General features: G+C 40.0%; 3 protein-coding genes across 14 annotated transcripts in view; all 3 read right to left on the reverse strand.

Annotated features, from left to right (window-relative positions):
• The window catches only part of pdcd6ip (programmed cell death 6 interacting protein), a 21968-nt gene extending 303 nt beyond the window's left edge, over positions 1-21665 (reverse strand). The window contains exons 1-18 of one of the 4 annotated variants that reach the window (XM_084738641.1): positions 21351-21665; positions 16545-16599; positions 16388-16457; positions 15359-15486; positions 13943-14096; positions 12116-12216; positions 9657-9773; positions 9189-9411; positions 8408-8531; positions 6900-7077; positions 4965-5076; positions 4642-4811; positions 3560-3808; positions 2241-2375; positions 1954-2048; positions 1641-1758; positions 1320-1531; positions 1-820 (exon numbers count right to left, since the gene is read on the reverse strand). The exon at positions 1-820 is cut by the window's left edge and continues 303 nt beyond it. In XM_084738641.1, the coding sequence (XP_084594767.1) occupies positions 631-820; positions 1320-1531; positions 1641-1758; positions 1954-2048; positions 2241-2375; positions 3560-3808; positions 4642-4811; positions 4965-5076; positions 6900-7077; positions 8408-8531; positions 9189-9411; positions 9657-9773; positions 12116-12216; positions 13943-14096; positions 15359-15486; positions 16388-16457; positions 16545-16599; positions 21351-21556 (2637 nt within the window). In that variant the 5' untranslated portion in view covers positions 21557-21665 and the 3' untranslated portion in view covers positions 1-630. Of the gene's footprint in view, positions 821-1319; positions 1535-1640; positions 1759-1953; positions 2049-2240; positions 2376-3559; positions 3809-4641; positions 4812-4964; positions 5077-6899; positions 7078-8407; positions 8532-9188; positions 9412-9656; positions 9789-12115; positions 12217-13942; positions 14097-15358; positions 15487-16387; positions 16458-16544; positions 16600-21350 lie in introns of all 4 variants that reach the window. The other 3 variants (XM_084738640.1, XM_084738639.1, XM_084738638.1) reach the window with 3 other exon arrangements.
• Positions 21666-26441: 4776 nt separating this feature from the next.
• ubp1 (upstream binding protein 1) lies at positions 26442-44658 on the reverse strand. 8 transcript variants are annotated; one of them, XM_084739988.1, is made up of 17 exons: positions 44347-44658; positions 42837-43048; positions 38809-38960; positions 37459-37535; positions 37236-37341; positions 37044-37150; positions 36741-36893; positions 36524-36634; positions 34360-34467; positions 33961-34067; positions 33543-33597; positions 31624-31717; positions 31434-31524; positions 31231-31349; positions 30996-31138; positions 29959-30010; positions 26442-29839 (listed from the first exon to the last, which is right to left on the reverse strand). In XM_084739988.1, the coding sequence occupies exons 2-17, from the start codon at positions 42950-42952 to the stop codon at positions 29802-29804; spliced, it is 1629 nt and encodes a 542-aa protein (XP_084596114.1). In that variant the 5' UTR covers positions 42953-43048; positions 44347-44658; the 3' UTR covers positions 26442-29801. The 8 variants fall into 8 exon arrangements, with proteins under 8 accessions (XP_084596114.1, XP_084596111.1, XP_084596112.1 ...); XM_084739985.1 differs by having other exon boundaries at positions 42837-43214; XM_084739986.1 differs by lacking the exon at positions 44347-44658 and adding an exon at positions 43534-43985 and having other exon boundaries at positions 42837-43214.
• A 2649-nt stretch (positions 44659-47307) lies between these two features.
• On the reverse strand, positions 47308-121334 carry clasp2 (cytoplasmic linker associated protein 2). 2 transcript variants are annotated; one of them, XM_084739037.1, is made up of 44 exons: positions 120682-121334; positions 113143-113221; positions 108413-108516; positions 107377-107468; positions 104766-104841; positions 103594-103691; positions 97341-97411; positions 82778-82918; positions 78957-79030; positions 78748-78840; positions 78482-78627; positions 77425-77560; positions 77246-77316; positions 77037-77096; positions 76820-76897; positions 76471-76638; positions 75986-76026; positions 75450-75602; positions 73660-73677; positions 71876-71977; positions 71649-71675; positions 69990-70016; positions 67982-68152; positions 67626-67670; positions 65918-66025; positions 65549-65611; positions 64870-64976; positions 62683-62838; positions 61687-61778; positions 61538-61601; positions 60776-60835; positions 60446-60448; positions 59041-59204; positions 58400-58478; positions 56202-56345; positions 55292-55435; positions 55021-55127; positions 54434-54575; positions 51041-51236; positions 50753-50946; positions 50549-50677; positions 50167-50373; positions 49710-49826; positions 47308-48818 (listed from the first exon to the last, which is right to left on the reverse strand). In XM_084739037.1, the coding sequence occupies exons 1-44, from the start codon at positions 120877-120879 to the stop codon at positions 48741-48743; spliced, it is 4623 nt and encodes a 1540-aa protein (XP_084595163.1). In that variant the 5' UTR covers positions 120880-121334; the 3' UTR covers positions 47308-48740. The 2 variants fall into 2 exon arrangements, with proteins under 2 accessions (XP_084595163.1, XP_084595162.1); XM_084739036.1 differs by lacking the exons at positions 60446-60448; positions 60776-60835; positions 97341-97411; ... (4 more) ...; positions 113143-113221; positions 120682-121334 and adding an exon at positions 84266-84422.
• Positions 121335-121896: the final 562 nt, after the last annotated feature.

Genomic DNA, 121896 nt, shown 5'->3' on the forward strand with positions numbered 1-121896 from the left:
CGCGAGGCATCAGTATTCATTACAAAAATAGGAATATAGTTGATATAGAAGCACTGGGGGTTGATTGAGTGGGTGGGGGAGCGAGGATGCGGCTGTGCCCTCCCGACAGTGGCATGACTAGTAATGACCACCCATCCGCCCACCCAACACGTAACACCCAAACCGGGAAACATCCTAGGTTTCTGTGCGCCTTCATGAGTGTTGTACAGCAGTCCAGCCCAGATGAAGAGTCAGTTATCAATGGAAACCAGTCAGGGTTTAAATTAAACCATTAGAAAATGAGTACATAAAAAAAACAACCTTACAGGCATAAAGGAGGGGTTAGTGCATTTATGACAGTTGTGATACTTTAGGAAAAGTGCCATCAGAATCCAGAATATGTGATCTAGGGAGGCGGGATGAAGAGAAGAAAGGAGTAAGGAGGTGGCGAAAGTAATAAAGGGTTTCAGAGAGAAGTGCAAAGCAGCTCCGAGGACCCATTCACTTGGGTTTCTACAGCTGCAGTTAGTGAGAAAAAACAAAAGATGAGAGAGGAGGGAGCCAATGGAGATGAAGTGTTATTGCTGGGGGTATTTTTTTTTTATTTGGCGTTAACTGGTGAGAAGAGGAATGAGGGGATGGAGGGGAGAGTTATTGCTGAGGATAGTACGGCTGCTGCTGAGGGGGTTGCTGTGGGTAGCCAGGGTAGGGCTGTCCAGCAGGAGGGGCTCCTGGGTAGCCTCCTTGTCCTGGAGTCGCCTGATAGGGCATGTAGGGCATGTTGGGCATATTGTACTGGCCGTAAGCGTAGGGGTTGTAGCCCATAGGCATCTGGTAGTACCTGCATGGACACCACAACAGAGAAAACAAACGTGAGGGTGATATTAACCAAAATTCAAGCATTCTCTTGTTTATTTAATCTGAAATGTAAAGACTGGAAGCAGGGGGAAACAGCCACCCGGACGCCAAGGATGACTGCTTTTGCAACCACCATGGCGACGTTGAATCTCAGGAAGTCACTCTGCCTGGCTGGTGCTCACCAAGAAATAGTTACAGCACATAACTTTTGATAAAACCACAACTTGATGCTTTAATTAATGAAATCAGAGATGTCATCTTTTTCCTTCTGCTTCCAGTCTTTATGCAAAGCTGGCACCATCTACTTATTATAGTTATGGCACATTAATTAGAGTGGTATCAACATTCTCATCTAACTCTGCAAGAACACCAGTGAGCATATTTCCCAAAAGATCGAACTATTCCATTATTACAAATAATTTCACATCACAAGATCCATCCAATTGTACTCAGAAATCAGAATGCTGTCATGGGACACTCACCCAGGATAGCCCTGATAGGTGGGGTAAGGTGGTCCCTGGGCCTGGGACGGGGGGGCCATAGGTGGTGGGTTGTTGGTGGGAGGGCCGGTGGGAGGGCCAGCGGGTGGTGTGCTGGTGGGAGTGGTGGACGCTGCCTGAGGGGTGAAGTTGGGTGGAGGAGGCCTAGCTGGGGGCTGGGGCTTCGCTTGGGGCTGCTGCTGGGCTTGTGGAGGCTGCTGTGTTTAACAGATAGAGAGAAGACACACAGAACAATATATAACCATCAGCCATCACATCTGGTGCATCTGTAGTCAAGGTTTGGCTCTTTGAGCAGCTGCTTACAAAGACGGTCCGGGGTGCAGGGGTGGGGCCGGCAGCGGGGGCAGCTGGTGTGCTCTGATAGGCAGGGACATTGAAGGACGGAGCGCTGGGCTCTCGGGCGATGCTCTGCTGCAGCTCCCTGAAACACATATCGAAACGGTGACTTTGTGGTATTCATACAATTATCAGCTCTCATCAAGCTCAACATACAGTCATTCATACAGTCATCATTAGTTGCAGCCCTACTGCTGACTGACCTACCCCTACCTGTTAATAAGCTCATATGACTGTGACACAAACCAATCAAACACACACAAACCACAAAAGTACATACTTAAGTAGTTCATCCCGCTCTGTTTTGCGAGCGAAAACGATGTCGCTGCATTTGTTCTGGAACTTGAGCAGGATTTCTGTCAAGTCGTTGTAGAACTGTGGAGGGAGGAACAGAAGGGGACAAAAATAAATCACCTGGTTTGCAAACCACGTTGATGCACAAAAACAAAACAAATTAAGTAGAAAGTTTCCGACAAGAACAGCATTACTGCAGCACAGTTCATCCTTGCTGAGGCATGTGTGTGTGTGTTTGTGTGCTCGCGCCGGTGTGTTGTGCTGAATGAGGACCTTGGTGCCTTCGCGCAGGTTGCTGCTGATCTCAACGTAGCTGTCATGGGCTGAAGCCAGCTTCTTCAGCACCTCCTCCCTCTGGTTGGCCTCCGTGTTGGACTGCTTCAGACTGCTGAACTCCTGGTGGGACGTCTGGAAGAAGATCACAGGAAGAAGAAATAGATCAGAGGATGAAAAGGTTAACTGCCAACATCTATTAGAATTTATGCTGGGTTGTACTCACTTTTTGGACTTTATCTGCACCAGTGTGAAATGCTTGCTACGTTTGTTATTTGACATAGGTAATGATTCATTGATTCCAGTAAGGAAATTCACTTTTTGACTGCTGTACTTCAGACGAAGGTCAAACATCACTACTGGCTACAGAAGACTCTTTAAGTTGGTAGAGAGTATAAGAATGCTTACACACGATCGGAATAAGAAATGGTCTTTTTGACGGCCACCTTGCTTAATTAATACGACAATGAGAAAATTAGTCTTCATATTCACCATGAAAAATAATTAAAATACAAAATAAAATAAAGTTTCAGCAACATGTTGGTTATTCAGGTTGGTTTTGTCCGTGATAAGGTCACTAAATCTCTTGAGAAATATGGGGTTTTGTGCATAGCATGTTTCGTAATATTGTATTACATTTATATTTTACTTTATTCTTTGCTTTATCAATATTTAACATACTGTTATATTGTGTGGGCAAGAACTTACTAACTTACTTGTACAAAATATTGCTGCTGCAGAAACAGTTTATTATATTAGCAACTTTTTCCAAAGCTGTGGTACCAAGTACACCTCTCTTTTTCAAATTACAGTCAACTATTTTTGACATCAACATTCGGCAAATCTATATATTTGTCTTTAAAGTGAGATATAAAAATCCAGATGTATTTTATTTTGTAAATAATTTACAATTCTACAATTGTCCAACTAGACGGACTAAGAATCTTCATCTACCTTGTATGAAAACATCACATGGTCAGTTCTCTATCAAATATTGTTAAGTTATTGTGAATGAAAATGTACATTTAACGAATTACTCTGTGTCATGACTGTGTACAAAAAGAGATTTAAAAATACCCTGCTTTCAAAAATCATTCTTAGAAACCTCTCTGGCTTCTTTGTATTATTATTATTTAACTTTTGTATGTATATTGGGTGTGGTTTTCATATAAGCCATTACAGATTTCCGCCACACCATCACACATACTTTCTTCATGTGTTTTTTTGTATTTATTTGTGTAAGAAACAAATACAACAAATCAATATTTTCTCTGAAATACAGAGGTCAATCTTCCCAGCCGGTATTTGTGTTTGTGTACCTGAACTTGTCCCAGCAGCTCTTCCTGTGAGCGCAGGCTGGCCTGTACCCTCTGGTTGTAGGTGCCATACAGCTGGTCGAGTTGGGGGACTGACAGCTGCTCCTCATTGATGGCCCCGTCCTGGGCGAGCGCTGTCAGGAAGGTGGTGGACATGTCAAAGGTAACAGCCTTGATCTCTCCCTCCAGGGTCTCCCTCTCCTTCTTAATCTCATCCAGCTGGGCGAGCTGGGAGCGCAGCACGTTCACAACCTGGGTGAAGATGGAGAAGATGGACTTAATAAGCGAACAGAGCGCTGTCCCTGATCCCTCACCATGACAATAACTGTGATGTACTGTTGGTTTTCACTTAAAGAGATAATGTGGATTATTTAATGTGGGGTCGTATGAGGCAGACATAAGTTGGCACGCCCCCAGTTTGGAGGAGCAGAGAGGAACACCAGTACAGAAGTTATGCAATTAACTTTATTTTGCTTTTCGGACAAGAAACCGCTGTTATTTAAGCCAAAATAAAGTAGTGAAAATATTCTGAATATGGCGTACACTTTAACTGATAGTGATTTTCTTTAAAGTGGCTAAAGTACTTTTTTCTGGTGACTCTGCTTAGCTCCTGCGCTGGTACTCCTCTCTGCTTCTCCAAACTGGGGGCGTGCTGACCAGCATCTACTGTAGCTAAATACACTGACTATTGATAAGTACCTCATACAGCCCCACATAAAAAAAACTGTCCCTTTAAACATGCATGCAGTGTAGCTTTGGAGAGACATGCACTTGTTCCTCGTTCTCTCCCAGTTCTGCTTGCTTAGTTATTCAAGTTCCCCAGTGACACAGAACGCAAAGTCAGCACACAAAATGAAAAATGGAGCTACTGTGGGGAGGAGGGACAGGGCTATAAAGCACACAATGTCCACTGGGTGTTCCTGTACAGCAGGAGTCTATGTATATATATATTTATATACATTTATGTGGCACACTAAATACCTTGGGATCAGGTGACAAACCCCTAAAAAGTTTTACACGATCTGTCTGTACAGAAAAACAACATTAAACAACAGGCACTAAAAGACATCATTAGTCGGACAGACCTCGCTGCCCTGCAGGGTCTTGGTCGGGTTGGCGGAGGGGATGGCAGCGTTGAGCTCATTCTCTGGTTTACACAGCAAGGCGATCATGTCACAGTGGGTATTGTATCGGTCCTTCACGACCTGGTCTGCCTGTACGGCCTTGTCCAGGATGTTGCGGAAGTTTGCTCCCTCTGGAGGAGAGAAGCGAGGAGGAGGGGAAGGTTAGAAGAGACAAGAGAGAAGGAGGAGACCAGGAAGACTGTCAAAAGTGGATGACATAGAGACAAAGACAAACTTAGATGACTAAACAAAAAGGACATGTTTCTGTGTGTATATGTTTATACCTGAACGTAGGGGCTTGTACAGGTCTCCAGAGGGGGTTCTGTTCCAGCGCTGGTTGAACTTGGTTCTCAACTCATTGTCTGTTGTCTCTTCATCATCCAGCATCTTCAAAGACTGAAGATGACAAAACACAAAAACATCAGATCCACAGAAGATTACACCTTTGTTATTATTTCTCATTCAGGCTGCGGGCCATTTGCTAGTATTATCAATTATTTTCATCATAAATTAATCTCTTTTATTTATCAATAAATCATTTTGTCTATAAAGCACCACAAAAATGAACATGAAAAAACTTAAATTCAGCGAGTTCAAGGAAGTGTCTTCAAATTGCTTGTGTTTGACTTACGAAATATTCAATTTGCAGTGATAGAAGACAAATAAGCAACAAATTGTTACATTTGAAAGGTCATAAATAACAAACAATGCCATGTATCAGAACCTCTGGCTGTTATAACTGTAGTTATTGTAGCAGTTACTCACCAACTGTAACGAGAGCAGTATCAAAATAAAGGATGCTGGATCAACCAAATCAAACTTTACTTTACTAAACTTTACAAACTTTACGTGCCTGGCAATGCACCTGAATATGTAAGTCACTTTGTATGTTAATGTTAACACTGATATGGAGTAACTTAACTTGATTTGGTTGGCGTTGGCCAAATATTTTTGAAAAGATGAGTGTTTGTTGCTACACTTATGCATCAGGAGTGCTGCTTTGCTGTGGCTGTAAAATAATTTCATGTTCCCAAGTTTTGCACAGAGGAATGACAGCAGCTTCTTGGTGTTCTACCAACTCTTTCACTCACTTTTATCCGTGGGATTCCTTTATTTTGAGTGTTTTCTCAGAGTGATTGATATCAGGTGACTCAGTTGTGCCCTCTTCTTCCTGCCTGTCGACGCACGAAGAGTTGTGTTTTTTGTCTCTACTCTCCTCCTCCATGCACTGTTACAGTGCGTAACATTCATCTACTCTCTCTCACAGTAATAAGCTTTATTTGTTATTATCATAAACCAAACAACTAATCAATGCTGATACTGTGTGTGAATAGATGAAGGAGTGCTGATGGCACAGTACATGCTTTGAATTCCTGACATATATGCAGTGTTATAAGCGGACTTGATGACATGCAGCACATGATAGAACGCTCATTACAACTGTAAGAGATTTGAGACTTGACTTGGACTAGCAAAAGATGACTTGTGAGCAACTTTATCAACTTATAAATCAACAGTTTCAGAAATGCTTCCGCATGTTCAAAAAAAAAAAAATAAAGTCATAACTAGAGTTTAAATTTTAAACACGAATAATAAAAAAAATAATTATCAAAAGTCGACTTTTTGGCCAGCAGAAATGTACTTTTGTGTTTTTTAATTTTAATTTCCACTTATGGCTCATTAAACAACACAACTGACTACTTTTGGGGGGAAATTAGGACATTTTGGTATGGACTTTTCAACTCTGCCAACAAACTTGGAAGCAGTTTGTGTTTTATGCTTTTTGTTTTTACTGCCTTCTGTTTATTTGTTTGTCAGCAAGATGTCTAAAAAACGGGTTGGCTGAAGCTGGGGCACAGACAGTCCTTGGCCCAAAGATCAGTGGATTAGATTTCAGTGATGATCCTGATCTGGGATTTCCGCCATTAGGGACGATTATGATTTTTTAATTTTTTTATTTATGTGTTCTTCTGGTAGTTGTGGTAGGAAAGTCTAAATCAGCTGCTAAACAGCATTTCAGTCATATGCTATTTTGTCAAGAAAGCAAAGCCATATGACAAACAAGCTGTTATGAAGGCTGTAGTTCTAAAAGTGCTTCCTCTACTTTTTTAAATCAATTCATGGTTAGGGTTAGCGGTGAGGTGAGAGGTTAGCTCACCGTTTATGAGATCTACAAAAGTTCAGTAGCGTGTATATTTCAGTCTTTCTGCATGTCTGACCTCGTCCAGGATCTCTCTGTTGCGGGTCAGAAGCTCAGGCAGATCTTTGATTAGCTGCTCGATGCTCTGAAGTCCTCCCTGCTGCACGATGGTCCGGGCCTTCTCAGCAATGGATTGTGGGATAGAGTCTCCTGACAGATCCTCAAGAGCAGCTGGCAGGTTTAGGGATGCCAACACCCTGATGGGACAGTCACACATCATTGGTCAGTTACTGCGGTCTCCTAACATCTCCTTATGCTGCATCACCATTATACATTCACCACGAAAATCTTGAAAAAGTGAATTCCATAACTTTTTCAGTTTGAAAAGATGTTGTCAGCTGTTTTAGAGTGTGTTTAAAAGAAACACTGAGTCCAAAATCACATACTACACACTACATACCCAAAATGCGTACTATTAATTCAACATACTTTTGTGTAAATTAACAGTAGTATGTTTCTTTTCCGACGCACTGCTCAGTGTGTATCACGTCACTTGCCAACAATGAACTAATTTAACAATATGTTACAATAATACAATAAGTGTTACAGACGTTACACCAGAACTGCCTTAGTCGCTGCCCGCCTTGTCTGTTATGTTGTTGTCATTATTACTACCACATTGCAGTGTGGGATATTTATGCCTGCTTATCGTTTAGTGCTTGCATACTGTAATATTTTCATGGAAATTGTATGCACCTCATGTACTATTGGTGATCCCAGATTAAAGTGGACACTCAATATCTGAAATGTTAGAGCCCTTACTTTGATCTTTGAAGTTAGATCTTTAGATTTTACCCTTACTTTGAACAAATGCTTAGAGTATTTGCTCATTATCAAGTTTTCGAGTTTCCAGGTTTGTCAAGTATCCCCACACTGACCTCAAAAACTGAAGCTGATGTTCAAAGACAAGTTGTAAAGTAACTTGAATGTTAAGCACATGTGGACTGTAATATTAGCTCCTTGTCAAGGCTAGCATGGTTAAGTCAAGTTAGCCTTGGCACCAGTTAACACTTTCATGGTATTATATTGAACAACAGAATACTCACTTTTCTCAGACTTTCTGCAGTTTAACAAGTTAAATAGCAGACCTTTATAAATGTAATTTAACATGGTTACAAGAATATTATCATCTGCCCAACTTTCACTCACCCATATTAAATGAAGGTGATGATGACAGAAACAATTTTAACTTATTACTTCTAGAAAGCTTTTTTTTTTTTTGATGAGGGTGTTTTACTCTTCAGGAAAATACTCAACTTGTTAAGCACTTATTAACATCATCTAATAGCGTGACACAAGTGTGTGCCTGCTATTTAGGCCACTACATTAAACTATAACTTATAACTAACATAAGTGCTTTTATCGACATTTTAATGGTACCTGTCTGGTACACCATTATGTCATGAATTTTTAATAGAGACACAAGCGCTCACAGACACGTTCATGGGAAGATAAATTCACCTGCACAGTCACTGATGTGCACGGGCAGGGCAAAGTAGGGTCATATACACACACAGAACAGCGTACCCATTACAGAGATTGGTGGCCTCCCTCATTGTTCCCACCAGTCTGTTAACAGTCTCAGCCTTCCTCTGGTTGTAAATGCTCATGGACTGCTGCACCGCCATGGGGACCATCTTCTCAAAGAGGTCTGAAGAGAGAAGAACAACATACACAGCTAAAATAAACCCAAACCAGTCAGAGCGCCGTTGATATGATCCCAACTGAAGTCATAGAGTCCCAATACAATGAGTTTGAGGTCATGTTTTTAGACAGCAAGTTTGGATGGGATTCTGCCAAAATAATGAGGGTCAGCAACTTAAATACCATGGGATGCTGCTGTCTTACATTTAATGTCTTTGAATGGGACTTTCTTGGCTCACAGGTCGTTTTTACAACATCAGAGTATAAATAAACAGGTGCATTTTTATACACCACTTAATGACAACATAAACCACAGTGAATCACATGCTGTACAGTACACTACATAAATGTAAAACCTGCTTGGTATAAATGCTGATTGACCCTCTGTTTGTTACAACAAGCCATCACAGCTATTATACTTAAATAAATAGTTTGCCATTTTGTGATGCAAAGTCCTTTTCTTTCTTGCCATGAGTTAGATGACAATAGCAATACCACTCTCTCATTTGCCTGGTAAGCATACAGCTACGGCTAGCTAGCAGTGAGCTAGCATAGCTTTGTGTGAAGACTGGAAACTGGAGGAAACAGCAAAAACAATATGCTCTGATGACAAGAATAAGCAGTCAGCATCACATGACCACAGTTGACTGTATTTGTGTCTCACCTGTGAATTTCTGGCTAAGTGGAGGTGTGATGGTGGTGGCTCTGACCAGCGCTGCCTTGGCGATGTGTTCCAGATCCTTGATCTCAGGCACACGGTCGTGGTAGATAAAGTCATTGTCCTTCTTGGCTGCGGTGAGGGCTCGGTTGATCTTGTCACTCAGGTCCTTAACGCTCACATATTCGTCATAGCGAGACGCCACCGTCTTCACCAGCTCTGCTGCGTGCTGGAGGCATAATCAGAGGAGAAAGGATGGAGGAAAACATTTGCTTCATGAAGAAGTTTTCTGGTTTTGATGTGGAACTTCAAGGCATGTGTCTCTAATATCTGTCCAGTTTTTGAAGATTATATAAGACATCAGAGTTAGGAATTCATTCAAATGATAATGAATGAGCTGGTACATTATTTGAAGATGTGACAGATGAATTGAAGAGTGGGACAGAACACTGAAGTCATATGAAAGCTGGTTACCTGCAGGCGGGCGATCTCTTCTCCAAAGCGCTTCTTCTGTTTGGCCAGGACGCTCTGGTGCAGCTCGGCGTTGGCCTGCATGATGCAGTGCTTGGCTGCCAGCACCGGCACCACTTCCTGAAAATAAAAATACTGACCAGGGAGAGGCAACCACAGAGCAACACACAGGCACGCAAACAGATATATGCACGCGCACACACACACGCACAATGGCAAGGCAAACCACAAAATGGCAGACGCACACCAGCAAGGTCAAATCACAAATGACATCACAGAAGCCAATCACAAACAGGCGCAAGCAGTCAGAGGTGTGCAAACACAACACAAGCGCACATACACACAATCAATGCCAACGCCACCACCACCACGAGGGATGCAGAAAGAAAGGAAGACAACGAGAGAGAAAACAGAACAGGCCATGAGTGTTTAACCTTTCAGCAAAAGCTGCTACACCTTCATCAACGTCCCATAGCCATGTGTGTGTTTGCATATGTGCGTGTATGTGTGTGTGTGTTTGATACTAGGACAGTGCATGGGCATGTTTGATTTCATGCATTCAGGGAGAACACAGACACTGACTTTCACATATGGATCAATTTAATTAGCCAAACAGAGTGATATATTTATTCTAAACGATGAACGAAAACTACAACCTAAGGTGTGCAGAGCAGCTGTCACTGAGGAGAGCTACAAGCTTTATGTCAGAGTACATATGATGAGAGCATACAACCAGAACTGGGCTGGACCAGCCATCCATAAATGCATTTCTAATTTTGTGCATAAAGTTATTAGTAACTACTAGCTTGCTTTAAACTGGTGATTTTGAGTAAAGAAGATCCCACACTGCCATTGCTTAGCAGCACAATTCACTGATCACACTAATGTTTCAGTCCCTCTGGATCTTCATCAGGAGCGTTTCACTCTTGATGAAGGAAAGACTCTTGACGAAGGTCCAGAGGGACTGAAATGTTAGTATGATCAATGATACTGAGCAAGAGCAGTGCGTGGGATCTTCTTTTCTCAAGACTGAAGTGACATTTTCCAACGCACCTGCCACTGAGTTAGTTGGATGTGTGAATATCTCCTTTGAAGAAACTGGTGATTTAATAAATCAAGTTCAAGTGTCTTTATTGTCTTTATGCTTACACATAACGAAATTTCTTTTGGTAGTTCTCGGCACATAGTTAAGATAAAAAAAAAACACACAATACAGTTAGGGATGTTAAAATTTAAGGTTTGTTTTAGCCAGAAAATACCTCAGAAATGTATAAATCAGTTGCTCAGAAGCATTTGGGTAAGGTAAAATGTCCTATGATGTTTTCCTGATAAGAGGAAATTAAAGCAATATGATGGCCTGCTGATTCAGCCTAAATTTATTTCTCATTTCTTAAGTTTTAACATGTATATGTTTTCAGTAAAGCATCGAGATAATACAAGGTGATGTGGAAATGGCAGTAAAAAGGCCAGGAATGTTCATTTATGCACAAATGAAATCTTCCAAGAATTTATTGATAAGGCTTATTGTGTACTGAGACACGATGGTTTGTCATTTTTAAAAAGTGGTTCCCAAGAAAAGAAGTTTAGGAAACACTGGGTTAAGCCATATATTAAACTTGCCTGAAAGTAATTGTATGACTCTATTTTGTTTATATATGCATCAGGGCTGCTACTACTGATTAAAGCTGCAACAATAAGCTGATCAAGTGATTATTTGTTCCAAAGAAAATTAGATACCAATAATACTGATAATTGATTATTCATTTCTGTTATTTTTCAAGCAAAAAAAAAAGTCAAATATTTGCTTGTTTATGCTTCTTAAGCTGAAGGATTTTTCTGCTTTTTTGTCATTTATGACAGTAAATGAAAGGACTTTGGGGTTTGGACTGTTGGTTTAACAAAAGAGGCAATTTGAAGACATCACTTTGGGCTCTTTTTGGGAAACTGTGATGAGCATTTTTTTTAATTGAGCAATGTCTACATCTCCACTCGTAAAACACTTATTACTGAGCTCATTTTCTGCCTTTCTCTTTACTTTGATGTGTGCATGTGTGTTTCAGTCACAGTGTTAGACAGACAGTAAGTACTCCCATGATTAGGTGGCAAGAAAACCAATAAGAATGAAAACAAATCAAACTGCAGCTCAGTAGTATCCAACCAATCAGAGTGAAAACAGGATGGAAACGAACCAATGAGAACAGAGAGAGGTTGCAAGTTGGACAGTCCCGCAACCTGAGTACCACTCTTCAAGTCTTATTTTTCAGAAATACACACAAACAAAACAATACACACACTCAGACGGACAATATACACGCAGAACCATACAGAATCCAATGTCTGTATGCAGAGTCACCACACTGAACACATGGCTGACTGTGAGTGTGTCTGTCACTGTCTTTTCTTCAAAGCCGGGCAGTGTTTTCAGGTTAGTGTGTGACTGTGTGTGTGTGTCCTTCACATACCTTGGGAAGGTTGTCTTTGTACTGGCACTGCTTGAAGGCGTCACCATAGTAATCTGCTGCCTGATTGGCCAGCTTTGCGATGACAGCATCTTTCATTTTATCTATAAGGTCGACAACAAACAACAGTGTCTGCACTTTAGTTGAGTATTTATTTTTCTAACTTTTTCCTTTCACTCTACTTTTTGACACAAGTATCTGTACTTTATACTCCTTATATTTTCAAAACAGTCTTGTTACTTTAGTGCATCTTAAGGAAATTATTAGTTATTTTTGTTTTGCATTATTGTGCGCCATCATCATCAACACCAATTTTAACCTAAATGAATGGGACAATAACACAATATAAAGTTGTGAATATCACAAACAACAGACTTAGCAATCCGAAAATAATGTAATGAATTAGACAAGAGAGAAAGACTCAGCCGTGGAGAAAAGGTAAGGTAAGGTTAACTCTACTTTGAGCACATTTCAAAGCCTGTACTTTTTCGCTTTAACTTGAGTGAAGACCTTGAATCAGTACATCCAGTTTTACCAGATTCCTTTTATTTATAGAAGTATCTGTAATCCTACTTGTGTAAAGACTCTGTGTACTTTTGCCACCTCTGGTAAATGAGCCGATATTAAGAGTACATATCAAACAAAATACCCTCAGGACAGAAAATTGTGTTCTTGATAATCACACATCACAAGCTGATCAGGCCATCTGTGGTTTGCTAATTGATTAATGACATTTAGTCATACTAAACTCATACACAAAGGGTTTTCAGAGCTGCCTGCAGCTGCTTGTGCATAACATTTATTTTACAACAGTGTTCCTACTTCACCCTGATGAAATTGTCCTTACATCCTACAAAGTATAAAAACTAATTAACAACAAAAACTGTCCCTCTCAGCAGAAAATATTGCTGTATTTTTTTTATTATAACATATTTTATGATCTAACTTTCAAAACTGTTTTAAAAACTCTAATAAGCACCTTTGTAGACAGAACTGGGACATAGTTTGTGAGCAACCTGGATCAAAACTGCCTACTGCTATCGTAACAAATTAATCTTAAGGCAAAAAACATGCAGGAGTGTGTAATTAAAGATGCTATTTATTAAGTTGCAGTTGGTCTGTTTCTTTTATATCTGGGTGACTGACAGATTTGTGATAGAAGTGTCCATAAAGTAATGCAACACATGACTAAGCAAAGGACTGAGTAATAATTACTGATTTTGTCAATTATTTATTTGGTGTCAAATGTCCTTGTCAGTTTTTAGTCAACCTCATCCTGATTTTTAAGTCAGGTCTTAGTGGACTAAAAGTCTGTGCATTTTGTCTTTCTTTAGTCAAAGAAAACCACTATTATAGTCTAGTTTTAGTCAGTAAAAGCTTTTGTCGTTCTTTTAGCCATAACATTATTATGAGCATTTTAGTCAATCTAGTCTAGCCAAAACCTTTTTTGTCATTTTAGTGAAGTGTTCACATACAATTTCATCTCATTATCACCTGATAAAAACAACTTGATTGATGGCTTTAAAAGAACAACCTAACATTTCGATAACCTTCTTAAATTATTTTGTGGTGAGTGTGTCACCTCAGGTTTGTTGTATTCTTACCAGATATTTTATAGCCACGTTGCTTCCCTTCAGATAAAGCAATGCATGTGATGTTTTTCTAGGCCTCAGTGTAATGAAATGGACCTAAATATGGCTTGTGAATGGTGCTAAATAATGCTGTGTGTTTATGTTCTTCTGGGTATCAAACCTGAAAGAAATGATAGCGCACAGTCTCAAATTAAAGACAATTCATGTTTGGACAATTTAGGTGCTTGTCCTATGTTACCTGAGGTGGCTTTGAGGAAGATGACCTCCTGGGCCTGGGCCAGCATGATCTGGCTCAGGGTACCTACAGTTTCAGGGGAGATGTCCATGGTGGGCTCCCTGTTCAGTGCTGACAGCACTGTGTCCTTGATGTGGCCAAACGCTCCGCTGGCCAGCTGCACAGTGAGACAGATAAAGAGTGAAAATGATGAGACACTATCACTGCCAAGGCTGGAATTAAAAAAATCTGATTTATTTGTACTTTTAAAAAAATCTTCACTGTCTAAATGTGAAATTCCTGTGGGCTGCTCATATGCTCACTGACAGAGTTTATTTTGATTAGTTAAACACGACAAAATTAAAACAAAAGGAAACACTCATGTTTTAACTTGCATGTTGTTAATTTGGTAAAATGGGCCCCAGGTCCACTTTTACATCACTGAATTCATTTGTGAATGTACATCTATGCCAGTAATTACTGATGACTGACATAAAGAGAATGCTGATGCATTTGACTTGTTTTCACATACAAAGAGTGAAACAAGTTTTTCTTGTTTGTTTAGGTCACGTCCCTGTCCAAGTCTGAGAGGCAGGAAAACAACAGGCGTGATTTTGTTTGATAGTCAGGAAATACAGATACAAAACTCTGCAAGTCTGCAAGCACAGCCACTATATATGTCTGGATAAATCTTTAGCCTTTATTATGTATTTCTAAACTGGAACATGGCAGCTTGTTATCTGAAACTGTGTGAAAAACTAGGTTTACAAGGAAGAAATTTTGGCACATCATTCACTTTAATTATGATAGGTTCACGCATGTCTGACAAATTAAATAAAGTTACTGCAAGGAGTTTTTAACTGGTTATGAAACAGGCTCAATTTATTACTAATGCCTCAATATGGCCAACATAAGTTAGCGAGACCATCAGCATGAAGACTGGCTATTTCTATATTGTTATATTCTTAATCCCTGCCGCCATTCAGTTACTCTATGAAATAAAATCAAAGGACCATGTGTCCACATTTGCCAAGCCAGGCAGAAAGTCTCAGTGAGTTATACGTTAGCCAATTAAAATGAAGCAGGAGGATTTTTTAATTTAGATGATTTTATTTTTGACATTATATTCCTGCTTTTGCCCAAAGAGGCCTCGATGTTGTATCAGTTTCTACACCAATCATAAATGAGCTGCACATTTTTATTCAATAGGCTTGTAAAACATAAAAAAATCTTGCCAAACCACTCAAAACAATTTGGGAAATGTGAAGAGACTCCTCAAACATTCTTAAAGTGGACATGTGAACAGCAACAGAGATATAAACATATATCTGGCTTACAGTATAACTGTTGCAGTTTCATACAGTAATTTTCACTGGGTTTTCTAAAATCAGGATGTACATGTTGTTACTATACTATATTACTTTGTGGTGGTACGCCCACCTGATAGTATTTGGCTGCAGCCTTCAGTCCCTCATCGTTGTCCAGGTTCTGCTCTGAGGCGATCTGACTGGCCAGCGCTGCTGCGTTGAACAACACACATGTCTTCTCGTAGCCCAAACTAGCCAAGGCTGCAAAAAACAACAAACAAACACACCAAAATAAGAAATTGTTTGCCAGGCAGCCTTTTTGTTGTTCCCTTTGATTTGAATCTTAGAGGCATTCTTTCTTTTCAGAGACAACTTGAAACATGGAATAACTCAGATTATGCAGAGGACAAAGTGATGTCTTTCCTTCATTCTTTGGACACCATGTCAGACATTGACTGGTCTCTTTTTTGTTGACGGTCTGTGTGGTTGGCATTTTCTCCAACACCAACACTAACACTTTCTACTGCTTCATTCTACATTTTTCTCGCCCAGAGTACACTGGAAAGAATCCCACAGTCATGAGCTCCCACAATTCACCACAGAGGACAAAAGATTGAAGCGTGAACAGAATAAATGTCTGAACTCAACAAAGAGCAGTCTTAAGAATCAGGGATTTCTCTTCTCTCTCTCATTATTCTTTTCATTTCATATGGATTTTCTGTATTTCAGAATATTTTTTTGCTGTTAGCACCTGTCAGTCTCTGACCCTGGCACACACTTCGGTACAACACACATACCTTTGTCATGTCCTTACACACACCTACCACAGCAGCTACATTTATCTTCAAACCCTACAAGATGATTTGTAAGGCCTATTTCTGGACAACAAAATATATTAGGGACCAAATTGCTGTCGTGTTAGACAGCTTTGTCTCTCATTGGTAGTGTGTGTGTGTGTTTGTGTGTGTGTGTGCAAGAGGGACAGATGGATTAAGAGGCAGTATGACAGATATGTACCCTGAGGGCAAAGTCCTATCTTGGCTTCAACTCTTCTTAATATCATTCCCTCCTGCTGCAGCTAACTGCATCTGTGTACATCACACAGTTACAAACAGATATTCTTCCAGTGACTCTAATACACCTGATAAGAGTTTGCACTCACCGAGCTTGACCGATCCACCGAACAGTGATCCTTTATCAAAGGCATCCTTCCATGTGAAGGTTAAGCAGAGCTGTGGAAACAGAGAGACGCTTTGTGTTCAAGTTTTTCAGTTTCGGAATTAAGCTACAATCAAGTGTGCTGCTCTGCAATCAGTTACCTGGTTTTCAGAGAAAGGAAACTTGGGCTCGACAGCACACAGCTGGTCATAGTATCTGGAGAGACAAAGAAATGGCAGAATTAGAATGTTTTCTTACACGTTAAAGCTCAAAAATACCTCATCTTTATTCTGATCATTGTCAAACTTCAGTTGATCTAAAGGTAAAGATCTGTGTGTAGGAATCAGTTGCATCTGTCAGTGAGCTGGCAGATTATACTATTTTTACATCAAAATTAGTGGGTACGTGCAGGTTTTTTAAGGCGATTGACCATTTCCCATTGCTAGTGGAGAGCAGAGAGAAAGCTTTTTGTAAGTCTCTGCATTCAGCTCTCAGTACTTTTGTAGCTTCTAAATGAATCTCTGTGGTTTGAAATTTAGCTTCTCTCCCGCATTGCTGCAGAAGAAAGCCCGACATTAGTTCCTGTTTTTGCTGCTTCATGATAAAACCTTTTAAATAAAGAAATAATGAGAGACTTTAACTCTGAAGTATTTATAGGAATTAAATTGTTTATCCACAATTGAGACGCTTAACTAAAGACAAGCACTTCATCAATAATACACACCTTCAAGCAGGTTCAAACTCCACTGTGCTAATGAGCTGAGTCAAGCCCAGCAGCACATGAGCATGAAAAAGGAGGGAAAAAGTTGCTTAAGTTGCCAACAGAGGGGACAAGCCTTCGTTGCCTCGGCCGAAAAGGGGTGAAAATACTGTGTGCAGGTGTCATGTTTACATTACTGCTGATCAGAGGTGGAATGGATAATTATCTGTGGCTACTGCAGGGTCATTTGATCCAGGAAAAAATGTTGATAACAGCATTCCCACTGCAGACAAAAGCCAGATGCTAGTGGGTGTTAGCAGTTTTTTGTGCAGGGTAATAGGAGTTTTACAAACACCTCTTGTCACCCTCCTCTTCATCGGAGGTAGGCGACACTACGGTGGCCACAAAATGTATCTAGTGCCAGTGTTTGGTTTGTTAATTCTGGATTACTGTAGAAACATGATGGTGAAACATGGCAGATTCCATGGAAGGAGACCCATGCCCTCTGTAAAGCACAACTAGTGCTAAAATAATTCTTATTTTCAGATGATGAAAACAAAATTATGAATATTATCTTCCATTTCTGCCATATTCTGCCTATAAATCCCCATCAATCTTACATACCTGACAATTAAGTTTAAAAAAAAAAGAACAAAAAAGGGAAAAAAGAGATCAGGCTATACAGTAAAGCATAATTGAGAAACTGGAAACTACGTTAAGCTGTAATGACCCTTATGACATAACTGCAGATTTGTGGTCTGAGGAAGTGATTTCAGAGACACTTGACAATGAGTCAGGAAAAAACATCAGACTTGGCCAGACAAGCACACTGCAGTGGACGCACACAGACTGCTGCTTGGCTCTTCGTCTTATCAGTATCTGTGCCTGTGATGTGAACAGTCTATTATTAGGAATGACAACATGCAGAGAGGCCGGTTAGGGAATCCCCCATTACCAGTTCATCCACCCTGATTTTCCAGTGCCAGGAAAGAACTCACCACTGGACTACAAATGTATACGTAAACAAAGGCTGGCTTTATTTATAGAACTACACGCATATAGAGTTTGCTGTCTTTATGTTTCCCATTCAAATACACAAGGACACACACGTGCTCAGGAAAACTGAGATGAGGTGTGCCTCCTAGTTAACTAAAGAGAAAAAGAAAGTGTCCTAGACAAAACAATGGTTACCATGGTGACACAATAGCTGTGTCTGCCTGGCTTTGAAAAGGATAGGGCCTGTCGCCCTGGATACCTGGCACATGGCTAACAGACGACATGTGCAGAGAGCCAAGGAGCGACAATGCTAGCAGTCAGCAATAGCAACCCACTCTGCAGAGACATGCTAGCTCACACCTCACTGCTAATTAGCCAAGACCATCTACAAACCCCAACAGACCCTTTACCACAAACACACAGAGCATTTCAAAATCTCTGTACATTAATAGGATAATGACATTTAAATTATGAATTAGTTAGTTATGTCCACAGATTAAAACAGTCTGCAAATCTAACAGATCTTGATCCTGTTTCTTTAAAATACTGCATTACAAACTATTATTATTAACTAGAAATACACAGATCCCACATTTTTTCTCCCAGTATAGATGTAGATACCTCAGCTCAGGTTATATGTCATCATAAACCACCCAAAATTTGTCAACAATCATGACCATTAACCACTAATTCTTAATGTCACAGGTAGTACATTTCAGAAAAGACATGAGTGAAAACTAGAGCTGCAACAATTATTCAGTCAATCAATTAGCTGCCATCAGCTTCTCAAATGACAGTAAACTGAGTACCTTTAGGTTATGGACAGAACATCTGAAAACATTTTATGGGACTTCGGGAAACCAGTGATCAATATTTTTCACCATTTTCTAAAATTTTATAGACCAGACAATTAATCAATTAATAGAAAAAGAATATTGGCAGATTAATCAATAATGAAAATGATTGTTATTTGCAGCCCTAGTGAAAGTAGCCTTTTGTGTTTAAAGAAAGTAAACGTTCTGCATTACTCCAGTTTAACTGCACTCCATCTGTTGGCCATTAACACTCAACACCTTGAGCTGATACACTCTTTAATATCTAAAGAGCCTAATCTTGGCACTCGCCAGACAATTCCACTTTGCACTGCAGCTAAAGAGTAGCTCAATGGAAGACCTGCACCCTGCAAGTGCATACCTGGCTTCTGACGTGATCCAGGCAAACCTTGTGCATTAAATAACTTATGAGTCATAGAGAACACAGACTGAAAGGACAGAGGGCAAAGTCTGCATCCATAGCATGTCACCTAGTATGTTAATAGGTTAGGTAAATAATTAGTCACGCAACAACTCATCAATGATGTTAAGAATAAGGAGCAGCCTAACTTAGTCAAGACCCCTGCAGCCTTCACCGTTAGAGCTCAGTCTTTAAGCAAGCCTGTTTAAGTAATTGTATAAGAGCAAGACAGCAGCTGGGCAGCCTGAGTGGAACATGGGACACAGAGGAAGTTTGCTTAACAAAACGTAAATCCTATTTCTGTCACTGTTCCTCTATGCAAAGTGGCTGACACAGTTACACTCTTTTGCTCTTTACATTATGTCTATTTACGTATGTCCTGTGTTTTATACATTCAGAGTAGCTATTTGAAACATAAAATGAACTGGCAGAGGAGTGTATATATAGGCCTTATCATGTCTTCATGCGTTCTCTTGCTTGTGATTCTCATACACTCACAGCTGTCATGATTTATCATTTCGATCTCTGTTTGCTGATATGAAAATATTTGGTTCTTACCCTGAATGTCTGATCTTTTGGCCACCAGTGCACTGAAAGCCTGAGCTATACGCAGGCCTGAATGTGAATGACACCTGACAGGAGAACTGGCTGTGCTTGCTTTCTTGCTTGTACTGTATAGACACGTAGGTTATGTAACGATATCTAAGGCGCTCGTTAAATTAGTGCTGCAATGATCAGTCAATTAATCGATAGAAAGAAATTTAGCAGGCAACTACTTTGATAACTGATTAATCACTCAAGTAATATTTCAAGCATTTTTTTGCTGAATAGCTGCTTTTCTTTGTCATTAATTAAAGCAATTGAACATTCTTTGAGTTTAGGACTGCTGGTTGGACAAATGAAACAATTAAAAGACATCACTTTGAGAAATTATTACGAGAATTTTTCAGTTTTTTGACATTTTAAACACTAAACAAGTAATCATGAAAATAATCTGCAGATTAATTGATTATGAAAATAATAATTAGTTTCATCCCCAAATTAAATATGTATTGGATTTTGGTTTTCTGGGTACTATAATAAGTTATTATTAGTAACTGCGACGTCTGTTGGTGTCATTATACCAAAGTCAAGAACAGAATGAGTCAGCTGACGACAAAAATTGTTAGTTGGAAGAAGATGGCTGGATGTAATGCAAATTTTAATGCCGTTACTGATAACTACGTTTTATTTGAGGTTAGTATGTACGCACGTAGCATCTTTCTTTCTTTTTTCTTTGTTGTTGTTGTTGTTGTTGTTGTTGTGTTATATATTTCTGGTTCACGTTTTTAGCATTTTATTATGTTTTAGGTTCACGTCTGCGTGTGCTCTGTATTTCATGTTGTGGACAATAAAGTTTAAGTTGAACGTTGAGGCTAATTCTAATGCTAAGGTAAACGGTTGAGTTTTCTGAGTCATTTCGATGAATAAGCAACAGCTAAAGATGATCACTAGCTCAACTTAAATGGCTAATTTAATCTTCGGGTATTTGACAGTTCCGTTAAACAAGGTGACAAGTCAAGCCCATGTTAGCCTCTAAATGAAACTTCACAATAATAACAGATGAGTCAGTTATTCTGGTAGGAAATGCCTTGTAGCATATTAGCTTGGTCGCTTCTAGAAGAGATACCCAGACCAACGAAAGATCTTGCGAGAGTGATCATTTAAATCCGAACCATGATCTTTCCCTACCCTAACCAATTTGTATTTTGCCCCTTAACGTACCCATATCTCATTCACAGCATTGCCACACTGTAATAAATAATTTTTTTGCCTCATATTGACAATTAAAATGTTTTGTGTACAAATCTCGCGAGAGTCCGTAAATCAAGGGTTCCCTTGTAGTCATGCTCCTTTAGCTCACAGATTAGCAATTTAAAGCTAACACATCTGGGTGCGGCAATGACTGGGCTGACCGCTACAGGTGAGGCGTTTATTCCAGAGTATCAGTAATATGGCAGCTATTTCAGGTGTTTTGTAAAGGGAGGATTTTATTTACCTGAGCAGAATTTCCAGGGAACTCTCGTGCTTGTCCAGCGGCCTTCCCAGCGCGTTCTTGCGGAGCTTGTTCAACTCCTCCACGGCGCGGATATACTCCCCCTGCTCCTCGCCCGCTGGATATGTGGCTGTGACAAACTTCGACAGCGGTTTCACCAGATCCACTTCAGATGACTTTTTTAACGGGACTGAAATAAACGTTGCCATTTCGGCCCGTCAACGCAATGTATTCAATCAGGAAAACAGAGACGATTAGCCACCAACGAACACAAACAACAGCGAGCCAACCACTTCCTGGATTCTGACAGGGAACGTAAGATTACGTCATAGGGAACGGAGCGGAGAGGCGCACCGCGCAGAATCAGGCAGTGAGAAAATTAGCTTTATATGTTCACAGCATGAGTCTTTTATTTCCACCACTGGACACCGTGGCCGAATTAACCTACTAAAAGGCCCAAGTGCAAAAATTAGCTGATGACCCTACTATAATCTTCAGTTTCTCTCATTTTTTCCGTAATATATACACCATTCATACATCAGAATATTACGTGGCCCGTGGTTTGCTATGAGGTCATCTGATTAAATGCAAATTAATTAACAATATCCACAGATAATAATAAATAAATGAATAATACATATATACTAGAAAAGCAATTTCTGAAGAAATTGCGGGTGTGAATGCTTCAAGCTGAAGCCAAACTGCAATGCTGCCTTGATTACAATAAAGTTTTGAACGATTTTAATGTTTGAATGTATGTAGAAAGGCTGACGCCACACCGAATAGCTGCCTGAATGATATAAGAAGGTTTGAATTATGTGAAATGTTTGAATGTTTGAAGAAAGGATCACGCCACACTGAATACCTGCCATGAAAATAAATTAATATTTGAATTTAGTATAATATTTGAATTTTTATTGAAACACTGAAACCACTCTGAATAGCTGCGCTGACAATAAATCGATATTTGAGGACCTAACTGCTGTTGGTTGAATCCGCCAATCGCCTGTGAGCAACAGCACATTCAATTCTAGGCAGACAGAGATAGAGAGACAGAGATAGACGAACAGTCTTTTTAAACTGTTAGTCATTTCAAACCTGGAACTGCTTCAGGTGCAATTGTCTCTGCATGAGGTTTTCACTCAGGTCCTCAAAGTATTCAAATTTGAATGTTCTGTAACACACAGGCGATTGGTCAATTTCAGCCTAACTGCTGTTGGTTGAATCAGCCAATCGCCTGCAAGCAACAGCACATTCAATTCTAGAGAGACAGAGAGACAGACAGGTATGGAGAGTGGCAGGCAGAGATAGATAAACAGTCTTTCTAAACTGCTAGTCATTTCAAACCTTGAGCTGCTTCAAGTCTAATTGTCTCTGCATGAGTTTTTAAGAACTCAGGTCCTCTCAGTATTCAAATTTGAATGTTCTGTAACACACAGGCGATTGGTCAATTTCAGCCTAACTGCTGTTGGTTGAATCAGCCAATCGCCTGCAAGCAACCGCACATTCAATTTCAAATACTCCAAACAAAGGCAAAAATTGAGAAAACGTACCACTCAAACTCCAGCCGTTTAACAAACAACCGTAATTGCTACAGCTAAAAACGGGATACGGTGAGTGAGAGGACGAGATGGCGAACGCAATGGTGCAAATTTTATTTCTGTAGTGTGAAAAATGAGGCCGGTAGGGCGATGGAAAAAACAGGGATCGTCTGCTTTCTTCCAGAAATGTTTGCTCTCGCTTAACATGGGAGCGAATGGGGCAGCCGGTTCGACTTGGCGCCCTTTCGGACCCTGCTCAGCCCAAACCGTTTGTCCGTTGACTTCGACGGTCACACCGCCGCGACCGGCACGGCTTTTCCTACAAAATGCTGTAAAATTTGTGTATGTAGAGCGAACGGTGTGGCCGTAGCGGCGAGTTGAAGAGAAAATTTCTGGATGATTTTGTACCCCCTCTCCACTCTAGCGATGACATCACCCACTCTAGCTTTAACGACCGCACGCAATACACACCCATTATAAAGTCTGAGAAGAGATGAAAATTTCATGTTTTTTAAACTGCTGCTGTGGAAAAACTAAAAGAGATATCGAAAATCGGAATTAGTCACTGAAAGTCCACGTGATTGTAAACGTTTGAGAGTTGGAATGGAGTTTCTACGTGAATGTATGAATCCATAGCGACAGGGTGAAGTCGAGCGAGTTTGAAGGATTTTCTCATTGACTTCCATTATAACCAAGTTTCAGAAAACGGTGAATAATTTTTAAAGTTTGAATGGGATTAAGAAGTAGAAACAAATATAAAAAGTCAGGAAAATGTTGAATATTTTCCAGTTTGAATGGAGTTTCTAGCTCAAAGTATGAATCGGTAGTCAACGTTTGAAAAAAGGTAAAATTTTGAGATTTCTGAAGATTCCGTAATTCATTTTCAATGGGAATGCCGTTCGGAAAAAACCTGGAATATCTCGGAAAGTATTGAATGTGACAGCTTCAAATATACATTCGGTTGTCGTAAAAATTCAGATGAACGTCGTGACTTGAAATGGTTTGAATCGGTTGAAATTTGTAGAAGAAAAAGCGTTACAAAGCTTTTTTTGAATGGGATTTAATAGGGATCGGAATTTTAACGTGGAATATTTCGGAAAATATGAAAGTTACGGAAAATTGAAGAGGTTTCCAATCGTGTCATAATAAATCTGAATAAATTGAAATTTGAATGGTTTGAATCGGTTGAAGTCTGCTGAAGTTACAGGACTTTGAAAAACGCGGCGGAAAAATAATAATAATAAAAAAAATAAAGAATTTTGGTAGTAGAAGAACAAAGGGTTTGAATGCTTTCAGCATTCACACCCAATTACATTATATTATATTATATTATATTATATTATATTGATTTTATAGAAAGACTGCTACTTACTGCTGCATTGTTTTTATTCTGCAGTTGTACAGAGATAATTTAAACAATCATTGCCAAAGACAGTTCTTTATGATTTCTTGCACATGGTTAGGTCATGGCTGGAAAACTATTTTATTTAATTAAAGAAAGAAAGCAGAGACTTTAAACTTAAAGGAACAACAAAAAAATGCTGTATGCATCAGATTTATTATTTAATAACTTTCATTATTATTTAATAATTTTTCGAGTCGTAATTTTTTTGTTTTTAAGTATTGTAATAAATATCGTACACATATAAATATCTTTTTTTTTAATGATGGTATTATGGTATTGGCACATTTCCTATATTTATCAATATGAACATTAATTAAATAGTTTATTAAATTTTTAAATAAATTTAAATGCATTTTGGTTCTCTATGAATATCAACTGAGATATTTAAGTCTTAAAAATATTTTTCAACACTCTTCGAGGCAGGGCCTCAAGACCAGGTAATTTTCAAATAAAGCCTCATCATGTCAATTTATATTGTGCTTTAGGAGTGTATATTCCTATATTTCCAAACAAAGTTAGATTTTTTTAAAATAAATTCACCAAATTACCACCATATGCCATACAGTGAACCTGGGGATTTCAGGGCCCAGCTGGGGGCATGGAGATTAATCAACATATACCTTATAAGCAATAATATATCTACAATAAATGCAGTTAAAACTGTTAAACCAGATGGAAAATTAAAAAGGCTGCAATGCAAAAGCAACCGGGTGATCTGTACAACAACACACACTAATTGACACTCCCTTGGAGACATTCAGGTGTGAACTACACAGCTGTGTTCAGTCCATTAGGGTGCAGATAAACTGCTAGTTTTTCTTTCTTGTCTGGTAATTGATTCAAACAGCTGTATCCAGTCTTCATCCCAGATGTGATTCAATCTCTGATACAAGGGCTATAAGGGAAATTAACATGTTTCTGGGTCCTAAACATCTGCTTTGGGAGACATTTGGCAGGCGCTCTAAATTTGCACACCAAACTATATGAGTCATCTAATTGTTGTGCAACAACAGGCCACTGTTTTGCACTGTCATCTTTAATATCCAACAACAGACTTTTTCACAGCAGCCATATTGATATGAAAGGGTAAACAGAGGTGTTACATATGATACTGATTGAGGTCCTGTTCCATTTAGTGTAGCAGAGCGTTCCCAGTGAGCCAACATGCTATTATTTAGCAGCACCCTAACTCTGTTTGACCTGAATGAAATGGAACTGTTAATTAGTATAGCTGGTAACACCTGTGTTTACTATTTCATGTCAAAATGGCTGCTGTGAAAAAGGTCTGTGTTAATTACGCCTTAGCATGTCCAAATATGGTCTTCTTGCATAGCCAATGAATGCTTTTCTTTTTAAAGATTATGATTGCCCAAAAAAGTACTAACCCAGCTGGTGAAAGGTGTCCTCTGTGGTTTCGGAGTAGTTTTATGTCTGATAAAAAAAAAAAAAAGATTTATGATGGTTTTCTCAGCTTGGAGTTGACATATTAACTGGATAGCTTCTCTTTTTTGGACCATTCTGTGTAAACCCGAGATGTTTGTCCGTGAAAATCCCAGTAGATCAGCAGTTTCTGAAATACTCAGACCAGCCTGTCTGACACCATGCCAACAACCATGCCACGTTCAAAGTCACTTAAATCACCTTTCTTCCCCATTCTGATGATTGGTTTGAACTTTAGCAGGTCGTCATGACCATGTCTACATGGCTAAATGCATTGAGTTGCTGTCATGTAATTGGCTAATTAAATATTTGCGTTAACACGCATTTGAACAAGTATAATAAATATAATAAAGTAGCCAGTGAGTGTATATTCTGAATAAAGAATATCAGCCAATATATTGATATCAGAATTGTCTTAGTCCCTAATATTGGTATTGGCTCCAAAAAAAATAAAAATAAAATAAATTTCTAAGCCCTATCAAACTTGCATTTAAGAAAATTTAAGGCCTAAAATTCAGATGATTGTATTTTTACTTTTTTGAGGACATGCAGACACCTTATTTGTCCTCTTAGGTCAAGACAATTATGCTACAGTTCAAAGTCAGTAAATATATATCAAATGTTTTATGTTATCAATTGTAAACTCATGAATTTGTGTCTTGCAAATGACTCGTCTTTGTCAGAACTATGATGAAGCAGGACACCAGAGAAAGTTATGAAATCATTTATTCCCAGCACATGTGGTTGTGTACATCTCCAGCATACGATACTGTGCACATGAGAAGCATCATCATTGACATTAGGCTGTACATGAACGGTGGTCACCTCTCCTGCTCACACTCTCTCTCACACACTCAGTCACACAGACAGACAGATGACTGGTCAGGCCTTCAGGGGACCAAAGCTGCTCACCAGAGTTTGTCTGACTGGGTATCACAGCCGTTCTGTTACTCACTAATTTCTGAGTCAATCTGTGGTACTCGTGTCCTTGTAAACACCACAAGAGCTACAGTCCTGGCTCTGGTGAGACAAAAACAGACTCTTTCTAGTCTCGACAGTCTTTTGTTTATTCTCCTTCTGATAGGCGGATAAGAAGAGGGTGTGGCTGTAGGACTACTGACTACACATTGAGCTTGAGTTTTGTGATTTTTCAGTGCAGACTTGGTCTCTAACATCTGGAAAAAGTAGGAGGGGTTACACTCACCATAAACCAAATAATCCCTCCCTCCTCTCCCCATCTTCCACATGCTCTTTACTAAACAGCAAGCTAAACACAGTTTCATCATACCAACAGGAAAAAGTTTATGACAACTACTGACATAATTAAGTCTTCTTTGCAAGAACAAAAAAAATGATACACATGCACACACGCACACACACACACACCATCTGACACTTAGAGGCGTGCAAACTGTTTGCACATCGCCACACACTGTGCACCAAAATCAAAGGGGTCAACTAAACCTACAGCGACTCCCAGGACCTGTGTGAGCTTTCCTGTCACTTTTCAAAAGGTAAGGGCACTCAAAACACACAACCTGTACCTCCTGTGTTCAGCTACATTAAAAACACAAGATTTTGTAGATGGGTGTGGAGCTGCCATGATTTTCTAGCCTACAGGATAAGACTATTTAACCAGGCTACCGCAGTGATACATTTCTACCAGCCTGCTGTGTGTGTTGGGTTGTTTCTTGCAGAGCAGATCCTGGAATGGAGGGTTTATTATTATGTACATGCAGCGCACAAGCAACTCCACTAGATGTGGGTTTAAACTGATATTTCAGATTATTTAATTTAGGTTGTATGAAGTATTTATCTCTATTAAGTACATTAGCTGCAGCAGATGGTGGTCGGCACAGACCCAACTGGGAGAAGCGGAGAGGGGCAGCACAGATGCTAGGTAATAAACTGCTGTGGACAGGAGATATCTGGAATATTTTCATGACTTTACTTTGTCCTCAGACAGCCTTTTCTAATAGGAAACCACTGTTAACCCAAATATCGCTGTCTTCAAACACACCAGGCTCCATAGCTGATATCAGTCATGGGAGTTGCTGGTCTACCGCTGCCTTGATCGGTTAGTTGGTTTGTGTTGTTGGTGACTGCAGTGTTTTAAAAGGATAGTTTCAATTCACTGACGTCACACAATAACGAACAAACTAATAGAATGAGGCAGTGGTGGCCCAGAAACTGTGTTCAGCGACCGTACGACAGCAAAATAAAGCAGTGAAAAATATTCCAAATATAGCATACATCCATCTAACGGGAAACCACTGTTATATACACAAAATATCCCTTTTCAAACTAATGAAACTCCATAGATGAAGTAATTTGATCTTGCAGAACACAGGACTTGCTGGTCTATCACTGCCTCCACCCCTTTGTTACTGTGTGACCTCAGTGAATCCAAACTATCCTTAAAAAACACCACCACAATAACACAAACAAAACAAGCAAATGAGGCACTGGCAGACCAGCAAATCAACTTGGAGAGAGAGCTATATTTTGCTTATATAATGACAGTTTCCTGTCAGGAAAAGGGCGTCTGGCAGCAAAGGCATAAAAATATTCTAAATATAGGACACACCTAAACTGATAGGATTTTTTTTTTTTTTAAAGTGGCTAAACTAACTTTTGTTGTTGACCCTGTCCACAGTTGCTTAACATCTGTGCTGGTACTCCTTTCTGCTTCTCCAAACTGCGGGCGTGTCGACCACCATCTAGTGTAGGGTAATAATAGGACTATTGAAGTACCTCATATAACCCACTTAAAATAATCCAAACTATCCCTTTAATTTGTCATTTGATCAATTCTATGTCTGCTTCAAGTGATCAAGATGCACAGATCTGATGAGGCGTTTCCTCAAAAAAGTGCCTATCAATCTGAAACCCGTTTGGTCCACATTATAGTAGGTTTTGGATAGGCATTACTGCTCCACGTGTCAGTCTTCTACAGAGGGTCATTCCTCTTTTTTTTTTGCGCATTTATGGCCAAAATCCCAAAAGGCGTAAACCACACTCCTCTAAACCAGTGTTTCAAAGTTAGCACAGAAAGCAGAGGAGTCAAAGACGAGGTGCATGTGCACTGTGTGTGTGAAAGGAACTAAACGATCAAGTTAAAAAGCCAATATGGCACCAGAAACAAGTTAATTCAATGAGCGCGAGAGAAACAGCTGATCCATAAATAAAGCGTTAACTAAAAATGGTAAAAAGCGCAGGCAAAAACGGGACGTAAGTTAGGAGAGTTGAGCTGAGTGGGACATGGTGTCGGCAGACAGAGATATGGCTGGAAGTCTAAAATCACATAGGACGACCTCCTCTATGTGGTGAGTTAATGAAATCAGTCCATCTGATGAAGTCCAAGGGGAAAAATAAAACTGAATGTTGGTATCAACATCCACAAATAACGCCACTTCCACAAATTTAGCCTGGATATTTCAGGGGTTATCAAGCTCAGCTGATCAATAAATGTTTATTTATTAAGACAACCCCGTCGAGAATGTTAAACAAGCAGAGTAAGTTGGGATTCTCCTTGAAGCAAGTTAGTATGTTGAGATCGCATGCTGTTCAGCAGTACAGGTTATCAAATACTGGCCTAGTGCTGGTTGTGCGCGTTGTGTAAGAATGGCAACGAGCAATAAGAAACTCTGCTTTCTTTTCTTTCCTTTTCCTGCCGGCCAGAACGTCACTCTCCCCTCTCTCCTGGAGACTCCTTCCCTCCCGTCTCCCACAGAAAACATATAAAAGACAAAAAAAAAAAATCAAATAAAATCAAAATACATACATCATTAGTTTTCCCCTAACGCCATACTCCATCCACAGTCTCTCCTCTTTTAGCTAATCCCCTCCGTTAATAGTGTTTTCAATATGAAACAGTGGACACACCCATGTCAGATTCTAACATTTACATGGCTTTAGCGCAGTCTCTCTGCTTTCCATCGAGCGAGCGTTTGGAGAGAACGGGAGGAAGTACGAGGAAAAGAGTGGAGGCGGGTGGAGAGGGACAGAGGGAGGGCTTCTGCTCCAAAACAGAGGGTGGAGTATTAGTGATGCCATCTGTCCTCCTCACTACTTCAGGATTAGATGGAGTCCTTCGCCCAGTTCATCTGGAGAGGAAGTGTGATGAAGGAAGAAGTACATTAAATCCTCATCAAACAAGCATCTACAGAGCCTCACTACAGGCCAAATTGCAATGAAAGAGACTACTGATGCATTATGAGCTCACCTTTGACAGTGCTGATCAAAAAACAGCTCTCGTCAGGCAAGTTGTAAACCATCTGGAGAAGACAAAACAGACAAAAAGGGAATCAAATATCTTTGTCAACTTGTGGAAATAGAGGTTCCTTTGTGTTTTAGTGGCGACATGAAGGACAAGCCGTTCTGAGTTAGGAGAGGAGGTACAATACAGTACAGTATGTGTGCAAGAATGTAAATGACATGCAAATAAGTGACACCACAGACAGTACAGTCGCTGTTCTAAGTCGGATAGCACATAAAGTAGTGATGCAGTTTATTTCTTCCTTTGAAAAGAGTGAACAAGTCTCCATCCCAGTCCTTCCATTTAATCTTGCGCCATCCATTTGAGCTCCACTTTTGCATTCATGTGGCTCACAAGATCGACTACAACTGCATTTTTGAACTAGATACAAATATCACTGTTTGGGAGTTGAAAAACTACAGTATTTAAACCTTGGACTGGAGCAGTACCGAGTACCATTAAGTTTTGCAAACATGCTCATTGTTTTCTGGGTGCCATGCATTTACAGAAACAGCACAAAATACATCTCAAAGTCTGAGTGAGCAAGGTGTCTATTGGTATCAGTGGTGATGTTTGTTTCATGTTTGAATGTATCCCAAACACTAAGCATTTGAAGCAACATTTTGAGAGCATAGGGAATAATTTCCAAGTGAAATGATGTGAACATCAAAAAGCGGACACATCTGTCTGGAATCTTAACTCTATATTTTTGGTCAAAATTGTTTGGTTTGAGCCAACATAAGTACATGTCATATTTGTTTTACAGGAAGATAAAACATGATTGGGTTTTGATATAAAAACACAAAGAAATTGTTTTTTTTTGGTCCTGTTTTTTTTTGGCATATATTGTTAAATAGGCGCACAATATTACACAAGGATGCGATCTAAAATGGTTGACTAGACATTTTTCATTTTATCTCAACTTGATCTCTATTCACTCAGCAGCTGAGAGTGTGATATTAAAGAGCTAATGGAGAAGAAGAGAGTCTTGTGTGTGTTGATACCTGGTCACTGAGCAGGATGTGTATGCCTGTAGGACCCTGTCTGTACACCTGGTTGATCGTTTCCAGTGGAAGGCTGCAAACACACGCCATCTTGCGGATCAGTTCTGCAGCTGTGAGCTCCTCTAGGTACAGAGCATGATACACTGCACAGAAACAGACCAGAGAGGAGAGTTTAAACTCATCTTAATATTCGCACACTGCAGCACTCTGTAGGTTAATATCAGTGCTTGTTTACCATGTAAACTAGAGGAAATGCTGTGTTCTCCGTTTTCATTGGTGCCGTGTCTCTCCAGCAGGGGGCTCTCCCGAGGGGACTCCTGACAGACATACACGGTCAACCTGGGACGCACCGACCTGCACACAGATAGAAGACATGAAAAATACTGCCACCTTCATAATACTCATACAGGTGTACATAGCATAGTATCAGAAACACACCTGGATTTAAGTGCATTGAAGAGTCTGATCCCATCTGCCGGCCCACAAATCTGGACCAGGTCGTCCCGGGTTAGCTTCAACAAATCAGAACCTACGCAACAAGTTGGAGGAACGGTCACTTGTTATTCTGCAGGTGTTACAACATTACATCCACGTTTCAGTATGTTTGACAGTGTGTGTTTGTGTATACCTGAGAAGTGAGAGAAGAGTCGTGTGTAGGAGTTGAAGCGATTTTTCAGCAGCCACTTCTGTGCATCCTGTATGGAGGCAGTGGGGCTCAGCTGCTGCAGAGGAGGACAGACACACACAGGCTGTCAGCACACTGACACAACTGGATCTCAGTTTGATTTTCCCTACTGATTCTGTCCAACTGAACTATACAGGACACAAACTAGTAATGACTTGCTTTTGCCACTGATCTACCAATTATTTTCTATTACTGGTTTAGTATAGAAACTGGCAAATATAGTGTCAGACTAATTTATTAAGATAGCTTGCGCTCAGGAGGTTGATAAACAAAAAATATTTGCAGAAATGTCTGCAGGCTGCTGTGGAACGATGTTAACACTACCACCTTGTCAGTTTTGGAAAGGTAGTTAAAAAGTTTGAGGCCTGTACTGCCTGCTGTTAATGTTTAATTTCCTCAGTCACCACTGTCTTTTCTCCATTTGAGAATGACAGCAAATCTGATCTATAATGGTTACTGCATTATACAGGTTATAATTTTTTAGAATAATGCAGTTGTGCAGTTGATGTCACTTCTGACATACTGCACCCTGCTCTCCCTTAGATGCCAGTCATGTTCTGAAATCTACAGCATAACACATTGTAATTTTCTATTTAATAAACGAATAAAAATAGCATCTAAAACAACATGTTCCTGGCTAAGACAACCAGGTATATTAGAAGGCAATGTGCATCAAATAATAGAATTATACACGACTTCAGCATCAGCAGCCTTTGAAAAACATACAATGGTCAACTAAGAGTGAAAAAAGAGGCAATTCACTATAACAGACTACGAGAACTAGTTGTGCAGTGGAGAGTTGTTGGTCTGAGTTTCATATGGCTCGACCTGCATGTGAACCACAGACTAAATGCAACCTAAACGTAAAAATGTGGAATACAGTTTTACCATCACTGTTACTTTTTAAAGTAATAATTCACTAAAAGGTCAATGCATAGTTGCAGTGAAAAGACGAGACAGAGATGTGTTGCGCTGAGTCTGAAGGAACACAACTGATTTAAAAGCCATAACTTTCACCTCGATCGAGTGAAATGCTGACCATGACATCAGGTACTTTCTGTGGTGTAATTGGCAGATTGTGATGTTTATTGTAACTACAGTGATGTCTGCTGTATAAACTTCCACACACAGCTCTGCTCAGTTCACCAGTGTGACGCAACCTTCAGTGTTGACTGGCTATTACTCATGAGCCAATCAGATAGTGGTGCAGGCTACAGAGCACAGTATGATTATACTGTATAGTGTAATATATTATAAATATATATATATATATATGTGTGTGTGAACAGTACAGTAGTATAGTAGTAGTTTGTAGTACCCCTGTGTCAATCAGTTGTTTTCAGTTAAAATGTATAATTCCACCTTAAAAGAGCGTCACAACATAAAAAAACCAAAACACATAACTTAAGTATGTTATAAGTGACTTAGCATTGCCCCTTTGTTTTTATTTATTGAAAAAGCAGCAGTGTGAATGAATGACTTAAGCAGCTAATAGGTCTTATTTGTTATAAACATTGTGAAGCACAGGTGTAAGTGAAAACATTAACTATGGGTTTGTTGTATTCACGTCATGCAGCAGGTAAACATGAACAATATGCCTGTTTCACAGCAGCCATTTTGATGTGAAACAGCATGGTAAACACAGGCGTTACCAAGGATACTAATTAAGGTACTTTAATTAGCAGAATTGGTAACACCTGTGTTTACTAACAAAGTGGCTGCTGTGAAAAAAAAATCTATATCAGGATCTTAAAACTGAAGCAAAGGCCATCATTAATTTTATTATTTACACCTGTGCTTTTCCTGCTGTGACATATCTGCTTTTCCATCGGTTCACACAGGTGAGAAGAGTGCAGACTAACCTCCGAGTTGCCATGGCTGCCAGGGTCTGCCTGGTGATTGGGTGAGGACGAGTCACTGCAACAGAAGAGATGAGCATTAAGAGAGGTGAGACAAACACACCATGGTTATTATAGTTAACTAAAATTTAGAAAACTAACTACAATTAAAACTATACAAGAAATATAGTCTTTGTGGATTTGGTCAAATTTTTAAACACAGCAAACACAAGCAGGCATTGGTCTTTAATGAAACTGGAATATCTACATGACTGTGAGTTAACTGCTTTCACAAAGTGTTTGTATTGTGATACCTATTCTGAACGTCTTAAATATTGTCCCTGGAAATTAACCCCCACATTACAGTTTAAAAAAAACTAAAACTTTTTTTTTTTTACTTAATGAAAAATACAAAGCTAAAATAAATCAGCCACACAGTTACCTGTCTGGTACTGAGGAGGTTGTGTAAGTGGACAGTGGGGCAGAGGAGAAAGAGGGAGTAGCTGCCTGGTTGGTGCTGACGTAGGCGGTGTCTGGCCATGGGGAGCACTGAGAGAAGACACATACATATAAATACACAATTAAACAGGCTGGGCTCATTAACATTGTGGCCCAATTACAAAAAACAAATATAGACAGAAGAAAAGTCAAAGGTGGATTGGGAATTTATTTTTGCACCATCATGTCTCCACCCCTGCAAATGTTAAACACGGGGCATTAAATTATGTCCTTCCTAGCAGCTGTGGGTCTACAAGCTTCGGATGACAGCCTGGTGTCTACAGACTGTGGATGGAGTGATAGGGAGGAGGAGGAGTGGAGGAGAGAAGAGCAGGGTGCTTACACTGCCTCTCTTGGCCAAGGAGTCGCCACAGTCAGCGGGAAGTGTCCGCTTGCTGGACTTTTTCAGCTCGTGGTCACCCGCATCCTCTATGATGGGTTCAAGCCTCGTCTACACACAGACACACAGCAGAGGTTAGCCAGCCAGCGACCAACACACAGACACAACCAAGACACCTTTTTCTTGGCAGCCATTTTGACATGAAACAGAATGTGACACAAGTGTTAATTAAGGTTCTGTTCCATTCTAATCAGACAGAGTTGGGGTGTTGCTTCATGCATGTTGGCTCACTGGAAAGGCTTTGCTACACTAGATGTAATGGGACCTTAATGGATGTCATCAGCAACACCTGTGTTTACTCTACAATATGGCTGCCAAGAAAAAGGTATAAACTTCAGGAACACACTCTATCACAGTGAATGACCTGAGGACAGTCTTTGTCTGGCTTACAAGTTTAACATTAAATTCCTGCCTAGGCAGTGAGGTATTTCCCAAAAAGGCTGTGATAAAACCTGAGACACAGACAACATTCTCAACTATATTTTTGAAGATTAAACACTCAATCTAAGGACCAGTGTTTCTTGTACATTTTAGTTCATATTTGACAAACTGTACTTATTGAATGTCTATTGTTAAATTGACCCTGCTTTAAATTTAAAGAGACAATTTTTTTTTAGCCCTGTAGCATTTCCAAGTGGTATTATTGTTGCACCACTGTGTCCATGACAACAGGTGTTGTGTCAAAATCTGGTTCCCCCTTACCTGACTCTGCTATGCCTAACCATAATCTACACCTTAAGTCTAGAGGCCACTACCACAGGAAACACTATCTGACCGGGGGAATAGACTTCAACACAACACGAGATCGCTTTCTGGTTCCTCAGCGTAAGAGTCTAGCTCCATGAAAAACTGCTCAACACTTTGGAAACAAAAGAGAAGAATGAAGAGGTAAACTGAAATTATTACAATTTTATACTGAATTTGGGTATGGACATAAGCTATTGTTATGATGTGCACTGCATAGTAATAATAGTTTGAGTTATTACTTCACACCAGAATGGGTTGGCATCAGGGTCAAAGGGGGAGTAACGTTAAAATGAAACATTAAGAGAAAAAGCATGAATTTGTTGATTAATTTACTTTATAATGGAGACATCATTTCCCCAGGAAAGATCATGGCTGGTGGCAGACAGAGGCTTATCGGCAACCAATCTAATACTGGATGGTGTCATTATTCAATAATCATTACACTGTGTAATCAACATTTACTTCATAATAATTAGTTAAAGCAAAATAAGTTGTCCATTTCCACTTTAACATTACCACCAAGCACTTCCCGAAGAATACCAGATGCCACTCTGTCTTCCAAGCAGCCATTTGTTTCAGTTCCCGTTACTACAGGATTTGAAATCGCTTGAGACGTGTAATCCATCACAGTGAACAATCTGTCACTTTGACTGTTTTCTCAAGTTGTATCATCACCATATTTTGATGCACTTCAGCTGAAGAGCAGACTGTTCTAAAATTTTCTGTGGTGGTTTATTCATGAGCCCCGTTAGAAGCTCTGCCATCTAACATCTGTGTGTCAACTGCCAAACAACATTTTATTTAAAGAACTACATGTTTATATGGGGAAAAAAAATAAAAGTCAGAAAACAAAAAGAAAGAATGGCAAAGGAATAAAATGGATCATATAAATTTGGTAGCTCCTTGAGTTTAAATGACTGCTGGTAGTTTTTTTCCCAAAGGCTCTTCAAAATGGATGAATCCAATATTTGGTTGGCAGAAAATTATTGGCTACAATCTGGATAATGGATAATCATCAATTTCAGTTATCCAGCAAAAATGGCATTTTTTGAATGTAGAATTTGCTGCTTTTCTCTGCCTTTTTTCTGTTGTTGTTAATTGAATATATTTCACTTTTCAACAATTGTTCAGACAAAATAAGCAATGGAGAGCCACACATTAGGCTCTGAGGAAATAACTGTTAGTCGCAGCCCTACAATGGCTGTCTGGGTTATAAATATTCATAAATCAAATTAAAACATGTTTGAGAAAACAGGTGGCACGGGTGTCACTTTGGTACATACATTTTAGCATGAAAGCTTGTTAGTACTTTAGTCCAGTTGGTGTAAAAGCTGAGCTGATGTAGCTGCTGCACACTGACCTCTGACAGGATAGTGGTATCATAAGAAGGCTGGTACTTTTCCTTCTCTTGAGCTGTGCGTTTCTCCATCTTCTCCCTGTCTGTTTTTTGCTTACGGTCCGCCCCCTTTGGCTAAACAGGAGGCAGAGAATAAAAGATGGAAACCGGAAGACAAATTTAATAGGTCTAATAGGTGTAAAATAAAAAAAACCCTACCCATGAGTGACTGAGTGTGTACCTTAAAGACTTTTATTTGGCAGGAGGCAGAATGGAGGTGCTCTGTGTACTCTCCACCTTCTCCCTGGGCGAACGTATCAATCTGGATCCTGAAGGGGACGCCCTTCTCTCCGCCGTGCTTCCTGGGAGTGAACTCTGTGCTGATGCAGTGCACCTGCAAGCGGCGGCAAGACAGGAGTATGAGTGGGATCAAACTATGTGTTTGATGTGGAAATTCAGTGGCACACCCAACAGATGGCACAAAAGAGAGCTGGTGTGTGCATGTGGTTTGCCATGTGAGTGTGTGAGTGTGTGTGTGTTTTACCTGCACAAAAACAGAAGATCTTTTGTTCATGTCCCAAAGGAACTCTGCTGCGTTAAGCTGGGAGGGGTGAGTCTTCGGCTCCACAATGCCCACTGACATGGGGATATCTGTCACACACACACACACATATTTGAACTCCAAATCACACCCTCGGGGCGGTTAAAGTAAACATTTCTTTCCAGGCATCATTACCGATGTCAAGGAGACGGTCGCCAGGACGATTCCACTTCCAGCCCTCCAGCTGCTGGTGCTCTGTGTACTGCAGACGGCGGTCATGAAACACCACTCGCACTATGCTCTACACACGCCACACACACACAGACAGACAGATGGTATGTTAGTTATGAAGTGTTATTGATGTGAGAAGCTTAAGTTTTCCTGTCCAGTTATCCTTCAGCTGTGAGCATCCTCTCACCTTCACCATCTTGTTGTTGAGCTCTGGTAACTCCCCTGGCTTCCTGTTGTCCAACATACGCACCTCGTAAGACTGGCCTGAGAGACAGAGAAGGAGAGATCACAAAATTAAAACAGAAAGAAACACGATGAGCGAGGTGGCAAAAAATGAGAGCTATAAAAACAAAGCTGGAGTGAACACAACTGTTCCCTGTCCTTTAATGGTCTCTTTAAAACGGGATAGATTCTTGTTGTTATGTAATTTAGGTGAGACTGAAAACAAAGTCCATGTTATGTTTTATTGTCGGGGCTTTTTCATGCATGTGAAGTGTCCTCACTTTGTCCAAAGCATGTTTATACTTTCACAACATTTTCAAAATGTGAGGATGGTGCAGATTGATGACACAAGTTGATGCCAAATCACTTGTTGTATTTCTTATATTTCCATTTAAACTGTATCCCTACAGGTATTAACTGCACCATCTGACATGCCTGATATAACAGTCTGACACAGGTTGCGATCAAGACTTTATTGGATTCAACTTGCATTGTGACATGCAATGAACCTCTAAGATTGTTGTGCACAGGGTATAGAGATATAAACTTTTTAAAAGTTGTGTTCTACAAAAACTACAACTTTAAACTCATTAAATGACTTCATTCTTTGCACCAAAAAGTAAGGTAATCGCCATTGTTGTAAAGCAAACCATTCCCCTCTCTACTAAACCTATAAAGCTGACTACATAGTCACTAAAGGTAGTAAAGTGTACTTAACCCAAAATCAAATTTCAATTATTTTGACAGTTGACAGTGATATGATTAACAATTAATGGAAGGGATCATTTTTGCATCAAATTCTTCATTTTCACTGAAAAAGAAAGAAACATGACGATGTGACCTTTGGTGTCTTCTGTAATGCTGTTTTGTCACACATTTTACAAAAAATTGCAGCTTCTTGGACATATTCCGATTTTGATAATGTTTCAATTAATTGTGGCGCTCTACATCTTCAAATGTGCATAAAGCAGTGTAGCAGAGTCAACACCAAACTGGTGGAGTGTAACATTAATGTGTTGAGAAGAGGCCAGAAGAGGCAGCCATTCCGATCAGCAATGGTTTCATTTTACAGTAATTATACTAATGTGCAATAAATTAATGTAGTCATTATTTATTGATGTTAAATGATGGGTGTGTAGTACTAGAGCACAAAGAAATTGAACGTGTATACATGAACCATCAAGAACCAAAGTCTTTATGTCTTTAGTTTTAGTTGCCCAAGAAGAAAAGTAGAAAGTAACTCATATTCAACAACAAAATGAGGTGAAGTATAACCAAAACTTTCTCTAGAATGCGTGTATTTTGTGAGTCTCACCTTGGTTTAGGTATGTGAGCGTCTCATCATGCAGCTTGACAGCAGGCGACGTGGCGGCGCACAGCACATACTGGAATGGGGGATTTTTGGTCTCGTTTTCAGGAGGAAGGCTGGAGTCCTCCTGCTTAAAGATTGGCAGAGCCAGCACATCGCTGAGAGAGACAGAGAGAAAAAAGATACAGAGGAGAGAAACACAAACAAACACAAGGTCAGCATGGAGGTGATGCAAAAAAGACATGCGAGAAAACCTATCAAGATAACAGTTGTAGCAGCTTAAAAGTTTTCCCTGAACAGCTTAATTGGTGCATTTTCCTTGCCTCTGGCCTCTCAATGTTTTGGCTTATTATTTATTAAAAATTCTGAGCTATTATTGAATCTCTAATACCATGTGGAATCCATCCTGATGCAACATAATCACTGTGACCACTTTAAAAGCAAAGAGAAACCCTGCCTTTATTCCTTAAGATGGGACATTCTCAACTTTGCAATTATCTCTAAAAGCATATCAAATCGGTTTGTGCCAGTTTAACTGTTGCTTTCACCACCTCTGGTAAGACAAGACTTTCTCCTCCTTGTAGTGTGGAATTATTAAATGGATTTGCTTATTTTAGAATAAGTGACAAAGGCTCTCCATCGATCAAATGGCTCTCTCTTATTATGTATGCATGAGGCCGCAGCAGGATAAATGAACAAAAACAGCCAGAGATAGCCTGAGCTGCTGACACACACTATCTCTCACACTTGGCAGTCGCTCTAGACAACCGACCCGTCTTCAGCTCACCCTGACAAATGCTGCGGGAGTGTCAACGGGTGCACGCAGAACAGGGTCATGTGTGAGTGCAGAGGAGTCCTATCCAAAGAAATGTAGATCACGGCATCTCATTACCTGGAAGACTTTTTGGCAAGTCATGATGCTACTCTCTAAACCAGAGCCAAACTTTAAATAGGAAAAAAAAAAACAGTTTGACAATTTCAAGACATTCCTGCAGCACCTTTCTCCAAACAATGTCTTCCAAACAGCAGCCTGCTAAATTTATTCAAATCTTTTTTTTCCTCTCGATCACTTCTTGCTGGTGTGTTTTTCTGCAGAGTGGGTGCCCAGACAGTGCCAATCTGAGTGCCACAGCCCTGCTAAGCTGCCCGCTGCCCAGGAAAACTACATCTGCTTCCTGAAATCTGAGGAGCTGGCTGCACTGACACACACACTGAGACATTCTGTTCCTACCAGCTGCTGACTCCAAACATGCCCCTCGCAAACCCACCCACCCCAACACCACAGATAGCACACTCCTGGAGCCAGTGACACCACACACACACTCGCTCTGTTTTCACTAATTCACTTAGATGCATCCCATCACTTGAATTATTGGTAAACTTGCTTACTCTCATAGGACACCTATGTCACGCTCAGATAAACGCACGCTAAAAGCAGATGGCCAAGGAAGCTACTGGTGATAAGACACATGCATGTCCTGGGAGTTTCTCGCCTTCGTCACACAAATATCATCACCTCCCATAACCTCTTCTTATGTAACACAGCACTGCACACATAGCGGGAGTTACTAATTGAACAGGTGGTTTACAACAATGCCACAGACACATTATCAAGAAGCAGCACTGACTAACCAGTTCAGTGTCTGTCTGATTCATTAGATGACACATTTAGGAACAAATGTTGGAATCACCTAAAACCGAACATGGAAGAACTGGTTACAGGGCTGCATGTATTTCCTGCAGTTTGGGCATGTGTGTTATAAGGTTGTCAAAAGTGTAGACAGACAAAAGCTATTTTAATACCAAAATGTCAAATGATTCAACATCTGTTAATTATAGTATGAAAAATACCAAAGCTATAAAAGAATTAACCAAGAGCCCATTTCAGACATTAGTTCAGTATTTACTATGCTGCCTTAAATTTGTCTTGAAGCAAAACCAGACCATGCTCAGTGACTTTTTCTGTACCAGCACTGTATTCAGGTTATTAGTTATAAAAAAAAAAGAATTTGCATATTTTGTGTGCCTTGGACTCAAAGCTCTAAAACAGTGACTTAATCATGGTCCTTGTGGTGAGATAGTTTTGTTCAATGTTCAAGAAACTGACAAAGCACTCAACACTAACTTTTGATACTAGACACATGACAGTCTGTTGTCAAAAAGTGTTGATGATTGGGATGCCCCATGTACGTTTTTTTTTCTTAGTCCTCTGCAGCAGCCACCAGTTCAACTCCTGCCTGTGGCCCATTTGCTGCTTGTCATCCCTCTCTCTCTATCCCCTTTCCTGCCATATTTTTAGCCGTCCCTATCAAATAAAGGGAAAAACACAACACAACAACAACAACAACAAAAAACCTCTCCGTGTATAATCAAGACACTTTTATCACTTGAACTTTTCTAACAAAGCTTTTTCTCCATATCATACTTTGGGAAATATAAACAAGTTTTAACATGTTATACAAGTGTTAATTTAAACAACTAAAATTCATTGACAACTGGACAGGCTGTCTCTGAGAGGGACTAAGATTTGATCAAAAACTGTAGCAGAGCAACTTAATTGTGGACCCTGTGGTGAGGTTATTTTGTTAAATGTTCAAGAATCTGACTAAGCATTCAGTACTAGACACATTACAGTCTGTAACCAAAATGTGTCAAGTATCAGAGGTTGGTATTGAATGCTTAGCCAGAGTCCTAGGTTTGTTTACCTATTCATTGATAACACATTTCCACATACAAAATCAAGAAGCTTTTCTTTCTTTAACTTTAAATAATACTTTTAAGGAAAATCCACATTAAACACTAATGTATTATGCAATTTTATTAGAGGTAGACATGTTTGGATACATTTTTCCCCCTTTCCGATACCTGAACTTTACATATTGGCCTATATCGAGTATCAAGTATTTTTTATTACTAGCTGTATACTACTAACCCTGCATGGATGTGATATGATTCCCATCAGTTTTGCACGGCCTGGCTTTGATTAAAAAAACTTTGCGTGTGGGACACTACTGAGGAAAAGCAGGGTCCCGTTTTGAGGTGAATAAATGACATAATTTTGGATCGGTGCATGGACTCTCATACCCGCTGATACCTGACCTAGCATTTTAGGCCGTATCTGACGCATTTCTGATACTGCCATCGATTTTAAAACAATCCTAGTTAGGCAAAGCCAACAGTGCTACAGAAAACTGACTGAACATTAATAACCATGGATTATAAGTCAGAAACACTCATTGTCTGTGGTCAAAGTTGAAGAAAAAAAACCTCCTTTTATTTAAAGAATGGTCAAGTTTAAGCTGCATGAGAGAGAAATGAGGTGCTGAAGCTTCTGCCACTCATACCTCCAATTCATTTAACCCATCTAGGAACTTTTCTAATTAAAAAAAACTTAAACCTGACCCATCACCTTGGACATAATCAGGGAGGGAAATTAGCACCAGTTAGTAGCAAAATGCTGGGGAAATATTTAAGTGTCTGGTAGATTTCACACAAAGAATACTGGATTACTATTGAGTGGCTGGTGAATCTGAACATTTATCTGTCAGTGGCTGGTAGACGTTGACCCTTAACATAATATACAGCCTTTTGTTTCCACACACAACATTGGTCTGTGGAAACAAAGCCATATAGACCAGTTCTGTAACTCTGAGGGCCCAAACTGAGGCCTTAACGACAGACTTCCTGTGTTATCTTGAAATGTACACAAAGTTTAGGTCGTCACTGGCAACAGACTAATAATATGAGCAACAGGATATAACGTATTTATCCCTCACAGTATAACACGTGTCCTTCCTTTGCTTTTTGTGGGGTTTGGAGAAATTAATCTTTGTCCCTGAGCGTGGCACCCTGCAATGACTGCCCTACTCCAAATCCCAAAACAAAGAGAGGCCATCACACTCAGCACAAAGGGAATAACACACACATGCAGGAGAGAGGGGGGTGTAATGTTAACTCTTCCAGACAGTGTGTGTGTTGTTCTCTCTGTGTTACGAAGCTGGGCATGTTGGCATCATGGTGGCTCCATCTCTAACCTCATGCTGTAGGCTCCAGCCCCCAGCTCCTGGCCAATGCCGGACAGGCTGGCATCGAAGTCGTGCACCAGCCCCGACTCTATGGTGGCATCGTCCATCTTCAACACCCAGGCCATCGGCCCCAACTCCTTGTCCTCGGCTTCTACTCGGAGGGCCGCCAGCTTGCTTCAGGTAAGAGTCGTCGGCTAGCGAGGAAGTGGGCTCTGCAGCTTCTGAGTGACACCGTGAGAGGAAAGTTATACTGCTAGCCCGCTAGCCGCTCCTTGGCAAGCTGGACAGGCGAATTGGTAGCTTTCCACAATGGCTCGATGTATCGCCATATCTCCACTCGGGATATTCGGGGGGCTTTAGTCACACAACACGGTGATCCACAACTGTCTGAAAGTAACGATAAGTTACAGTCCACTCAGCTAGCAAATGTTAGTCGTGACTGAATATGCGAGCTGATTGTCAGCATGCTAACGTTAGCTAACAGCTAACTAGCTTTATAAAGGGCAACTTAAGCGAGCTAGCATGAATCCAGCAGCCCCGTTGTTACCTCAGACGTCTTCAAGCAGTGTAGCTAATGTTAGCTAGCAAAAAAGCAACAAGCAGACAAGATGATTTTGTTTTAGTCCACACGCCGCATCCCACGCAGCGTCCACCGCACAGCTGTTGCTACCTAGCTAACAGGCTAACTAGCATCAACTTCACTTGCTTTGAATCAACTGTCCGGTGACCTAAGAGCAGCTCTCCTTTGGCGCTCCCTGTACCATCCCAAACCGCTCTCCTCTTCTCATCGCGGGGCTGGAACCACCGCTAAGGTTCCCAGTCCTCGACACGCAGTCCTTTAACCATCCAAAGTGCAGCGGTTGACACAAAACCAAGCATCAACATGGCTCCCTCAACATACAGACTGTCGGTCTGTGAAGCCCGCAGCGCTGCCACCGCCAGCCTCAGGAAGGATGCCAAGACGGCCCTCAGCCAATCAGAACCCGCTTTCCGTGCCCAGCGCAGGTGGGTTAGCCAATCAGAACCCTTCGAGCTTCCGTCATTGTGCGTCTAACTGTAAATTGGGTCGCGTCTAAACGGGAACCCTAGACCCACGAAATATCTCGCGAGAATGATCCAATTAAGCCAAAAAATATGACCCTTCCTAGCCCTAACCGAATGTTTTGTCCCTAAACTTAAACAGATCCCAACAACAACGTTGTCAAATTGTAAAACGTAATTACTTTTACACAACGTGCACAATGACGAAAAAACACATTCGTATCTCGCGAGAGTTTCACAAATCAAGGGTTGTCATCTAGACAAGACCCGTACTCTGCCTCCCAGAAACTATGATGCATCTACAAAGTCATTACCGTCAACAAAGATGACCACTTGGAGAGTATAAATACTGTAACCCACACAGGCCCAAAAAGTAGAAGGAAGCGATAACCAAAGTAATTATTTATTAGCGTGTTTTATAGAGAACTATAAAGTAAACAAAATAAATATTTTTCTATTAGTTTTATGAGGTTCATACCGTGTGTAAGTGCTGCCGCCGTGTCTCTGTACGGGAGCTCGGAAGTTTTCAGTGTAGGGCTGCCAGAACAACATCGTGTCGCCGCAACACCTGTTGTCTCCACAGTGCGTCTTTACTCTAGATAAACACGACTCAGCCCGGTGGTACCGTCGAGGTCCAAACAGGAGCTCATGTTTGTTTCATGGCAGTGTTGAAAGAGGAGTTTGCTCCTCACAGGTTGGTTGTTGTCTGGTTAATAATTATCCACGGGTCGGACCCTGAACGCGGCGCGCAGTCAAGTCTGTGGGTGTCAAAGTTTTTTCCGAGCAGCTATTTTGGCCTGAGAGGAGAAGACCCGCCTCACGAGTTAATTACTGTGCCCCTGTCTGACTTCTCAGACAATTCAGGGTATGGGGGTCAAAACTCACTGGTCAGACTTTGCTGCAACACACAGTTAGGATCAAACATAATGAGCCAAAAGTATATTTTGAAAACCTCAAATGAAGTATTATCAGCAAAATGTACATAAGTTATTAAATAAAAGTGCTAAGAATGCCCTATTATTATATAATGTTATATTGAATTGTTAGTAATGATGATGTGATAATAATGATTTTTTAAACAGACCGTAATGTATATTTGTATTTATTTCTACTTATTTGAAAAACAGCCAATCGTAAAATATCCTATTTCCAATATATATCTTTGACATACATGTTTGATAACCACAATTGATGGATCATTGCAAAAAATGTGCATTTATATGTATATTCTGTTTATTATATTCTGTATGAAGAATATCAGCCGTTCCATAATATCAGTATTGGCCCCAAAAGTCCAGTATTGGGTGGGTTTTTGGTTTCCTTGATTACTAATAATCAATATCCTATCTGCCCTGGGAAAAAAAAAAACATATCAAAAAACATATCAGCCAACCTTTCTTTAATGAAATTTTAATGACTTTGTAAAATCCTGGGTAGGTTAACCTATAATAATATCTAATTCTGTGACTTATCTAAATTAGCAAAGTAACTAACTACTAACTAACTAACAGTGGAGTAAAAAGTGCAATAGTTGCCTCCAATGTATAGTGGAGCAGAAGTATAGATAGATAAAATGGAAATACTCACGAGAAGAGGAAGCAGCTCAAAATTGTACTTAATTAAATGTACTTAGTTTTCTCAGTAAAATGTACTGAAATTATTTAAAAAAAATAAGTAAATAAAAGCACAAAAGCAGAAAGCCCCATTATACATTTATTATATTATTGGGTTTTCACTACAGATGCTTTAGTGTGTGATAAGCATTTTTCTGGTGCAGCTGCTTGAGGTGGATATAATTTTAACTATTTTATATAGTGTTGGGTACTTTACAGTAATGGATTAGATTTGGATGTATGTTTGATTTTGGGGTGCATTGTCCTTTTAATATAATAATAACATTAACATTTCTCCCTCAGTTATACTACAGTAGAAGTATATAGTAACATAAAATGCAAAGTTAAGTAGAAGTATCTGGGGAACTTTATTGAGGACAGACAGCAAATTAACTGCAGGGACTTGGCAGCTAGGAGGTGACTGCTGGGAGGAAAATGATTTACAGGTCAGACTGGTGCTGTATCTGCCCCCCTGTTTAGCTGCACCTAAATTTAAAGCCCAGAGAACATATGCATACATGAAATTCAATACTGGTTTCTCAAATAGCTGTTGCATAAGACATAAATGTTTATATTTTTCACCTGCACATTAAGAATTAATTAGGACATGCTGTGCACATCTTGCTGCAATTTTTCTTGCTTTTACAGTTATTAACAATCCTGGTTATAAACAGAGATAGAGCTGGAACAATTAGTCAATTAATTAGTTAGACAGAAAATAAATTGTGAGTTTTTTCTCCCTTTGTCTTATGAGATAGTAAATTTAATATGTGTGGGAGTTTAGTCAGAAAAAGTAGTCATTTGTTGAACATGTTTAAAAAATTGTGGTATACATTTTTCAACAATTTCTGAAAATGTATAGATCAAATGATTAATTGAAAAAGAAAAAAAACAGTAATCTATGATAAAAATATTAAAAATGAATCAAAGTGGAAGTGCACTTTAACAAAAGATGATTTTTTTTTCTTCATTTGAAGGATTGATGCACAGACGTAAATGTATTATGCTTTTACAAGGACAAACAGCAAACATTAGAGCAAAATCATATAAAAAAAAATGCACACAATTTTGTAATTTTTTTTTTCTTTCAAGCTTTCCCATTTTATCATCTGGAGACCACAGATGAATTATCACCCCGAACCTAAGTAAAATTTAAAACCTGTTGTGTGAATCAAGGTACAGCTGTGTTATGAGTAGTTAATCCAAAAACCACTGCTTGCAACTCAGTCTTGCTGTATCATTAACTTTTAAAAAAAATCTCTTCTCAAAACCTACATTCTTATAAAAGCCTTTTATTAACTCTAACACACAATTTTTATTGCAAATGTCTTTTTATTATTGTTTTTAATTACTATTTACCATTATTTTTTATTCTATTGTTACTTCATATTTTTATAGTTTGAAGTGCCTGATTTTACTTCCCCCACTCTTAAAATGTTGTTGTTGGCATTTTCTCTGATAACAGGTAAAAACCTGTTAAAACAGCTGTTCTTGCCTACTCCGTGTACTTTGTAAGCTTAAAGTGTGTGAAAGTGACCCTACAGTAATAAGTCCTGAATCATTACTGTACAGGACACCTCATGTTCATCCTGTCTCTATCTGTTTGTCATTGTGATGTGATTGTAACGGTTATTAGAACACCTCTAAGGCAGAGCGATGCATGTAGTTTCCCAGAGCTGTCGTACTCTATATCAGCACTTATGGAATGCCTCTCGTCCAATCAAATTACTTGGTCTGAACTAACTGTTGTATAATAAAGATAAGCATATATAATAAAGATAATCTCTTTTCTACTGCAGAAATCAAACGAGACAGGGCTCCTCATGATCTGTACAAGTTCTTGATTTTATTGTAAGCACAGCTTTGTAAATGCACGGAGGAAACACAACAGTGAAAACTAGAATGTTACAAGAAGAGGAAGGAAAGAAAGACACGATGAAGAGGAGGAGAGAAAAGGGTGACATGACAGGTTTTTTTTTCAGAACTGTAAATAATACATTTCTACAAATTTCTCTGTTGAGAAAAAATAAGTGTGAGAGAAAGAGAGAGAGAGACTACGGCACGCGCAACAGAGAGAGAGAAAATAAAAACAAGGATGGGCACTCGTGCACCCCCCTGGGGGACTCTCCTAAATGACACTGTTATTGGATATTCCTTTTTAATATCATATATAGATACATATCCACTATGTGATAATAAGCCATGTCCTGTCATACTTCATGTAGTAAGCAGCACGCATTCATCTTCCCCCCTCCGTGTTGTCCAGAAGTGGACTGATCCAAGATGAGCTGGGAGAGACGGAGGACACCATGGACTTCTCTGAAAGGAGTGGACATTGTTCACATTAATTTAAGACCCCAGTCACACTGTTCTGACTGTCGATAGGACCCCGATAAAAAGTTCTTTTTTTAAAATTTAGTCTCATGCATAGCCAAGCACACAACGCCTCCTATACTTTGGATTCTGCCTATGTACTGTATTTGCTATGAGCAGGCGTGACCCACTGTGTCTCGTGTTAGTGCTGCGCGGGGTTGGTCGCTCGTACCTTTTAGGCTAATCAGCACCTTTTTGAAAGAGAGAGAGTGTGTGTGTTTATGTGTGAAAACTCCAGACATTAAAAACCGGCTGCAGTAAAACCTCATTGCGTAAAATAAATCCAAACTATGACACAATGTAAATTTACATTCCTGTCTACCTGGCCCCAGTTACTCGCTGTTCAAGAAAGACACAAGGCGGCAGCGGCGGCACCGTTTGTTCGTCTCAGCCCAGTTCTATGAACCTTATACACCCCAAAAAACGAGAACCATGCACTTCCTGTTGACATCAAGATGTTACTCAGAGGGGATAGTGTTGTGTTGGGAATATAAAGGAGCTGGAGAGGACGGACATTTCATATCTTCATCCTTGAGTGATTAGTGAGCAGGTGGAGTATGTGACAGTTTATGTTAAATCCAAATTTGAAGTTTCAGTTCAGTCTGAGTCAGAGCGGCTCCTCAGCGATGGTCAGGAGGACTGCAACACTCCTCTCTTCTGCACCACATCCCAGGAAATGTATGAGGACTGTGTGTACCTGTACCTGTGTCTGTGTGAGTGTGTGTGTGTGTGTGTGAGTGCAAGCATATGTGTGAATGTAAGCACAGAGTGTTAGGATGTGTGTTTTGTTCTCGGCCTGTGTGGGTGTGAGCTCATGAACCGATGTCTATGTTTGGTGGGCAGAGTTGCAGTTCTGTTGTTGCCCTGTGGGAGGGCGCTGTCTCTCCTATAGGCCCTCAGACGGGGGTTCGCTGCCACTGGAGCCAGACTGGGCACGCTTGATGTACAGATTCAACAACTTCAGCTACAGACAGAAACACAGACAGAAGACAAGCATGTAAATGTGTCTCTAGAGGCTGCGTCATAAAATGTGTATACTGAGTTGAAGAGCCTGTTTGCTAAAAACATGTAGTTTCTCTAGAACCTTATCATGCAAGATCTTTGTCTTTACAAAAGGTCCAGTGTCTCAGACTTAAGGGGATTTATTGGCAGAATATGGCAGGAATGGAATACAATGTTTACATTAGTGTTTAATCACCTTAGATGATGATTGTGTTTTTGTTAGTCTTGTGACACAGACAATCAGAGATCTTGGGTTCTACCTTACATTTTTTCAAACACATGCCTTTCCAGACAGGATGCTCTCTCCATTCTCCTCAGTAGTAAACACATGATGTTGCTGCCCCAATATGAAAGACCACCCTGAAGACTTTGACTGGAGTTTTTTTTTTTAAACTCTACTTGTTTCCATCTAGTTTTAGCAACAAAAGCTGGTAGTGTCTTCAGTCTCCTTTGGGCAAAACATTTAGACTGACTTGAGAGTCAGTGATGCATAAAACCCTTTAAGTAATTTCCCCCCCTAGTGTGATGGTTTTCCATGCAATTTAACATTTAGTTTCAATACACAAAGATACATTACTAAAAACAAATATATGTAAAAAAAATGCTTTGATATTGCATAAAATGTTACAAAAAGAAAAATGAAGGGGTCTCCTTACACACTAGAATACAGGCAAAGTAATAACATGTCTATATGTAATACTTAAAATAGCAGATTTCAACCTGTTAAGACACCATAACCTGCCGTGTAAAGACATAAAGATCTTGCACAGCAACACGAATGAGAAACACACACATTTTTAGCCAACTGGCTTGTGATAAAGTACACATTTCGAATGCTTATAGTTCAGGTTACCTTGCTGCTGGAGAGTTGGCTGAGGTGCGGTTTGAGGTCCTCTCCAATCACTGCGTAAATGGCCACCAAGCAGAACACACAGGCTTTCCTCACACTGCTCTCAGAGTTGTCATAACCCTGTTCAACCAGATAAAATAGATTACAAACCTGCAGGACCCTTTGTTCAAAACAAAGGAGTCAGACAACCTATTCACGTATGAATGTGTGGATATTGTGTGAGGACAGGAGGAGCATTCATTTCACAAACTTCATGAAAGAAATGAATTATCCAGTTATGGCCAAGCTTTACAAAGATTTAGAAAAACTAAGAACCTTTGTTTAAACGGTCTTACTTTTAATAAATCACAAAAACCCAAAGTTATATGTCTAATATTGCTAGTGGGGCTGTAATTTTCAGCAGTAAAACTAAGTGTTTAATACCTGTGTGTGTGTGTGTGTGTGTGTGTGTGTGTGTTACCTGTATGAGTCCTGGCACAATTTCAGGCAGCAGACTGATCAGGCCCTCGCGAGGAACTCTCTCTACAACTTTGGTCTGCATCTTGATGGCAGCCAGGTTGATGGGGTAGTCAGCTGACTGGATGATGGGACACAACACCTTGATACACTGGTCTGGACTGATGGACAACGCCAACATGGCTGCCGTCTCCTCTGCTGCTCGTACCACCTGCAGGAACATGTGTAAACATTGTCGGTATAAATGCTATAAAAATAAAACTGGGCTTAGATCACGTTACATCATCTGTGTTTTCAAAAGGGTAAATATAAAAAGAGGTAAATAAAACAGAACTTTCGTACTAAAAAAATTAAGCTGATTAAATTGAGTGTTTATGTACACGTACCTCCTTGTGGGGGTCTTTGTGAGCCTCCAGGGCCTTCATGATGGTGAGCTCTGCGTAGTTTTTGAACCTCCAGGGCTGCTTGCTGAGAATCTCCCTCAGCACACGCAGAGCCAGTGTTCGGATCACATGCTGTGAGAATTACACAGATTTAAGTTTAAAGGAGAGGAGTTCAGCATAGCCGTTATCACAGAAATGTGCGTTTACCTCTCTGTCACCCATTGTTTCGAGCAGCAGCAGCAGGATGGTCTTGAAATGTTCGTCCCACACCTGCAAGGTGTTTTCACGAATCAGCTTGAGCAACTCGCACAGCGCTGCCTTCCTCTCCTCAATGCGCTCATTGTGATTGGACAACTCTTTTAGCAGCTCGGCCACCAGCTCTGATTGGTCCAGGCTGCTATCTGTTAAAAGACAATCCAAAAAAAGCATTAGACAGTTATCATATGATGTTTTGTGTGGTGCAGTGTGTTGTTCTGTCAGAGTGAGTGTGTGTACCATCAGTGAGATGCTCGGAGTCGTCCATGCTGGTGTCTTTGCGGCTGTGTTTGAACGGAGAGTCTAAGAAGTGCTCGCGGGCTCCTCGTGGGCTAGAGGAGAGCAGCGGGGTGTTGAGGAGGGAAGTCTTGTTGTCCAGAGCCATGCGGCCTCCGTCCATCAAGTCTGACACTCTGCCGTCGGTCCCACCGTCACCCTGCAGAGAGGTAATTACAGCTGTTTAAGAGGCTCGGACTTTCAGGTCACTTTTACAGCTGTATTTTGGTTTATTTAGTCCGGACAAGATTTTTAAAAAAAAGCCTGTTTCACGTTATCGACAACTATTATTACAACCAAACCAAGAAATGTAAACATGGACAAATCACATGGACTGACAGGTAATTGTTTATCAGCAGCACTACACCAATGGAAGAAAAAAAGCAGGTTTATTCCTTGTGACTAACAGCAAGTCACAACAGACGCACTGACAGTATTGTTTTGTTTTTATTTCTTTTATTGATTTTACTGTATCTATTTTCCTTTTTATCTAACTCTATTTTAGTATTATCATTGCATTTTTTTTTTATCTGGGAACTCCTAAAATACCCATGAACAACTTTTTAACTTTCTGATATATCAACGAAAATCCTCACTCTTGGGCTGACATGCATACATACTATGGTTAGAAAGTTATCTTACATGTTTATACTGATCGATTACATAAGGATTGATTGAGAAATCACTTTCAACAGTTGACGATTAGCAGATGGATTTAACAGCAGTTAAGTTCTTTAATTCACGTTAAATGAAGTTAATCTGCTTTGCTTTCCTACCACAAACAAAATGAGCCCACTTGGAACCAAACCAAGACCAAACTTTTTTCAGGAGTTTAAACGACAGCTTCCAGCAGAATGAATAAAGAAAAAATACTATAAGTTCTTTGAAATACACTTAACAGGTTAGTTGTGAATATGTCAAAACATGCTGGACTGTGTTGTGTTTTAGTGGATACATTTATTGGATCATCTGGATCACTTCACTGACCAGGAAAACTGGCCTTTGATGTAGACACGTTGTTGACTAGATGTGATAAAAACATCCCAGTGTTGGGACTTGTGAAGGTTTCCTGTGTGTATTTACATTCAAACCACTAAATGCCATCATCTCGTGTTGGTTTGATGAGTCAGGTGTGCTGTGACTGGCGGGTTGATGACACGTGGGCTGGTCAGATTTCAGCTGCTCTTCAGGAGGAAAATGTCAGGAGGTCACACATTTCTCCTAGAGTACACTGTGTCCTTAAAAAGGGGCCGCGGTTGTTGGGAGGGACTGCAATAAGACCTGTCATGATATCTGAAGTCATAAATTTGGACTGAATGAGCACAGTATCCAGATAAGCACTTGTGGAAATATAAAAGGGAAGCTGCAAAAACCCCCTGAGTGTGATTTCCAGCAGCTGGGATCATAACACACACAATAAACATGATTTTATCAGCGGCTGGAGAGGATTAAGTTCTCAGTCATGTGTCCCAGAAACACTTAATGTATGCCTCTCAGTTCCCACGCTGCAGGCGGAGTGGTGGAACAGATCGGATGTCAGGGTTCGATACAGTACATGGAGGTAGTTACGTTTTGTGTGTGTGTGTCTGTGTGAATTTAGGCCTTTGCAAGTCTTGGAAAATATTCTGTAAGGCTAGATGAGAAGATGATCCATTACTTTGTCAGTGCAAAGTGAAATATGGCTGTAGCTTTGAGCAGCAAAAACACATCACATATCAAGAAACTGACCACTATGAAATCTTGTTTACATGTTCTTTGAGATATGTTTCTGGCTCAACTCATGACTTTAACAGTTTTATACTACTGTGGTCTTTTATGGCTGTTAGTGTGAAGACAGCTTGTAAAACTCCTGTTTGAGGAGGGTTTTTGTTTTTTTCCCCTGAAAGTAATGAATTAAAAGAAGAGAGGTTTTTGGTGTTGTATCAAACAAAAGGATCATTCTGACAGTACTATCACATTTTTAAAACCTCTGAATTAATGAAGAGCAGGCTGTCAACAGTATCAATACTTAAATACTTTTTCCAAGACCAAAAACAATACAATACTAACTTTATAGTATCACAAGTACCAAAGCCATCAGAAAATCAAAAATCCAACTGCATTCATGACAAAAACATCCATTTAGTGTGCCAAGATTTTTTTTCTTTTTGCCATGTAATCGTATAAAGAAACAAGTACGATTTTCTTTGAAACAAACTTTGCAAACCAATATGACATTGTTTACCACCCCAGGACTCAACAGTAAGGATTGCCTGCTCTCCCAGGGCAAGTAAGATGCCATGTTGGGCAAGTAAATCTGGTATAAAAGACTTAACAAAATTTCATTATCAAGTAGTTGTTGAAGTAAGTTTTCATGCAAAAGTGGCACAAAATGCTGTTTTCAGCCTCTCAAATAAGGAGATTTCCCACTTTTTTCTTTTATTGTATTAAACTGAATATCTGTGGGTTTTGGTCTGACAGAAGAAGACATTTTGAGACATCACCTTGGACTTTGAAAACTAGGAGGGACCTTTTTACACTATTTTCTGACATTTTATAGACATTCCAGCCCTAGAGTAAACATGACAATTAACTTAAGTCTTTGTTGTCATTTGATAACGGCCAATAAATAGGCCAATTTGTACAGGGGGGAGTAAAAACTGATCTGGGCAAAAAACATTACTTCCTCCACCTCCGAGTGTTAGAAAAGTCAACTCTTCATTTAAATTTCTGTTTTGTGTTCAGTGTGAGCAGCTCATAGCAACATTTAACTGCTATAGTAACACTGACCAACTGTATTGATCTATTAGCTTATTTATCAGTCAGCAGTCAGCCCACAACAGAAAATTTAAGTTAATTGTATTTCTGAGGAATTAAGGTTTTGTATTTACAACAGAACTGCACACTAAGAACTGACTGAACTTTAAAATGCATTCAATTCATGCAAAAATTTCTCTTATTGCCCCCCCAACACCTTTAGTCTTTATCTGTTGCAGTGTTCTGCCAAAGTTTCATCACATATTACTGTCTATCTGCAAACACCTGACTGAACTAGTTTTGTGATGTTTCATGAGAGAATTCTCAAAAATTGGCAGCTTGGTTAATTTTAAGTTTACTCTTCAACACATGGCTGCTGTCATCCACACAAACATCTGTAAATGTTTCACGTTGGTTCTCATCCAGAGTTATTTTGCCGTGGCTGAGTAAGAAAATGTCACGCCATATTGCTGACAATTACGGGAACATTTTTTCTTTCAAAGGAAGATTTTACACAAGCAACGGTATAGAGAAAGTAGCAACAGAGTCCCATATCAGTGTTGACATGCTGATATACACTAGGATCAACACGTACGACATCCATCTGTCTGCTCTACTGACCTCGTCTCCCTCCCGCCGTTGAACTGGTTCATTCATGTCCTCTTGGCTGCGGACACTGAAGTTCTGGATCGCCTCAGTGACACCTTTCAGCGAGCTGTAGATGTCCTCTGAGTTCATGTTCTCTGTGTCGTAGTCAAATGCACTGTACACAAACGAGACAAAAAATGGACACTGAGCCACCACTGCAGGAGTGAGTCATCAGTGTTCTCAAATAGACATAAGGAAGAGTTTTTTTCTACTACAAATGCACAACATATTTGATGACAAGTGGAAAACAATCATTTCAACGGACTACCAAAATCTGAAAATTACCTCAGAACTACAAAAACTGTATAAATCCTATATGAGTTACAGCATCCTAGAGACTAGAGACATAAATGAGACATAAATACTTTCTCTAACTAATGTGATTGAACTGAATGAACATCGGTACACTTTATTCTTTTCTACTGTATACATGTTGACCTGTTTTCATTCAAGTGATTGTTAGATGGATTTTCCATTTGATTGAATTGTGATGAGTGGATACTGAAGGCCTGCCTGTGTTGATCAAGAGAAGAGCGTGTATGCTTGTATGTGTGTATTACCTTGGTGAGGGGGTGTTCTGAGAAGTGTTGGTGGGGGAAGTGACCGGGCTGGACCAGCTGGCTGGAGATCGGGGGGTGTGGCGTGTCAGTGGGCTGCCCATTGGTGCCTGAGGAAGTGACAAAAAAAAAAAAAAAAAAAAGTTAAGCTAGAAAGAAGCATGCCATCAATGTTAAAGTATAATGATTGAAAAATTATAGCATTTGTGTCTGAATCACTCTTTAATCAGATGTGGACTAACAGAGGGTGTGTGTGTGTGCATGCGTGTTTTACCTGTGCAACATTGCCAGTGTTCTTCAGGTGGTTTTGAAGCAGCTTGGTGGCTCCGTCCTGGAAGGTTTTGGGCAGAGCTGCCAGCAACATGGTGAACTCTGGAGTATTGAGCTGAAACAACGAGATCAGCACCGACTGGGCTGCCTGTAACACAAAGAACACATCCCTCTCAGTTAGAAATGCCAATTCAATTCAAAATGCTACACTCCTCACTAATTCTAACAAAACAGTAAATATAACCCCAATTTTAGTTCACTTAAATGATCACTTTTAAAGCCTGGATGGGACTGGCCCCTGAGAATATAAAAGTGTTTAATCATGACAGAATATTGATATTCTACATTTTCTATATCTTATATCTTTTTTTCTATTTTATCCTTACTTTTATGTCTTTTTCATAACGTTTCTTTTTATTTATTGTCATTTTCAGGGTTTGTACAACTTTTGCAAAGTAAAATTTGAGTACTTTTCAAAAATTTTAAAGAGGCATTGTCAAGCTTTTCCAGCACCTTACAGTTAAAGTTTAATGTTTCAAAATGTGACACCCGTATGTAAGTAGATTTAATCTCCTATAAAACCTTGCTGAGCCAATATCCGACTTATTTCATCTTTATCTAAAAAAGCAAAATATTCAGACAGAGTGATTTATTATGAAACTAGTGAAACTACAATTTCAAGCACTTCATCCAAATCCATGCATCTCTACAAACTTTGAAAACCCTATATTAAAATTCAAATGCTGAAAGCTTTCTAGCTCCTTTAAGAACCCGGCATTTCATTGGATTCTGTTTTTTATTTTTCTGTTGCTTTGGAACTATGTTTTGGAAGGTACTATAAAAGTAAAATTTATCATTTGATCATCATTATTTCTATCCAATCACTAAACTATGTCAGGTTTATGTGTCAGCACCTTTCTGACATCAGAGCTCTTGGGTTCAGTCGTCCAGGTGATGATGCGGGAGACGGCCAGCCGAGTCTCACTGGAGTTCACAAAGTCTGGTGCTTCCATCTGTAACGTCAGCGTCTCTATATACTTCAGGATGGCCACCTTCACCTGCAACATGAAAAGACACATTAATAAAAATCATTAGTATGTTGATTGACAAGAGAAGAAACTGCATGGCCAATATTCACCTGCAAAAACACAAATACAGTAACAACAAAACTGCAAACACACACACCAACACACACACATGAAAAAGTGACACACACATGAAAAACGTTCACGGTCAGCATGTACAACCACAGCAGATTGTGCATCTCCTGCAGGTCTGAAAATCAAATGATGAATCAGTGAGAAGATCATTCATGTTCATGCTTTATAAAAACAAATCAATTAAAAAGTAAAATAGATGACAGATGACAAAACAAAGAAACCAATAAATGCGAACATTCACCGCAGGCTCCGAAACGCCACAACAACTGACTTCTGTCCTGATATTTCCCTTTGTCCTCCTCTGTCTCTCTACATCTGCACCTCAAGGACCAGAACTTCCTCCAAATCACTTAGCAGCATCGTGCGCGCCACATAATTGCTCCCCCCGGAGCGCACTGACCTGGGAGGACTGGCTCCAGGCTGCGGCCTGCTCGTCTAGAGAGCAGGCGTGGCGCCGCGCTCTGGGGGGGAACAATTTTACCCCGGACCCTCCCCTGCCTCGCCCTCGCCCGCAACACGAGCTCCGAACAGGCTTCAGAGAGAGAGAGGAGAAGCACCGCATCAATCAACGCAGAAAGAGAGGGAGACGCAGACAGGGGATGAGGGGGGAGACAAGAGAAGAAAAAGACGAGTAAGGAGGAGAGAGGAGGGAGGGAGGGAGGAAGCATGCAAAGAGTCTAAGAGTAGTAAAAAAGATGGCAAAGTAGGCTTGGGTGATTTTTAAATTTTATGATATTATTCTGGAAATCTGTCAATACAATGTACTTGTTTAGGCCACATGATGGCAGCAAAGAGCTGTGAGTTCTAGCTGGCCAACATAAATCAGAGGTTTATGGAGTTTCATGCAACAGTTTATGAGCTTGATAATGACTGCTGCACTGCAGAGATGCTCAACATCGTATTAATAGCTTTATAATGTCTACACTTACTTTTATCATGGTGGCAGGGAAAGAGCATGACTTGATCTTGCATGTACCTCTTGACATATTGAATTAATATTATATTATTGGTCCCTCCATACTTTTCAGCCTCTTTTATAAATAAGAAGTAAAAATTAGTTGAAAAAAGTTAAATAAATACATTTTCTTGTGTCTGTGCAGCCTTGTTTATTCAATGTGTTCATAGAAATGATGACGAATCCAGCTACAAAGGTAGTTTCCTTTTGCAGGGAACACCAATGCATAAATCATAAATGTTCAGGCAAGCTAAATATTCAGTTATTTGTGATGCAATTCAAATATATTTCTGCAGTTTTCTGACAACAAAAACAACAGCTAACAGAAAAATAATATATGGTAATAGCAAGAAAATTTTGCCAAGTCAAATGAGAGTGAGTCTTGAGGAAATGTATATTTGGAACAGGTGGATGAAATTGTTTTGATATCTTTCATTGCCCAAACCTAGTTGGAAGGCAGACCGATAAGGAATGAAGAAATCATGAGAGTGGGGTGAAACATCGGGCAGGAAAGGGTGATGGTGGGAGGGGGCGGTGTGATAGAGGGATAAAGAGGGAGAGTGAGTGAGGAGTGAAGTAGCAGAAACTGAGGATAAGGTTAGGAAGGTGAAGGAGTGACACTGGTGTGGCAAGACATTGCTGTAACAGAAGGGTTAGTGAGGGAGGGGGGGAGGAAGGAAAGAACGAGAGGATGGATCAGGAGTTAGAGGAGGAAAGCTTGAGGGGAGTGTCCACACTATAGCAGAGCATAAAGCCAGTGGAGTGGCTACATCATTCGCTATCCAATCACAGCCCAGGATTCAGGGTTTTGTGGGGTTGTGGGAGGCAGCGCCAGCATGGGCAGGCATGAGGTCATATCAGTACAGCAGTTACCATGGTTACATAGTCCCTGAGTTTCCAGCCGTATGTCCATCCTTCCTTCCTTTGCTCAGATCTTCAGACACTCAGCTCTTTCATATAAACACACACACATATACTGAATGAACATGTCATTTACCTTGAGGTTGGGCGTCTGTGTCTGGTCCACAGTGAACCTCATGAGAATAGTAAACTGCAGGTCATTGGGGAAAGACTCACTGTCAGAGAGAAAAAGAAATCCTCACTAAAACTTCCAGCATACACAGAAACATCTCAAGAGTAAAAAAAAAAACATCTTGACAGGTGAAGATAAATGTCTGTATTACCACAAAATTAAGAGGTAAAACTATTTATGTACATGAGAGAAGGAAGTACTGATCATCAAGAAGTATCAAATCTAATTTTATATACATTTAAACACACACACACATTATATAAAACAAATACTCTAAGTGCTAACACATCTCATCAGCTAGTAAATGGATGTTTGAGCTTAAAGGGACAGTTCAGATTTTTAAATGTGGGGTTTTTGGAGGTACTTATTGATAGTGTACAGTTGATGCTTGTTGGCATGCCCACAGTTTGGAGCAGAGAGGAGTATCAACATGAAAGCTAAGCAACGTACTGCTAACCCTTTAAATTATTCCTACACATACTGTTCTCAAATGGCAAAAGTGAACCTCTATGCTCATATATAATTTACCTTACACCTATATTACCAATCTATCAGCAACTTCTGTACCCTAATGCCAGTATGTATATGTAAAGTGTGACACCCACCGTGTGACATCCAGGGCTCTCTGAACTTTGGCCTGTACGGAGCCGAGCAGGTCAGCTCCCATCTTCTTCAGCAGCTGTGTGAGCAGGACGAACAACCAGTCCTGCAGATCTTCCTTATGGACCTGGATGAAATCTACCAGCGTCTCCAGGAACATACTGAAAACCTAAACACATACATACAGTTTGGGTCACACGACGACTCAGTCACTCAAGAGCAGGAGTGTCACGATTCTCAAAATTGATGATTTGCTTTTTTGGTGACCAATTTTTTATAGTTTTTTTTACCCAATTACACAAATTATACACAATTAAGTACAGAATACAAGAGAAAACAAAAACAGGGGCGCAGGTGAGCCATCCCCGTGACCAAATCTATGATTTGATTTGACTTGACTTCGAGGTCGTAGTTAAATTAGATTTTCCAATTTAACTTTTTTTTTCCACCTATGGCTATGTTATTGTTAAACTACAGAGTCTTGATTTGTAAAGTTCAACAGATTATTGGTTTTGCTGCAGGGTACTGGCAAGCTACACTGTGTCATCTCTGAAATGTGTTTTGTTTTTTCCTTGGACTCATGCTGGACGAAAAGTAGACGGGGTGAAGACAAAAAACACTGGGAAGAACTGCCAGTTGATTTAGAATTGAAATCGTGACACCCCTATTCGATAGTTAACACGCACACATGCATGCATACACATAGCCCTGCGTTTACAAGGCATCATGTGAAGTTAGTGGTTATTCACTCATCATTGCAGCAGCCCACCTTCATTCCCAATCACCAATTAAAGGGACAGTTCACCCCCAAATCAAAAAGACATATTTTTCCTCTGGTCTGTAGTGCCATTTATCCATATAGATAGTTTCTAGTAGAAATAAAATAGTTCTGGTAGACTGAATTGCAGGAAGAAAATAGATCCTATGTGAAATTGCTCAAAGCAAGATCTGGGGTTCATGATTCCCGGAAAGAAAATTCTTCAAATGTATTTTTATGACACTTTGAGCTCTGTTATATTTGAGAGAAGGTAGATATTTCTACAGCTGGCATCTCCAAAACTCAGCAACTCATACCAAAAATATCTAGATAGATTAATAGCACTACATGTGAGTGGAAAAATACGGATTTTTGATTTTGGGGTGGTCTGTCTGTTTAATCATAAAATCACCCAAATTATTAATATATTAATATAAGAAGGCAACCACAATAAGACAAGAATTAACAAACACCAATCAGATTGTGTGGTGACTGTCTTTAGCAAGATAGTATAGTTAAAGGCAGCATTATGTCAGGCAGGTTAGTCTGTGATTGTTATGTTGTTGCCCTGATAACTGGTTATCCGATCAGATTAATAAAGCAGATATTCATCCAAACATGTAAATACAATTATACTGATGGGCCAAACTTACTCTCTACAGAGAGTTCCAGGGAGGGGTGGCATGGGGAAGAGAGAGACACATCTGTTAGCATCCTGAGAAAAAAATACCCAAATCTACTTAGTGTGAGTCTTCACTCACAATCTTGACTTACAATCCGCACTTTCAATCCAACATTTTCAAAATGGAAACAGAATCAAACAGATAAGAGCGACAGCATCTTTAAAAATGTGAAGTGATGTTTTGTGCACACTAGGAAAAGACCTGAGAACTGAGAGAGAAGTTGAAAAACATGGAGAATGAAAAGTGGGAATGGTGTGGGATAGATAAGATGAAGGCGGGATCCATGGTGAGATGCAGTACCTTGAAGGAGGCTGAGCTTATACCGGATTCTGCTGTGCCGTACACCCTGCCGGAGTCTCGCTGAAATTCATCAAATCGTCATATGTCAAATGAGGGGGAAAAGGGGGAGGGCTCTCACACACCTTACGACATGTGTGAGGCAATGGGCAATCAAAAAAAAAAAAAGAACGGCCAAAGAAAAGTGGCAGTGTTAGAGAGGGCGAACTGCAGCTGGTTAGTTGGAGAAGAGAGAAGAGCTGGCAGCCCACATATTTGTGTGTGTGTTTACGTGAGTGTGTGCAGTCAGTATCTTCGCTTCAGATTGCAGTAAGGGGAAAGAGAGCGTATGGCAGTGAATGCAGTGAGCACAGCCAGCGGATTGGCTGCTGAACAGTGACAGAGCAATCCCACAGAACGGCGGGCGGAGAGTGTGAGGTCACATGCACACTCAGGCGTGGCATACTGTTAGAAAACAGTCTGTCGGACACTCTGCATGCCTGTGTTTATGTTCACCTGTGTATATCTGTGTGTGTGTGTACATCTGAGGACACAGCTGTGACCTGCTTATCCTGTCTTTACCTCTAAAGATCATGTGCGACTACTAAAATGTGTCTGTGTGGAATGACAAACAGATCCTTGTCTTTATTTTGGCAGAATCCGGTACAGTGAAGGATGGTGGAGTCAAATAAAATCAAAGTGGGTGAATGATGAATCTGTGTGAAATTATATTATAAATGAATGCTGTGCGTCTTGTGCAAGTCCTTGTGCTGCATGCACTCATACCTTACTGTGAGGGTCTGCAAACATCCTGGTGAAGATTTCACACAGTCTCTTCAACTCTACCCGACTGCAGATCAACAACAAACACAGTTAGGTGAAAATCAACAATTGATTTATCTTTTGAAAACACACAAGTCTGTAATGGGGCTGACCTGAGGGTGCGTTGGTTCTTAAGCAGTGCCTGCAGTCCCAACAGTCCCTCTTTCCTCTCTGACCAGTTGGCACTGGCACAACGGTTCAGCACCTGACAAGAAGCACAAACACGGCCATCACATAAAGGCCTGTTTTTGCAAATTTATTATTGCACATCCAAAAGTGATGTTAAAGGAGTACCTACAGTGTCATAGCTTGAAGTGTAGAGTCACTGACAAAACTGCTGCATTTGACAAGTTGGGAGTAAGAACGCGGTGTCAATAAAAATAATCTGGACGGCTACGGGCAAAGTGCAGCTGATGTTTATAATACTTTACCACTGCTATATATATGGTTATATATATATATATATATGTTACCCAAGTATGTAAACTGAGCTGAAACTCAATATCAAAGACTCAAATCTCAGGATTTCTGCAGTGAATCCAGTTCCTGCACTAATGGCACCAATTTCCTCACTGCAAAGTTGTAGTGCTCAAATTCTTGTAAACAAACTTGTATGTTTATAGTCAATTATGTCAAATCTGTGTGAGGCTGAGCATTACAAGAGTAGTTTTTTAATGTAATGTTTTTGAATGTATCCTTTATTCTATCTGCCTTGTGTACTCTCTTTTTACCTCACTGTTTCAATCTCTTATTTTCATAAAGGGCCTTCTCAGGATGCTGAAAATGAGCATCTGCTATAAACACTCTGATAAGTGCACTGGACAGCCTGTTTGTTTATGCATGCTGTGTCTGACCCTATCAGATAAACAATAAATAAATAAATAAATAAATTCAGGTCTGATGTTTTTCAAATGTTAGGAATGCACTATATGTAATAATATGCAAAGTAATGTGTGATACTGCAGAATCAACTGCAGTATTTCAGAGTTTTCTGCACGCCACTGGAGGAAAGACATATCTGGCCAAGTAGAGAAAAAGGACAAGATGCACTATAATGCCCTGATGTCTATCAGGTTCACAGAGTTTTCTGTACTGCTGTTGTTGCCAACCTCAGCTACGTCTTCTGTCTGTCTCATGTAGGTGGGGATGGCTCCTCCATTCCTGGAGCTGTAGGACCTCTCTGAACAGGCACTGGATGCATCACTGTTAGCATCATCGTCAGAGTACATGCCATAGTTTTCGTACCGCCGCCGCGCTGGCTTCTTCTGCAGGTGAAAGACAGTAAGGGAAAGGACATGGAATTAAACTCAAAGTGAAGGCAAAGTATTAGCAGGCATAGGCAGATAACATTTACTCACATACCTAGCTTAAGAAAACAACACAACTTAAGGTACACACACAACACACAGGTAAGAGGCAGGAGAAGAAGCTGACCTTAGACCGCATGTCTCCCAACAGCTGACAGCATTAAACAAAGGTAGAAACCAGGGGTTAGTTAACTTACACACACACACACAAACAAACTCCAGGTGGTGTGAGATGCATATGGCGACAGCTTCCTGGAATGTGGTCAAAAGTTGTAAAGTTTTTTATATGTGTACGCTGTATTTCCTCAAATAAAAATGGGTAGTCAAATACAAGCTGGGTCCTAAATAATGGTCAAGGTTGTGGCTGACAATGATGATGTCTCAGCCAAACAGTTTGCAAGTACATTGTAATTGCGGTTTAGGATTCTTGCAAGTCAGTGACTTTTCTACCACTTGTTCATACAGATATTTCACAATAAAAGCCTTAGTAATAAATAAAAGGGTTTCTGTCCACTGACAAAACAGGGTTTATATATGAAATAGATACAAGAAGTGTTGTTTTTATACTAACAGTGTAATGCACTAACTTTAACAGGTCAAACGGGACAAATCAAGATGAAACTTTGAACTAAAATACAACTCAGACTCCAAAAAAGGTGGACGCTGTGTAAAACAATTGTAAACAGAATGCAATATTTGCAAATATTTTTGGATTTAAATTTAATTGAATACAACACAGAGACAAGATATTTAATATTCACACTAATAAACTTCATTGTTTTTGTAAATATTCACTCATTCTGACTTTGATGCCTGCAACATGTTCCATATAAGTTTGGGCAGGAGTATGTTTACCACTGTGTTGCATCACCTTTTCTTTCAACTACACCCACTAAGTGTTTGGGGACTAACAAAACTAACTGTGGAAGTTTTGAAAGCATAATTCTTCTCCATTCTTGCTTGATATATGACTAAGTGCTCAACAGTCCAAGCTCTCTGTTGTCGTATTTTGTGCTTCATAAAACATCACATATTTTCAATGTAAGAAATGTCTGGACTGCAGGCAGGCCAATCTTTTACAAGAAGACTATTAAATTCCCCATGATGCCATGAGCACTAACACACTCCCATTTAGGCTTGGGTGGTATCAAGGTATTACTGTATACCAGTGTATTAAGAAATCCTGACAGTACGATATTCAATATTGTCAAAAATACAGATGCTTGTCTTTCTATTTAACAGTACTGAGATGCAGTATTGTAGTGTGCAGCTTACACCACCAGGGACTAACTAATTAAAAAGAAGAAAAATGTCTCTGTCTCTGTTCTGTTGGATTAAGTCCAGACTGTAACAGTTAGTTAACAAACGTGCAGACTACTATTGTGAGAGAATAACTTCAGCGAGCATTACAGAGAGACAGAAGCAAACTAATTTCTGGTGACAGTTACGTTGAATGTATGCTGAGCGAAGGGAAAGGTGAGCAGGGACATATTCATTCTAGAAGAACACATACATAGACTGCGCTGTAAAACTACAGTTTAGGTTTGAGTTTGTCAGTGAATAAAGGCTGAATCTTCTCAAGACCAAAGTACACCCTGGTAAAATGTCATGCCTGTGCCCATACCATCACAGATGCTGGCTTTTTGACTTTTGCACTGGTAACAATCTGGATGTTCATTCTCATCTTTTGCCCTGTCAAACCCAATCATGATAACCATGATATCACCTGTTACCAATTCACTCCGTTAACTTTTGAATGTTCCAAACATGTTTTTGTGAACATTCGACAACTCTACCAGTCTTTTGCTGCAGCCACCAAACTTATTTGGAACGTGTTGCAAGCACCAATTTCAAAACAGAGGGAATTAGACGCCTATCTCTAATACAAGCCTACTTGAAATAAAGGCCTGTTAACTTCTGCAAATTAAGTATATAAAGGCTCCGGTCAGTATTTGAATAAATATTGTATGTTGGCAAATGTTTTCATACCAGTGCATCTGCAAGAGCCTCTTCTACATCTGAGCCCGTGTTGAGGACCCTCATGGCACTGACTGAAGACGACAGACGACTGGACTGACTGATGCCAAAACCTGATCCTGCAGAGAATCAGACAGATAGAAAGAGCGAGAGGAAGGACAGAGTGAGAGCAGGAGAGAAAACGTTAGACTTGAGAGCTAAAATTGTCGTTTATCTGTATCTCACTCGTCCACTGATGATCCACCATCCTTTTTAACATTTACTCAACCAACTCACACGCTCCACATATTCCATGAGCATATCCTGTAAGTTGACGTAATGACTGGTTAGCAGGTGCCACTGGGGGAGAAATTATGATTGATAGAAAACACAGGAGAAGGTGCTGGTGCCCCTGCAGAGAAGGGGCAGCCAAGCTAAATAAAGAAAACAAATGGGTAAAACTGGCAGAATGGTTGTCAGCTGGCAACTGAACGGGCGGAAACATGCGATTCCACTGGAAGGTTCGACGTCCTGGAGCAGAATGTAAAAATGAAAACACGGAGGCTGATGGACAACAAAAGAAACAGGCTGACAAATAATACAGGAGAAAATGCGTGGCACTAAAGAAGAACAAAAAGGAAACTGAACGGACAAAAAATTAAGGCAGAGTGGGTGGGTGAGGTACGGAGAAATAGATGTACTCAGCCTTCACCTGCAGCCCCAAAAGTATCAGGTGTGTGGAGAGCTCCGGTGGAGCGAGAGTAGCTCCGCGTCGCTGCAACCAAGATTAAAACACACATACAGAGTTTAACACTCACACACGCTCACACGAGACAAACACACCTAAGACTGATCGAACAGTGTGTGAGAGTAGAAAGACAGGCTGAAAAGCATGCAAGTAATTTCTTTTTTTTTTTAACCACCCTCAACTTTTAAACTGTTGAGATTTTTATAAGCCTATGTTTATTTGGTTTGAGATGACTTTATATAAAAAAGGAAGGGTTTTCTCTCCTTTGTGGTGTTACTCATCTTGATTTTACAAGTCATCTCTCCTGGGTACCCGTCCGCTACTGCTACTCACCAAGAGGTGTGAAGGAGCGTACGGGGCTGGTGTCCCGGCTGCTCTCCCTGCTGGCCTCTCTGCTGCAGCCCTGACTCATACTTGGCCGAGGGATACGACTGCCCCGAGCTAACGCCACCAGGGTTACAACACCGCACCGCAGCAGAGGAAAAGGTGAAGGGTAAACAGGGTAAGGAGGAGCAGCAGGGGAAAGAAAAGTGGTAACAAGGTCAAGGACAAGGGGGAGAGACATAATGACAACAAAAAGACAAAGAAGAGAGACAAACATGAGCAGTGACAAAGAAGAGAGAGGGGAAGGTAACATAGATAAAGACATAAATAAGATAGAACAGGTAAAAGTGACAAAGAAAGATGAGTATGAGCACAGGTCTACTGGCTCAGAGGGAGCATCTCAACAGCTGGTCACTTCTTTTTCATGATATTTTCATCTTAGAGGGCTAAGATTAAGGTTGTAACTAGAAATTATTTTCATTAATGATTACTGTGCCAGTAATTGTCTTAATTGGGACTGCAAGAACAGATCATTGTCTTTACGGGTTTATCAGTCTATAAAATGATGAGGTTTAAGGTCTTTCAATGACTTGTTTTGTCCGATCAACAGACCAAAACCAAAGATATTCTTTTTAAAATTACAATTACAATTTAGAATTAATTATTAACTTCATATCAGAGAAACAAGAATTTTAAAAAACTGGCAAGTTTGCTCAGAACCAAGGTGAATTTTGGGTATTTTTTACTAAAAACATTACTTAAAGGTCCAGTGTGTAAGATTTACCAGGGTTTATTGGTAGAGTACGGTAGAAATTGAATTCAATAATCATTAGTATGTTTTCATTAATGTATATTCACCTGATAATAAGAATCATCATGTGTTTGTTACCTTAGAATCGGCCCTTTATCTCTACAGAGAGCACAAGTTCTCTTCTAAACCAAACTAAACCAAGCACTGCTGTATATTCTCCTACAGCTCTAGAGCGTTAGGAGGTGTTTGCAATCTACAAGTTTGCCACTAGATGCAACTAAACCTTACATACTGGTCCTTTAAATGATTAACTGACTATCAAAATTATTGCAGATTGATTTTCTGATGGCTAATTGTTGCTCTACATGAGATGCACCTAAAAGTAGCACAGAAATGCTGGACTCACATTTAAATGACATACAAACACTCAGGCCAACAGCCCTGCATCTCACACACAAACACACAGAATAGAAAAGGAAGTGAATTGAGATGAATTTAGAGATCGAGGGGTGGGCGAGGGGGTGGATCTGCGTTTTCATCCAGTAGCATCACAATCAACTTCGCCGTTCATTGCTCTGTTCATCACCTTCAGCATCTAACCAGCCAATCAGGGTTAATCACAGCCGACCAAAGGGGTTACAGAGAGCCCTGATAAAGCTTCACTGCTCCTGCTAGAAGCTTCATTCAATGGGCATTGACAACAGGTTAGTATAGGGAAGGACATCTGCTGATCATGAGCACCCATCACCATAACAACACAGCCACGAAGCCAGAGAGGTTAGAGAGATGGGCTCTATGAGGCTGAGGCAGTGAGCTACAGCTTGGTGGAGGGATTGGGAAGGCAGGAGAAACTGTCAGATTTGTAGTGATGGATGGAGATAAAGAATGAGGAACGATTTTAAGATGCAAATAGATTGAGAAAAAGATGTGGATGGGAGGATGTTTTGGTCGAGGTCAAGTCCTTACCTCCTCTGCTCGCTCCGTTGTAGATGGAACTAATGCTGGAAGGAGCTTAAGGACAGAAGCAACAGGGGCAGGAGGAGAAGGGCAAGAGGAGGAAAAGGTAGAGAAGGAGCAGGGGGGGAAAGTTAAGTTGAGATCCAAAGATTTATCAAAAATTGAGTACAGCTGTGCGTGCTTGTATCACTCAGTATTAAAATTTGAATAAACCATCATATACATTTTAAGCAGTTGTCCTAAAAGTGCAGGAGGACAAATATAAAAGGAAGAAATTTATTTGCTCAGCTGTAATGAATGAAATCAAAGAAAAACATGTGTGCATGCTGAAGCTTCCCTTTAAGAAACAGTGACTGTTTACTTACCAACAGACAGACGGGTGGGGGAAGAGTCTCTGGAACAGCCCTGGCTGCGCGGGATGCGGCTGCGTCTGTGTCCGTCTCCACCGGTAGCCAGCACCCTGTGAGCCCCTGTGCTCATGGTGCTCAGGGCTGTACTCGTCAGTACACGACCTGGGGAGCCACTTCGACTGCCAGCTTTGGTGAGAGAAAAGGACAAAAATGCAAAGAAAACAAAGTCAGAGCCTTACTCTTGCAACAAGTGACATTTAACAGGGAAACATGTGAGACTCCCACTAATGTGAGAAAATGGTGACTAGTTTTGTGTACTATACAAGTACTACTACAGTTCTTAGTGACACTAGTTTTCAAAAGTATGCATGTTAAAATAGACAAGTCTTAACGGAAACCTGACAGTGTTTGATATCCTTGGAAAGAGGATTCTTGGGGGCAGGAGATTTGAAACCGCAGCAAGAGAAAGTGTATTTTGACGTGACTATATTTTTGACGTTCTGACAGCTATTTGTACAAAATCTTTTAGAGAAACAAAATAAATAAAATGTCATAAAAGTGACAACATAATTACAATTTTACAGGCAGCTCTCCTGTCGTTTTCAAGGACAACAATATGAGGTTTAATCAAGGTCTCAAGTTTTCCTCCCCATGACACCCTGTCTCCAAATGCAAAGCCCACAGTGTGTCTAACTCTACAATGGCTCAGGTTACTATCAACGTGAGGACAAACAGCTAAGGAGAAGCTGCTCTGCAGTGCTGAATATTAAGTGTGTGAACAGACTTTTGGGGAAAAAGCTCCAGGGCTCAACACATGAAGCTGGACCTTGACTGATTTCAACTTTACTGAAAATGAGCACGCAGACCAAACTCTCTTTCACTCTCTCTCTCATTGATACACAAAAACTCAACTTAAGCCACACACACAAACTCAAAACATGAGAACTACGTTTTTATTTACTAGTACAACGTAACACAGCTAAATACATACATCTAAATGATGGGAAAAAGCTAAACAGGGACTGATATAGTATTTTGAGGACAACTTGACCACAATTTGTAACTTTCAAATAAATAGTAACTGATCATTTATTCATTTTTACACTTCTCATGTAAAGAAGACTTGGAACTACCTGAGGCTGTGTTACACCTGTTTTGTTTGTTTAAGCTAATGTGGTTTCTAACAACTTACAATTATTTTCATTATTGATTAATCTAATGATTAATTTCAAGATGAACTGATTATTCATTTGGTCTTTAAAATGTCAATTGTGAAAAATGGTCATCACAATTTCAGTGAACCTAAAGTGTCGTCTTCAGATTGCTTCTTTTGTCCAACCAGCAGTCCAAAACCCAAAGACTCTTCATTTACTATCAAAAACAACAAAGAAAGCTGCAAATGTTTACATTTAAGAAGCTGGAACAAGCAAATGTTTAACATTTTTGCTTGAAAATGACTGAAGCGATTAACTGATTAGCAAAGTAGTTGGCAACAAATTTTCTTCACTTTCTTCACTAGTCGAATAATTGACTAATCTATTTGTATCTACTTGACCCTGTTGACCTGTTTTCCAATCATTTCTATATTTAAGCTAACATGGATTCTGCAAATGTCTGTATTACAAAAATATGATGCTGATAAGACAGTGAACTATGTAAAAGTGTTATGACACCCAATAAAACCTTTAAGAAATGTAGAATTATTATTATTATTATTATTAATTATTACAAATTGTGTAGGGAAAGATCTTCATCCTTTTTTCAGGGAAAATAGTTGTCTCAATCTTTAGGCTACATCCAGGCACACATAAGGGTGCAAAAACACAAGGCTCCCAAAGCAGTGTGTTTAGCATGATCATAGAACAGCCATGTTAACAGTCTGTGACTACAAATCCCAGCATGCCTCAGCCAGAGTGGAAGGAGCCTTAAGTGACCTTTTCTGGGTGCACGTGAAGGAGGGGGCAACAGAGGAAAGGCAGTAAAGATAAAGAGCGGGTAAAAAGAAATAGCGTTGTAATCTTACCACCAACAGGGGTAGCAGACTGAGATCCTGAGCCATTAAGCCCATTGGTTGGGAGGAGGGGGAAAGCAGAGGCGAGGGGGAAGGAACAGCAGATTAAACCATATGAATTATGGGTGTTAGCGCAAAAAAAGGCGTCATGGGAGTTAGAACACAGTACGATGGGAGCGCATCCTGGTGTTCCATATCAAGAATGAAGGCAAAGCTGAAGCACTTTGATTAAATAAATCCATTGATTAAAGAGAAAGCAACGACTAAAAAAAATGGACTGCTAAAACAAACACACACTGAACCAGCTGCAGATGATAGCCTGGGAGAAGCAGTGCATGTTGGGACAGCTGGCATATGTATGAAGTGAAGCCTGTTCACAATGAGGAAAAAAAATGCCTCAAAAGTAAATATGCTCAAAAACAGCCATACACTCTTTGACAAACACATACGCAGAAATCCTTCTAAGCCTCTGTTCAGCTGCCATTTCCTCTCCTTCTATTATTCTGAGGTTTGGTCTTTTATCTAAATGTCCAGATCTGACTGGTGCACTGGGCTGTTGTCCAATCACTGTCCACTTTTAAAACTGGTTTCCAAGCTGGCACCAAAGCTGCAAGCAGCAAGTATTTTTGGAGTGCAGGTACACACAAATCTGTTTTATGTGGTGCAAAAGAAGCTAACTCAGTGGCTTGAGATCCTCCATGCAGTGTTAATTTTAAAAGCAAATTCTGAATTAGTTTTAGTCATAGTCTTTTGAATAAAGTTCCATTTAGTTTGTAATTTTTTTGTCTTGTTTTACAATCCCAATTCCCAAAAAGTTGAGACACAGTGTAAAACGGAAATGAAAACACAACACAATGATTTGCAAATCTATGTAGCTACATTCAACTGAATATAGCACAAAGAAAATATATTTAATGTCCAAACTTTGAACTGCTGCTCATATCTGTAAAGGCACCATTGGTGCTGAAAGGTACATACAGGTTTTGGAGCAACATTTGATGATAATTTCAGTAAGATAATGCCAAGACACATTCTGTATGCGTTACAACAGCATGGCTTTGTGTGGCCCAAAAGACATTTCTGCAGCAAGTGCATGCTGGTCAACTTTCCAAAAAGATCAGTACTATCCAAATGTGTACATCTAACCTCACTACCACACAAAGACATTAGATCTTTTCCAACTTGTCCCTCGCTAACATTTTCATCATTTTATTTTTGTTAACGAAAGTGTCAATAGATTTCTTAGTTTTTGTCATCATAAATTACTTGTTATTTAGTTATCATCTTGTTTTTGTCAGTGAAAAAATGACAAAAACTATGAGTCAACAAAATTAACACTGCCTTTTTAACAACCTAAATGACAGCCAGAGCTGGGCTAGAGCAGCAGGGATAAGCTGTCCACCACACCATCCTCAGTGATGAGACACAGCATGCATAGAAAACATATATTTAAAAACACGCACTCACTGCTCTTCACACAAAACACCTTGATCAGAATGAGTGTGATAGCATGTGGGCCACCATTCCCACTGTGGTACACAGATAGAGACACACACACACACACACACACACACACACACACACACACACACACACACACACACACACACACACACACACTGACACACACACACACTGACACACACACACTCTGACACACAAACAGAATACCTGGTGTGCAATCGGATTCGTCCGAACCTGAAGGCACAAAAACATTTACATGGAGCTTATCGTCACCATGAAGGTAACAAGTCATGAAACTCCACAACAAGAGCCTGAGAAACTACAAGCACACACTCCAAAAAGCTCACACACGCCATTTTGGTTGCTCTGTGTGCGTTTATGTAAGTGGACTTGTGTTATGCCGTATGTTTCAGAGGGAGGCGGGGGGTACATACGTTGTGACTGGGAGACCATCTTAGTGCGGCTGCGTCCTCGTGAGTCCACCTGGCTGGACACGCTGCTGGCAGTGGACAAGGGCTGCTTGGTACGTACACGACCTGTGTGTGTGTGTGGAGCAACAAATATGGTAAAAATACAACACTCTCACAGCTCCTACTATGCTAAAAAATGAAGCCGAGAACCTAAGAAGCACTACAGCTGACAGAAAGCTACTAATACTGGAAGCTGCTGAACAGGCGTCAGACCCTAAACTAGACACTCAGATTCAGCCAGGTGCACAGACAGGTTAATACTCCAGGGATGCTTCAGTGGATTAGGAACCAGTCTCAGTAAGTATAAAATTACACTCTGACACTGATCATGACCCAACTACAGTGGAAACTGGTTAAATGGATCAAAAAGTATTCAGACAGAATTGTTCTTTAACAAATGTTTAAATAAGTTGCTTATAACAATCAAGTAGTCTATTTACAGTGTTTATCTGGGGTCTTTTCATACAAGACATCATATGGAATTCTTTTTCAACTACATCTTTTGACTTTACTCCTCTATAATATTTTGCCTCATGGTAGCCTGTTAGCTTCCGGCTGGCTAGAAAGCCATCTTCTCAAGGTGAGAAACATAGTCTCCCCGAATCTATGATAAACTGCAAGAAATGAACAAATGAGATGCAGCAATGCAACTACATTAAGCTATATTTTATATACAACTGTAATGAACTGTTTAATACTGTAGTGTATTTGTAATTATACAGTTCTGCAGCTAGGGGTCATCTCACATTAAAACCATAAGATTGGCCATAGTTTGATGACGTCATGACGTGCCATGGGATCGTGGGAGTTGTGATCTTCACTGATAAACAACCAACATAGCTAATGAAAATCTGTCTGACAGCTCAGGCAGAAAATCTGTCTGACAACTCAGGCAGAAATTATGTTCATGGATGACAATATTTAAATTTTATTCGTGCCTCTGGCTTCCTTCTGCTCTCTGATGTATCTGACGTATCCTTTATTTTCCTAGAAGTTCCTAGCAACTAGCTAGCAACAGCTAGCAAGAAATATAGCAATACTTTCAATAAGTTACAGATATCTCTGATTTGAACATTGTTGGAAACAACTGGGATATAAATACATGACTCAATGAAATATATAAAATATGTTGAGTATTTTTGGACATTTTAATGCAGAAATGTTATATATTAAAGCTTTAGTTTGTACAGCAGTTTGACAAGCATTTGAAACAGCTGTACTGTATTTTGAAACCGTCCACAAAATTCAGTAAATAACAAAGTTGGCCATTTCATTCATTTATTTTCATGTAACAAATATAAAAATGCCAATTAGATTGTAATCTGCATGAGAAATAAAGAAAAAAAGTTGGAGATGTATGTGATCACTGTAAGCTGTTTCCACTGTAGTTATTTAAGTTTTATTCAAGTGTTGATTGAGTTTTGTGATGAAAACAATCCACTTACAGCTGCAATTTGTGTTTATCGTTCTATTAAAATACTTCAAACAAGCAAAGACATAACTGAATTTCACAATTAAAGTGAAATTCTCTGATGGCAAATTTAAAAGTCTGAGATTTTTTTTATTTCAGATTTGTAGTGATTTAAATTGAGAGCACCACCGTACAGATGTTTAATATACTGATTCCAGGTGGTCCTCTGCAGACGGAAACACAAAATTTGAACTCTTGGCATCCCTTTTTTCTACTTTCCCAACTAGAACATCCCTAAATCATGCCCACACACACATCCACCTAACCACAATCTTACCATTGTCTGACCTGGTCCCTACAGACAGACAAAGAAGGAGCAAGGTGTAAACAACATATTTCACCTGATATGTGTATAACAGCACTGCAACAACATATCCTGGATATCCTACAAAAACCTCCACAGCTGAATGACACAGTGTGATGCAGTTGTGTTGATGGTTAGACTGTTTTCATATTAAAAACCAAACTAGTAAAGCAGAAGATGATCTTAGATGTGTAATTAATTTGATTAATGATGTGCTGAGTGGGTCAGTGATACAAATGAGGGTTGAACATATGGCTGACAGCAGGGGGCGCTGTGGCCACACACTGCAACTAATAAGGGAGCTGACATGGAGTGATGGACTGGAATGAAGTGAGGGAAAAGAAGAGAAAGAAAAAAAGAAAAGCACAAGTAGGTTGTAGCTGGTAGAGCAGAGTGAGATGATCTTACCATCCGTTTTATCAGAGGCATCATCTTTAGTAGCAGAGAAAGAGTGAAGAAGAGGAGGTAAGAAACGAAGGGAAAGGATTGACACAAATGATTATTGAACGAAGAAGACACAAAAGGAAAAGGAAGTCAAGAGAGGAAAAACGAAAATTGAACAGAATATGTCAGTAACGACGAAACACAAAATAATGAAAAGGAATTAAGAATGTAAGACAGAAAAGAGAGGAGAGACAAGAGAAGAGGAGAGGAGCACAGTGTGAATTAGTTACAGAGCATCTGTTTAACAGAGAACCATGCAGATGCAGAGGTCAACATCGAAATAGAGACAGACGAACTGACACGCAGGACAAGATTCCAGGGTTCCCACTCATTTCTTGAGATCATTTTCCAGGACTTTTCCAGAACATTTTCAGTGATGTCTAGGTAAGGCCTTCACAACTGGAGCATGTGGGACGAATTTGGCCCTTTAACCACGCCAATCCAGGCCTTTGATCATTTATAAATCTGAAAAAACATTAATCATTTCTTCAAATAAGAAAGTTGTTGAATATGTGGACTTCATGTCTGTTGTTAATCACAGTGACACTTCTTATATTAAAAAGTAACTGCTGTTAAATGCAGCCTTGTATTTATTAAAACAACAAGCAAAGGTGCTTACACACATAGTGTTTCTTTATGTGAAAATTAATAAAAAGGGAGAAAAAAATAAAAAGGTGCATTGTTTTACACATTTTAACTTTTGCTAAGTTTTATGTTTTAGTTTTAATTTTGTTGGTTATCCTGATGAATTTGGTGCTAGCATGTTGGTAATATGGCTACACAGTGCACTGCATTATCTGTAATGTTTTATGTAAGCTCTCTGTGATCCCTGTTACCATTGTTAAGAAGAAGAAGAAGATCTTCTTTAATATCATTTATTTTCAGACACAATGCCAATGCTAGCAAAATAAAAACTGCTGAAATAATTTTTCAGGACATTTAAGATTTTTGTCAAGGTTTTTCAGAACGCATGGGAACCCTGTTTTCATCTACAAAACATGCACACAGAGAATATCCATACCGACACATATACCGGGTACATTAACAGGCAGTGAGCAGGCAGCAGGAGAGGAGAGTTCAGCAGCGGAGAGGAGAAAGGCCAGTCCAAGCACTGGAGTGTGTGAGTGTGAAGGTCCATCCTTATATTTTGTAGATGTGACGAGCTTATATACTTTTTTCTTCAACCTGTCAGAAACTTTAGAAGAACTACTAAGCTGACTCCTCAGATGGAGTCTGCCTGATGTACTGTTGATCGCATGCTGACCGACGTCTTCACTGTTTGGTTAGTCATCATCTAACTCGACTGACAGGGCCCTTACCCAGTGAGGAGTAGGAGCCAGGGGGCAGACGCCCCGCTGCCCTGGTCTGTCCGACGTGCCGGTGCTTAGCGACTGCTGCTGCGTTTACATCCACATCACTACGGGATCGCTGCAGGGAGGCCGATGACACCCCACCCTTTGAACCCGCAGGGACTGATAGGACAGCACGAGGAGGAGGAGGAGTGTGTGGGAGAAGGGATGGGAGGTGATGAGGGTATATATACACATCACAAAAGACATGCAGGCACCACAAAACACAAATACAATATTGATACTGTACAGAAATACACAAACAGCCAGACACATATACGCATATGTGTGCGCACATGTGTGTGTAACATAAAAACATAACGGGAAGTGGCTGTACGGGGCTTGACACAGGCAGATGTAAATGAGAATGATGGAAATGGCTCTGTGGGAGCTGATGTTTGTCATAGTGTGTGTGTGTTGTGTGTGCGCTTTTACAGGAGCAAGTGAGCATGAGATTATGTGTTTGAGAGAGCTCAGAAGTGTGTGCGCGTGTGTGTTTGACTCACCTCGCCCTGGAGCTGCTGACCATTTAGAAGTCAGGGGCCGACTGACAGAAAAGAGAGAAAAGTAGGTCAGTCCACAACACACAAAAAACACAATGGTAATGTAGTGCCAACTTATGAAAAAGATTTTATTTTTTAAATCAAAATATAAACCAACTCAATCATCTTACACTTGAAATGGAAAATTAATTGAAATTATACTGCTTTCTACAAGTTCTGTGAAGGAATCCTCCCCCAAAAGCTTTGTCTATCCAAGAGGTCAGGAAGATGGCCGGTTCAGGTTCAATTATGTTTTGACATAACATTTTCTCGGCACATCAGAGAAGAAAGAATGAAAGTAAACTGAGGAGATCGGATAATCTTACTAAAACATTTCTCAAAATGATTCCTGACAAATGATTCTCTGATCTAAACACTCAGAGGTAGTCTTACAATAACCCTAGAGGATTAACGTGAGCTATGGAGGAGCAGAGCTGAGCGTTGATTACTTGAGGCTCTCCTGAGAGGAGGACGAGGAACGGTCACTCTGGGGAAGTGAGGCCACGCTGCCAGAGCTCTTCAGACAAGACTGAAGGGTCCTCTGGTATGACGATTCCAAAGAGTTGTAAAGAGCGTCTGCCTCCCCTGGGAAGTGGTTCCTCAGACCCCAGTAGGCCCTGAAGGAGAAAGAGGATAGAAAAACAGACGGAGGTGGACAGAGAAATAAGCAAGCAGAGAGGAATAAGAGATTTGGACAGGAAAAGGAAAGCGGTGAGATATCCAACACTACTTTCTTCTTTCAAATAATTTAATTCTTAGAAATTCTGGCATGTGAGTGTGTATATTTGTGTGTCTTACTTGCGGGCTTCTACTCTGGCCTCTGAGTCTGCATCTCGAATTCCCTTCTTGATGCTCTCTACCAGAACTGCTGTGTGTCTGCAAGTGAGAGAAATACAGAAAGGAAAGGTGCATTAAGTGTGAACAAGTTGAAAAACATTCTTTATTCCTTTGTAAACCACACTAATGTGAATCCTGCACAGTCATGTCTCTGCTGCAGTGTTGGATCAGTCCTCACCTCTCTAGAGAGTGTGTCTGCCATTCCTGTAGTAGGAGGTCCAAGAAATCATAACAGCGCCTGGAGATGACACATTTTTAGCATTCTCATTATCACAGAATACACCACTTAACAGCAGCATCATTATAAGCACGTCATGATCTTATAGCTGCTCATTACCACACTCTTTATCACTGCAGTGTCAACACCAGTGCTTTTGTTAATCTCACCTTCTCACAGCCACAGACTTGGATGTGCAGTTACTGGTTATCAAGGGGATGAGTCTGGGGACGTGTGTGTGCTGCAGAGAGGGAATGATGTGAAATGAGAAGAAAAATCCAACGATCAGACTACAAAGAATCTCAACGAAACTGTTGAAAGAATTCATATTTGTGTTTGCAGAACCCACCCGTATGATGATGCGGATAGCCGACACACCAGAGGTGGCCATGACTTTGGCACAGTTAGGGATGAGGTTGAAAAGGACTGGAACGATGGCCTCCGCTCCATGGTCAAATTTATTCCCCAGCACTGTAGAGAGGTGGCTGTGAGAGGACACAGGGAAATACTCATCAAATTTATGATAAAAGCACAAAACACAATCAAAACTGCAAGAGCAGTTATAATAAAGGCTGTGTGCAATCAGTGACTGAGTGCTTAATCAAGGCTGTGTGAAAAATCACACATTTATGAACTTTGAACACTAAGATTGAAGCGTACAGGTTCTCATAATTTGAACAAGGTAACTCTCCATGATAAGCATAGCCTGGGGGGTAAATAAAATGCATGTCAGGCTTGTAAATGTAGCAGCTCACTTGTCCCAACAGGCAGGTAGTTAAAAAAAAAAAATTAAACCCATGACTGTTTTCTGGAGCTAATGATGGAAGCATTAGTATTGCTGGGCCAGCAGCTGCCAATATCACTGCTGAGTGTGTTGTACAAAGACAGCTATCAGCAGGGCAAAGAATATTTCAGGTGTAATTGAGATTTATATTTGTATAGTTATTTGTATTGGTTATTAGAGTTTTAGATGGGGGGCACTGACATACCATTTTCAATATGCAGGAATGTTTGCTGCTTTGCATCTAAGACACAATGTATCCTCATTCTGATTCATTTAAAATCAAGATAAAACCTGACAAATAACTTAAGTTTTTGTTGTCATTTGATAACCACCAATAAATAAAACAATTTGTATGGGGGCAAGTAAAAATCATCTTCGGGCAAGTAGGTTTCAGACCCACTTGCAGGCCAGTGAAGAAAAACCATTACGGTTTAACGTGATGTGTATCAAGAGAAGAGCATAAAAAGTTCACAGTTCAGATGTGAAATTTTATAGCACATCCAACTACTTCTGAAATGTATGGGAGACTACTGCAAAGTTAACAGTTTCTTAAAGTATTTTCTGTATTTTGTTATCACAGATGTGCCCTCCAGTGACAGCAGCATCTGCAATTAACACTCACGCCACAGTGATGCAGGCCTCTCGGACAACTTGTGACCGCAGGTCTTTAGCTGACAGTTTAAAGGCTCCATCCAGGAGCCGTAGGTGCTGGTAGAAACAATCATAGGTGGATGCACCTGCCACCAACAGTGAGCGGATCTTCTTCAGCTGTGATAAAAAAAAAAAAAAAAGAAAACAAAAACATTACAGACATCAACAATGATTAAAGAAGCAGTGTCACAAAAAGTCATTTCATTGATATAACTGAAAAACGAGGAATCTACTAACAGCATTGGCTCTCTGGTCCCAGTCGTGTTTGTCATCAGAACAGATCTCACGGATCTTATTCAGGTTGTCCTCGAGATCCCTTGATGAGTAGATCTGCACAGGAGAGAAGGGACGGAGGAGACAGAAAAAAGTCTCACACAGTGGCCTTGATAGTTTGATTATTAAATGGAATGAATGCGTGTTTGTCTACATTCATGCGTGTAGTGTACCTGGACAGTAGGGACATCTGTAAAGGCTTTAATGAAGTCCTCTTCATCAATTGCCCCAGCACTTTCCTTGGATACTAGAAAATCAAAGCAGAGTTGATTAATTAATGCACGTGTGTATGTGTGCGCCTTTACACAATTAGATTTCTGCACTAGTTGGTTTCATGATTCTGGTTTAAGTCACAAAAACACAAGAACACAATCACTCACACACACTCACACACACACAGAAGTCAGAGACAGCAGCCTGTTTCTAATGGACTTCCTGGCAGTAATGGGCATGTCAATCATATTTCTCTGGGGGCCAGGAGGCCCTGTGGACCACACCTCCTACAGCTACTAATTGAAAAGGCAGAGAGAAAGACGCGATAAAGGAGGAAAAATGCGAGCAAGAAGGAGGTGAGAGCAATCCAAGAGAACGAGAATATTGGAACATGCTGGAGAGAAGAATAGCATAAAGGGAAAACACATGGTAGAGGAATGCTGAGTGTAATAAATGACGCAGTGGAAAGGCAGTGGAAATGCATCCTTGCCTCCTTTCCCCTAGGGTTGGTTTTCATATCAGGCTGGACCTCAAAGACATGTCATATCAAACCTCTACATGACCCTTAGAGAGCTGGGGAACATTGATGTGGCTGGCTGGGTATCTGCAGGCACTATCCTCTGTTATTCTCAGGGAGTAACAGAGAAGCAGCCTGGCCATGAAACAAATCTAGCAGCACCCATCACCATTTTTAATCATTTTTATTGCCAGCTTCATGAAACAGAAAAGTTCATGGCGTGTTATCATGGTGAGCAGTTATGGCTGCAATAATAATCATAATTATATTTGATAGCTGATGGCTTTCACAATTGCAAAAACTAGTTTTGATATGAGAAACAAGTATTAAATCATCAGCATTAAGGCTGAATATAATGTGTCCAGCCTAAACTTGTAAACAAAGTCTATTTTTACTTATATAAATAGATTTGGGAGATCATAAAATATAGAAATATGATCATTAACCAGCAGGGTGAAAAATTATTTGCCTGCTATGATTGAAGACTGTTGGCGTTCGAGACAAGTAATCTTGTGACCCTACCAGATACAGCTTTAGACTTTTTTCAAGATCTAGACTTTTTTCTGCCAGTTATTGGCAAAATTGAAATATCTATCTTCTGTCTGAGCCTCTCTGTCGGGCGTTGCCAGAGTGTGTGGGCGTGCTGTCATCTAAATGCAAATGAAGACAACAGGGCCTCCTATCGCTGCCATCGTGGAAAGTAGTCTGATCTAGCAGAGTAAAAACCAGACAAACTAATTCACAGGAAAAAGAAATTAATTTAGTATCACAGATCTGTGGCAAAGGTCAAGGTTTTAGAACTGAAAAAAAAAACATCACGCCCTTGACTTCAGCCTCTAGCAGCCGCTCCACGATCAATAAGACAGTAATGATCATAGTGACAAGAGATCACAGTCTTGTGTTTCCAACCAAACGAGCAGCGTAGCAGGACTCAGACAGACTGCTCGCTTGTAAAACACTAACACCTACGCATGTATGTGTGCATGTATATGTGACATTGCTGACACAGGCAGAGCAGCAGGCAGCAGCGAATTGACTGCCCGGTTGTGGGAAAGCAGCTTTCTTCCCATTGTGTGAGAGAGAGGGAGATGGGGAAAATCAATACATGCAAAGAGGAAGCAAACACAACACTCCAGCCATCCACAGCAGGAGAAAGACTTTACAGAAAGGAGGAGGAGGCTCTCTCAACGGGAAAGAAGATATTAACTGTTTCAAAGGCAAAGCTTCTGAGTCGAGCACAGATATGAGGCTGATGATAAGAATATGAGTGTATCAGATTTCTGAGGAGATGCAGAGAGAGAGTGTGTGTTGATGTGGACTGTGATGTAATTTTGCTTCTTCTATCTGCCCCAGTAGTCTGTTCTATTCTGTGACCTCCAGTAATATACTGTCATAGAACCATTATACAGCCAGCTGCAGGAACATCCTGGAAACATGTCACCTACACTGAACTGTCTAAGAATATCTGAGGTCAGTACTGCAGATTTTGTTCATCTTTAGTAGGGCTGGGTATTCTTTAAAAAAATATAATACCAGTGGCAATAACAGTATCCTTCAAAGTGATACCAATACCAAAGAGCACTTCACTTTTTTTTATACTTCATTCGATACCCATCATGTGAAAGAAAGCATTCCTGAAATAATCCTTCATCATTTTATACATTTGTTTTTATCGCCACAGGTATGTAGTGTAACAAATGTACTTTTGAATGTTTCTGTGGCATTTTGGCAGGTTGAACTGCCAACTCGGTCAAATACACCATGCTCAAATTTGCCACAATAAAGACTGAATGGGTTGTAGCTGTGGCAACAGCAGGCCAACCACATGTCTCATTAATTCGAAGAAAACTTGCTGATTGGCAGGGAGCAGAACCATACAAAGAGTAATTTCTTTCTAGATCTGGGTATAAAAAGGACTGAATGCAAGTATAATTTGTCTGAAGAAGAGTTACTACTTGGTACTGTCTTATTTCAGTCAATACCTTAAAGGTATTGAGTATTGAGAACCAGCTTTAATCTTTAGTGTTAAATTAGATTGAGATTGCCTCACATGCATTTAGACCACGTGTGTGTAACTAAAGGCACGTGGGCCAAATCCCACCAGGCACCTAAAGTTAGAGCTTGCAAATAATATAATTTCCACAATACAATTGAATGTTTGCAATTGAATACATTATGGAGTTGTCAGGGATATACAGCGTAATATTGTACCTGCTATGAAAAATCAGAAGTAATGAATGAAATGATGGCTGTACCACATATGATTTATACCAAGAAAAAAACCCAAGGAGCTCAGACATTTGGCTGGGGGTCATTTCACTTCACATTCAAATTTCAAAACACAATTTTGAACTGCAAAGTATGTAAAGATGACAGAATGTTCTTTCCCACTTATTCTGTATTATTACACCAATGATCAACATCAATTCCTTTTGTGGTGGTTTTGTATTTTGACTTGTCTAAGTCCAGCCTGGAAATTCCCTACGAGTCATTCAAGTTCCTGTCTGCACAAAAGATTTCCTCACAAAAAGGAGGATACTCCTCAATACTTAATGATGTCAAGTGCTTCTGTATTCAATAAGCTCTAAATAATCAAATAGTGACACAGTGACTATAGAAATGTACTACTCACTGGAAACTGGTTATAGACTTCAACACAAATAAAAGTAAGGTTTGCCAGTTGTAATGATGCTGATAATTTTCATTTGCTACCAGCCTAAAGCAGGGTTTCTGCTGCCTTCAGAGGGTGCTCGAGAAGAAAAATGTCATGGCGTTGTGATGGTGTAATTTTGGCACTCTTATTATTACTACAAGGTTAGTGGGCCTACTAGCACATCTCTCTGTCCCCCTCTCTCTCTCTCTTCAATCAGTGGTAAAGCTGACTGTTTGTTTCTAAGCCAATGCATGTGTCATTGTCTTTGTTCTTTACATGGCAGATTGTGTGTAACATTATTGAAATTTAATTCAAATTATTGCAATATCTCTGATATCATCTGAATGTGCTGCCTTCACCATGGCGACAGCTGCAAATAGGCTATCTTGCCTTTTTTTTAAGGTGTGGGATGGTGCCAAACTGTTGTTGGGATGTAGAAGGGGGTGCATGACCTAAAAAGCTTGGGAAGCACTGGCCTGTAGGAAGCACTAGCCATGAATCAATGATATGAACACCACTTTCTCAATGTGCAAATGTCGTTTTTTACAAACTTGGTGAAACAGATGTTCTCTGCATTAATCATGTGTATAAATTAACACTAAATTAAGTACCTAGCTTGCCACCAGTAGCGCTAGGTCTGCGTGCAGCGGAGGACTCTGCAGGCTTCTTCGGAACTTTTGGGACCTTGAAGGCAGCCTGGGCTGACGAAGAGCGATTCCCATCAACACTGTCGTCATCCTCAAAACTACGATCTGAAAAGAGAGGACAGAGTAAAGTGTTATCATCCACCCCTTATGTATAATTCAACATTTATTATCAGTATACACTGAATTTCATTTTGCTTCCACAAACTAAACCTACAGTTACACATATGACACTTTCAACAGATAAAGCACATTAGTCAAGATGGATATAAATATAAAATTATATCCTCTGGATTCAGGTCACAGTTAACACACTTATTTTGATTTAGCAACAGGAGAGTTTGATGTTTAAAATACTTCTTCAGCATGTTGCATTTGAATGGAGGGACTCTGAATCGCCTGTTGGAGGGCAGAAGTTGATGTACTTCACAGGACTTAAACAGAGCTAGGAGCTGAGCAGCACACCAGAAGGAACATGAAATGTTATTGAGCTGAGTTCTTCCACAATTTTGCAAATTATTATTATCAAAAACACTGTGGAACAATTATTTTATTTATTTATTTATTTACAGCCTGCATGAGAATCTTTATAAACTATCAGTAAATACAGAATCCCGAGTGACAATCAACATCGACTCACATAAACAATTACTATGCTGAAATCTGATGTAATAAGATCATATTAATTATTCAAACTCCCAGGTCCCTTTGAAGCATTTCACAGAACTCTAGATTTTATTTGCCCCTTTGATGTTGGGCATAAACAAGCTTAAGGCCAGTTGAAGACAATGAACACTAGAGAGAAAAGTAAAGACAAGAAGCCGAGGAGGAGGAGGAGGATGTAGTCTACAGAGAGCCAGGTCAGGAATCATTAAATCAATAGTAATTAAAATCACACCACTCATGAGAAGAAAAAGGCAAACTCACACACATAAACGATCACTTCAGGTGATCATCAAAATGTTCACTTGTGCAAACAGTGACTGACAGAACTCTCTGGAACCAAAACCTTCGATCTGTATGCTAGCAGAAATTAGCTGCTAGCTTTCTCGCTAGCATTGAAACACTTGTGGACGACGATATGTGGGGGACATATATACACACACATAGAGATAGAACTGTTGGCATAGGAATGCAGTTGCACTCCCGTCGCTCTGACAACCAGCCATGCAGAAATGCGCCAAAGCCACCACCCTACACCTTGACTCATACATCAGGTTACCTACACGCACACGCGCACACACACAAACATACACACAGACAACATGCAAAATCAATTGACAGGCATGCATGTGTGCGTGCACATATAAGCCAAATGTTTACAGTGACTGCAGAGCCTATTATGTCAAGCTAAATGGACATGTAAATATGTAGATGGATGCATTCATCCTTTACCATCAAACAATCATCGACACACACACAAACACACCCAGCTCCATCCATCTCTGCACTCACAGTCACAGATCCGCTGGCAGATAAGACGTCTCATGCTTCTGGGAGGGCGTGGTATTGGGGTTCCCCCTCTTCTCCAAGCCGTACCCCAAAACACATACACACACCTCACACACACTTCATAGTGGGGCTAAGGCTGCGCGCGCACACACACACAAACACACACCTCACGTCGCGGTCCGAAAACCCCTCCACCCATACAAGTGCCGGCATTTTCTTTCACTCTCCCTCTCTCCCTCTACCAGCATCTCTCCTCCTTCCCTCAGCAGCCTCACAGCCAATCAGACCAGAGGTGACATCATAGTGTTGCAGCCAGTGCGGAGGCAGGACTATGAATGTGTGTGTGTGTGTGTGATGGGAGAGAAAGGGAGAGACACACACACACACAGACACTCCAGGAATATTAACAGGGCTTTTCTGTGTCCCTGCCAGACCAGCTAACCTAAACTCATTACCATTGACAGGACACACACACTCTCGAGCCTCTTACACCTCTCCGCCTAACACACACAATAGTCAACAACCTCTTAACACACTTTTTATGCTGCTATGTTAAATGTGCATCTTGTCTCACAGGTATTTGTATTTACTCTCTATTTCTTCACACACACACACAAAAGAACAAAGAATGATAGAGCAATGATCAAAGGAGGGGTTGTGGGGAGGGTGAAGGGTGGAACAGACCACACCCCTCCATCTGAGGCCTTGACCCTCCCACTCTCACACAGAGAGACACAGAGACACACACACACACAGACACACACTCAGATGAGCAGTGGACTATAGCACTTTATATTACTATAGGTCTAAAGAAAGTAATCATATATAAAACTAGGCTATAAATCCTTTTTAGTCAATGACTAACCGAACTCATTGACCTTAGAAGTCATCAGACTAGGCTTGCAAAGGCATGAGATTTTTACCGTACAACAATAACAATTATCAGTCACAATGACCCTTGAAGGATGGATAACACAACGATATGAAACATACGAAACTACTATGGTAGAATTCAATATGATTTTTACTTTACTGACTCGAATATGAATATGGCACACTTCAATATTTTTAATAACACTAATACTGCAGAATTTAATACTCTAGATAAGGAAATAATAACTGTCAAACCATGGTATATCGTGAAACTGGTATACTGCTACTGCAACCCTGCAGCAGATAGTTAGTACTTGGGCTGGTGAACCTCTGTCAGGTCTGCAGTCATGTTCACTTCTGGCTTGTTTTGAGGGATTTTGCTTTCAGCCTGATCCACAGCAAGTAAAATAAATGCTCAGTTCATTTGAAGTTTGATTCATTCAGCTGCACAGTTCTAAAATTGTGATTTTGATAATATTTCAATCAATTGTGCAGCCTTCATTTGCATCCATATCAGATGAAGAGTGCAGGAATTGTAGCTCTTATATATAATATAGGACAGATTTAGAGGACTGAAATGTAATGACAAAAGAGAGTCATCCTATTTACAACGTGACTAACTGAACCCTTAAAGCTGGAAATATACTTGCTTTTAACTATGTGTTTGCATACGCATCCCTATGCATCCCTATGCCTCATGGCTGCCTCGCGTATCCAGCGTCCATTTGGAGCGATGGTTGTGTGCGTCCTCAGAAATTAAAGCTGCGCATAAACGAACGCAAACACATGGTTAAACAGCAAGTATATCTTGAAGTATGTCTAACTGAAATTTAGATGAGTCATCTAGTCTTAAACAAAAAACAAAACAAAACAAAATATAGCAAAAAAAAACAAAACAACAACAACAAAAAAAGAATGATCAAACAGTCAATTATAACAGCATTATCTTCTTAGTGCGGGGCAGTATATAATGTCATATTGGTTTGCAGAGTATGGCTGACATTAGCCGTCATCTTAGACACATTGCCAGTATTGTATAATATTAAAAATATCAATTAGTTAAATAAACTAGTATTTCTGGTACTGGCTCGCAAAGGTAGTAACAGTTAACAGAGTAGTAGCCTAATCACACACACCTATGAAAACTGCCTAGATCCCTTTATGTAAAGTGGAATTTTACTTATGTTTGGTCTTACAGTCAGATCATACAGTATGAGTGATACTTTTGTTTTCTGTGGGCAAGTAATGACATCTCATCTTGCAAACCCTAAAATAATTTTAATATTATCAGTCAGCATTAAGGGTCAAAGTTCAAGGGTCAAGAGGACAACAAGACCCTCTTTCCCATTACAATCATGGTATGAATAAGTTCTCAAGAACCTAAATTAAATGGAGATAAAAATGCATAAACCCAGAGATGTTTACAGTTAAATCTGTTTACAAAGACACTTATAGAAGTGAATGAATTCTGAGTATCAGACACCAGTTTAGTGCATTTAATTGCTTTCTAACAAAACCCTCGGGTCTATTAGCAATACTCAGTCCTGCCTCATGGGTCTTAGCATTGATTAGCATCAATGTTAGCATGATTTGCATCTCCTGCTTTTGTCTAGTCAGATCCCACGGGAGTAAATGTCTCTGGGTGAATGGCAGAGCAAAGACACCAGAGAGAAAGAGAGAGAGAGAGACGGAGGAGAGACAGAGGGAGAGAGAGAGAGAGAATCCCTTGTAGAGTGCAGACTGCACACATGCTGTTGCCATGGCGACCTGTGCAGACCAGTTTCTCAAATGAATAGAACAGCAAACAGGGGGAAAAGATGCTCAGTAAGCTCACTTGCACACATACACACATCCAATTTAGTTTAATCAACAGTTGAATTTACTGTTTACTCCCTGACTTCATGTTAGTTTATTAAATTAGGATGGATTCTGGTTTCATGGGGAGGAAATGATTCCTCCAGCAGCATCGGTGTGTCTAAGGATACGCTAGAGTGCCAAATAATATGGCACAACATGCACATGACAAGACTATACACACATCTACATGCAGAAACACACACACTCCCACACACAAACACAGTGAGAGATATCAGCTCCACCAAGTACCAGGCAGCGTTGCCATGGAAACTCCAGGCAGAGATCCCCTCCTCTCTCTATTTCAGAGGAAGAGTCGAAAAGAGGAGAGAGGACAACTGGCTTGAACATACAAATCTGACAGCTGTCCAGAAATTGTCCAGAAATAATCACCAGTGGTCAAATTAAAGTTGTGCTACAGCAAATCTGAAAAAAACCAAAAAAAAAAACCCAAACAAAAACAAAACAACACTCCATTTTGTCAAGCTCTAATTTGTGTGGAAAGAAACTCAGATTTGTTCCCGGCTTAAAAAACAAAAAAATCAATAGGTCATAAACTAGGTGGAGGAAGTGAAGTATAATCCATTCATTGTTGTTCTTGTTGTTCTGTCCCTATCTAAAGAGAAAAGAGGAAGACAACTTGAAACAGATCTGATCACAGTTTTGCAAAAGTCTTTTAGTCTTTAAATTACAGATTGATGAACAACAAACATATATTCAGTTGTGACCACATGATGGCAGCACTGGCTCTGCTTATATCCAAATTATTTCTATGATTCAAATGTGCTAAACACCATCAAAACACAGAGGGTAACAGTACAGCATCCCACTGCATTCCATAAAGGTAAGACAATAAGTGTTTTTGCATTTGAGACCACAGAATTACACATAATTAAATATTCAAATCAGATCTTCAACAATAATGATTCCATCATGAGTTTGCGTTTCAGAGTGAATGTTTATGACCCCAAATGGAAATGTATTAGGAGTTATATTTCTAATTAAGTATGGATTATAACAATTCTTAAAAACTCACTGATGACACTGAAGTCAAAGTAAAGCCAATAAAGTACCACTACTTTAAATAAAGCTGCCACGCTGCATGCCAACATTTGAATTTTGATCTGAAACATATCAAACTGTGCATTATCTAAATTAGCTATATCCAGGAGTGTTAACTCAACTGATCCTGATACTTTGTTTTATTCTTGTTCTTATTCTTATCTTGTTCATATCTTATTTGTTTACTTATTACTATTATTCCTTGCCCATTTACTGTTTACTTAATATTTTGCTTTATTATGCGTTTCTCTTTCTGCTCAGTCCACTTTTGCTGCTGTGACATTTATCTATCTGATCTTTTCTCATATAACTCTCTACTTTTGCTTTCTTCTCTGCTCACTGGTGGGAACAGCATAACTGACTAAAACCAAAGAAAACCAGAGGCTTTTGTGACCAAACAAAGTAAGAATAACAGTGAGGGAGCAAAAGCTATAATTTAGAGGCAGCTTCTGTTTACCTGGTACTGACATAAAGATGTAAACGTTCTTGAACTACATGAAAAGGCCTTTCAGTAAGGCACTACTAGTCATTACTTATCCTGATATATCAGACCAATCATAGAAGTTCACATGGTGGTGTGTAAGGCTGCAACTCAGTGTTGATTAATCAATTAGTTGTTTGGTCTATATAAATATGGTAAATAAATGTCAGAAAATGGTTAAAAATGTTGATAAGTGTTTGCCAAGGCCTAAGATGACACCTTAGAATATATTGTTTTGTCCAAAACATAAATATATTCAGTTTACTATCACAGAAGAGTAAAGACACCAGGAAATATTCACATTAAAGAAACTGGAATCAGAGAAAAATAAAAAGATTAATCAGCTATTAAAATGGTTTGCATTTAATTTAATAGTACAGTAATATAAAATGCTTCTATTAGTATAAAATTATTTTTTTCTCTATAGCGACTATAGTCACATTATTTCATGCAAAGCTTGCTAACTTCACTACCAGGAAAAGTCCAAGTCAGTTAAGCTGTTTTAAGGCATTGGGGCATCACTTCATCTGGAGCACTGCAGCGGACTTCATCACATGAATTACAGCTGAAAATCTCAAAATGCAAAAATAGGAGCCTAACCAGATATCTTCTGAGGAATTAGTCTTACTACACAGAGAGCCTGTGTTTGTGTTGACCTGCAGTAAGCTGCAGGGGAACAGGCAATGTCATGTATTCCCACTCAGGAGCATGTGACAGAGTGCAGAGTCCCATGCAAAAGATGACACACAGAGCACAGAGTATTTTGACACTGGCCGCACAGCCCTCAGATGAAAATGACTTCAAGTGAAAAGAAGAACATGAGTAGCGCTGCAAGAACTGGGACAAAAGCTGTTGAAAAGTTCATGACTGCACCAGTTCCAAAGTAAACTAGTGGAGGTATGTGTGTCAATAGAAAACTAGACTATGAAACACCTCTGTAATTTGAATACAGCTCTGGTGCTTTGGGTAGTAACTTTAGTTTTGTCTCACATATGTTGCTGTTTGGGACATAATTACACTTAAAGCATAAGTTCTTATGTTAAAAATATTTTAAACATTATATAACCATTACTTCTTAAGCATCTGGACTACATAAATTGAAATTATAGAAAACATTAAGACTAATGCCGCTGACATTTCTGATGAATCTTGTGTTTTCTGGCAAGTTTTAGCTAATAGCTAGCAACCTAGTTATGTATTTCTCTGCATTTGAACATTTTTCTAAACTAGCGTTCCAAATTCTTGTATTTTCCTTTACCAGTAGTTGGAAACGGTAACAATTAACAATCAATCAATTAACTTAATTAATTAATTAAGCTACAAAATGCATGGTTTTGTTTTCATTAATTCTTTCCCATTTTTTTTCCTTTCTGAGGTCAAGTTTCCTTATCAGCAAATGGCTCTGCCAGACAAAACAATATCAAATGAGACGTAATTATTTACAACAATCAATTGATTAATCATTAACATCCCTATTGGAAACATTTGGAAAACACAAATACCGACCTCAATGAAATATATATCTAACATTTTATGTGTAAGTTTAGTGATTATTAGAGAACTTGTGTCTGCAGCAAGGGCTTATTTACCATATTGCAGCATAGATATATAGCTCTATTAATCTGGAGGAATGTGCATTTTATACTTTATGTTACTAGTTTACAAGTTTTTGTTGTACGAGAAAACAGTCACACAATCGTAGCCATGATGCAAAAAATATTTTAATGACTCGTATTGTGAAAACAGTTATGCCAAAACATTGGTTAAATATTAAAACATTATTTTTTGCATTGTGGCTACAAGAGCATGACTATTTTCTTGTTTCTATTCTCATGTGCTTTCCTCCCTCATTTCCATACTGTAAGTTCTCTTATCAATACTGATCATACAGTTCATTTGTAAGCATTAATCTGAAAACATATGAATGACAGATGTTCAGATGTTTAGCTTTCAGCCACCCAGCTGTTTCTGGGACAGAGAGTGACAGAGAAAAGAGGGAAAAAAGAGAGCCACATTTGAGGTTTAGGCCTGGATTCTCTAATAGGAAACAGACTGCTCCATTTCCAGCCTAGCTCAGGGAAAAGAAGCTCCTTAAATGAAAACACACACACACACACACACAGGTATAATTTGAGTCCCAATTCCAAGTCGCAGAGAGGGATAAACCATAATATTCAGAGGAAAGCTTTGCCATGGCAACCAGCCTAGCCTGGAAACGGGGTCATGGTTTCCTTTGCAGAGCCGGAGATGCACTGAAGCAGAATGAGCATGTCTGCGAGAGACTGAGTGAGTGTGTTTGTGTGTGTCAGTCCCTGTCAACACTGACGTACTATGCAAGCAATGAAAGCTGCTGCTGATGGTCAGTTTGCAAGGCATCCAGTATCTCTGGGCTGCTTCGGTATGTGTGCACGGTGAGTGTGTGTTTGTATTCACACAAGCACATTTTCGGACTGGACCAAACAACAGTAAGTGAGTGGTGAGCAGGGCGCCAGCGGCACTGACATGTTTTACTTTCTTAGACACAATCACGGGAAACAAGCTTCGACCATCTATATATATAATAAAGGATGTACACATATAATTAACAATCAATTAATTGTCATTTCAAATAAGGTTACTGATCAATGTTTTATTTTGGGTCAGTTTTATTATGTTCAGTCCCTGTCGCAGTTATTTTCTTTGTGTCAAGTCTAAGTTACACGTTTGAAGTTGCGACATAATGTCTTTCACTTATTCAGGTAAGAAATGAAGGCCTGTACATGTCCACTTGAAATTTCGAAGTCGACAACCTGACAGTTTCTTAGTCTGAAAGAAAGGATTTATTAAATGTGCTATCTCAATTAAAATGTTTTTCTTTTGCCCTGTTTTTATAGGGGGAATCACAATATAATCACACATAGTTAACTGAGGTAAAAACTTCACAAATAGATTTTTGTAAACGTGGACAATGCTCAGAGAGTGAGTTGGATATTCACTTATAAAATAGACAAGTATGGCGAAAAAGTCTGGAGATGAGAAAATATAGCTCATCAGAATAAACTGTAATCTTCTTCTGCCGCTTTGCTGTGTTGCATAATTTACCTGCAATATTATATTTTTAGTACTTACATGTTATGATTAATGCTTTTGTGTTCCTAACCCTAACCTGAAGATATATTCTTGTAATTTTGATGCTTGACATATAATAGTGCATTTCCATTTGAGATGCGCTAAATATTAACATTAGAACTGCAAATATGAAATAATCAGTTGTCACCAATTCGATGAATAGCCAAGTATTTTGATAATAGATCATTTGTTTTGAGCCTTTTTTTTAAAGGAAGTCTAGAATCTCTTATTTCAGCTTCTCATATGTCAATATTTTCAGGTTTCTTTAGTCCTCTATGATAGTAAACTGAATATCTTTGGGTTCTGGACATTTTTCACCATATTCTGATATTTTATGGACCAAACAACTAATCAATTAATTAAGAAAATAATTGACAGTTAAAACAAAAATGAAAATTCTTGTTAGTTGCAGCCTTATTGTGCATGACATGGAAATAAAAACTAAGTATTATGTGACTGCAAATACAGAAGTTTTAAAAAAGTTATATATTTGGTCTGTATATACTGTACTGCCATACTAGATGATAGTTCTTAAAGGAGTCCTTGAAGAGACACGTGAAATCCTCTCAGCCATGTTGATTATGTTTCATCTAAATTTAACATCCATCTAAACAAATGCCTTTTTCTGCTGTCACACTGTAGTAGGTATTATAGTCTGGCAGGAAACCCTCTCTTGAAGGCTGCAGTCAAGACAAGCAGGGTGAACTATAATACCTTATCATAATGATGACTATTTGTTCATAATATGCAATAATTAATCAATGTAAATAATTAAAAAATCCAAGCACACATGCATCAGCTGCCAGCAACACTTGACCCGATATTACTGCAACAGAAAGAGTTTAAGTAGGACAGAAAAAAGGCAAGAGGGTGAGCAGCTACTTCACAGCAAAACCAGAGTATTTAATCTTGTTTCCAGTCCAACAGAATATTCACTATGAGGGTTTGCTGGCTTACATGGCTCAGGTGCATACTGGTGCTTACTATCATGTAACCGTGACTGATATCCAGGGTTCAAATCAGGCCTCATGGTGCAGGTCATAACAGCAACTACCTCTCCAAGATATGTCATGTCTCTTTCATTTGAAGATTAAAAAGGAATGGGATACACATTGCACATGTACTTTATGTGAAGACATATGCACACAAATGCAGCACAATGAGATGCAGACATTTCAGGACACCCTAGTTCTGCCTCTCATACACACACACGCCGATATAGCATATATCTGAGCCAGAGCACTTGGGGTGAAAGTGCTCCGAGTTTAAGCTGATTTCAATCTAAAACCATATGCTGACAAGCCTTTGTCTGAGTGCCAGCATACACAGCCAGATGAGATTAAACACACACACACACACACACTCTCTCTCTCTCTCTCTCTCACACACACACACACACACACACACACACACACACACACACACACACACTTACCATTGCCATCATCCCCAACTGTCATGGTTACAGTGTGTTATAGATAAAAACTTCCTCTTGTCTGTGTCTGAATTCTCTCCTCTCCCTCCGGTATCTCCTTTGTTTTCTCCTCTACCTCCTTTCCTCTCTCGTTTGTTCAATCTCTCTCTGTCTCTGTCATGATGAATCAGGGAGAGGCAGTGATAGGCACAGCGCTGTGACTCGCCTACTGCGAGAGATCTCTGTCAGCTTCCTCCCCTCAATCCTTTGCCCTCCCTGCTTACCTCCCTTCCTCCCTCCCTCTCTCCCCTTTTCTCTCAGCAACAGCTGCCTTAAATCCTTTGGAGCAACCGCCAGGAGCTGGCCTAAAAGGGATGTGGGGCAAGGGCGAGGAAGAACAAATTTGTGTGTGTGCATGTGTATGTGTATACACAATGCATGTTTTAGCCGGTGATGTGGGTTTTGTGTCCTGTACTCAAGGTGGAATTCTTGGTAGGTTCCTGGAGTGTTTAGACACAAACACTCACTCATGTTCATCACACACCTTCTACCACCTTTTTTTGGATAGATTTTGTTGCCAAAAATAGAGTTAAATGTGAGCCTCACGCTGACCAGTGTTACTTGTTGAGTGCCAAATATGAATTCAGATGGCAGGCAGACAAATCGGGGAAAATAACAGACTCCAACGTTACTTATTTATTCAACAGAATCATCCAAATTTGATTTGCATATGAAAGAGAGTAAAATGAGCTTAGTTTTTTTATGGCGTACACACAAAACTGGAACTGAAACCTTTAGTCCAATGACAGAAAATCAACTGATTACTGATAATGCATTCGGTCATTCCTCAAGCTGACAAATACTGTCTAATTTCTGCTTTTCAATTGTGAGGATTTCTTGTCCTCTTTGATTGTAAACTGAATAGAGCTGCATATAAAGATAATCTTCATCACTGATTAATCTTTGGATTATATTCTCTTACCAAATTGTAAATGCTTAATAAATCTTCATGTACCCTTGTATTTTGTCAGAAAACAACTTTATATAACCTAACTTCAATTTTGTCAACTTGACTTTTGTCAAACTAACCCAAACACTTATTTGGGTTGGTTGGGATTCTTCTGTTCATCTACTAAATGATCAATTATTTAAGTTCTAAAACTTAATATCCTTAGGTTCAAACTGTTGGTCAGCATAATCAGTAATGTGAAGAGGAAACTTCAGAAAAGGAACTTTAGAAAATTGGGATGAATGGACTTTTCATCAATCGCAACATGTCACATCACCAAATGATTAATCAAGAAAATAACCTATGTATATATGTGTATGGACATACACACTATGATTAGCAACATCTTTTGCTGATCGGATTATTATTTATGCAAGCACCGTTTTTGTGTATGGATGAAGGATAACAAAAAGCAGAAATCTAAAAAGAAATCTGTTCAAAATGTTTTAACAACTGGAAATTTATAATTGAAATATACTGACACAATGAAGTACCTATAAATTGATTTATAATGAAAAAAATCATTAGTTACAGCCCTAGTAGGTTAGACTGGGACTGCACAACACTGCTACTAGTATGTGATTCTGAGCAGCCGACTGTGGCACGACAGGCTGTAGTAGCTGAGAAATACGGAAGAAAGAAGCTTAAGTACACTTGAGGTAGCAGCCAAGGCCAAACAGGGAGGCATGCTGCCAGCGTTCACCCTGGTGAGCATCTGTAGTCACTTTCACTTCACGTTTACCCAGGGAGACTGGATATGTGGTCCACACATATGGTTGGACAGTGAGGAGTTTTTAAAGAAGCTGCCTCAAGAAGCTGTGGTTGACATATAAAAGAAATTAAAGCAATGATACAAATAGTTTGATTAGTTTACCAGGGGTCACGGCTGCTGCTGTAATAGCTTTGAAAGAGTCAAGCCAATCAACCTGTGGGTCAGCAGCCCCATTAGCCTTCAATTCCTCCCTAAGGCTGTTAAAGGCAGCAGGGAGCGTTGTCTTAGCGTTTTAAAAGTCTTAGGTTGTGGACTTAAATTCACAAAATTGAAATTGGGACAATCCATAGTGATAAAGACATCAAAAACAACAGCACTATGTTTTGCTGATCATCTATATCAGTTTCCTTTTTAAAATTAAAAGTGATAAGCGTATAGTTCAAAAAAATTTGTATATCTTGATAATAACAAGTGCTGCTTTCATGCACAGCAGAGCACATGATGGAAGACAACAACACAGAGTAAAAAAAGAAGAAATCACATAATCATTTGATCATAACAACTACAAAATTAATTGGGTCATGGACCCAAAAACACAACCCTAGGGGAGGCTGGAGTTAAAAGTAACACTCCCTCTGTCCCTCTGCTGCCAACAGAGACAGCATCATGGCAACTACACCCACACTATACGCCCTGAGCTCTTCTTCATGTCTCTCCCTATGTCCCTCTCTCCAAGTAAACAAAGTGCAACAGCCGGCTGGGCACCAACCGCTGCTGTCGCTGTTAGACAGATAGATACAGTGACAGGGAAGCCTAAAGGTACCAACAGCCAATGACAGGCTCCGCTAGACACCAGGCAGCAACAGACCACGCAGCCACAAAGTCCAGAATTAATTTTACTGAAGTTTGAGACACATTTGCGTAAGCACATATTTATGCTTTTTTAAAATTGTGTAACTCTCCCTGCTTTATTAGCTTCTCTTGAATGTATGGCCTTCACTGGTATTCACTGGTCAGGGCATCTCTGCAGCACTACAGCTCTTCATTAGAATGCTGTTTTGTCACACATTTTTCCTTTATCAAAAAAAAACAACAGAAAAAGCTTCTGCAATTTAAATTCTGCTGTGATTTCCATAATATTTTGATTAACAGTGAAACCCTAATCCTGACTGAATTAATTAATTGATCATAAATCAATGCTGCTGCAACTTGTCAGTGAATACTGTGACATGAGCAAGTGACATGGGAGAAAATAACATGACTTGGGTAAAACAAGAAGGATGCACTGATTTAACTTTTCTCCTCTCGATAACAAATCCAGTATAATAGCTCTGAGTATCTGCTCACACCAAATACAAATCCCATACCAGTATTCTTTTTCCCTAGATTAAAACCTGTTTATCTACTGCGACTACAATTATTTCCATTGTGGTAATGTTAGGCCAGGGATCACTGTGGCGCTGAGTCGTGACTGAATGTAAGTGATAATGGAAACATAAAATTTTATGACACTGAAAGAATCTGGATCAGTCACATCACTGCTGATTGCCAATCCTCTTGCTAAGATCAATATTACCTCCCTATAAAAAACAAGTTTGTTGTTGGCCACTCGGTCTAGGTAGTAATACAATAATTCATTAAAACTGCTCCATAATTTCACTTAAATGCATTCATTGCAAACTGCCACGAGAGCACAGAACAAGTATGCTCTGCCTCATAAACAGCCCATCATATCCCTTCATAATGGAGTATGCTACGAGTGACACACAAACAGCCAAACATTTATTGAACAGGTGTGTTGCTCAGTTGCACCATAGACATGTGACACAGCAACAGAAACAGTGTAGAGTAAGAAAATTAGTGCAGATGGTGAGGAAATTCGTTAAGACATAAGGACAAATCAGCTCACCAGTATGGCAGTTTTTTGGGGTCTGTTAAGTCTATTACCCATGCGCCTTGATTAATAATTGGTTAAATTTAACATTTTTCTGAACAGACTGGACAGTCTCTACCCTTTTATGGGTGTCAGTAAATCCCTACAGGGTCACCGTACAAACTTTTATCTTCTGAAAAGTGAAAACAAAGTGAAATTTTGTTGTAAGGCTGTCATCAATACCACTATAACTTTCCATAGTCAAACAACACTGACTGAGCCTGAGGTTCCCAGAGATCCAAAGCCCAATCTTCTATTGGACAGAAAACACTCAGCAGCAGCCTTCAGCTCAGGTCTGCCTGAAAAACCCACATCTCTCACACTCACGCACACGCACACGCACACACACACACTAGATTAAACCATTAATCCTGTTAGGTCCTCTTACAGGGGCTCATGGCAGCAAACTAACACAACCACAAGAGCACATGCAGATACAGACACGCACAAGCAGCACCCACCAGCACATCTACACAGACAGACACACATACAGTGTACACACTCATTCTCTCTCATTTCAAATACACACCCAGTACCTGACAACAGTAAAATCATCTTGACAAACTGACTGAACTTGGTGTCTCTCAGAGGCCAGTATAACTGTGGCAAAATAAATGAGAAAAGGCACTGACCGTGACTCGGGCTGAGAGCCATGTTGCCTGAATTCAAGGCTTCATCAAAACGAGCAAATAACGTCTGTAACCTGCAAAGAAAAAGAAGAAGTAAGGTTAGAGAAAAACACAGATACACAAAAAAGTTAATTAAATAATTATAATTGCAGAAATTCATAGACCCAAATGAGACTGAATTCAGAAAACTTAATCATCTTCATTAATGGATCACAACTAAGAAATGTACACAGCCCACAGTTTTGACCCAGAGACAAGAAAGAAGCTGTGCATCCCTACTGAAAGTGTCATCAGCAGCAACATGTGGTCAGTCTGCCCGCCTGTCTGTCTGTCTGTGGGTGGGTGTGTCTACTCTGCCAGTCACAGTCATGAAGCTGCAGTAGCAACAAGACAAGACTCCTCCTGACACACAATCTCAAGCCAGTCAGATCTGCTCAGTCATGTGATGTACAGGTGAAACTGTCGGCATGTTAATAACACACATCTATGCCAGTCTCAGACAGGTCAAGCTAAATTACATCTTTGCATAAATAATATCCTCAAATGTCTCCTGCACACTGGTTACACATGTCTGGCATGAAAATAACACAACACAGACTCAATAACCCACGTCCAGTAACATGCCCTGATGTCTCCTTGCCAAAAGGTTACCCATGGATGTGAGCATGCAAGAAGAGTCATACACACCGCTCTCCGTCTCTGTCCGTCTCCCTGTCTGTCTTTTGATGTCCAAAACTACCAGACAGCTTAGCAGCTCCTAATAAGTGACGATTAGCGTTGCAAGTGGCTCCTCAGCCGTGCAGCGTTTTCACGTGGTTCTCTTCCCCTCATTTGCATTTTTATTTGCCTGTCCTTTTCAGAAACAGCTCAGCCTTTAGTCCTTGATACTAGTTTGTCTCAGTATTTCCCAGTGGGCTGATTAAAAGGTTGCTGCGCAACGTTACATTAGCTCCCATGCTAGTGACACACTCCGGTCCTCGGCTTCCCTCAGCTCTTTGTATCCAACATGGTGCAGTGGCTCTGAGAGGAAGGGAGGGAGGAAGATGGGAGGAGGGAGGGAGGGTGTATGAGATAGAAGGAGCCAAACAGCGAGAGACCAAAGCACGCTATGAACATACGACAAAGCACCACCTACTGTCGCACATATGTACTGTACGCTAAGCACATATACCCCCAAATGAGAAATCTCCACAGTGGTACAAAGAGTTAAATCTCAGACAGGGTCTTTGTGTGTGAGTGTGCACGCGCACAAGTGAGACAGAGACGAGTGGGCCAGTTTGTGTGACAGGCAGCAAAGAGATTCAGTTACCCTTTACATAACCTCCCTCCCATACCCAGACACACGCACATATACACACTCGTCAGAGGGGGAGGGGCTGTACAGCTAGCTGCAGACAGAAAGCGAGGCTGCTCCTCCCCCTCTACGTCTCTCCTTCTCACCCCACTTGCCTATATTCCCTCCCTCCATTCTATTCCTCTTTTTAACTCCCACCTACGTCTTCATATTTCTTTATCCCACGATCCCATTTATACTAGGCGCACTCCTTTTACTCTCAGCTTTCAATCTGTGGTGGACATGGATGGACTGTAAGTGAAAAAGGGTCACCCCGAGTCCAGCAGAGATGACTCATACCTTTGAGTTCATCTCCCCTTCAAACACAAAATGTGAACAAGAAGCAGGTCTACTGAATGCTCATTCAAACAGCATTTGACCTACTGATAGGAGACAAGAGTTAATCCTTTGTTGCTGCTGTTAACAGAGACTCAAGTACACACCAGTACTTCCATTCACATTACTGCTAGACTTTAGATAACATATAGTTACAACACATTAGAGAAATACTACAATACAGCTATGTTTTAGGTCTCTCTGCATATCACTGTGTCATTTACATGATGTTTAAACTTCAATAAAACTGGTATGTGTAACACAAATGCACACAAAGAAATCCACGCAGTGTCTGACCCATATTGTGCGCAGTACAGGGCGAGCTGGGTCGAACAGCTGGGTCAGATGGTTAACGCTGACTCAGACTGACTGCCAAAGCAGGTTTAACCCATGTCACTCTGGGTCTGAAAGGGGTATCAGGTCGGCTGTCGGATGAGTGATCCATCAAACTTTGGCAAACATACACTGACCAGATGAACTGACCTGAAAATGAAACTATTTTCCAATCCTGTTCTGAAAGTTTTGGGACGCCTTTAGGGACAAACCTAATTCTGGGTGAAAACATTCCTCATCATTCAGCTAACACAGTTTGTAAACTACATATTTTGACCTTTATTACTGGGCTGTAAAATTAAATACCCTCTGGACGGCATAACCTGCACATACTATAGATACTGAAGTCTGTCTCCTGCGTCTTTTAATTGGCTCACTGACAGCTTTTCATTTCTGCATTTTTTTATTTCATGCACAGCATTTGCTTGTATATAACAAATGATAATTAAAGACTGATTATATTTGTGTTCTTTTCCAGGTTTTCAAATGGGAAAACTCCCACTCAGCCATTAGCAAAAAGCAGTGATGTAGGTTAAAGCCCTGATGCCATCCAGTTTCTCAATATCAACCAGGGGTTTATATGCAGCAACGTCATCATGCTTAAACCTGCATCAGGTCAAGTGGGAAAATGCTTTTAAAAGGGTTTGGGGAAAACAGCATTTTGATGCTAAAACATACATACTCCATCCAAAATCTGAATGTTTAGATTTGAATATGTAAGGAGATACACAATGATATAAAAATTAACAAACTAAAAATTAACCAGCCCTTTAAAGCTATAACTCCTACTGGAAATCAACATTACGAGTTAGATTTACTGAAGTGTTTGGTGAGTTCAAACCAGACTGACTACGACCTCTGTTTGTCTGTCTCTGTCATCAGGACCAGCTATCCGTCTGTCAGAAGCAGTTCCTCAGGAGCTAAAAGGACAGTGGCTGACCAAACTATCTTCACCTGGCTGACTGAGTGATGTAGGCTCCATCGGAAAAAATGGCATAATTTTTATGACTGATGAGTGCAAGTATATGCTAGAACATACCACAGAGTGAAACTGACAAGCTCAAAGCCACACCGGGAGCCAATCATTACAGATATCATGAGTAGGTTCAGAATATATAAAGAGCTTTGTTTGTTCTATGATGGTTCTGAAATTCAAGAAAAATGTACTTTTATATGCATTAGTCACAGCCTCCAGGCCTTCTTCCAATTGATTGTAAGATACGACTGCATCGGTTCAGATGGCCTGTATCAGTTAAAAGCTAAACATGAATCCGAAACAAATCGATGTAGCACTAGTGCACCAATACCTCTCATTAGCATGCACATATGTTTCATTTTTGGCATCAAGGAGCTGCCACTGTAACTTTCCTCTGTTTTCTCTCACCTCTTGCCTCTGCCTGCACCGCTCTCGCTGGACGCCTGTTACCATGCTCACACTAAACAAGCGCTCCCTCCTCCCTCTCCTGTGTCTCCTCTTCATTTGCTCCAAACAGACCACGCCGAAAACCTTGGCTTGGACTTGACAGAGTGCAGATGTCACAAACTTGTGTAATGCAGCCATGTCAGTGATGTCATGCCTCTTGCTAGGAAGCATAATTTGAATAGGTCTTGATAGGGCTGCTCAATCATGACAAAAATCATAATCATGATTATTTTAGTCAGTATTGAGATCACCATTATTTAACTGGTTTTAATTTTCTTGATGACAAGAGGCTCTCTTTCCATCATCTTGGCTCGAGCTGAACTAAACATACGACAGCAAGCTCTCAGAGAGAGTTTGGGCTTTGAGGGAGGGGCGAAACCACACCACTGTAAAGGAAATAGGTGCACTGGATTCATAATAAAACACCACAAAAGAAAGAACTGCGAAAATAGAATGTGGCACAATAATCATTTTTATCTTGATCATCTTACTGTAATTGTTGGAGGCCAAAATCATAATTATAAAATAATCGCAGAGCTCTAGGTCTTGAGTATTTAAAAGATATAATTAAAAGGCAGTCAACTCCCAATTTTTAACCTTTCTTTTCTCTCTAATGCTCTCTCCACCTTTCCACCTTTTATTCTCAGCCTTCTACCCCACCCCCTTTCGCTCCATTATCTGATGCAAGCTCTGCAGAGCTGATATGTGATCTGGTCAGCAAGACCCTGGCTGCAGCCCTGCATTCCACCCAGCAACCATATACTAACACAAACACACTCAGATACACACACAACCTCCAAACTAGCCTTCATATTAGTGCTCCAATATTATCCATAAATACAGGTACTACACAGGTTTGACCTATTTGTGCTAATCAAAATTCGGGCAAACCTTTATGGATATTTTAAAGAATTTTCTAGGAATTGTAAACTGCATTTACAGAAGAAGAACAGGCTAAGTGTCAGACTTAAATCACTGCATCTGTCTTATATATGTAACCTAAAGCAGACAGACACACACCAGTCTGCTTTAACCCCACATACACAGACAGTATGTTTACACCAACAGACTGAATATGCGCAACACATGACACATGGCCACAGCCAGCATTCACAGACGCAGGACTCATACTGAGCAGTCAGCACACAACACTGGCTGCTGCTTGGATCTCACACATGGAAGAAAGAGAGGGAGAGGGAGGTGTGGGGGTCACTGTGTGCTTAGAATAACCCTCAACCCGGCACATGTAACCAGGACGACCAAAGAAGGACGAAACCGCTCAATGGACCTCTTCAGATGACAAGAACAGAGACACACACACTTTCTACAATTTTTCCCCAACTCTGTTACTCCACCCAAACGCCTTTGTGCCCCATCTGCCCCCTCCCACCCTCCTCCCCCACTCAGTCAGTCAGCATTGTGCTCTGGATGAAAGTGCCTCTGTGTGTGTGAAGGGCAGAGTGGTGCATGGTGTGGCCTGGGACAGACTGAGTGCCAAGGCCACGGGACCCACAGGCCCCTACACACAACTCATCCCTGCGGTGCAGAGCAAATACACACACACAGTGGAGGCTGGATTAACAGATATTAACAAATAATTTCCATCACTGACTGATTTTTATTTTTAAAAATGACAGAAAAATCTGAAAGCCATCTATCATTTTGACAGATTAAGACAATGAGCCACTGTGTCCTGCATATATTTGAAGTAAAACCTTGAGAGGGGAGGGAAGAGAACAAACTATTTACATATTTTAGAGAAAGCACGAGAACCTGCCTGCCCCCACGCCACACCTGCCTGCGTGGACACAGCGTAAGAAGACAGGGAGGGAGAAACTGAGTGCTCCTGGCAGAAGAGCCCTGGACTGCATCACTCTGCAAAGCATGCCTGAATTACAATTCAATGTATTTTTTTGTCCTTTCCCTGATGGTCTGAATAAGTCACTAAATTTGTTGCTAGCCACATTTTTAAGTTAAGACACTATGAGGGTCTGAAAAGTTGTTAAATCTAGTGACAAAGTCACCAAGGCGGCAACACTGAGTCCGATAATTATGATGTGGTTGATAAATGAGGTGAAAAAAGAAGGACTGATAAAATTGTGGATGAGAGACAAACAAGTGGCTAAAACTTTATTTATCAGCCAGCAGAAGCATGTGTTGTCAGCAGACCTTCACTGTTGACATTAAAGGTGACTGCAGGGTCGCTGTCTGTTTCTCTCTTTTCTCCGTGCCCTTTCAAACTTATAATCTCAATTCTCCAAATCCAAAATTCAATTTTAAACTCACAATTTGATTTAAACAAATTTGTTTAAGCAAAGACTGCTATGCCATTTTTGGATTACAGAGTCCAGATTCGTAAAGATCAACACATCATTGGTTATATGCTCTGACAACTGTCATTTACATTTTCACATGCTTCTTTGGAAGAAGTCTATAGTGCATCAAATGTGATGTAACATCAACTAAGCTACGCTGTCATCTTTTAAGTGTTGTTCTTTGAAAATCACCAATTGTGCCTTTTAGATTTGATTATTGAAATTGAAAGCTCATTTCAAATGATTTTCAATTTAAAATTGAAACTGTGACACTCCTCATTTGTCCTATATAATAAACATAATCATGATCATGTTTTGGAAAATTAAAGCTATTAAATAGGCTGTCTCATTACCATAAAAAATTGAAATGATGGGTAAAAATATATTATGATGGAACAACGCTAAGAATTAAAATGATGGATCACGAGAAAGTCAAATGCAACACACAGACATGCACATACACAGATGGACATATTATGAATGCTCATGAAGAGAGAAAGCTGATAGAAAACTCACCGCGCAGCAGGCAGTCCTCTCTTCCCCAGATCCGCTCTGACCCTCTCTCCAACATGACGATAAACATCCACCAATGTTGTTATGGAGGCCTCACGTACCTATAGACAGCAGACATTAACCGATTTAAAAATCCTGCTGACACAAAAAGGATCCCACACTTACATACTTAAACTAGAATACCATGTTTGGCCTTTGCATTTGTTAGCATTAAGGTCAACTTTTTGAGAAAGAGCCATGAGGAAGGGCTGGGTCATCAAAGTGCAGATGCATGCTTTGTGTCACTAAACTGTATCCTGAACAGCTGAAGTGTGAATAAAATGTTAATAATATATGAATTTATTAAGAGAAGGGAAAAAGTGCTTATTTTAATTAGTTTATTAATATATTTTATTTACTTACCAGTTTACCAGTGCCTTAGTATATGACATGTTAATATAAATTATTTGTTGATACACACCTACAAACCTTGTATACAATAAATAAATAAATAATTTTAAAAAAATGTGCTCCCCTTTCCTTAATAATGCCATTCAATCTATCTGCAATGTCTAGGATTACACAGACTAAAAGTTGCATATGTAAACTAATTCACAAAATTCATCCTTGAGGGCCTATTCTCATCCCCCTAATGGCAGACATTTGATTTGCTAGTCATGTTATGAGCACTGTTGTGATTGGGTAATGGAAGGCTGTTAAAGGGATTCTCTGTAACTGAGGGTGGGCGGGCCAGCTGAGGATGTTGATTGGCCAGGACAGTATGTGGGAAGATAATCATTGGGTAGACGACAGAAGCAGATTTCAGCTTTGGGGTGCAACTCCACAGGAGGTTAAACTAACCTCTCTCTATCCCTCTCTCTCACTCACGCACGCACACACATTGAGCTTGTACCGTTGTGTGGGTTAATGGTTGGGTGCTGGTGCTCATGATTCAGCAGTGAAGCTGGGTGGGGGAATCTACAGAGCCCATCTCCTCACTAATAACAGTAATAATCACTGAGCTGCCAACACACTGTGGATGCTGAGAGTTAAACCACAGGCTGAGCTACAGACTGATACAAGGAAGACACAATGACCTCTGCCCACTCACATGTACTCTCACACAGAAACGTCAGCATAGATATGCAGGTATGTTGATAATGAATCACATTGTAGAAGTGCTGTGTGTCTCTTACCTGTGGGTTCTGGTCTCCAGTCAGAGTGCAGAGATGAGGAACTAGTTTACTGAGACTCAGTGGCTGGGCTCCATACCTGAAAAAGAGCCACCAGATGACAAGGGAATGAGAGGGATGATATTTATTCATGAACATGTCAAGCACGTGTAAATGTGTAATGAAAATCTTGCCCCTTCAATCATATCACTTTTTCTGAAATGAGGAAAACGCTTCTATTCTCAGGAGGAAGGCAATGAATTTTTAAAAGCTGGTCTAAATTGTAAATTGATTTATGAACCCTAGGATATACTGGCACATAAGAAAATGTAAATTGTGCTTCATCAATAATAAAAAAAAATCTATTTAGGGTAGGCAAGAGAGCACAACACACTACAAATTTCAGAAAACACAAACAAATGAGAAATACATCTTCACCACAACACAAACGTTGTATCGAGAAAAACAAAACAAAAACTGCCAGTAAACAAAATACAAGCAAACAGGGAAACACACTAGCAAAGAAATAAATGTGATAAGGTCAACATCGTAAACTACAGACCAAAATGGAACTGTGTTACAGCATACAGGGTCACTCAAACTGATTAATAATACAGTGATGATTCATAAGATGCTGCCATCAGATGTTCAGCCCATATTTCCAATAATATTGAAATAATGCAATCAAAATGTTAAAACTAATATTAAAATGGTTTGATCATTTTTCAACCCTGTCGACAAGTGGTCAAGGAGTTCAACAGTATATCATCACATGGAAAGTTCAGTTGTATTGTGTGCGATCTGCAGGGTCTCTATTTGCATTATGCTGCATGTGGTGTTCAATTTTCACAACTTTTACTTATTTGCAGCATTTTTTCTACATTCAACATAATGATGTGATGTGATGCACACTGATCAGACACTATGATATCTGGAGCTTATATTTCTTTTTTACTTTTTGTATGTACTGCAGCTGTCCTTTCAAACTACATACTGTTACATTCAGTATGCATACAATTGGGATACACTACATTGTTATAACACTGTGCCTAAAACTTTGACCCTCTTGCTAATAAATCCATTGCAGTAAACAAATTTAAAGGAAAAAGATAAAGTAAGCTATTTGGAACGCAGATAATGAGCTGCATCTGTCTGGACTCTATTGACAGCTCAGTCAATGCAACATATCTTACGCTGTGCAGAGGACTGTTGGCCAGAAGAGCCAGAAAAGCATGCTGGCTCTCCCACTGCAAATTGTGACCAGGCACAGTAGGACACACAAGTATTTCTGGGAGACTGCATTTGACCTACTATGTATGTTTACATACTAAATATTTATTTGGCATACTAAATAGGATGGTATCATGAGTATTAGGTCTGATGGATACCTGTATATGCTCAGTAAACAGCTTTAGCTTTACTATCAGGTAGCAGCTTAGCATTTAGCACAACAGTGTCACTTTCCATTAGCAAAAAGATGCTAAAATTAGCACTGTGATCCTAACAGCCCAGATTTGTGTGTGGTAACCTTAAGGTGGAAAATACCGTAAACTACAACCTGCACAGATCTGAACTGCTGTCAAAGAAGGTGGAAACAAATAAGCATCTGTTTACTCTTTTGTCTATAGGTGTGTGTTTGATAACTCTTTGAGCTTGCAAAATGCAGGTCAACTATGACAGCCATGTCTCTCTAAAATACCTGTGACTGCTGACTGTGTGGCATTCTACAAGAGCAGAAATCCTACCAGAACTAGCTAGAGGAAATCAGAATAAACTAACTAATTTAAAAACTAGCAGAAGATAGAAAAATGTGCACAGAATACAATGAAGATTAGGCTGTATACACAGCCCAGAAAATATGTGACATCAATACTGACCCTTTCCAAATCATGTTTTGAAAGAAATTGATAAGTTGTGGGAAAATGATGTCGAGTTTTACCAACAGACCTTTGTGCAAACAGAACAATGTCAATTGTAATTCTAGGGCACACAAACTCTTTTCTTTTATTTTCCCAGATGTGATCTTTTTGACCTCCTCTGGCTTATGTCTCTAAAGGGACCTGCATATTGTCTTTGGAGCACAGTAGTAAAATACAATCTCATTCCAATTATTTGTTCATGTTGATTTAAAAACGCAAGCCCTCCATCAGGCCTGACAGCTTCAGGCTGAAGTGAACTGAGAAGGTATTATTCTCTGAAAGCTAGGCAAACAACATGTATGTCTGAAGAGGGTTAATATCACATGACAAAAGTAGTGGTGCCATTTGTAGCACTTGTACCTCTACAGAGTCACACAAACAGTTAAGAAGATTAACCCTGCAGACAGAGACTGTGTGTTTCTTGAACAAACAAATGGGGCATATCTTCCAGTCTGCAGAACATTCACATTTAGTGATATGAAAGATGAATGGTGTCAGTATAAGATCAGAAATGAACTTTCAGTAAGTACAATTAGATATACAATCTATTTATTGTTGTTTTTGTAATTTTGAATTTATTGTAAAGAATGTGGTATGACCTTCTGCCCACAAGATTAGACACAATATGCCTGTATTTAATAGCTTTACAGTTTACAATGTTGCCTTTGACATTTCACCCTGAAAGTGATACAGATGAAAAAGGGGAAGTTACTCACGTGCTGAGCGTGGCACTAAGACAGAGGCAGATTCCTTCTCGACTGCGGAAGTTCTTGTGTTTAAAACCAGGAAGTAGTCTTTCCCAAACATACTGGATGGAGGAGGAGGGGAGAGAAAAAAAGGGAGCGATGAGGGTGAAGGGGAGAGGGAGAGAAAGAGTGTGTCAGTAGGAACAAGCTGAGGAAGGTCCTGCCAGGCAGCTCATCAGGGGTTTGAGCAGATTACGGAGTACACAGGAGGCTACAATCTGTGGAGATGTGCATGTGTGTTGTGTCGTTTAGCCAACACAAAACATAGTGGAGATGTAGTGTCTGTAATGCCTATAATATCCATAAGAGGGAGCCCCAAACACACAGCGCCTTTCTACTGTAGTGAGTGTCTATTGATGTGGAGGTGGCTGTGATTTGTCTGTGGTCTGTGTTTTGCATCTTGATCGAGCATTCTTCTGAATAACTGGAATAACAATTGAACTGAGCTTTGATGAGCTGTGCCTTACATTTTAATGAATGTTATATAATACATATTTGAGTATTGTGCCAGTGCAAATTATTATTTCATTATTTTTCACTTGTTATACATTCCTTAATGTAGACCCCTGACCATACCTGCTGCAGTTGCATATCACATATTGCTGGATTCACCAGTCAGACCTTTAAAGCAAACTGGTTGACATTTCTGGGACTACCCCAGCCAAGGCTGCCTAAAAATAAATGAATACATTTCTCATAGACCTTCATATTTAATTTCAGTTTTTGTCAATTCAACCACTTTTGCAGTAAAACATTTTTTAGACAAGAACCAATTTCATACTTGGGGTGATCTCAGAAACTAAAAAACTTTTGGGGTTCTTTCTTCTACCCTAAACAGTCCTGAAACTACAGTATTTTGACGATAAAAGGATATTTAGTCTCGATCAATGTCTAAATGATCTGAATCACCATCTATCATTGTTTTGTCAGGGTCCTGAAATTCAGATTTTTATGTTTGTGTTTGTGTGTGTGTGTGTGTGTGTGTGTGTGCACGTGCGCATCTCACCATGGGCGAGGCAGTCTGCTCCATACACCGAAGGATGAGAGCTTGGCTGTTCTCCCTGACCTGGTCCTTTCCATCGCCCAGCCTGTCCACCAGAGCTGGCAGAACTACAGACAGAAAAAGAGATGGGCAAAGGGAGAGAGACAGAGAGGTAATCATGAGTCGATTAAAAAGTGCAGTATAATTTGCAGTATTTACATCAAGTGCGGGAGAAATGAGGCCACATATGACACAGAGTCTCTGCTGAGTTTAAATGCCAAAGAAAATAAAGACTGCCCCCAAGTGGAGCGCTTTTAAAACACACAAAGATATACAGTAAGATTAGCATTAGTTGCAGTCTGTGGGTGTGTGAGAGAGAACCAGACAAAAACTCATTGTAATGTAAAACCTTAATAAATACCACAATCGACGACAGGGCTCTAATAAGACCACCAGGGCTATGACAAGATGAGTGGAAAGCGAGGACAGGAAATGAGAAATGGACCGTGACTAAGATAATGTCAAGATCATCAAATGCTTTCATGTCAGTTCCACTTTATCTAACACACAACTGCTCCAGTAGCCCGGCCTATGTAATGCAGTGACACACACTGTAAAGAATGAAAAGTAATAGCCTTAAAATGCTGGCAGCCAAGGCAACTATAAGGATTTTGGCAATAACACAAATGTTTCAGATGGTTGCTCTAATCCTCGACGAAATGAGGAACAGAGTCAGCAGAAGCCTCCACTGTGAGAATGTTTTCAGCTTTAATATCAGATGGACAGATTCTTTACAGCTTTTGTTATTTGAAGACCTGGCATTTGGGGGTGCCAATATGAATAAATAATGTTCAGTGAAGAGATTATTTAAGGATGATTCTGGCGATGTTCTCCTCTAATCAACAAATTTCAGGAAAACATAAGAATCAACAATTATTTATTCTATAAATAAATCTGTGAGGGAGTCAAGGGCTAATACAACCATTCTATGATAATGAAGGTATTTAAACTGTTTTAAAAGTGTGTACATTGGATTTTTTTGTGTACATATTTATCCTTATACAAAAACCACCTCAAACTCAATGTGAGCACAGGTAGCATTTTTTATTTATTATCTAAATGTGTTTTACAATGAGTTAACAATTATGCCAATCTTAGTTGGGGAAAGAGGGAAACTTAAATCAGAAGATGCAGTCGTATTTTTCTACTGAATGGGAAAACAAGTGAAAGAATATTTCCTTTTCTGACACTTTGTGAGTTTATTTTGCCTATTTATTTGGACAAAGCAAATGTATGTAGAGTTTGTAATGTAGTGAAATCACATCTCATACATATTTCCCAGATGAAACTCGGAGACACACACACAACTCCACAGATATCAGCAATCTGCAGTCGCCAGCTGATGGGCTAATAGTACCTGGTGGGAACATTTTAACATATCACCAAACCCTAGAACCAGTGGGCGTCTGGATGAGAGCCACAGACATGGTAGGGAAGTCAGAAAATCCTAAAAGGTAGACGATACATGGTTTTGAGATCTGTTGATAGTAACAAAAACATCATCAGCCTCATCCTCTAACTCTCAAAATCGAAAACATGTAACATGATGTCATTTAAACTTTAAATGGCAAACCCATGACAGAGTTCAAAAAGACAAAATGCCAAATCTTTTGAATCTTTCTGTTTGACCATCAAATGGAAAACATTACACTTGCTCAGTTACATAAAACTCAAAACCTCCCTTTGACATTCATGCAATGAGATAAATACACACAGAATGGCATACACACACACTCCTACCCACATTCCTATTCTGAAACTTCAGCGAGGGGAGTGATGTCATCTGTCCTTTCCTGTGCTGTGTGCATGTGTGTGTGCGCATGTGTCTGCTTGCACTTGCAGGCGCACATTATGTTACCATAACAGCTGGTTGCCATGGCAACAAGGACAATACTCTCAAACAGAAAAAATGACAGGGGGGCATTGTCGCACACAACGTCATCTCCTGTAGTAAGGATGAAAACACGCAGACACACTCTGCCTGTATGCGACAAGTTGAGTCATTTTGTTTCATATTTTTAAAGATGGCAGTCATACAGCTGCCAGCTGGCCAATTACATCACTTTATTTCATCCGTTACATTGCAAACAATTAAGCATTATAAACTGCAAACAGCCTTTCGTGATCTGTATGTGAAGTGTTTGTGTCTGCAGGAGTCAAGGCTTTTCAGATTGTCTTAAGAAGTGTCATGCAAAAATTTATATGCCAGCTAAATGATTCTGAGAATGAAATAATCCTGCGTTTATCTAATAAGATATAGCATAAGATCATCTTGGGAGTGTTTTCCTCTTGAATATTTGATCTATTTGCTCCACTCTTCAAAAGGACAGTGGCTTCAACACTTATAAGCAACCTTCTTTATTAATAATAGACCGCTCTTTTGAATCTTGGATCCAGGATCTGATAGTTCTCTTAAAAACGGTGAAGGTTGAAGCTTCTCTAGTGGATCTGCTCTGTAGGTTTCTTTCCATTACATTTTTCCAACTACTGTTAATGCTGATTGTGTAGGACTATATTGTGCTGTGCTCCTTGTCATTGCTGTGTTTACAAAAAGAGAACAAATAACTTAATAAACATACTTTGACAAAAAATGCACTAAATGGCACCAATCACAGCTGTGGGGGCATTGGTATAGTTTTCAATGTGTAAGGTGTTGATTATATATTATACATACCTCTTTTAAATCATAGCATTTCATAGTTTGAAATATATTATATATAATGTCTTGTTTTTTTTAAATATATTTTTGAGTCTCTGATAAAGTTTGAATTTAATTGTTTGTTTCACTTCCACTTGTGAGAGTCACTTTGCAAGATCACCAACAGCATAGTGTCAATGCATTACATAGAGCGTAATAGCAGCAGCCCTCCATGAGTCAGTCCTCTAGATCAATACAATCACTCACTCACAATGATCTCATCATCCTCCCCTCTGAGTGTATGTGGGAGGAGGGTGGGTGCAGGGAGAAGGAAAGAGAGAGACAGGAAAGGAGAGATGGAAGTCAGATGGAGGGAGGGAGATTCCAGAGGCAGTGGTGGCTCAGCAACATGTTTTTACCATCAATCTGAAAAGACACACTTCTTTTACACACACTCACACACGGAGCTGGGCTAAGGCACCATCCTAGACAGTGAGCAAGATAAAGTGTCTGTGTGTGTGTGTCTGTGGTGGCAGACTTTGCACAGTGTGACAGGTCCAGTCATCCCTGAGCTGCACTGCAGGACTGAGTGTGTGTGTTGGGGACAGAAGCCAGTCTGGCTGACAAAGACAGCTGGTGACACCTTCAGCAGGCACACACACACACAAGGGCTGGCACTGACATAACACCCACATACACACTCACAGAGCATGAAATCTGATACAAGATTCAGTGTATGAGGTCATATGAATGTGAGGTGTGGTTTTGGGGTGTAATAGGCAACGCTACAGTACGGCAGACAATTCAGAGCCTATATATAGAGACTAAAGGATGTATAACAGAGACGGGGGGGTGGTGCCAGGCTTTAGACCAGTACTGCTGGTCTGTCTCAGAGGAACCACAAAGTGGAAGTGAGAAACAAAATGGAAGGACATAAGCCAAATTTCTGAAGAATACACAGAAATGTTATTAACTGGAATTTGGGAAATAGTGCTCATTTCTGCCATTTATACATTTTTCACTTTAGAAACTACTTGGACTCGAGCCAAGAGAGCAAATCTGACCTTGACTAGCACTCACTGACTAAGATAATAGAAGGATGAACATTACTCTTTGAGCCGGATGCACTGAACAAAGAATGACATTCATATAATCCCTTTTGCAAAAGATGACTGTGTCTGGCGATATGGTGCCCGACAACAAGTTTGTACAGGTGCATGTTTGTACAGGTTTGTTATCTGTTTCATGGACAAGTATCACCACAAATCATAAAAAGTATTTGCATGTTTTCATGAAGCTGTGTTTACTTCAGCATTTCAAAACCAAGAAAACACTTGGCAAATCCCCTTTAAAGCTCAGCTTAAGAGCAAAAAGAAACATTTCAAGAATGAGTTTCACTGTAAATAGAGAATAACTTAAAGTGGTTCTTAAGTAGGGGTCCATGGCATGTGCCAGGGGGGAAAAGTGGTAAAGAAATATTCATATATTTTTCAAAAAGGCTTCAACATTGCCTGCATTACTTTATGATTACACTTTAAGTAATCATTACTCATTTTCAAAAATTAAATTTTATCATTATTTTAATCTTCTTTTGGGCTTTTTATGCCATTAATGGATAGGATAGCTGAAGATATAACAGGAAATGGGGAGAGAGAATGAGGGAATGAAACACAGCAAAGGGCCGCAGGCAGGATTCGAACCCATGGCCCCTGCAAAGGACTCACAGCCTCCATACATGGGACACACGCTCTGCTAACTGAGCCACCCAGGCACCCCCAAAATTGTATTTTAATTTTATTAAATTAGGCTAGACTGATTATAGTTCTTTTTTATTAGGATTATTTTCTATTTTCTGTAAGTTATGTTTTTTGAAATTGTAAATTATCTAAAATAATCAGAATCCACATTTTATTTTACATATGCTGTGAAAGACTATGTCAAATTATTCCAAGAGATGTACATGAGCGGGTCCCACTGTATTTTTTATCTTGTAAAGTGTCCTTGGCTGAGAAAAAATTGAGAACATCTGACCAAAAGGCTAGGTTAGATATCTTACCTGTGCCCAGGTATCCTTTGAATCGCTCCCCCATACGGTCCACAAATGCACCACAGATGTCTATCCCCAATAATGCCACCTACAAAACACAGAATGATTCAGAGGCAAAGGTTATAAAGGATTATGCACAATAATAACAACATTTCAAAGCAGTTTCCTGTTCTTTTCATGTCAACAAGTTGAACACATTTCAACAAATTTCACTGTTGATACTTGCACATCAACCACAGTGGCAGCCGTGATTGGCAGACACATGGGCTGAGGATTAAATTAGTTTTTCAATGCAGAGGTCATAGCAAAATTTTGGCATCGCAGATGGCTTTAAAAAATGCTGAATCAAGCTGTCTCCTGGGTTTTGCCGACTCTGCAAACAGCTGTGTTGCTATGAAAGGTAATTTTTTCATGTTCAAAGAATTAAAGCCTCTCCTTTCAGGATGCAGACCAGTGAGTTTGCCAACAGCTTTTTAAAGCCGTCTGAGTCCCCAAAACTCTGATATCTGGACAAGCTTTGTAGTGTGAGACACTAACACAAATAAATACCTTCGCTAAGATAGACTGGCAACATGAAATTATGGAGTTCACAATAACAACAAGGTACAAACAGGAACTGATTTGTAATGGGCTGCCTGAGAGTCAAATGGGGACAGACTCAAAATAGAAAAAAAATACTGAGGTGAAAATCGGTGCATACAAATCACTGAACCCAGTGCAGTTTGGCAGTCTGTACAATAAAATAATCTTACTTTCATTTGAAAGTCCATTTTATTCAATTGCAGTATATTTTTTTCTCAACCATGTGACCCTCTGAAGGGCTTAAATTCAGTAATGTCATGTATTTAACACTAGGCACAAGTGCCATAATTTCTTAAAGAAACATCACGTCTCATACTGAGTGTAGACATCCAGTTATATTTAGAGCCTGACCAATATATTGGTCAATCCACACAGAAAAGGTTTATTTTCCCTACTAAATAATTATTGGCCTCAAAAATCCTATACTGGTCTGGTTATGGTTATATAATATTAGCACCATATAGGCAAGCGTAGGAGATTTTCTTTGACTAAAACCTAAATGAAAATCAATGCTGTACAAATATTCTCTCATTACATCCACAGATTGTTGTTACAGCTAACTCCAAGGCTACAGCCAGCTCAACTAAAACTGATAAGAAGTCAGTTAGGCATTAATAAAGAATTGGACCAATAAGCAGAATCAATTACGGTATTGGTATCAATAAAATCTTATTAATTCCCATCCCTAATTTAGTTACACAAAAAATGTTGTTTTTTTATTATTATTTTATTTGCATGAATAAAGAAATGATAATTAAGTCAGAAAAAAGTCTCTGAATCTAAAACAAATGTCATATTTGATAAGTAATACCATACTGTGTCAGAGGTTACTGAGTGTTAACAGCTGTGGCACTCTTGATTATATAACCTTGTTGTGCCCTCTTTACATTATCTGCAAAACAGCAGCTAATGAAATCACACATACATTTTCACTTTCTTACTGCAAACAAAGTAAAAATCTAATTACTTTCAGGCATCTACATGATCATTTAATTCAACTGCAGAATAATATGCTGAGGTGACAACGTGTTAAGATGTACGCAGTGTTCAGTGTTACGATGTTTGTTAAAGTGAGCTTTTACAGTCCCTTTACTCTCCGCTGTAACTTGGCCCAGTCATAAAAGAAAAATGGCCTGTGATATGACTCGTAAGGGGAAGGTAGGCTGGATTTTTGTCTAGTGGTAAAGTTGAGTTTTCCACTGTGTTTCTGATTAGGATCACATCCCACACTGCGCTGTGCTCCTGGAATGCTTGTTTTGGCAGTGCTGTGGTAACACTGAACAGTCCAAAAAGAAAATCCATTAAAACAATATTCTCCAGACTCCTCTCTCCTGTGTTGACTGCAGTTTCTTCCCTATTTTAGTCAAAGGAAGTGCAGAGCCAGGTAACCACAGAAATAAAAAAGGGGGAGAATGGGGCAATGAGGTAAAATGCAGGGATGAAGGCCAAGTAAACCCAACAAAAATCACCTCGAAAAGAAACATGAGCTCTGGGTCACTATGATGACTCCCCCATACTGACCTAATTTAGGGGGAGGAGGAGAGGAAAAACAGCAGGAGAAAAGAGAAACAGTACAGAAAGGACACAGCCCTGAGGCCTCCCCTCCCCCCCTCCACCCAGCACCCCAACAATCTTGGCACCCACAACCATATGGCATCTTCACTTGGAGAGAGACAGAGAGGAGGAGATAGAGGACGAGAGATGGAAGGGACTGGGCTTGTTGTCTATCTTGGATAGGAGAAAAATGGAGAAGAAGGAGAGGTTTTCTCCTGCTCTTAAGGCCCTCGGTAGGGAAACATTTGACTAGGGGTGGAGGGAATGAGGGAGGAAAGAAGAAAGACCAAATTGGCACTTTGGTATCATCCAAACTGTTTGGCCATGTGAACAAGGCAGTGTCTAAAGTGGTAATTCTGAAACACACATATGTTGTTCTGCAACACACCACTGTGTATCTCTAGCTTCACAACATCAGTGCGACTGGTATGCTGGAGGAAAAAAAAAACAGTAAATATTTAGCCAAGTATGAATGGCTCTTTGTGAAGACTCAGGTTGGTGCGTATGGTGGCTTAGCCTGCTAATTCACATACCATGTAGAGGGTTTACTGTGGATTCTAGACAGGCTTAAAGTGAGTTTGGACAGAAAAACAGGGTCCAAGGCTTACACAGTACCATTTGGGAGTTGACAAAATGTGCAAAGAAGGAGACAAACGCTGAAACAATTCAAACCGTTTACTTATTAGTGTGGATGGAAATTGATAATATTTTATTGAGACCAATGTCATTATCATTTCTGTTCATCAGTCTGATCCTTAATCAATTAAGTCCTGATTAATTTTATGTGTAGAAAAAAGTAGGCCTATATAGGTTTTCAGTGTCAACACTGTTTGCTTAGTGTAAACACTGTACTATACTTGGATACAGTTTGTTGGTCTGTGACCTGGACCAGTTGAAGAGTATGAGTATGAGCATGTACATGAGTACGGTCTTCATCATGTGTGAAAGCTAACCGTACCAAAACAAGGAAGTGGTCTGCTATTGGGATCTTGCCGTTTGGCAGGCTTTTCTATGCCATAACAACAATGTAAACAAAAGTTTAGATGATGATGCAAGTGTACACAACAACATTACTAATGTGAAAGCTGACCTGCAGGGGTGTAGGGAGGAAGGGGCAATCGTTCTCCGGCATGGAGCAAAGCAATCAAACCTAATATGAAAACACGCTGAGTTCACAACATTTTTTGGTAGAGATGTACTGATTGCAGGTTTCTTGGTTGATACCTGCCGATTCTGGACAATTCAGATTTTCAGTCTTCCAAAGAACTGTAATTGACAGAATGCATAAACATTTTTTTTGTCATGTTAAATTAAATTGGATGATCATAGTTAAACACTGACCAGAAATAACTGTTACATTTTCTCCAAAGTGCTCCAGACACAATCTCACGAGTCTCAAATGAAAAGTGAATTCACATGATCTCACATAGAAGCATATGTAAACAGACCAGAGAGTGACGTGGCACAGTAGTAAAGTAGTAGTAAAGAAGAAAAAAACAACAAAAAAAACAAAGCAGAGGGTAACTGAGTCTGGACTAGAAAGGGTCGGCGGTTGTTTATTCTTCAGCCAGAACAAGAGGTGACATTTTAACTGTCAGTCTGTGAACAGTATATATGTTGGATATGTGATGTTGACCGACATGATCAATCAACATTTTTGACGGGCTGCCTGGTGGTTTATTTGACAGTGAATGGACGCCTGTGGAAGTTCAAATCCCTGCTCAAGCTGTGCTGCTAAATATACACTCACTTTGATGTTGATGGTCACAGTGCAATTGGTAGGCACGAGTCAAATTGCTGAATCACTGAATTCTGTGGTACAAAGCAAAGGCAGTTGTGCCTTTGTTTCATGTAGTACCAGATTACATTACCCTATTTTACCATACTGGCCCAGTTACACTTAATTTGTAACAGGATATACCTATGGGTGAGGGTGGTGCTCAATATTACTATGGATGATGACAACACAATGGGAAAGAAAAAACATCAGGGTGGGAAATTTTTTAAAATGTAAACATCTATCAGCAACTGATAAATGTTCAAATCCACCAGCAACTCAATAGTAAATTATTATTTTGTCTCTGAAATATAACAGTCACTTTCATATTTTACCAGCATTTGGCTGGTGCTAATTTCCTACCCTGTACAGCATACCTTTGTTTTCTGTATTTGAGCTGTGAGGTCTGACCAAACTGCAATAAACTTCTTATGTAAAGCACCCAAAATGTCTGAAAGCTGCCGTAACTTTTCTACCATGACTCACCTGCAGGAAAAGTTGGCTGACACAAAAATGTTTTAAAGAGAAATAGGAGAATGTTAGTGCCGCTGATAAACATTGACTGTAAAGTATTTTCTCTGTTGATACATACTGTATCAAGGTTTGAGCGTACAATCTCACGCCAGCATAATTAAAAATATTTGACACTCCATCTTATACTGAAACAAAATCAAAAAGATCAGACCCTTTGGTTAGGGCAGTCTGGTAGAATTATCAACCCTCCACCAGTCCAGTCAGTCTCCAGTCATGTGTCCCTGTTGCCCATAAATGCGTCATGCAATATTAATGCCCACTGTTTGCATGTCTCACACAGGCGTTGAAGACTCTGTGATGCTCTAAGAGTAAAGCGTATGAAGTGAATCTGCTGCTCTACCTACTGAAAGAGGAAAGACAGAAGAGTCTGAAACTGATTCACTGTCACAAAGACCCACACAAGGACACACACACACAGGGACAGAAGACATGTGGTATTTTATCCACTCCTAAAAGAGGAACTTGCGACTTATCCGAACATGTAATGTTATTTATGAGTCGTGATGTGTGTTTTCCACTCGCGTACCCATACCCCATTTATCACTCTGGTTCTCAGTTCCACCTCTTAACTCCTTCAATCCTCCACGTCTCCCATCATCTCTCCATTCTACCCTCTCTCTGTGCTGACTCAGCATCTTGCTTACAGCTAAGTGTGTTCTTTTTGCCTGATAGGGAGCCAATCAGCATCACTAAAAGCCTGATATGTGAAGGCCTCTGGGTGTCATAACTCACTCACCCATCGTTGCCGCACACTGATCTGAGCTCATATTACTGTGTGTCATCCGCAGAAAAGAACTAATCTGAACAAAGGGACACGTTAGCTTGTTATGGCGTGGGATTGAATTCTTAGAGGCAGATCTAGGCCTTGTTCTGACTGTCTGCCCAAATTTATTCTTGGCATATCTAGATTGATTTTAGAAAGTCTGGGCAGTCAAAAAAACGAACAAAGAAAGAAAAACATAGGAAATGTGATTTTTGCTAATCTGATTCAAGTCACATATGGAGGTAATTTAAAATACACTTCCAATCAGATTTCTACAGATGTGCCTTAGTATGGGCGCCCAAATCAGAATTCAAAGTGTCTTTTGCGTCACTTGCAACACGACACAACAACAATGTAAAATCCGACAACATAAAATCCAAAGTGACACAACTGCATCAGAGTGGCTGAGCACTGTAATGTATACCAGCCTCCTCCATCACTGAGCTTGCCTGGTGCCATGGAGCAGCTCTGCTTATGACTCGACAATGTGATAGTTTGGAGGGCGAGATGATGGATCTCCCTTTCTTATGCTTTCCTATTGGAAAGCTGCATCACTGGCATGCGTAGTTACTGACGCCAACGTTGTTACCACAGCCATCGAAGCAAAAACGTTGTTGATGTCTGGACACATAAATCCGATCTGATCAATTGCGAATAAGAGAGAAGACAATCTGTCCTGAAGATCTCATTTGAGAAATAAATCTGATTTGCCTGCAGTCTGGAAAAAGCCTGTTAGAGGGGACATCATACAACATGATTCTAATGTAATTCAGGGTAAAATACTGAATGTGTCCTAATTTGAACATGTCACCACATTCACCTATATTTTTAGAGCATAACCTGCAATCCTCCAATGAAAAAGATCTTTTAAATCTTAACTCTAATCAACACTCTACAAAACTACCTTTCCCCCTCTATTTCTACAAATGTTTCCTCATTAACAACCACTTTAAATGAACTACTGGCACCTTAAATTTGTTTTGAGATGGTTAGGTGTAAAGCAATACCGTCATCTGTGATTATTCATAAATTGGGACATCATACAAGGAAATTTGATAAAACCTTAAAAGCTGTTGTCCATCATCGACACCAAATGTTTTAAGTCTTCATTTGTCAATAAAAGAAAACTAATATTTGATACTGAGACTTAGATTAGTGTTTTAAATTAGTGTAGACAAATGAAAAAGCAGTACTGGCATATCTTCATCAACTTCCCCCTTGTAAGTGGAAATTGGAAGTTGTATTTGAAAGATGACAGCAATATAACAACCACGTCCAATGAGCATTTTCTACTACTAGAGAGAAAAACCAAGAGAGAACGCTTAAGTTATGCTGAACGCACAATTTCCACACTCTTACAGTCTTGCTGAGTCCTGCATATTGATGCAGACAATGTTAATCAGTTCAAAAGGAGACTTGAGACTTCAATTTTAGCATGCCCCAGTAAGAGATTTCAGAGTTTTGAGTTGTTGTCTGGACTGGTGTGATACCTTGGCAAAAATGTCACATTCCAGTGTTTCTGAGATATGACGGAGTGCAGACAATGCCAACACACACACACACACACACACACACACACACACACACACACTAGAATGAATCACAAAAGAGAATCAAGAGAAAACTGCCATAAAAGCAAATGAAAATGTGTGTGTGTGTGTGTGTGTGTGTGTGTGTGTCTAAGTGTGGGAGAGAGAGGGTTAGATGGAGAAAAAGCATAGGTCATAACAATGAGTCTTCTGACCCCTCCCCCATCCTATCGAGTGCTCCAGTAGTCTACAGTGCTGCTGACAATGGGTCCTCTTACAGACTCACAGTCTCAGCCAAAACAAGTATATAAACTGCAACAAACCACAGGAATGCCCTGCAAATGACCTACTCTGTCACTGGGATGGGAATTTAAAAATGTCTGCCTCTTGTGATCCAGGAATAGACTACGAGGTTGTCAAAAAGAAACAGAGCCTTCGGCTTTTTCCATGTTTGATGAGAAGATGTGCTGTAAGAACCTGCAAATTTAATGCTGGATGTTCGGGCTTGGTTGAGGTTAGATAAGAAAATGGACTGCCAGTTAGATTAGCTCTGTTTTAAAGGAGATCAGATAGTACTAAGTACACAAATAAAGCGATGTCAGCTCGTTTGAAATGTCTTGTATATGCTTTAGTTCTTTAAAACCAACCTCTTGGCATATAACATAAAATTTCCATTACTCCCCCTTCTCTCTCTCCTCTGATTCACTGGGTAAACCAATGGAAAATAAGTCAATAAAAGGCCGAGGGGATGAGTGTTGCAGTGGCACTGCGATGCCTTCCTCAAACGATGACTAGCCAAGATCTCTCACCTTGAAATTGCTTGAGTTGACCCATCCTGTCAGCTCGTCCACGGTCTTATCCAGCCGGGGTTTGTCCTGCTCCACGTCCGGGGAGCGCTGCGGGTCGTTCAGGTAGTCAATGAGGTCCTGACCGACCTGCAACCTGCGGGTAACGTCTTTCTGCAATACCTGCTGGTAAAAATAGTCCATGTTGTCATGTTCCTCCATTGGGCACTCAGTGCCGTGTGGCCAGCCACTAAAGCCGGCCGGAGACAGGAGACAGTGGTCGGTGCGACTGGGTATAAAGAAGACACTGGCTGTGTTTCCGTTGAGGGGCAGAGGGACTTAGTGGTCTGGACTGCGTCTGACTGATGTTTGATCATCAACATGCAATCCCTTCTAAAAATAAAAATACAGATCAATTTAACTCACAAAGCACCCCTCTGCTCACATCAACTTTGTATGACAAAGACGCAGCTCGCTAGTTCCTCGACTATACAACGTTAGCCCAGGAGGTTCACTTAAAACTTCAAGAAAGTTCAGGAAACGGGTGACAATAGTGGACCCAGGCAGGCTGCTTCAATTTATCCGCATCAAAACAAGCTAGCTACCCTGGTTGGCTGTCTGTTATGCTAACAAAAATAGCACCTAGCTAGTTAGCACAGCGACCCAAACAAGGATAGACAGCTTCACATCAGCTAGAGCTAGCTGAGCTAGCTAACGTTAGTTCTTCGCAGGCCTGTCGCCTGGCTCCACTCCGCGTCTTATTCCATGACCACCGGCTGAAAGTCTGCTCAGCCCTGAGCTGTCGGCTCCTTCAGCGATAAAGTTGCACCAAACTTCCACAATTAGGGCTCAGCTCCAGTCCCGCGGGAACTGGTTTCTCTTTAATCCAGGAATAATCACCGCTACCGCTAAACCCGTTAAGAGGCGTTGAAAGCTGCGCGCTGCCGGGGACTGCAGTTACCAGGGGGCGCAACCGATCAACGATCAGGCCGACGGGTCCTCGGGCACCGCACAGTTGTCCACAATAATGCCTGATGAAAAATATCGAGTTGTCACCATACGTGTGCTTAAATATGGAGAAGGATACACAAGTAGAAAGTAAAATTATATTCTTTTTCATTACATATGGCTAGATAATTTCTGTTCTCTGTAACACAGTCATGAATCAAACACACGGCACTGTTTTTGTGGGTGTGTCAGTTGTCTACACGGATCTTGGGCGACATCTAGCGGTGTCGC

The sequence above is a fragment of the Lutjanus erythropterus genome, chromosome 16 (genome assembly GCF_056507025.1).
Source record: "Lutjanus erythropterus isolate fLutEry1 chromosome 16, fLutEry1.hap2, whole genome shotgun sequence".
Taxonomy (NCBI): Eukaryota; Metazoa; Chordata; class Actinopteri; order Lutjaniformes; family Lutjanidae; genus Lutjanus; species Lutjanus erythropterus.

Excerpts from the sequence above, each read along its gene's own strand:
- ubp1 (XM_084739988.1), bottom strand. The coding sequence starts at position 42,952 with ATGGCCTGGGTGTTGAAGATGGACGATGCCACCATAGAGTCGGGGCTG. Across the intron at positions 34,068-34,359 it reads CCTTGGCCAAGAGAGGCAGT|TGCTCCCCATGGCCAGACAC; the intron begins GTAAGCACCCTG and ends GTCTTCTCTCAG. Across the intron at positions 31,350-31,433 it reads TTCAATGCACTTAAATCCAG|GTCGGTGCGTCCCAGGTTGA; the intron begins GTGTGTTTCTGA and ends ATCTGTGTGCAG.
- clasp2 (XM_084739037.1), bottom strand. The coding sequence starts at position 120,879 with ATGGAGGAACATGACAACATGGACTATTTTTACCAGCAGGTATTGCAG. Across the intron at positions 104,842-107,376 it reads CTTAGTGCCACGCTCAGCAC|GTATGGAGCCCAGCCACTGA; the intron begins GTGAGTAACTTC and ends GCTCTTTTTCAG. Across the intron at positions 49,827-50,166 it reads TTGTGCCAGGACTCATACAG|GGTTATGACAACTCTGAGAG; the intron begins GTAACACACACA and ends CTGGTTGAACAG.